This window comes from Enoplosus armatus, chromosome 2 (genome assembly GCF_043641665.1).
Source record: "Enoplosus armatus isolate fEnoArm2 chromosome 2, fEnoArm2.hap1, whole genome shotgun sequence".
NCBI lineage: Eukaryota > Metazoa > Chordata > Actinopteri > Centrarchiformes > Enoplosidae > Enoplosus > Enoplosus armatus.
The window spans coordinates 913727-1020000 of NC_092181.1; the positions used below are offsets into that span (position 1 = coordinate 913727).

The 106274-nt window shown below is 41.3% G+C and overlaps 4 protein-coding genes across 4 annotated transcripts; all 4 read left to right on the plus strand.

Moving 5' to 3' along the window:
* Positions 1-20899: 20899 nt before the first annotated feature.
* Positions 20900-22319, plus strand: LOC139300192 (homeobox protein MSH-C-like). The gene is made up of 2 exons (XM_070923208.1): positions 20900-21324; positions 21911-22319. Exons 1-2 carry the CDS (start codon positions 20900-20902, stop codon positions 22317-22319), a joined length of 834 nt encoding a protein of 277 aa, XP_070779309.1.
* Positions 22320-24541: 2222 nt separating this feature from the next.
* On the plus strand, positions 24542-27634 carry LOC139297765 (ATP synthase subunit d, mitochondrial-like). Its single transcript, XM_070920561.1, has 6 exons — positions 24542-24575; positions 25589-25719; positions 26589-26685; positions 27033-27104; positions 27271-27333; positions 27451-27634. The coding sequence occupies exons 2-6, from the start codon at positions 25598-25600 to the stop codon at positions 27580-27582; spliced, it is 486 nt and encodes a 161-aa protein (XP_070776662.1). The 5' UTR covers positions 24542-24575; positions 25589-25597; the 3' UTR covers positions 27583-27634.
* Positions 27635-28228: 594 nt separating this feature from the next.
* pnpla6 (patatin-like phospholipase domain containing 6) lies at positions 28229-56857 on the plus strand. Its single transcript, XM_070915098.1, has 36 exons — positions 28229-28327; positions 32906-32994; positions 35431-35484; positions 36458-36545; positions 36652-36734; positions 36892-36983; positions 37089-37229; positions 37571-37730; positions 38118-38198; positions 38628-38756; positions 38855-38935; positions 39205-39340; positions 39590-39664; positions 40460-40560; positions 41059-41226; positions 42396-42473; positions 42646-42851; positions 43088-43219; positions 43403-43526; positions 43880-43993; positions 44069-44144; positions 44243-44392; positions 45074-45137; positions 45351-45519; positions 45653-45835; positions 46139-46257; positions 46634-46790; positions 46940-47056; positions 47149-47218; positions 52321-52437; positions 54335-54483; positions 54657-54809; positions 55439-55555; positions 55684-55771; positions 56096-56238; positions 56718-56857. Exons 2-36 carry the CDS (start codon positions 32947-32949, stop codon positions 56790-56792), a joined length of 4038 nt encoding a protein of 1345 aa, XP_070771199.1. The 5' UTR covers positions 28229-28327; positions 32906-32946; the 3' UTR covers positions 56793-56857.
* Positions 56858-60710: 3853 nt separating this feature from the next.
* On the plus strand, positions 60711-64924 carry LOC139302538 (ependymin-like). The gene is made up of 6 exons (XM_070926250.1): positions 60711-60786; positions 61516-61550; positions 61658-61786; positions 62804-62987; positions 63622-63709; positions 64774-64924. The coding sequence occupies exons 1-6, from the start codon at positions 60711-60713 to the stop codon at positions 64922-64924; spliced, it is 663 nt and encodes a 220-aa protein (XP_070782351.1).
* The last annotated feature ends 41350 nt before the right edge of the window (positions 64925-106274 follow it).

Sequence of the window (106274 nt, forward strand, 5' to 3'; positions counted from 1 at the left end):
TTAACTATGTGTTTGTTTTTCAATAGGTTTTTTTAATGTTCGGCTGATGCAACAATTTGGCAAACGTGGGCTCGGAGCAGCTACAGTTCCTCCTGCAAGACAAACAGAGCTGCAGTGAGTCTGAAGGAGGGAGGTTGAAGGACGATGTCACCGCAAACGTCCTCCTCACTGCGTCTGTGAACCCGTCAAGGTGAGCAGGAGGAGGGGACAATTGTGACAGAAATGTCAGTTTATTTGTGAAAATATCAGCTGAAGTCAAAACTAAAAACAACTGTTCAACTGGAACAAGAACAAAAAAAAATCTTGATCCAATTCAGAACTCAAACAAAGAAACAAAGAAAAAAACAAGTTGTCTGGGATTCTAAAAAGTAAAAGCTATACCCCACAGCAGCATAAATATTTTACATGATATATGTTTTAGTTATTGGATCTTTAATGTAAGATGTGTTGAATGATCTCCTTTCTGTCCTGTTGCACTGTGAGCTCACCAAGTTCTTGCAGCTGCTTTAGTAACGGCGAAATATAGTACTTTTAAACAGGGGATGAATAAATGACTGATAACATATGATGATTCTGTATTTTGTATCATGGTTTTCTATATAGCCAATAACTTTTCAGGTAAGCCTTCAAGTGGAAATTATTTATATATTGACATATTGTAAAAAGATTGCTTAAAGAATAAGCAGAGCATAAGGTGATATTCTATATTTTGCTTATTGTTGCCAACAAATCCCATGAAAAGACAAAAGGCAAAAACGTATTGTCTGTGCAGCTAAAGCTTCACATATCTTACTCCTCTGTGTCGTGGAGCTCCATTGTTGTCCAAAAAGTGAGCCACACCTCTGCACTGGCTGACATGAACATGAACACACACTGTAGTTTATTTCAACTCAATTCCAGATACACCGTCCTGCTGCCATAAATATTCACTAGAGCACCAAATGTGTATTAATCCGGAGCTGAAATTAGTCCCCAACAAATTTATTTTTTTCTACTTTTGAGTACTTTCTCCTAAAAACTACAGTCACCAGCTGTTTTAGGAAATTAATTGGCAATTCTAAATTTCACAATTTACGTCTTCAGTAGGAACGAATGGGACTGGGTTTGACAGCCACAGACAGGCTTTGTGAGGTGGAAAGCATTGAGAGTTGGACTGGTGCTGGTAAATATCGGCAGACTTATCCTTTCAGACTTGATGGATCCTGCTGATTCAGTTTCGCATCGATCACATCTCAAACACCATATCCACGTGCTCTGTATGAACCTTTTCTCCAGTTGAGAAGCGTCCGGCTGCAAACGCTGAACCTGTTGCTGCTGCTGCCTCAACATGGTCGACGGCACGAACAGGGTTCACTTTTTCTCTGCTCGTCTCCGGGGGCCACGCAGTCATTCAGCTGATTGACAGAGAAGACGTCTAATTCTCCACAGCGACACTCTGCTCGGCACTATTGTGTATTTGTGTGTGTGTGAGTGTGTGTGTGTGAGTGTGTGGGGGTATTACTACCATAGCACTGTCATTTGGTCCTGCTGACATGGCAGAAAACCGTCTGGGTCACAGAGTCAGCTGGCACCAGAGCTAATGGGCCTGGCCTCTGTGTGTGTGTTTGTGTGGAAACTTTTGTTGCATGCATGTCTATTCAAATTAATCGGTGTGTGTGCATGCAGATACACATTAAAGGTTGTGTGTGTTTGTGTGAGTGAGTCCCTCCCCGGCCCCCCAGCTCTGCTCTCCGTCCACAATGAGCCGCGCTCTGAAATGTGGAGCCGTGTGATGACAGGCCGATCGGCGGGGGGACAATGCGCTGTAATTTGTGAGGGGCCTTGCCGCGAGAGGAATGATGGGTAATTAAGAGGAAGACACTGAGAGACACGGCAGGGGCTCGGTGACAGGCGACAGGCCATTGGCTGTGTGTCCCGACAAGCCAACAAACCCTCCTCTGGTTCTCCAATAACAGGCTGGTCCCCTGCTCTGTTTCACACACACACACACACACACACACACACACAGACACACACACACACACACACACACACACACAAACACACACACACACACACACACACACACACAAACACACACACACACACACACACAAACACACACACACACACACACACACACACACACACACAGACACACACACACACACACACACACACACACACAAACACACACACACACACAAACCCTTGCCCTGCTGTCCCAACAACATACCACATACTGATACTAACTGTGTTTTAAGTCTAAAAAAAAAAGAAGTCTACAAATTTTAAGGGTGATTTTCATAGTTTGGGCCATCATTTCTATCAGTTATAGATTGTACACATCACATATCACAGTGAAATTACTGTGATTGCACCCGAAATGTCGCTAATAATCCCTCATTGCACAGACGTTGTACCTGCTCAACTACAGCAAGTACAAAGGGTCAAAGTTGAACTCGGGCTTCGGCCTGTAAACTGTAATGGATGTTTCAGTTTGGATAATCATTTTCCAGTTTCCAATTGTTTTCTCTTTGTTTAAAATGTGTCTGATTTCTGACTTCTTTTTAGCATTAAAACCTCTTTCTCAGATCTCAACAATGAACTCTGTGTGTACAATGACATCACTAGTGATAGTAATGACGGCCAAGACAACAAATAAAAGTAAATAGTAAATATGAACATATGACTGTATTAGTATATTATATTGAACCGGGACCCAGTCTCCCTCCCTCTCTCTCGCTCTCTGTCTGTGGGTGGGACAAAACCAAACCGAGGTCTTTGTAGGGACCTGAATGAAGGACAGAGGAGCCACTGATGTGTAACATATCAAATGATAAGAAGACACGTGCTCCCTGTGCGGTTACACTAACATGAAACACACTCCATCTTTTTAACAGATCTCCTATCTCCAGGTACGACGGCGGCATGTTAAACAATTACTGTCTGTTAGTTGTCAATGAGAAATCCCATCTCTGGCACATGTGTGTACATATTAATGCATATTGATATTTGATTATATATTATTTGCTCATGTCTGCTTGTAAAGGAAAAATGAACCCTGTGAAACATATCATCAGTCTGTAAATACCCACTCACTGGTTTTTGTGCACAAATTCAAAACAGCCATGAAAAAATGTATCATAGTAAAGTAAAATAATAAAGTTGTATTGGTAAAGGGAAGACATACTGAATAAAAGATGAGTTAAAAAACTGCCTTTTCTTTTTTTTATTTCCAGCAGTGTGGAGATCAGCATGTTTCTTTAAGCCTTCACCTTCAAGCAGACAGTAGAGACAAATTATTCATGACAGTAGAATAAAGCAGGAGGTCTGGGTTGTCCTGCGAGAGACACAACAGCTTTTAGATGACACAATATTGTTGCGCCCTCATCAGAATATTCACATAAAAATAGTGTGAAAATTTTTCTTTCCCCAAAGTTTTGAAAACTTGCTCAAAAAGTACATTTAGTAAAACTTCAGTGACTTCAGTCATTTCCTACAGTTCCAAGAATTATTTTTAACTAACCGGGAACGTGCCTGATTTTGTGTTAAAGCTGTATGTTTTTCTGCACATGAGAGTTTTATTAGACACAACATAAAACACGTCTTGTAGCTGCATTGAATGATGGTCTATTGCAGCAAGTCAAGAAATGAATATCTCCTGTTCTTCAGTGATGGATGTCTACCTCTCTAAATGATGAGATTACTGAAAAAGAAAGTTTTTTTCTTCTATTCTAGCCAAATAACATCAAAACCATTATATCTCCATTAAAACCATTATATCTCCATGTGACATCAACATGATAAAGTTGTTGCGGTGATTTAAGTTGCGTTTTTCCTTTGAAAGCCAGGCCAAGATCAATACACAGTATTTACACCTTCTGTTTTTTATCTTACAGCATTTCCATTGCATATCAAAAGAATGTGGCTCCTGCGTAAAAAAAGGCTGCGGTTGAAATTCAATACATATGAAAAGAGGCATTTAGCCTTCCAGAAAATCTCCAACATTTTCTCTTTCCTTTGCGTTTCTTCTCTTCCTCTGCAAACCTTTTCATCTTATGGAGTTTCACCGCATTACTACAGGGACCCTAAACCGCAGGACCAAATCCTCAAGGTACACGGTACATGGGCTCCGTTCCCACAGACCTTAAAAACCCATATCAGCCCATGTCTGCACATCCCTCCCTTACATCTCCCTCGCAGCCTGTAAATCACCAAAGCTCACTCGCGGCCCCATTGAATGAACGTGCTGGAGTCGCTGACTAATTGATAGCGTTACAATCTGAACTGGTTCATAGTGGCACTAAATTGAAAACACCGGGAGAGGAAGACAGGGGGATGTTGGTGGTAAAGAGAGGGAGGAAAGGCTTGTGAGGAGAGAGACAGAGCACAGGGGGATGTCGGGAGGAGACAGAGGGAGAGGAAAAGGTTTTGATGATAGAGAAAGAGGAGGATAGAGAAGAGAGGGTAAGTAGGATGCTGATAGGAGAAAGGGAGGAAAGGCTGCTGAGGAGGAGGTTCAAGGAGGAACACAGATAGAGTGAAAGAGAGGGAGATGGCCGGACAGAGAGGAGAGGAGAGAAGTCAGTATCAGCAAGATAGAGCAGGAAAGGCATCTGAGATGTTTTCATACATATCTCAGCCCACACTAAAATACCAAAACAATAGAAAACCATCTTCTTTAAGCCAGCAAACAACAGAACTGGCCAGGATCTGTTGATCTGGTTACTCTATCGAGTCAGTAAATAGTCTGTTTTTCTGTTAATCAGGATAAACAACAAGTGCTTCAAACTAAACAAAATGTGATGTTTGTAATTGCCCTCTGGAGTGACACAAGCGCTTTCTGACCATCGCCCCCCATCGACAGGATAACGTTGTTGGTCAGTGCCTTCCGAAAACGATTTATATGATTGTTTTCTGAATTCCTTCCCAAGTTTTAATAAGTTTAGGCACAAAAAAATGTTGGTTACAGTTAGGACGAAATTGTTGTCATGGTTAAAAGAACAACTTGGTGTAGGTCAGGGACAGACTGCGGTCATGGTTACAAAAAAATGTACGAAATGAACAAATGAACAGCAGTCGTGCATGTTCAAATCACATGCTTTGTTGACCCAACCATCCACCCTGAACTCCTCTCCTCAAAAGGTTTTGTGCTATGGTGCACATAAACACAGGTTGTATTAGCCATTTGAACAAACGTCAAATTATGTTTAACCGTGCTAGTACTGTGGCTCTGTGGATGGCAATGTCGGCCTGTCGGTCGTACCATCACTTCGGTCCAGACTGAAATAATAACTACAGGATGGATTGCCATGAAATTTATTACAGACGTACATGCCCCCCTCAGAATTAGTTGTAATAACTTTGGTGACCCCTTAACTTCATTTAGCACCACCATCAGGTCAAACTTTTAATGTGTCAGTTAAATACCTGCTTAATGCCATTGCCATCTGCCTCAGCTGTACTTTGTGCTTATTAGCAAATGTTAGCATGCGAACACGCTAAACGAAGATGGTGAACAGCATGTGAACATTGTCACTGTGAGCATGTTAGCATGCTGACATTAGCATTTAGCTGAAAGCACCACTATGCCTAATCACAAAACCATTAGCATGGCTGTAGACTCTGCTTTCCTTGCGAGGACAGTCTGGACAAACAGTCATTCCTGTGCTAAGATGGTGATCAAATCACTATATTTGATGATGGCAAAGTCGTCTGACAAAATGAACATTGATACAGGTTAATGACAACACCTGTGTTGTCATCGCAGAGAAAGTTAGAGGTTACAGCAATTTGCTCTGTGAACTTTACTGTTGCACAGCTCCTGACCATGTCAGAGCAAATTTACAGCATGGCTTTACAAAACCTTGGTGTTCCTTATCTACACTAACATGTAACATTTCTAACATTGGTCTTGTGCCCGAGTGTCTTGGGGGTTTATGCATTAACCATGAAACACAATGTCCTCGGTTTGAGACCTTTGTTGTCTGTCATTCCCCATCTCTCTCTCTCTCTCTCTCTCTCTCTCTCTCTCTCCTAATTTCCTGTCATATCTCTACTGTCGACTCTAATAAAGGCCTACAAAAAAGATTGATCCACGTTGGAGACTATTTTCAAAAAAATGTCCATTTTCTTGTGAGGAAAACATGGTCTTCGTGTCGACAGAGGGGAAAAACAGAGAGAAAAAGACAGACTTGTAAGTTTAAAGTGTAGGCGTACTCCTAGAGGATATAGTCGGAGGTAGAGAAAGAGATAAAGAGAAAGACTGGATGGGGTGGAGAAGAGGGAGGAGGAGGGGGGGTTGTCTTTGATCTCAGTGCATGTCTGCTATGCTGTTTTCCTTCAAGGCTTCCTGGTAAGTTTCAGTAGACACCAGCGGGTCCACTCTCGGGGATCGGACGCTAATGGATCAGTTAAAGGGGCCTATGCTTTATGGCCGGGCTAAGTGTTATCATCTGGGGTTAAAGACACTGACCATGGAGCAAACTCCTGCCAGATAGCCCGCTCCTCTGGGGGATTACAGTAGGCCCTTTGCCAAAGCAAGAAGGCAATGGAGGGAAAGTGGTGCTCATTCTTTGTTTTGTTTTGGTTCATTTATCTCACTTAGATCTCTTTCTCTCTTCTATCTCATTTTTTCCCTTTCTCTCCGTTTCTCTCCACCTTTCTCTTGGTCTCTGTACAGACACACATCAGGGAATACCTCTCCAAAGCTTCCTGAACGCTGTTTGAGTCCATTTGTCAGTTGCGCAAGACAGAAAGCTGACGATGGATTCCAGAGGTTGAGGTGACCCCTTTCATACAGCAGTTTATCCGTGGGACCTGTCAGGGCCGACTGCTTCAAATACGAGGCAGGGCCTGTCAGATAAGGATCACAGAGACAGAGACATGCCTCCTAAAGTGATCGTTCCCCGTCTGTGCTTTTGTTTAACGAACGGGCTGAGGGCTGGATTGACAGCTCGTAGGCTCCCCCTAATTGAATGTGATAGATTCAGTCATTAAGTTAATTGGCAGCTGGTTTTGATCAGGACCTGTCACACTCGCTCAGAGATTTTATGGCATAATTTTTGCAGTCAATTGGGAAAGTCGGCCTCACAGTGAATACCGGGTCTGTGAGAACGCGCCGGACCTTTCAGTTGTGACTTTTCATCACGTCATGTTAACAGCATGTGTTGTGCTAACGTGTCGCTACTGACGCAAAGGTAACATGGATCAGTGGGCCAGGTACCAGCTATTCACAGTTTTTTTGTTAACTCAGTGTGTTAGTTTTGCAAATCCTGTCCATATCAGTAAAATGTCATTAAACTTTTAGTCTTTTTTTTTTATTTTTCACATAAAAAGTAGAGTGCAAAACCTGCCAAATTTCATGCAGCAACATGCTCTTAAAAGCTCAACAAATGCACTATTTGCTCCAGTTTGAGTAACTTTTGAAAAAATACTGAGTCTCTAGTTACTTTATTATTAGTATTACTATATTTGTGACCCATTTTTTAAAGATGTATCCTGTCTCCAGTAGGAACAAATGGGCTTTTGGCTGAGTGCCACCGACAGGGTTGGACAGTCAGAAATGATTGTGAGACAGACCAACGCGTGGTTGAAATTGATCTTTTCATGGAATTTGTTGACAATAAATAAAGAAGCGCTGTGTCACAGTCTTTATCTACAACTCTTTTCAGCTGCTATATTGCTGCAACTTAATTCAAAAGGGTAAACAAATTAAGGAGACTTTCAAAATAAAAGGTTACATTTCAAGGGTCATTTCATCCAAATTACAAAAAAACATTTTCTGACTTACCTACCTTTCTTTACTTACCTACTTTACTGTAATAAAGTTACAATTGGACCTGTAAATACATAGTAAATAAAGCTGTTGACAGCGAATACGATGTGTTATCCAGAGTAACAGGGACACTGGAAAGAGATGTTGCTGTTGAATCTTTTAGACTGAGACTAAACTTTTCAAAGTTGCGAGCACCAAATCCCATTGACTCTCACTCTCACTATAAAGTATCTGCGCAGCAAGATACTGTACCGCTGGAGGTCTGTGAGGTGTAGCAGCCCTTTAAGGGAAAAAGCAAAAGTAACTTATAACTTTTCAAGACACCAACCATTTCTTTATTTGTCAAACTGTCAATCAAAAAATGTTGTTGTCTAAACCGGAAACGTTCCACCGAAACATCTCAGTCAAGTAGAAGAGGAGACCCGTCGTAAAATAGCCAATAACACGTGTTTCAAATTGGCCATTGGTTATAGATTGGTTTACAAGGCTGGCTGGTTATCGGCCCAGTGGCGTTTCTCCGTGTTGATAAAGCACCAGGGAGTTGTGGGTCAATTAGTTTGCCACAGCAGAAATTCCTGCAGACAGCCAATTAAAGCTCTTGGCCTGTAGTCGTGAAGCACGCTCTTCCTGTTGACGGCTCACACAGTTATTCTGAGCCCCCGGCAGCTCCTCGCTCTGCTGGTGTAAAATCTCATTCTAAGTCCACTGCCATTATGAGAGCACTTTAGGAGATCGCCATAGTTAACTGAAATTACTTTGAAACAAGCAAAAGCATGTGTGTTTGTGAGCGGCCGACAGACGGGTTACTCAGTGCAAATCGGTGATTGAGCTCCGTATTTTGTGCTGGAAAGCGCATGCAAAGAGATAAACACGACATATAAAGAAATAAACAAAATCAAAACGGGTTAAAAGGAGTTCATCTGTTCAAAGGAGCAGTCAGTGAAGGGATGATTGGAGCGCAGGCCAAAGTGGTGCCGAGTGTAGACAAAAGACGACAGGAGATGATTGCAGGGAATCAATTTTCCATTCTGCTTGCTCTGTCTTTGTCACAATGGCCTCCGAGAGCAAACCTATCTTCTGAGACGAGGAGGATAAACTATCTTTTTCCCTTTGCTTCTGAGTCAAAAAAAAAGAAAAGAAAAAAAAAAACGCCTGCTGTCACAAGCTTTTATTATGAAGTCTTTTGTTCACGTATGGCCTGCAAATTGGTGTTTTGGTGACGTGACGCAAACGGAGCATAACAGTAAACACTGGGCCATTGTGGGATGTCGACGGAGGTTTGGAGATCGCCACATTTGTTCGTGAAGGGCAGGGCAGGACCTTCTGAGTCATAAGCTGACATGTGCATGTGTGTGTGATGGAGAGAGTATAGAAATGACCGCTTAGCTCTCTGGCAATCACCATCCTAATAAAAGCCTACAAATGAAGACAGAACATTTCCCCACACACACACACACACACACACCTGTGCAGTTTTCGTTTTGTGGTCAACGTTTCGATCAGAATACAACCATCATCCATTCATCAGAAAGTGTAAAACTTCAAAGATGAACCATATAATTTGATCACGTTTGGTCACGAGCAGCATATCTATGTGTCTGTCTGTGCGCCAGGGGCCTCAAATAAAACAGAGTTGGGTCCTGGGATTGCTATCATCCTCGCGGCTACGACTACATGCATAACCACTTACGATCACTTATGACAAGCCTATAGACACGGCGGGCGTCAGCTGATCCACGCCGACAGGCACAAGGAGCGGCACCCCGGGAGAATCCCCCTTTAAAGCCCAATTATCCCGTGGAGCCGGTGTCGTTTCAAAGGCCAACAGTAGAAGATGTTGGCCCCTGATAAGGGACACATGTGTTCCATCACACTTAATTGAAGCAGGGTTTCCTGAAAAAGAAACAACCCCGGAGCAATATGACAAAACAAACAGATTTAAGGACATAACAACTGTATTTGTAATAGGAACGTTTTTCATGGTGCATGGAAATTGCTTTTCGTGGGGTATATTTCTTTTCGCAAAAGTCATAGTTCAGCACAGCATGGTGAATGTGTGTGAGAGCATTTCGTCTTTCTTCTTTCTTTTTTTTACTGGACATCATTCTGTCTTGGAGAGCACAGCATGACGATAGGTTTCCAAACCTTCCCAAATTTGATTACAGGTCTGCAAAAACCTCAAACAATGCCGTGGCAAGCATGTCACTTACGGTCACAAGCCAAAGTCCTTCTCTGATTTTTTTTTTCTCCTTCTCTTCTCTTTCTTTTCATCCTTATGATCTGAAGTTGAGAATAAAGACATAAGTCGTGTGTTTTAACAGGAAACACGCAGAACAAATTTACAGTAAAAAAAAAAAACAAAGAGCTGAGCTGCTTGGAGGAAAAAGCTAAATCTTGATTTGTGAGTAATGTAAACAAAACAGCTGCGTATAGTGGCTTTAATCTTGGGAAGAGTCAGTGAAATTTGTGTGTGGACGCACATATAAAAGTTCCTCTTTTAAATCATTTAAAAGAAAGAAAATGAGGAGAAGAAGGCTGAGAAATGTCGGATCAATCCTGATGCAGTTTTATTTGTCAAAAGAAAAATGCAGGAGCCTTCTGTATGTCAGTGCAGAGCGTTACTCCCAGTCAGTTCCCATGATCTGTGGGATGTATTTAGCATTTACAATTTCTCATTTACGGGGATATCATTACCTCTCTGGCACCAAGCCCCGTTTTTGGAATCCTTCCCTTTAATGTTAAATCATGTGGACATTAAAGTCTTTCCTTGACTTACAAGACATGACATCTCTGGAAACATACAACCCGGGTCAAAGATGGAGCTCGTTAGAGGATTGCACACGACCACAAATTCACAGAGAGAAAAGGGGATAAAGAGAAAAAATGTTTAGTTAACTCAGACTTCAGTCGTCGGGGGGGAAACGCGGCTTTGTATCTGGCCGCTGGAGATGAGAGACAAAGACAGTTTTGTGCAGACTGCTCAATAAGGCTCCCCTGTCGTACTCAGTTCATCACTGGGAAATTGTGTTTGTTATCGACAATGCCTTTTAACAAGCACCACGAGCAACGAGGGGATATGACTGTAAGGAGATAAAACCTCAAAATAACGCACACTGTACTTTTCTCCCTCTGATGTTAAATTAAAACCATGCTTTTTGAAAAGGTCAGATCTGATTAAAAGCTGGTGCGTGCACAAACAGTTCCCCTGTTTTCAGTGGCACCTAACTGATGCAATATTGGCTCTTTTCTCATGTTATTATCAAGCAAATCATCCCTTCTTCCTCATGACTTCACCTTTAATTATTACTAATCAAACTAATCTAAAACACAACTAATGCACATCATTCAACCAATGATTCTCACCTACGGAGTACAAAGACATCTCAAATTGACTTGTTTAGTCTTCACAGCGTCCACAGCCAACACTCAGCCAGGCATAACTACAGCTAACTGTTTGTCTCATTAACTGCAGTTTGTATCCCATTAAACCAAGCCAGGGGGACACTTAATGACCGCACAGACGAGCAAATTATAGAGTTAATATTGTGATCTTTAATTAGACTTCACTAGCGGCGTCTGAGTTGGAAAAAGTTATTTTAAAGTCTTATTTTTCCGTAGAAATCCAATAGACGAGACTGCAGCTCCACGAGACAAGTTTACACATCCCATAACTGGTCAATAATCCCATTCGCTTCATTTGGAGCACCTTTTTTTCCTCTCTCTCTGCTAAATTGCCCAACATCATGATGCAATTTGGGTTTTTTAATCACCGTTTTAGCAGTTACAGCGCGGCTGTCCGATTTCCTGCAACAAAAGTGTGTAGCGCCATTAGCGCGAGTAATTCCACACAGCAGGCCTCCAGTTGTGCATGTGATCGGAGGGGAAGAAAACAACAAGCTTCACAATGGAAAACCTGAGCTAATGTCCTCGATCGTCCCACCTTGTTGTGGTTGTTTTCTGGGGCAATTACATTCTGTAGACATTATGGGGGGAGAAATACCCGCAGATGGGATATGATCCCTCGGCTCTGTTGTTCTGTGGAGAGTGTGTGTGTGTTTCTGCGAGATCACAGTGAAGTTCAGGTGTGTTTAGCGTTATACCGACTCATATGGGATACTGAAACGTGTGACAGTCCCTCGGGACTTCCTAAATGGGTCTGGAGGAGTGCTGGAAAGTTATTGCAAGGTCAGCGGTGAGTCATGGAGCTGATGGCAGACCACGGGGGGAGTGTGGTGCAGCGCTGGGATAGTTTGCTACTGTGTCATCGTTACATTAAGAGATGTCAAGGTCGGGATTTTTAAGTGCTTCCACAAAGAATCCCCTCTTTTCTCTCTCTGCGCTGGCCTGCACAAGTCATTTTGTGGACAACCACGCACCTATCGTAAAGTGTATTTTTACGTATACTCAGTGCCATGTGCCTGACAACATGGAGGCTAACCTCACCGTTTTGGCTCACTCCACATTTCAGTCCAACGCAGAAGTCAAACAAGCAAAGCCACGCAGCGGGTCAGATATTGAAAGTCGTGCACTTATAGAGTGAAAAGAAAAACAGAGAGAATTCCTGTCCTGTTTTAAACTTTGTCTTATATAAACGTAGCCAGGGCTGGGGTGATATCTGATAAAATAGATCAAAATTACATTATTGGCTTTTATAGCCCACTGAAAACATAGCCCAAAGGTATGCTATTTGGCAGAGAGCAGCTCGTAATATGTCTAAGAATTGTTACCATCTGGCTTGACTGCAGGGAATGCTTCTCTCTTAAAAACCTCAAAGTCAAAATGATACAAGTAAAACCCAGCATTCATAACCAGGTTGGCTTTTTATGGACGCCTGTCCACATCGATTTGGCTCCACAGTGTCTTAAAGACAACTCGTGCTATTTAGAAGTCATTTTTTTCCTTCTTAAAGCGGGTTTCACCTTTTCTCTCTGGTGCTATGGCGTCCGAGTACGGTATTATATTTGAAGCATGGCGATTCCTGCCTTAAAGAGGAGGTTTGTTATTTTGTTCTAAAAAGTTACAGCATGCCGTGGAGATGAGGAAGAAAACTGAGGTATCACTTTTAAGTTTGCCTGTTTGCCTTCATCAATACAACCCCCCCCGCCCCCCCCCCCCCCAAAAAAAACACAACAGACAATATGCTATCTCTCTGTCTGGACAAGTTATCTCCTGACATTTTAACCCCTTTTTGCGGAGCTACACCCTTCTAATCGCACTCCTGTACACAGTTTCAGCCCCCCATTACCTTATTATGAGATTACAATGTCAATGTGCTCAGAATTGTGACAATTACAGTAAGTGGTGGAGTAATTTTCAGCATTAAATGGGGTCTTTGTGTGCTATGTTGCTGTATATTTCTGCGGCCTGTCATAGGTTGAAGGAGGGCATTCTGGCATTGAGTCAAATACATTCTCATACGTTCAATAAGGTGAGCAGGTATACAGACGCATGTGTGTGTATATATATAGGAGCATTATGCCCGTATAAACACAGTTACACATTCATATTAGCAAACACATTCAGAGTCACACTGACAAGCTGCCATGGAGCAGGAATCCCAGTGCGTGTGCATGTGTGTGTGAGCGCTGAGGCCTGTGGCATATGAAACATGAGTCCCTGTTTAGCAGTGTGAACCGTGGGGGAGAGGGAAGGGGGGAGGCTGTTTTCTCAATGCCTCCTTGACCTGTCACTATTGATGATGTGTGTATGTGCGTGGATCTGTGCGTGTGTGCGTGTGAGTGTGTGAGAATCCGTCAGACATCTACAGGGGGACAGCCACCCCCTCACCCTCCTCCCCCACTGCTGATATCCTCTCATGCCACCACCACCCCACCCCCTCTCCCCCCCCACCTCTCGGCCTCCTCTCCTCCCCTCTCCTGGCGCCCCGGTATGAGAGAGAAAGCTGTTGTTAATAAAAAGTTTTCAAAGAATGGGATGAAAAGGGAGGTGAAATTGAGCGGCCCTGGCCGTATTATTTCTTCTCCGTATGGGAGCTGGCCTCTCGCGGTCTCTCCGACGCTCTCGGACCGGGAGGGGGTCGCTGGCTCGGTGACCATTACTGCCCCGGGGCCAAAGCAAATGATTTGCCTCTCTGAGGCTTCAAAGGGGAGCAATTACACTTAAGTAACCAAATGAAAAGATAGCCCAGCTTGGCAGCAGTTTGGGGGAAACAGTGGAGGCCTTTGAGGGAAGAGGCACCACACCTCAGGAGTAATATGTAACAGCTCGCATCACAGAGAAAGAAAAAACAGAAAGGAAGAAAATAAACAACAGAATATTCTGCCACTGAATTCAGAAGAAAAAAGGTGCTGAAACCTGCCCAAACCAAAACAACAACATCACTGAGAGTGGTTTACCAACGCAGCCGACAGCTTTTAAAGCAATTGTGGCCGTAGAGAAATACAGACCCAACCACTGGCCACTTTGGCTAGCATATCATATAAACACATGCTGTATGCAACATTATATTGTGGTAATTCAGATGTGCTCTACTACATTTTCACTGCTTTGTTTCTGTTAGCTGATTACTTGAGATAAGCCTCAGAAGAGGTCTGATCTCTTTGCCACAGAAACACTGTTTGTTTCTGTGATGCTTGTGTTTGTTTGTTTGTGGGTATTGTAATTACTGTCTACACAAACTTCAAAAAGATATGCGGACATCTTGCATCCAATCGAGCTTGAGAAGATGATACTAAAACAAGATATAAATCACCCGTCCCCCCCGGTGCTGAATTAAACTGCATGTGTAACACAATGAATAACATTAATTGCAATCTTGAGAACCATGAATCTTGGTTCTGTGAGTGGCACACATAAAGTCAGCCTCTCCCCACTGATAAAAGACTTGAAAAAAGGCCCTATTGAGTGAAGTGGAGACTGGGAGTTTGGTAGGGGAGCTCACCTGTGGAGAGGAGTCTATAGCTGCATAGAAGGCCCAACAGCTGCCAGGGTTGTAAGTCTAGGCACCTAGCAGAGCCGCAGAATGGGAAATGCAAGGCACTCTTTCAATGCACTGCCACTTAGTAACAGAAGGCATGTGCCAAACTTGCAGAATGAGAATGAAAACTCCCCCTTTGGAGTTCACTAAATATCAGCAGCGACTCTCTTTTTTTCTCCCCTCCCCTCCTCTCCCCCCCTCCTCTCTTTCTCTTTTCTCCCTCTCCTTTAGTCTATTATAATTCCTCCATAAAAGAACAATGGTTGACTGAAAGACCCCCAAACCACAGAGATATACCAACAATCGGCAGGGAGAAGGGAAAAGGGGGGACTCAGCTGAAGTGTGGAAGCCATCAATTACTGAGGGCCTAAAGTTAACATCCCAGCAGGATATGTGCATTAGAATGCAGATATAGGCAGGCCATGGGCAGCAGATGCCTAGCGGAGCGGTCAAAAGAGCACCCTGAGCTCATGAGAGGACATATGCAATGTGGGAGACTCTCTCGCCTTGCAATCTACAGAAGAATAGAAAATTAAATTGAATGATGATTGTAGTAGCGGCTCAAAAGAGCCATTGTGTGGAACTAACTGGAATTATGGGTTTGAAATGTGACAAACAACTGACATCTCACATAATAGATGCCAATACACATGGCTGTGGTGCAGCCTCAATAAATCTCACACATCAGCAGTGAGATTGCCATGGAGCTGGGGTTTGCCGCGGCAACAAGTGGCCCTATCGGCTCCAGCAGGGTCAAAAACGCACCGTGATTCCTCCACATGCACTGCCCTAACAGGATTTTCCCCTCTCACTGCATCTCTCTATTCTGGCCGCTCAGCAAGACTCAGCCCTCTGGGCTTCCTCGCGCTGCTAATTTACACTAGCCTGCAGGCTATCTTCACAGTCAGAACAGTGCAATTGTATTTTCAGGCTCATTAAGCAATGGCACAAAAAAGGGGAGCTCTTACCCCCCATCTCCTTTCCCGTCCACGCTCTGTTTCAGCGGCAGAGAAAGGGGAGCACAGAAGAGATAAAAGGTGGGATAAAGAAATGGAGCAAAGTTTTAAATGATAGTTGTGAGGCTCTATCAGGTTGTTTGTGTTTACTACATGAGTTGATTTGGGAGTCGGGGATGAGGAGGAGGAGGAGGAGGCGAGCCTGCACAGTCGCTGCTCTCGATCTTCTGAGAACCAATCCGGCTGCTCGGTAGCAGCCCTATTCAGGATCAACCCATGCTTGTTTATTTGAAAGAGACCCCGCTTTTTTAACTTCCCACCCTCTCCATTGTTCGACTTCTCATGGGGAGGACTTTGAAATTGTAATCTCGGGATATTCAAACACACACATTTGTTCTGACCTTTGGTGCCTGCAATAACATTATTACTATCAGACAGGCATCGCCAATTTGGATCTACACTGCATTCAACCACTTTGACTTGAGCACTTTTGTTGACTCATAAAAGATTCATATGACTTCGATATATTTATATGACTGAGTTCGATTAAGAAAAGAGGCCTGAAACAAGTGACACACTTCCATTTTTTGTCATTAAAAGGAAATTTAAGGAAGTTATTGTTGGAGCAAATTTAAACAACAAACAAGTCTTGCAACAAATATGGAGAAACATGAATTTAATTGATTGCCAGTTAAGATTTCCTGTAAAAATTGATTTAGTGAGTTTATCAGTATAACATCATATGAAGCACTGATATTAAATGTGTGGTAACTGGAACTAAAAGAAAAAACTATTAACTGTGATATTAACTGATTTTACACATTTTCTTTTTTTGACATCAAGTACTTTTATCAGCCTCAGAGATGATTATTGTTTTCATTTCCTTTCCAGAGCAATAAAATGATACACCTACAAATTATCAACGTAATCTGTCCGTCATTCAGTGGAATCTGAGAACTATAACTTTACCTGCATTCAACTATATTATCACCTCAGTTACAGTCTTATTAAATTTAATGATGATATGAAACAAAAAGAAGAAAATGTGTTGCAACAAATGTCATAATGTTTTCTGCCCCAATTTAAATACCAGCTAATACATTTTTATGACGTGCAGAGGAAAGAAATTCACATCATATATACCAAATTGCTGTAATTTATACAATAGTTTCTGGTTTTGGCCTCACTGGGATTTGAAGCCAGCAGTAAAAGAGAAAATTGATGCTGCTGCCTTGGGTTTTTTTTCCTCAAATCTACTGCATCACAGCTTTGGCTGCTAAGAGCGTATGAGATTGTGGCGACATTCTTCGGTTTGTGAATGAGACCACAGAGTAGCCGCACAAAGTTCCTCGTCCCCAGTCTTCAACCTTACTCGCCCACTCGCATTGTCTCTAGACTTTCCTCAAGAATGTGGATTTCTATGGCCGACGGCAAGCCAGACAAAATTGCCAATTGCATTGTCACCTCTTGTGGTTTTTCTCCTTAACAATCTCCATTGGCAGAGGAGTTCAGGAGGAACCCTCTCGAACGAAAACATCTGTTTTTGAAGATGCTAGAGTGGGAAACAGTGTTGAAGGTGTTGTTTTAAAAAAATGGAGCCGTCAGTATAAGAGCAGACATTAATTCGAGCTCGAGTTCAAAACACAAATTCCACCACCACAGTCGAAAGAAATAAACTCTGTTGTGTTTATGTTTGAGTTAAAAACAGCGGCTATAACAGGACACTCCATCCCCTGATTGCCTTTTTACAGTCTAAAAAAGAAGTCATGATGAAGGCAATTTGCTTCCTTCACTTCAGCACGGCAAGAATATTTCCCTCATTACCCTGCATTCAAACACAGGGCACTCTGATGCCACAAGAGGAAGTGGCTTTGGCAGAAAATGTCAAACCAGCGTTTAAGTGCAGCATTGAAGCCGGTCTGATGTGGATTGGATCAACTTGTTAAGTCAAATGAAAGGTCAAGATATTTTTCCACAGCGCTGAGCAACCCTAAGAACAGCTATTTAAACTGCCGTTAAAACGGAGAGCGCCGCGCTGGTCGCCTCATGTGAGGAAGGCACACGAGTCGAGGTGTTGACAGAGGCAGAACGTTAAAATATGGAAAGATAGATAGTTACCTCTCGCTTTCACGCAGACGTGAAGACTAAACTTCCCCACAGAAATGTTCCATTCTTACATCTAACGTCTGATTACTTGAGGTGGACAACTTTAGCACAATATTCCACCCTCCTTCTGCTGATTTCAGACAAGAAAAGTGAGAGCAGTGTGTGTGTGTGAGAGTGACGTGTCGGGACACACTCGCTTGTCCTCATCTACTCTGCACTGTCATGTCAGCAGAGTGTCCATCTCGCTGAGGCCTGTAGCTACAGGTCTTTGTGCCACTGTCGACACATCTCACAGGGATTGGGTTCCGCGGCTCGCTCGCTCCTCTAAATGATGTGTTTGTTTGTCGGAGGGCCTCGCTACAGCAGGGAATTCACACACTGTTGATGGAGGACAGACACCAGCTCACCTGGACTCCCACAGAGTCTGAGTTCATCAGCTGGTGCACCTGAAGCGTCCGTCCTTGACTGGTTTAGAAATGGACTGGATCGTCTTTTTGACCGAGAAAACAAACAATGTGCGGCATGAGAATCTCGTTATGAGCACACAGAATTGCTCTCTCGCTGGGCCCTTGCACTTTATGAACTGGCTAAGTGGTTTCATCGAAGCATGAGAGTATTGAAAATGGCCCCCGCACTTCCAGAAAGTGAGAAAGTTTTCATTTCTGGTGCCAGCTGAGGGGAGAGTGCTTCCCATCGAGCTTGTGCCGACCTTGAAGGACGGATCTGCTTTCAAACTCGCTAACACCTTCTGACACAGTTCACTCGCCTGCATGCTGTTACAGAAATGTCTTTTGGGGTAGGGGAGAGGGGGCCCCAAAGCTAAATACACTGGACCGAACACCAGGGGAGGAGAGGTAACTGTACTTCTTGTGTACATTTGTCTCTGTGTGTACCTGTATTGGATGAATCTCCGTATGAGTCCGTGTGCTCCGCGGGGCCGACTCTCACCCCCTTCTTGCACGACACTATGGACATGAGATAGAGGGATCGGGATTTAAACCCAAACCAGCTGGGTGACGAGGGGCCCCTGGTGTGTGGGGAGACAGAGGGCCGGCTTTGTCAGGCAGAAAATGAAGGAGCAGACTCAACATCAGGATTCACTCAAGTTGAATCATCAACCAAAGTTGTGCCTCTCACCTGATGAGGAGTAAAATGTTCTCTGCACCTGAGGGCTTTCAAGAGGCCGACCATAAGTGATCTCAATAAAGAATTTTGTCAATCAAACCATCTTGTTTTCTGTTGTTTCTGTTGCACGACGGTCATATGCTACGAGACAGGGCTGCAAAGCACAACCGACTACGTTTAATAGGTTAATTATTCACTGTTCTGATCCAATTAGGCAATTACGCATGAGGAGGACTAACAAAGTAATTTGGTGGAGTGAAAGAGAAGTCGAGACTGATCAATCCATCTTCTCACTAAAATACGTCCTAACTGTCTGTTTGATAGTGTTGGTGACTGTGTTGGGTCGGACTTATGATGTCCAGGAGGCGTTGAAAGGGAAGAATTTAGATTACAGACGACATGGAGTTTAAAGGAGTTTACGTCTCCTGTTGCAAAGCAAAATACATTTTATGTGATGAAGAAGAACCCCTTATACTTCACTTGAGTATTTTTATGCAACTTTATACTTCTACTTCACTACACGTCACAAGCAGATATTGTACTTTTTAGTCCACTACACGTATCTAAGTCACCAGTTGACCTGCGTCTAAAATATAATTTATTATAGATGTTGGTGTCCCATTGTACATAAAGTAGCAAGAATTAGCTGCTCCTCTACCAGCTACCACAGTAAGATGCTGGTAACGTGTTCATGCAACTGTAATAATTATCCAACAATGTAATAAATAAGATAACATGACACTCTGAATGGGGCTAGTCAGTACTTATACTTATTACTTTTGATGCTTTCAGTACATTTTGCTGATAATATACTTTTCATTTTGAATGCGGGCTCCTTTTATATGGCGGTGTTGATCTGAAAATTGACTTCATTAACTTTCATTCACTTGTAATTGTCAGAAAAGTGACAGCAGATCATGCGCAATAAATTACAATTAACTCCAGTTCAATTACTTTTTAACAAAACCTACTTTCCTCCTGCTGCTGTGATTTTGATGATGATGATTCTGCATTGCTGCTGTAAACGTTTAATAAAACAATTGATTCACTTCCACCCACGTCGGTTTCAGACTAGACGTGAAACAGTTAACTGGCAGCGCCTGCGTCCTCCCAGCTCCATGCAGTGGACTATGAAATATCTGGAGGACAATTGGTTAAGTGGAGTTAACCGTTGCCTTTTTCTCCCCGAGGTATCTTCCTTTTTGATCCTGCCGAGCCTGGCGCCTCGCAAAACTCCACTTGTCTGGCTTATTAAATAGTATGACCTGGAGAAAGAAAACGCCTGTTGCTTCTCAACTGAGGCCATTGTGAAGCGAGAGGAGCTCCTGACAGGCCTTAAATGGCTGTAATGCTGTGTGACCAACAGTCATACCTAATCAATTTCTCTCCCGGCTGCGCACCTTTTCTCACTTCATTTGATTTTCAGTTTCATTGTTTTACTCATTTTTTTTATGTCGATTACTTTGTTTATTTACAAATGCATTCCCGTGGGCTCTATTTCAATCTGAGGGTTTGAGATATTTGAGCGTTTTCTTCTTCTATAATAAAAGTGTGGCTTTGATATGGACATGTGACTCTTTAGTTCCTGCCCAGCGTTACAGTAGGGGGATCACTCAGTGAATAGTGCCGTTGCAGCGCCGGCTAATGGGTGTAAATGGTCAAGAGAGTCCTCCCCACTGGTTAATTGCGCTAAAATTGGTCTAAGCTACTTTGTGAGGGCCATCAATGGCCCCGCGCCGCACGGGGTCTGTATGATTAACTTCTCCTTCCTTTCAAAGGCCTCTTGATGTTCCCTTCGAAGGCAGCGGGCCAATCAAAACCGCAGTCGGAGACGTCACGAGGCCAACATGACGAGCTGATTGGTGCGAGCGGGGAGGGGGAACAGCCCCTGTCCTTTTATAGACGACCCCGTACAGCGCGTAAAAGCTACTGGGCACCGCTGTCAGCGCGGAGACGCATATTGGACACGGTACACCTCAGCGACTCCACTCCTCTGAACGGGCCACACGGAGGTGCATGGCCCCATCCCCTCGCGTCATGATGAATCCTGTGCAGGGGTCGCCGTCCCAAGACGCCAAACAGCTTCATCAAAAAGAGGAGACGGACACGGAGGGCGAGGAACTTCAGCCTAAAGACATGACCACTGAGAAAGGATACAAACTCCAGCGGAGCAGCCTCCCGTTTAGCGTCGAGTCGTTGATTTCCAAGAAGACCACCTGTCGGACTTCTTATTCCCCCTCAGACTTAGCTGTGGTCCTGCCGAAGCCCGTGCCGGGACAGGGCGCGCAGTTCTCTCCAAGGACTCTTTACGCGGAGAGGAAGGTTTCCGCGGAGAGCTCGCAGGGTGTTTCCAGCAGCTCCAGCGAGGACAGTCCGCAGTTTTGTGACAAAGATCAGAGCACTTGGTTCCAGACGACCTCCTTTTCCACTCCGTCCCGTAAGTCCGTCCCTCTGCTGTTAACTCTAAAACAAGGACACACTGCATTTATTCATCATCTACTGTCGATCACCAAGACTGCACAGAACAGTGTTATGAGGCCAGAGTTGCACAAAATGATAACCCTCTCACTGCGTTATAGTGATATTAATATTACCTCTACAGACTACAGTTCTGCCTCGCCTTTTGTTGTCTTTGCAGATAACACGTGAAGCACATATCTGGCTGCTCCAGTAGTTATTTGCCAGACTGTGCATTCTTATATTTTTTATATACATTTCTTAATATATTAACTATTTACCTGTAGATGCAGGTGATATATGCAAGCAAATATTAAAAATAATGAGGGGGATTAAACCTTACGATTAATGTGACCAGTTGGTTTGCAGGTGGACAGAGACGCTTCATTTGTCAACACAAATACAGCGCAGCCTGTTTATTGGTGTGTGTTTTCTTGCTGTGTTTGCATTTAATATTGGAGGCTCATGTGTTCACCTGCTGTGATGGTCAAGTTTCTCCACGACAGCAATTCAGCTTCCATTTAATCTAATCTCGGATATATTTCTGTGTCATTTGCCTCTAACAGGGAGCTCAAGTCCAACTGCGTGTACTTTACGGAAACACAAAAACAACAGGAAACCTCGCACTCCCTTCACTACCTCCCAGCTGCTGGCGCTGGAGCGCAAGTTTCGCCAGAAGCAGTACCTCTCCATCGCCGAGAGAGCCGAGTTCTCCAACTCTCTCAACCTGACGGAGACGCAGGTCAAAATCTGGTTTCAGAACAGGAGGGCCAAAGCCAAGAGACTGCAGGAGGCCGAGCTGGAAAAGTTTAAACTGGCCTCCAAGCCCGTCCTGCCCGCCTTCGCGCTGCCGTTCCCCCTCGGTGCGCACATGGGGTCTCCGACATGGGGCCCGTCAAACGCCTTCCCGAGGCCCAGTCTGCCGGTCCCAGGACTGTTCAGTGGACCCGTCACCTATGGGATGTACTATTTGTCTTAATGTTACTGTGTGTGTATGTGTGGTTCTGTCACGGTTGCAATACACTTATAAATGAGGATGATGCAGGTTTCTACATCTTGGAAAACATTTTTGTTTTTGTATTTGGAGTTTAGAGAAATGTTCTAACCTCCACAATAGAAAACAATTCAAACACGGGACACGTTTTTATATATAACTGTGTGCGTAATTGGACCGAGTGAGTCCACTTGCTCTCCTCATTTTAAGACAGCGTCCAGTTCTGTGGATTGCGGATCCACAGGCCGAAATTACTGAGGCAATACTCCAAACGCAAATGTCAGGTTTTTAAACGACACGCCTTAAATATCTCATTCCAGCCCATCCGCCGTGCTCCGCAGCAGTTTGTGAAGAAGGACACTTTAGAGTGTGTCCCGACATGAAGGCAATGATCTACTGAAGCGGAGGAAATACATGTTTAAAAGCAACAGAAAAGTACTTAAACGGTGTCAGTGCCTTAAGACCAGCGTCTCACTTGAAGTATTTCTCCTCATTCAGCATCGACTGTTTCTGGTGAAGCTGCAGTTCTAGTTGCTGTTTGAATGTTTGTCCTTCCTTCCTGTCACGGTTTCTATATTTTGTAAACATGGAGCAAAAGTTATATTTTAGAAAAACACATGTATTAGATATGTTCTGTTGCTCTCACAACGTGGCCTTTATGGGAGTGATGATAGACTTTCTGTGAGGGATTTTGCTGTAAATGTAAATAAAATGTGTAGTGTTGATGAAGCCCTGCAGCCTCGCTTGGAGAGCAGCAGGAGAAGTGGTATTTATTGAATATCTTTGTATCTGTACTGTGTACATACATCACTCTATCTAAATATTCAGTTACTTGTAAAAACTGATTTTAGTAAATAAACATTATACAAGACCCGAAAGTGGCTGACTCATTTTACAACCTTTTTCACTGTTTTATATTTTCTATATGAGGAATTACTTACAGTGAAGTTTAGGCCCGATGAGCGGAGCAGGAGTCTGAAGGTTTGCTGTGGGTTTATATAAAGTGTTCCTCCAAGAAATATGACTTTATCAAAGGTAGCACAGACTCAGACTTGTTTATTAACGTTTTCTCGGTAAGCATGCCAAACTTCAACGACTGCTGCCAAAAAAACTCATCGTCTGACCTACATTATTGCTATTATCTGATTTGAAAATGGTCCAATAATTATGCAATTTTTCCAATATCGTGCCGTTTACTTTTCGCAACTTTAATTCAAAATAGCGTGCAGACTATAATTGACTTATTAAACACTTTGGAAGTAAATATGAGCTTAATGAGATTTCAATATGAGCTTAATGAGAAAATATCATGTAAACCCCTGTACTGTTAAAATAAAACGGATTTATGATATCTTAACACAACTTTATGTCTTCTTGTTTTACTTTTCAACAAAGCATTTGTATATTTTAATATTAACATTTTAATCCATCATATCTTGTCATTTCAGACGTGTTGAAAACCAACGCAAATGTGTGTTGTCCAAAGGAAGATACACAAATGTGTTTAACGGGCACTTTCTATAGACTATACACACCTACCTCCTGTCCAGTGAAAATGTATTTCCAATAAGACAGCTTTAGTGCACTGGTAAAATTGTGGTGTATGTCGTTGCTGCAGGCCGATATTCACCTGCGCATGTTGTTATCATGCCCATAGTTTCAGAAACATTGCGAAATAAGCACAAACGATCAGCTCGATACAACTGAGAAGAATTCTGTTTTTTAATGGCCCAGCTGACGTTAAACGTGGAGCATTTTATTCATTTTATTTTGCTTAAATTGTTTGGCGCATTGGTATAGTTAGGCTGTCACTTGTAGCCTACCAGTAGGTCAACTGTTGTCGTACCTAGGCCTACATTAACCAATGTTTTACACAGGTTATATTTAGAATAAATAAAATAAAAAGAGAGAAAAAAACAACATTTCTCATTTTTATGCTCTTTTGTTCTCGACACCCTATTCGCCAACAAAAAGTGGCCCTGTGTCGCCTTTATGTGCTAAATAAAATCACGGATAAATAAATAAAATAAACGCACTTCTGTGCAGATGTAGGCCTACAGTAAATGATATAGTTGCAGATGTTACCTTCTGTACGACGAGCGAACGACGGCAGTGTGAGTCGCTGTATGTCCTCTGTCCGTCCAGCAGGGGGCGGTGGCGGCTCTCTGCTGCTGCTGTCCTCACGAAGAAAAAGCACTTCCGCTCATCCGTCCTGTCACTGACTTCACTTGATACAGCGAGGTGAGTATAGAAGCGGGGCGCCTTACTGAATGAGACAACATCTAATGAAAATATGTTTAAATAATGATTTGTGCAGCTCAAACATTTATCATTGTGCACGAGATACAAAAGTAAACGCGATGTTCATGCGGTGTTTTGTGAAAACCGTGGCGTTACAGAGAGACGTCTCTGACCTTGCCTAGCAAGCTAGCAGAGCTAGCTACCGTTAGCTAGTTTTGCAGGGGTCTTGAATTGAACAATATGTCAAGGGCCCGGTGTCATTGATTGCCTCTTGTCAGAAATGTGTTTTTACCTTCTCATATTCTCCCTTACTTATTAAAAAACATGGTTTTAGTACCTGCAGTCGCGCGGTCGTTATTGGTAACTTCACTTTCTTTAAATTGCCTGCGTTGCATCAATGTCTTAATTTCTTTCTGCGTTAACGCTACTTTTCAGCGAGGTTTAACACAAACTTAATTTTCTCATCGTGAGACAGAGGTCTTGGAGTCAATCAGTAAAAGTATTGAGTAACTACATTATGAAATGACATTGTGGCAGTGTGAATTAGATTGGAGGTGAACATGTTTTTGTCTGTCTATGCTAAAACTAAGCTTCCTTTATTTCTTTCTATATAGATGTACAACCATTTTGTCAGCAGCATGGAAATGTCTGTCCATGTATATCACAACATAGTACTGATAACATGGTGTAAATACAAAGGTACTGCCATTATTACACCTGCCACACGTCAAGTCAATTTTATCTGCAAAGCCCACTATTACACATCACAACTTTGCCATCTGTACAACATACAACACACGCTGTCCTCAGACCCTCGGCTTTATTGCAGTGCTGTTGTACAGACTCCATTAGTTTTAGCTACCTCATAAGCTGGAAACTGAGTGTATATATAACCTGAAAACATATGTACATACTCACACATTTTATTTTCCAGCCACATGTAGCCTGGATTGTTTTGATGTTTTCTGTTGAGCATTTGTCCGGTCTAAACAAGATTTCCTTCCACCTTTCAGACAGTCAAGATGGCAGGCCGTCGTGCAGCCCTGAAGGCCATTGACTGGGTGGCCTTTGCTGAGCGGGTTCCACCCAACCAGAGGGGCATGTTCAACACACTGAAGACTCGCAGTGATGCCATCACTGCCAAGTTAGTTTTACACCAACAACAACAGGCTGTAGAGAGTCAACAAAAGTCAACTTCAGTCTTGTAGTGCAGAGCTTCATTCTCGGCTAATATGCGGTGTGGAACACAACAAACATTGCGATTGAATATTAATTGAAATAGGTGCTACTAAGTGGAGGTTGTGTTTTCTTGCTGATGAGCAAAACAGCATCAATCTGCGGGAAGTTTCAAAGGAGTCTGCTGTGAAGTTATCTTCCATGCAATGATATGTGGCACATGTCAGGGCTACAGAGCTTAAGTATCCACTGCTCACCTGACTGAGAAGCTTTGCAAGGTGCTGGAAGGACAGTCGCATATGAATGCATAAAAGACCATCTGCACACTGGATTTATACATTTACAGTGTGCAGCTGCTTGTGTGTGGATGTTCTTTTGTATTTACACATTTAGGCTGAAGTCAATATTTAATTCTCGGCAGTTTGCTTGAAATTTTTAGAGAACAGTTTGGTTAAATTGATCAAGCCCTCAACCTACAGAAGTGTCTATACCCATTATGGCATGTTAGAGGAATAACTGGTTAATAGGTGCACCTGTCATTTTATTCTTGTTTCTTTCATGCATCCTATCAGGTCCTCTTTATCAGTGAACTGCATTGGACTATTAATTGGTCTCCTGGAAGAACTATAATCTTTCTACAGTATTTGTTTTGCACACACTATCTGGCTGTTAAGTTGCTCCCCTTAGTCTGTCTTTTAACATTTTTTATCAACTCATGAACACATTTGCTCACTCTTGTTATCTTTTGGTACTGATTTGGTTCTTTGATGTCCTATTAGTTTGCTCACTGTGCCTTCAATGTCATATGTTAAACTCCATCTTCTTTCTTTATACCAGACTAACCTCCCTGCCAGAGACTCCTGCAGCCATTGACTGGAGTTACTACAGGAGCGCAGTGGCCAAAGCCGGGATGGTCGATGAGTTTGAGAAGAAGGTGAGCTTTACTCGACTGGCGTATTTAACGGGTCATGAGCATTATGCAGTCTATTCTGACACTACATAGCAACTTTCCAAATGAATGGTGAATTCAGTGGAGCATAAATGCATTGGAGAGGCCATAGAATCTAGCTAACAAATCTTAGCTCACTTGTAGGATCTCTTGAAATTACTTTTTGTCTGAACAGCTATGAGGGTGACAGTGCTAGTGAATAACTGTGGCAGGAAAACTACAACAACAAGAATCAATTTAGTTGGTTGTGCTGCTATGTCATAATTGAATTTGTTTGTTTAGAGTTGGTTTAGGTTACAGTGGTAAATCATAAATCTTCCTCCTACACGCAGTTCAAAGCCCTGCAGATCCCTGAGCCTGTTGACACACAGACGAGCGCCATCAATTCACAGGAGGCTGAATCTGTAAGTGATCAAATAAATCCATGTGTTGCCTGAATTCAGCTTTATTGTACTAAAGCAAAGAGAGATGGACTTCACAACTGGAATTCATATTAAGTCTATCAGCGATATGATTTGCTGTTGTCATTGTTGCATTGTCAGACATAATTATTTCACTTTTCTCTATCAGAACAAAAGTGCATCAGCCTACATTGAAGGATCTAAGGCCCGCATTGTTCAGTATGAGCAGGAGGTGAGACCGTAGTTGCATTAGTTGCTAAAACATCTCATGGATGACTTCAGGAAATCTGTCTTTATAACCTTACTGTGTTTTTGTCTGTCTCTGTCTCTCTTTTGTGTTTGGTCCCAGTTGGATAAGTTTAAGAACATGATACCCTTCGACCAGATGACCATCGAGGACCTCAACAACACCTTCCCTGAGACCAAGTTGGACAAGGTCAAACACCCCTACTGGCCCCACAAGCCTGTTGCAGAACTGTAATCCTATTACTGGACACTCACCTCACAATAAAGATTATGTATTTTAAAAAGAACCGTTTGATGATTTCATTTGATGGTAAACATCTGAAAATTAAAATGTGTATCTGAATTGTTTTGAAATATGGGCTGAATACAGTAAGAGTAGCTTGTGGCCATGAGGGGGCGATGTTTCTTTAGTTTTACTTTGAAAAACATACTTCCCTCTTGGATTGAGATCAGTTACCACTGTGTGATTGATATGTGTTACCCAGGCTACTGTGCCTTTGTGGGCATTAAATCAATCGTAGTCATTCAGTCCTGATTGAATTGGCGCACAGAGGTCTGGTAAATAAAAAACATTGACGTAATCACTAGTCAATAATAAAGCTTAAATTGAATATTAGCATACAGTTAATTGTCCGTCAAATACTTACTACTACTTACTCGTATCAACAGTGTCCCATGTCGAAGTCGAATTAATCTGCATTTATAGGTAACGTAACATGTCAATAATTGTATCCAATCATGGATCGTCTGGTTTTGTCCTTCAATAATCATTGGACACTGACTATTTATTTACATAAACGTGGGTGGGATATCGGCCCTTCGCCTCAGCTTTGCATTTTGATTGGTTCATCTTTAGAGCGTCTTAGTTGTTGATTGGCCAGAGCTCTGGGGAAGTAAAACAGGAGGGGTTTCATGGACACTGATTTCCGTTGTATGTTATTTGACAGTCAGTGACGATTGACGGGAATCCATCAGCTCAGGTAAATGCCTTCTTTTATAACCTATCTATAATTTAATGACATGATTTCAGTGTGATATGTTTTGAGCTCACAGTCGTGTGATTTACTGAGAGTTTTCCGTTAGCGTTGGCGAGTAACTGTTATCCAGTGGTGAAAACAGCAGCTACCCGTTCAAGTGTGTCAATAACGGTAGAGCTCAGTCAGATTGCTCATGCGGAGATCAAAAATGGGAAACATAACAGCATCAGAAACAATTTTCGTTTCAACGTTGATGATGGTATGGAGTTGTTTTTCTTCCACATCCGCGATGATGGCCACAGTAAACCGCTATCAGTAGCATCGATAGCTAGCTAACGTTATCCTGTGGTAACGTTAGCCACAGGAGATTACGTTATGGATGGGATAGTCAGCCAGGTGCCCTCTGCCCTGGATGGTGGAAAGATGTCTGATTCTGCTGTTTGCAACCCAACGAATATAGCCGAAGACTAACAGTAATGTCACCTTAAACGCTAAATGTCTCTCCAAGTGGAAGTCACTCATTTTATACTCGTCCGAATATAAACAATAAGGCCTAACTATATCTACTTGGCCACAATCACCTATAGGCTTCATGTGACTGTTAGCTAGCTAACGGTACACCACTGCGTCAAAACACCCTCTACTGGCGTGAACTAGCTACATTTCGTACCAGCTTGAGGTTTATTGAAAGAAAACTCAGCTTCTTAGTGTTATTTTGAACTGTTCCCCGCCGGCTTGGTGTGTTTACAACACAACTAAACAACCCTGCCAAGGGATTTACGAGAGGTCAGTAAGGCAACACCTCTGTGGGTGCAAATTATGCAAAACTATTTTGGCTGGAGAGAAATATGAGCTGATGTCGTCCTCTGTTCACCTTGGTCAGTACTTTGCTGCCGTTACTATTAGGGCTTATGTTGTATTTATTTCCTTCCCATTTTACGAACTTTAAGACATGTTTGTATAGAGGTGTAGTGTCAAGTGAAACAGTGTGTCTTGACTTTCAGGGTCAAAGGTGACAAAGCAGCTTGTGTCTAAGTTTGTGTTGAGAATAACACATTCAACCAAAGACATGTTCCTCTGTAGTTATCCACTGTTAAATCATTAAAATGTGGATGTAGTGCAGAGTCACAACATTTTGTAATGTTTTTTTTGCATTGTGTCAGACATTTTCCAACAATACATCATCTAAATGTTAAGTTCAAACACACCATAAGGCCTCATAACCCTACAGGCTTGTTATTGTTATTGTGAATCTCATGGCAGAGAGTGTGTATTGTGTTAGGTGAAAACAGACGTGCTTGTGTTAGTGGTCGGCCCAGGTCTGCCCCAGGACAGTGGAGTCAACACTAGCTTCATTGTTAATAGAGAACAATGGGAGTAGGCCTGCATTGAGGGAGGCACTGCTAAGAGAGGTTGGCTACTGTCTCTTCCCTAGGGGACAGCAGGCCTGTGCTTTTCTTGCACTGTACAACACACGGGGCCATGTGGAGACAAAGAGGGACAATCTGAAGCAAAGTGTCATGTGTAGCAACAAATTTTGGTCAACTTTCGTATCCAGAATGACAAAAGTTTTGTTACAGAGGCTGCTGCACAAGGGACAGAGTATGACATGTTTTATAGCACCAGGGACAACAGTAACTGCCACATCTCAAAATCCACGAGCTAGATGTCAAACACAAATTTCCGTTAATTGACGTCTTTCTCTCATTTGCATGCAGCGTTATGAGATAACTTATATTTAAATTTTCATTCACAATTTCTGTTAAAAATTCAAACCTTCTTATGGCAATATAAATATTGGAGGATTAAAGGTAGTTTTGATAGACACACCTTTTAATGTTAGAAATAGGTGTGGAACATAGCATGGTCAACATTCATGTTGAAGATACTCATTTGAGAGATTATGGCCATGAAACGTGTATGTGTGTCTCTCACACCAGCATCCTGTTCTGTGGTCTGTTTGTGACTCACAGGGTTACTTCATGTAACATGACACTCCATCTTCATCCTCCCCATCTTCCACTGATTGAATTTCATCTGTGCAGCAGTTCAGTGACCCTCTCCCAGCCACTGATGTTATAGATTAAGCAGGAAATACACCAGACGGTGTGTTGTTGTGTGTTGTTACTTCATACGTAGGCTAGACAATATTTGGAGATTGCTGGTATCATTGGCAGATATGTTCTGCAGTCAATATCAGCGGCAAACATAGTCATTGTTATTAACAACCAAAATTCAGATTAGATCTGAAATGATTAGTCGATCAACAGCTTAATAATTTAAGTAATTTTTCAAGCAAAACTAGGCTCTCTGGCTCCACCTACTCAAATGAGATGATTTGCATCTCGTCTCTGTTTCGTAAATTGAATATCTTTGGGATTTAAACAAAACAAGGCTTTTGAAGACATCAACTTCTGCTCTTGGAACTTGTGATGGGCATTTTTTCTATTTTCTTTATCTTTATAGACCAATCAATTAATCATTTGTTGTAGAGCTGCAACTAATGATCATTGTCAGTATTGATTCATTTGCTGATTATTGAAGAAGCTGGAGCCAGATAATTTGTTCTTTAAAAATGACTGAAACGATTTATCCATTATCAAAATAGTTGATTCAGTCGATTATTATTGATTTCTGGCGATCAAATAATAGATTAATCGACTAAACGTTAGTTGCATCCTCAGATTATGATAAAAAAATAAACAGAGGGTTTTGTTTTCATTAGGTTTTTTTATTAGCAGTTAGAGTGACTTGAGTAGAGTAATTCTGAATCAGTTGCATCACAATGTATTGTCAGACTAAATGGCAATCAATAATTTTTTTCTCTTCATCTATCAATATTAACATACATTCAAACATCCTTTAGATGAATACTTGGGACACAGAAGGAGAGGCCTATTTGTAGTCTATTCTATGGCTATGGTAATGTCTTTCCTCTAATGGTCTTGAAGTTTTGGCTATTAGCCATGAGACGCTTGCTCGTTTATAGGCTTCTTAATGCTAGTCCTGTAGCCTACTTTGTATGCGTTGAGCAAACATGGAGTCTCTGTTGTTAGCCAGCTTGTTTTCCCTCCAGCCTCACTTTCCACTGGAGTTGTCAGAGCAGGAGTGGGAAATCGGTGGACCTCGGCGAGCAAAGCTAGCATAGCTGTTTATTTGTCTGTAGACAGTGAATGAAGCTTGTTGTCCCAGCTACAGCGCATACGCCTGTGTCAGCTGAATCAGGCTGTACTGGCAGATGTGGGCAGGGAGGTGGTATGTAGCCGGCCTGGATGAACTTGCTCCAGTGCAGTAGAGCATCTGAGGATTATGGTTATACTGGGCTACTCCCAGTAAATATACATGGTTATTTGACGGTGAAAAGTAGCAACCTTGGTAGGTAAAATATTACAGTATGTAGAAGCATCTGTTTCTTTGCAGTGGAGAAGTGTTTATATGAGTGCTTGCAGGAAAGGAAATACTTGGATATATTCTATTAATGCAGCAGCAGTTCATTTATCTTAAGGCAGTGCATGTACTTTCAGTAACAAAATATTCGGGTTCTCTACAGCTTTCCTTGTAAAGACATCAGTGAAAACCTCTCCATCACTCTTTGAATCACCCGCACGTAATAGAATAAACACAAACAAACTGACTTGCTCACAAATTAAAAAAAAGAAGCAACTCTATAGCAAAACATTTCATTTTTCATTGTGCTGCCTTAAATGTTCTCTCTAAATCCCCAATAGAAGTGGTACCAATTAATTGGGACAGTAAGAAGATGATCTCATAGGCATGTGAATGGAGAGGGATGGATGGATAAAAAGAGGGGAAGGGGTTACCATCTGGACAGCTTTTTATCTGTTATCTAGACAGCCTGCTGTGTTTGTGTGTGTGACAGAGACAAAGCCTGGCCCAGTGTCCTCGGCAGTGTGCTGCTGCAGGATGCAATCATTTGATCCTTCTCTGATTCTAGTGCTCAGTCAATGCAATTTTAAGGAGAGATTAAGTATGGTTGCAGCCAGACAGTTAAGAATACAAACAAGGACTTTAAACTCTCTGCCCCAAGGCAAGGCTGTGCTAACAGCTTCATATTCTCTCTCTAGTTTAACTGCATTTGCTATCTATCTCTGGTTTTGCAGTAGTTTGGAGCAATGTAGTGCTTTTGTGTGTGTGTGTGTGTGTGTGTGTGTGTGTGTGTGTGTGTGTATGCCTGTCCATAGTAATGATAAAAAAGTTTCTTGCTAGGAGTAAAGGCTGTGTTGAGGTAATTCTGTCGTACACGATAAATGCTTAGCTAGCCAGACACTGGGTCTTGAGTTGTGAGTGGATGTTTGATGATGTTCCTACAAGTAAGGTGGCATCTTTACATGGATGCAGCTGAAAAGTCAGGAAAAACATTTTAAATTCTGTACGTGTTAGTGCACAAATGACCATAGGCATGTTTTCCCCTGTGATAGACTATTTTCAGACATTTTGAAGTGCCATAAAGCAGGTGTTACTAATAATAGTATTCACACTTGTGCTTTTCCTACTGTGACATGTCAAAATGTCTTCCATGAAAATGGCCTGCTGAGTATGCATGTCTGTCTTTGTTTCCAGTGGCCGTTGATGGACCATCCTTATGAAGAAACAGGGTTACAATGGGACAGAGTACCTCGGAACAAGAGGTCCAGGGAGATGCCTCCAAGGTTGGTTTGTTCACTGTATTTATTTGCATGATAATAAAATACATGGAGTAAAACAATAAAACCTAGGTATACAAGTAGAATAAATGCTTACAGGGTGCCATCAGAGGTTGGTAAGGGGGGCGTTTGTACTGGCAAATTTCATCCTTTTTAAAAGGAAAGAGAAAGGCCTGCTATAGACACACAGAAAGACTGTCACAAATAAAAAATAATTAATTTGAGCAGCCATAGCGGTCCTACACCAGCACTAAACTCTGCTGTGGTGTCTTATATTAGCTAATGAGAAAATACTCTGAGGTTACATGTTTAGTGGCAAGTACACTGCACACATTGCTTCCAACCAGTAGCACAGGACACCAGAGCAGCTCATAATAGCAAACCATCTGCCTTTCTAGCATCAAACTCAACATGACCTTTCCCCAACATTGGTCAGATGGATGTGTCTGGTAAACTCAGAACTTCTTTCCCAGCTGAACATGACAGTTCAAACACAGCCACAATCATAATATCCCCACAACGAAGCAGGCTTCTCCAGGTCATCCGGGATTTTAAGCCTCCCTTTGAGTTTTTTGCATTATTTTCTCTATTGCAGACTGTTAGCTTGTCAGTCTAATGCAGTGCACAGGCTATGCTCTCTTTCTCTTTTTTCCCTAGATGAACATTGCTTCTCTTACTTTGAAATTAATTTAACCAAACCCAGACCTCAGCCCAAAGCTGTACACAAAACAAAACGCCTTGAACTCGACCCAAAGCCCAATACATTGTTCAGACCCGTCAGGCTCGGTTTGGGTAACAGAACTTGGGAAAGAGTTTCTCGCGTAACAATGTCCTCATATGCATAGCAGCATGTGAAAGCACTGTTTATGACACATAGCCTAATAGCATTGTGCAAACTGTAGAGAATGCTGCTAGTTTTTTAGTTTACTTTCAGTTTGTCGGACTCCAGCATGTCAATTTATTGGAGCCATCGCCCTACAAATTGCACACACGTGTACACTTTCCACACTTACACTTTGATTTCCAAACATTGTGCCTACTTGAAGCCTCCAGCTAAAGGATATTTCTGTGTGCACATGCTGCCTATGCACTCACCCATCTGTCAGCCCCACTGTCGATATCCCCATTGTACAGCTTAGGCCATTTACTGCCAAATAACCCTTAGCTCCTCACACACTAATCAATAACCACTGATAACAGACATGTAGTCTCACTGGCTGTCAGCCAGAACACTAAAAACATATTACTCTTGCTCTTACAAAACTGTTTCTGATGGCTAACTAGCCAAACACACACACACACAAACACAGGATAAAACCAACAACCTTATCTTGGCCACAGGATCTTTCCACTCCCTGCACTGACAGTCTTGTTTTGATGAGCAAAGAAGTGCTTAGTTTGATGTCAGTGAACTTAAGTGATAAACATCTCCTTAATCAAGCCAAAAGGAAAAGCGACTCTGCTTTCTATCAGTATTCTTCTTCTGTTTAGCTGCTTGCTTTTGGAAGACAACACACATGATTAGAAATAAGCCATTTCCTTCTTGTTCCTATGCTTTCCTCTTATCTTTTCATTAGTCCAGCTTTATCAATTTTCATTATATTTTGTTGTGAGCCTATTATGTACTACAGAGCCTATAGAGCCACCACATGTTTTTTTATGGTTATTCAAAGCAAGACTGGACTGCCGCAGCAACTGGAATAAGTTAGAAAGTAGGGGAGTTCTGGGCATGATATTCAGCTCAGGTTCTCTTGTAGAGTGACCTGCAGACTGTTGCCTTCCCGGTGGACTCCAGACTGTCTGATAGGATTTTTGTCTAAGCATCTTCTTAAGAGAGCCCCCACCAACATTAAGAATTCATTCAATTTATTGTTATCTGCATTCTTTGAATCTTTTGTAGCAAAACATACAAGCCTATATTGGCCACAGGATCTGTGCACTCCCTGCAGTTTAGATGGTACGGATGGTACAGTGCAGCTCACCTGAGCTGCACTGTACCATCCAGCCCTGGTTTGCCCCTCACAGTGTGCCAGTCTGTAGCCTGTGAACCCAACAGCTTCACATCTGGAATCCTCAGTCTATGCATAGGGAGTGGTGCTCACCGTCTTTTAATCGAGTGAAAAGTGGAAGTAAAAGTTTGGGAAACATAGTTGGAAGATACATGTAAAGGGCACCAGTGTGGAGAAGGTCAGATAAGATGTTACATCTTCACCCCCTCATAGCCAGACATTCCTGTCTCCAGGGCAAATCCCTTATTCCCACATTCCATTACACTTGAATGGAACTAAAGCCTTCAGGCCCAGACTCACACTGTTTCAGTCTCAATATACTGTAGGAGTTAGCAGCCATCGGGTATGCTGCTAAGCAACTAGCATGCTGCCTTTAGACGTTTTGGTTGTTTGTTTGGATTAGTCATTTCTCTGTATTTCTCTGTCATATTAGGACGGGTTTGATAACATCAAAACATTTGTGGAGGAGGAACTACAGACGAGCATGGTAAGTTTAATTTACATATTTTGTCCTTTTCCCATTGCATTCAATCTGTTGCTGTTGGGTCACCCCTGGAAGACCCCAGGTCACCCCAAGAAGATAAAATGTAGCCCAGTAATATTTAGAAAGCACAAGCATGTAGATGAATAATACAGAAATACATTCAAACCTTCAATTCAATTCAATTTTATTTATATAGCGCCAAATCACAACAAAAGTCATCTCATGACACTTTACAAATAGAGCAGGTCTAGACCGACTCTTTATAATGTTATTACAGAGACACAACAGTTCCCACCATGAGACAGCGCCATGGCGACAGTGGCAAGGAAAAACGTCATCTGCTTTGACCAGTTGGGTTGAGAGAGAGAGAGAGAGAGAGAGAGAGAAAGAGAGACACAGAGAGACAGACAGACAGACAGACAGACAGACAGACAGACAGAGGTGTATAGCAGCACCAGTAATAGCCTTAGCAACTATAATAATAATGTAAATATGACAAATAATAGTAGTTACAGCTGTAATAATAACTGAAATATGATTGTTAATAACAATAACAACTTTAATAGTAACAGAACTATGATAAATTAAAAATAATAATTGTAGCGATGAGAGTCAAGCAGGCCCATGGCGGCAGCATCCAGGCTTACCAGAACCACGATCCACAGGAACCTGCAAGATGAGAAAGCACAAAGAAACTCCGGGGAAGATATAAAGTTAGTAACATGCATTGGTCCAGGCAGGCCTGAGCCAGCCCTAACTATAAGCGTTATCAAAAAGCAATATTTCAAGCCTACTCTAAAAAGTAGAGAGTGGGTCTGCCTCCCGGACCCAAACTGGGAGCTGGTTCCACAGGAGAGGAGCTTGATAGCTCAAACATGCAAGTAAATATAAATTTCGTGCTGCAGCCATTACATTGTGCAACCTTTGACCCTGTCCACACATCAACTCTCTTCCTCTTTTGTTCTCTTCTCTTCAGATGGTGGGGATGGTGATTGGTGCGGGCATCGCCATAGTCCTCATCGCCATCCTCATCTTCTTCATCTTGCGGAGGATCCAGCTTCGAAGTCAGTAATCGTTGAGATCCCTGTCTCACCAATACGTAATGATAGTCATGAAAAATGAGAACTTGTATGTACTTCTGTGGTAATTTGACATTTTTATCTTTCACAGACCTAGAAGCTCAGGAGGCACCCAAGTACCGCTTTCGCAAAAGGGACAAAGTCATGTTCTACGGGCGAAAGATCATGCGTAAAGTGAGTGTGTGGCTGACAGAAAATGCTTGTACTTCAACAGTCAGTATGCAAATCAGCGTTATAGTTACCATGAGCTGGCTGACATGTCCTTCGTCTTTAGTCTACTACAACAGCAGTATCATGGGAAAACTGTTGAAACCAATATGTTTCCCAACAGGTCTCGCAGTCTACCTCTTCCCTGGTGGGTACATCCTCTTCCTCTCGGCCACGCCTAAAGAAGAAGCAGAAGATGCTCAACATTGCCAAAAAGTACACCAGGAAGCTCACTCTCACCAACAATAAAGCTTCTCTTACTGTCATGACCTGTTCACTGTTAGTGGTTCATCTCATCCCATCTCTCTGTCTGCTGTGTAGGATCCTGCGCTTTAAAAAGGAGGTGCCCATCCTGCAGGCCAAGGAGCCCCCTCCCTCAGTGTTGGAGGCCGACCTCACCGAGTTTGATGTGGCCAACTCCCACCTCCCCTCTGAGGTTCTCTACATGCTCAAAAATGTCCGGTAGGTTTATCTGTCTGTGTGATTGTGTCATTATGTACCTATGTCCAGTCTTCTGAAGGCCCAAACATGTCCGTACGTTACAGAGTGGATTTGCATGATTGATAAAGAACTCCTGGGAAGCATTTCTCGTACAGACATGCCTTTGAGATGTGTAGTTCTGTTGTGAAGCGGTTGCCCAGCAACCTGTGCTCATAAAGCTCAGTTAATAGCTTCCACACAACTTAAAAAAAAAAAGACCCACATTTTTGAATATATAATCACAGATTAGTGTTCACACCTGTGCGCACCTGTTTGCATGTGCGTACAAACCTCCTAACCTCTCCTGTTGTCCCTCACTGCAGTGTGCTGGGTCACTTTGAGAAGCCCCTGTTCCTGGAGCTGTGTAAACACATGGTGTTCGTGCAGTTCCAACAAGGGGAGTACGTCTTCAGGCCGGGCCAGCCTGACAGCAGCATCTACGTGGTTCAGGATGGAAAACTAGAATTGTGCCTTACTGGAACGGTAGGCACGCTTGTGTGTGCATGCATGGTCTAATGTGTTTTGCAGTAAAAACCTAATGCACACGGGAGCAAATCCACTAAGGGGCTTAACCATGGGAGTTCTGGCTTTAACAACGCATTAGCATCTATTAACATTTGACTCAGATAATCTCATTAGGCAACTAGGCGAATATGGCTGTTAGCAAGGTTGCTCTCATAATAACGAATGCATATCATACAGCCAGTCTCAATGGCATTTAACAAGTCTTAAATGGGATATTTGTCCTGATAGAGGTTTGAGTCCAGGCGATACCTGTAAAAGTGTAGCTACTCAAATTCTTACAAAAACATACAAACACAAGTTGTTTGATGTGCACACTGATATGAATGTCTTATTCCTGTCTTCCAGGATGGCAAAGAAAGTGTGGTGAAGGAGGTTTACCCAGGAGACAGTGTCCACAGCCTCCTCAGCATCCTGGATGTCATCACAGTAGGTCACACCCACTTCTTGCTACACACACACACACACACAAATCTGTGTGAAGCAAGGGTGCTGCGTCACACCAATACACACAGACTTCCCCATTACACGCATACACATAATGCACATATTCTTGAATGAGATGCAGTCCTGGATGTCAGTGTGTTGGACCCCACCCGTGAATTCCTTACTCCTCACATCATTCACATTCACCAGCTGACTCACCCAACCATCTCCGCTGGCATACACATGACTCACATACATTGATCCTAAATTCTAATTCAGTGAAAATCCTGTGTAAAGATATAAAGATTTCCATTTTTTAGAGACTAAAAACAACATTACTACAAGGATTGTTTAAAAGAAGCAACCTCCCACATCAGAGCTTCTTAAAATGTGAACATTTTGTGAAGTATGCTGTGGGATCTTTGTATCCAGGGCCACCAGAAGCCTTACAAAACGGTGTTGGCACGGGCTGCAGAGGTTTCCACTGTTCTGCGTTTACCTGTAGAAGCCTTCCTCGCAATATTTGAGAAGTACCCTGAGAGCCTGGTGCGCGTAGTACAGGTGAGTTGTGTGTGTAAAACTGAAGTGGTTTTGATAAAGTTATCTGTCAGTTTGCATGTGATCTGTCAAATGACTCACTTCCTGTTGTATCTGTTCAGATTATCATGGTTCGTCTCCAAAGAGTAACAGTCCTTGCCCTGCACAACTATCTGGGGCTCACCAATGAGCTCTTCAGCCATGTGAGTTTATCTCACACACACACACACACACACACACACACACACACACAGTACACCAGACAGTCCCATGCAAACATCTGTGGGTGATGTGGTTTGGCATTTAGCAGGAATTCAGCATCATTAGCTCAGTACACATACTGCTTTTATTATGATTTGAGTCACAAAACGCTAATGTTGTGTCTCTCTTTCCACTCTCCCCCATCACACACACACACACTCACAAATGAACACGTACATCACACCACATACCACTTGCACTTGTCCTATAGGAAATGCAGCCCTCGCGTCTGCCACCTCCGTCTCCCCACCCGACTCGCTCCAGTCCCATCCGCCATGGCAAGCGCTTTGGCAGCCTGACAGTGCCTGAGGAGCACCGGGAAGCTGCCATTAAGGGTGAAGCTACAGGTAGGAAGAACAAACTAGAAAGACTGTAATAGAAACTAGAAAGACTGTAATAGGATGATAGAATGTTATGTAAATTAATAACTCATAACGTGAAATACTGCTAGAGTCAAAATGGATCTTCATTATATATTTACTGGTTTCCATTAAAGCTCAAATATATAAATATCTTGACTCTCCATTTTCCTCCAGTGGTAGGTTTGTGTTCGGTTGCTTGTTAAATTCTGCATCTGTGGTTTACTGTGTGTATAGGAGGGGAACAGGGGAAGGATGGAGCAACTGTGCCAACTCTTAGCAGGACCATCTCCATGCCTGTGGACATTGCTGGTGAGGGAAGTCTCTCCTTTTCAGAGAGATGATGTTTTTTTTAATGTTCTTTAGTTAACTTCTGATAATACACTACATAAACCTAGTCTTTGGGCATGTTCACACCAGTAATCTTGAAGGCATTTTATTCAAGCCATAGCCTTTTAGTTTCCTTCTTTTGGACATGTATGAACAGTTATTAACCTCACTGTAGCTACCTGAAGAGACAGGATTTGTTCTCTTTCGAATGAGACACAGTGCTTTTAGAAAGGTGAGCAAAGCCATCTTAACCATCTGCAGGTAATGGCATGTTGACACAGGCTATGACGACGCAGATGTTGACATGTGATAGCCAGCAGTGAAGCCTTGCTTGGAAAGCCTAGCATGATGGAATGAAGTAAGGGCAAACTGCAGTCTCACTGCACACTTACACTCACTTAGCTTTCCTACTCTTGTGTATACTCTAAAAAACACAATCATACAAATCATCTGATTGTTGCTCTCAAACAGGCTCATAGGATAATTGCCCTCCTAGCTTAAAGAAGAATGTTTTTTGTCTTTTTTGGACTCATCCTTACAGTATAGTTGTTTTTAGATGGAAACTTGTGTATCCAACATGTTTGTTTTTTTCTGGTTTATGAAGACCGCTGTAGATTATAGATTGATGACCATTTTTTAAAAAACATCCTGTTTGGGCTATCAAGCGATTTATTTGTTCTGTTCAAACATAATAATCACCCATGTATGTTTTTCACCTAGCAAAAGCTGAATGTTGATTAAGGACTGAAGATCACTATCTACATTTTGTCTGTGCAGGTATGCAGAAAAGTCTGAGATCAGACTTTGACATGGCATATGAAAGGGGACGGATCTCTGTCTCTGCAGAGGACGGAAACACTCCTCCCACTTTCACTCGGGTCAGTACACTGCAGACTCCTGAGACACAAATGAGATAAGGTTGACTTAACTGATCTCATGACATAAAATTGGGTAATTGCACCAGCAGCTACAGTGGTGTTTGAGAAGAAAGACTAAGGGCCTGAATAATAACAATCCAGTATATAAAGTGTCTCTCTAAGGCTACTGAAATTTTTTTTTTTCTTGATAACTAACAATGATTTGTTTCTAGAAAATTATTATCTACAATATCTGCAATACTGTTATGTTGTGTGCGGTATTTACATATTTCTACTGTTCCAATACATTATATCAGTTTTGAACATGTAAATATGGTGTTTGTTGTTCAGTATGTCAAAAACACAGCTACGTATACAATATTATCTGACACTCATCAGATTGTAAGATAAGGTCTTCATTGATAATTCATAGATAATTCTTGTTTTTTGTATAGAGGCAGATCTCCTATTTTCATCAAACATTGCCTTGTATGTGTACTGTCACAGTCTGTATCACAGGACCAGCGGGAGAGGAGGGTGACAGTAGATGAGGTTCCCTCAGGAATTTATCTGTATCCAGAGGAAGAGTCGGGAGTGGACAATATTTTTACACCTGTATCCAGTCGATCCAGCACTGCTCTGTTTGAGGAAGCTCAGAAAGAGATCCTCAAACTCATGAGGATTGAGGTTTGTTTAATTCCATGCAGTGGTGTCACATGGTACCTATGTAGTATGCCACAGACACTGTTGAGAAGAGAAGAACTATAAGTGCATTGTAATCAAACCCATAGGGACCGTAAAAGTCAAATACAAGTGCTTAATAGAATTCATCAAGAAAAATGTTTCTTTTGTATTTGTGATAAATGACATCTGTGTATAAAGAACAGAACACATTCATCACAGTGGCAGCAAAGCCCAGAGAATAAGAATTAAAATACAGAATGACGGCAAGATCATTTTAAAAACAAGAACGATGTCAGCCCAAATCACTAATCTTGTTGGCTCTGACCATAGTACGAGATGTTTTCTATAATATGTCAAATGGTGTTATCAAACGTGTTTCCATGTGATCACATTGTTTTTTTTGTTTATTTTTCAGCTGTCAAACAAGCAGTCAACCTACTGCAAGTAAAGCAGGATCTAAACATAGTGTTAGTGCAGTGCTCTCCCAATCATGCTGTTTACTGTAGGACCAAATTAAGAAACAATAATAGGCTCATTACATTATTCTTTTTTTTTTGCATGAATGAGCACATTGTTGCAAATCACCCTGGAGCATCTGCTGACAGATTATGATGTCGAAAGGGGGTCAGTCAGCGTGCCCACTCTAGAGGAGCTGTCCCAGTCTATAAATGAGGAAAGGGAGGGCTGCAAATGCTGAGACATGAGCTGTGGTGGTAACAGAACATGCATGCTAAATAAGCTCACAAAAACACTTCAAAATCCAGAAAGAATTCAGCTGAACAGGATACTAGTAACTAACATATTGCATGATGATATGGAAAATCCAGAGTTGATAATGAAATGAAACATTCGACGCCTCTGTGCTACGTCTGTGTAGCTCAAATTGAGACTAAATGCGGTAGGAAGTTGTGTACATGCGTTTGATGCAATATGGGGTAAACCCCCTCTGTAGGCATTGCTACACCTACTATTTCAAAACATCGTGTTGGTGTAACTAGAGTTATATGTAAGTATGATAAATGAAATAAATGTTGCAGCCTGATTTTCATCCAACGGTGAACAAAGTAGAATGAAGACATTTCATCCACATTGTTCCTCCCCTTTGACTCACTCTTTTATCACTGCTTGACTTGACTTTTTGACTCTTTTTCTGTCTTTCTTCTTAAATGCAGGACCCATCCTTGTTAAATGGGAGAGTGACTCTGCACCATGCTAAAGCTGGAGCCGTCTTAGCCAGACAGGGAGACCAGGTACTTAACCCAAGACATACTGAAAACGTATAATGAACTGATCTGTCTCCATTTAGCTGTAGTGAACAAATATAGTAAATTAATCACTGCAAGAAAAATTTGAATGTGTCGGATAATAAAACAAAGTTGTTTTTATCCTCTCTGTCATCTCTTCTACTTTTCACTCTTTTAGGACGTGAGTCTGCACTTTGTCCTGTCCGGTTGTCTGCATGTCTACCAGCGGATGATTAACAAGCAGGAGGCCGTCTGCTTGTTTGTGACCCACCCAGGGGAGATGGTGGGCCAGCTTGCTGTGCTCACTGGAGAGCCCCTCATCTTCACCATCAAGGCCGTCCGAGACTGTACTTACCTCAAGATCTCAAAGTCGGATTTCTACGAGTGAGTCCATTGCCTTTTGATGTGGACAAACAAGAATGACGGGTCTAAAAGTTTGTTTTACAGTTCAGCAGGCATACAGCTGAGTCTAATGTTATAAGTGTGCTCTCATTAATAAAGCAACAATGTCCCATTATATGTCCTACAATTATACATTCATCCAATTTCTTTGAAGTTTGAATTTCAAATTGAAGCTCTTTCCAGCCAGTATTGCTCAAGCTGTATGCTGCCCCCTGCAGGATCATGAGGGAGCAGCCCAGTGTGGTGCTGAGTGCGGCTCACACGGTGGCCATCCGCATGTCCGCTTTTGTCAGGCAGATGGACTTTGCTATTGACTGGATGGCTGTGGAGGCTGGCAGAGCCCTCTACAGGTATTCTGCCTCAGCTTTTTCTTGGATAAACATGTTGACAAATATTTTGCTTCTTTGTGCAAACTGTGCTTGGTGATTGCCCTGTTTTAACATCTCATTTACTCAGTGTTTCCATTTACATTTGTCCATGTGTATTTGTGATGGATACTGTAATACATGTGTTTCTTCTCCTCATATCTACAGACAGGATGACCAGTCAGACTGCACCTACATTGTTCTGAATGGACGCCTGCGTTCAGTCATCCGCAAGACAAATGGCAAGAAAGAACTAGTCGGGGAATACGGCAGAGGAGACCTCATCGGAGTGGTGAGAACAAGGCTCTTTTCCCCTCAGTCGCAGTCTCATTCTACCTGTGTGTAAAAGAAATCTCACCTATCAAATTGAAATATGGAGCTGAAGTTAAAAAGGCCTGTTATTGCTTGTAATGCAGTATGAGTGGATTTTACCACAACAGGACAATTTTGATAATATGTCTTTCCTCTACTAGATTAGTAGTTGGAACAGACATTTATTGTATACTGAAATGACAAGTCCAATCATCTTGCTTGAAATATTGATCAGTTATTTATCATTATTACTACCTTTCTGCCAGAATAATGTTTTGTAGTTCAGAAACATCTCCTGGTGTCTCATCTCATGGTTCAACCTTATACCTTTAGGTGGAGGCCTTGACCAGACAGCCAAGAGCCACCACCGTCCACGCTGTGAGAGACACGGAGCTGGTCAAACTGCCAGAGGGAACACTCAACAACATCAAGAGACGATATCCCCAGGTCAGTGACTTCGTCCTCATCTGGTTGTGTTTGTGTGTACAGCTGAAATGGTACTGATGCTTGGTGTCTGTTCAGGTGGTGACGAGGTTGATCCACTTGTTAGGCCAGAAGATTCTGGGGAATCTGCAGCAGGGTCGCGGGCCGTTCTCAGGTAAGGTGATGATAAGGAACATTTTGCCTTTGCTAGTCCAGCCTGATGCATTTAACGTACAGTGTACTCATCTTACACACTGTGATCCTGTCTTCCAGGTTCAGCCCTGAGCCTGCCCAGTATGACAACCAGTGCTGATGTCACTAACCCTGCCAGCAACCTCTCCACTGTGGCTGTCCTGCCTATATGTGATGAGGTGCCAATCAACGCGTTCAACCTGGAGCTCAGCCATGCCCTCAGTGCCATTGGTAGGCCCACAAATCATTTTTATTTGTCCACAACAACCCTTTATTGTATCTGTGATTGCTGAATTTCTCTTTAGCTCCTGGTTACACCAGAAGTATACGTTACTGCATCACATGGTACTAAGTTAAAAGTATGATATGTAACTTTTCTGCATTCAAATATCTAAAAACGACTAGACCTATGTTATATCTGAGTTGTGTACTTTCAGTATCCCTAATATTTCCAACAATTATCAAACCAAGAGAAATCCATCATTTTGATCAAGATAATGGTCCATTTCATTTGGTCCCCTCTTGGACGTCCTGTGTCTGCTGGACAGTGTCGGAGAAACACTGATTTTTAATGTGAAACTGCTTTTATTTAGTGTTTTTACCGGTTTTAATGACCTGGTCCATTTGTATCTGCGGATGATTGGGCTCCCAGTTAAAAACCTCCTGAGGAATCCTAACCGGGAGGAGCTGACTGCAATGACGGCAATGATGCTGAAGACAACAACTCCCATGATCCCACATTACTTCACAACGTCACCAAACGCTGTCATTTGTTTTGTTTTTATTGAGAGATCCCTAGAAGCAGAAAATGATGTTGTTAGTATGTTAAAGTAAAACAGATTGGAATACACATGTGGAAACCTTACATTCTTTACTGTTTCTAGTATTCATACATCTGTTTGACGCTTGCAGGGCCCACTCTGCTATTAACCAGTGACATAATCAGAGAGCGACTGGGTGCGTCTGCTTTGGACAGGTCAGTCTGACAATCAGAAAAACATCTCAGCTCTTAGTCTTATCAAGCATCATCACAAAAGCTCTTTTTTCCCATTTAGGTTTCATTTCCATTCACAATATCTCCCAATTCATTCTTCCTGTCATCATAGTCTTCTTTCTATGCGGTGTCTGTTTTGGTGAATTGAAACACTATTCCATATCCTCATCCCGGCTTTTCTCCTGTATCCATCAGTATCCACGAGTACCGTCTCTCCGGCTGGCTGGCCCAGCAGGAGGACATCAATCGGATTGTCCTGTACCAGACTGACAACAGCATGACCCCGTGGACCCAGCGCTGCATCCGCCAGGCTGACTGCATCCTCATTGTGGGCCTGGGGGACCAGGAACCTGCCCTGGGAGAGGTATGTGTGTGTCTAGGATAGGAGAGGGGGGTACATTTTGGTAACAAACAAACCTTTTCAATACAAGTAAGTACATTTACTCTCTCTGTCTCTTTTCTAAGATGTGTCTCCCTCCTCTTCTCTTCCCCTTCAGTTGGAGCAGATGCTGGAGAACACAGCAGTTCGGGCCCTGAAGCAGCTGGTCCTTCTGCACAAAGAGGATGGGCCGGGCCCCTCCAGGACGGTCGAGTGGCTCAACATGCGTAGCTGGTGCTCTGGACATCTGCACCTCAAGTGTCCCCGCAGGGTCTTCTCCAGACGCAGTCCCAGCAAACTAGTACAAAGCAAACTTCACTGTCATTTCTAGCTGTTCTTTTATGAAATTGTTATTCTTTAGTATACTGCATTTATACTGTATTATAGTATGCTATACTAGCTAGAATCAGGTGACCTAGTAGACAGTGAAATTGATCAGCCATTCCTTCATAACTATAAATTGAAAACGCAGTCATGAAATAATGGTCTGGTAAATCAATGACGCTTCAATATGAAAAATGTGCAAGAACACTGGTCTTGTGTTGCTGCATGTTAATGTGATGCTTTTACTGTAATGTCATGTGTGTTTTCTATGTTTGTGCAGAGGGAGGTATATGAGAAGGTGTTTGAGAAAACGGCAGACAGGCACAGTGATTTCTCTCGGCTGGCCCGAGTCCTGACCGGAAACAGCATCGCCTTGGTGCTGGGAGGAGGTGGAGCCAGGTGAGAGGGCTGGGCCACAACTATCAGACATGTAGAGGGCAGTTTGTGTCTTACAAGTCTTAGTATTTTGTAATATTAACAATGCAGTCGATCCACATGACATGAATATAATGTAATGTGTCAGCAGCCCTTAACTCCCCCTCATTTTACTGATATGTAAAGTAATGCAGGAAGGATTTTGTCAAAATACACCTTAGCACCTAAAAATGTGTCCTGCCTTTTGAAACTTTAATGATTTGTTGAAAACGTACTCTTTTATACCAAAGGAAACATCTCAAGTCATTTTTTACTACTCAGCACCATGTGCAGCGTACAACATAGGAAGTCATCTAGTGTACCTGACTATTGTCAAACATGTTGGTTTTCCCTCATGCAGAGGCTGCTCTCATGTGGGTGTGATCAAAGCTATGGAGGAAGCGGGGATTCCTATTGACATAGTGGGCGGGACCTCGATCGGCTCATTCATTGGTGCTCTGTACGCTGAGGAGAGGAGTGCCGTCAGAACCAAACAGAGAGCCAGAGAGTGGTCCAAGGTATAGCGCACGTCTATGTCCATTATTCAGTCATGAAATGAAAAAAGTTTAGTATAACCAGCAGCCTTCAATTCAACTTCTTTCAATGTATTAAAAGGGGGCTGCCCTTAGACTTCCAACGGATTTCTCTGTATTTTGTTGTTCAACAGGCAATGAACTCCGTATTTAAAACAGTCCTGGACCTGACCTATCCCATCACCTCCATGTTCTCCGGTTCTGCCTTCAACACCAGCATCTATAAAGTTTTCCAAGACAAGCAGGCCGAGGTGAGGGATTTTATTTACCACCGCAGTAAGGTCTGCCAGAAAGCAAGAGGGAGGTAAGATTTATAACACTGAACTACTTTCCGTGCCCCCAGGACCTGTGGCTGCCGTACTTCAACGTCACCACTGACATCACAGCCTCGGCCATGCGTGTTCACCAGGATGGTAAGTGACTGCTGAGCTGAGTGCAGGGGCTGCCACCCCTCTCTATCATATTACTACTGTAGACAAGCTCAAGTACAGTACATTGTTTGATAGCTGTAGGAGACAACACGTAAATGCAAACACACGTGCAAATATACACAGACATACACAATAAAGGGCATAAGTAATTGCTTAAGTCTTTCTCAACATTTAACACAACTCAATCAATAATGCTGCCCTGAATGACGGAGAACTAATGTGTCAAACTGGCAATTCATGTTTCAGAAGTAATTAAACAGCGAGTGATGCTTGCAGCAGTCAGTCAGAAGTAAAATGGCACAGTAACTAAAGCTATTACCTAAGTGACTGTATTGGCATGTTGTTGTACCCACTCAACTTCAGAAGTGACTTTAGGCACTGTAGCATTTTTCATCCTTTGTACAACAAGTCCATACATATTGTATTAGTAGGCACAACTCGAGGCGATACTCAAAAATGTAACTGGCATCATCTAGAGTGACTGAACTGCATGCCCTGATTTATGGGTTATGGCGGGTTCACTCCAAACTAAACTGAAGTTGGTAACAGCACTTTGAGCAAATGCCAGCATAGTTACTACACCTCTAGGTGTGTCCGTTTAAGGAGTCCATGCCAGCTGGAGGACCTTATGAGTCTCGCTGCAAGTAGACAAGTTTAAGTTCCTCACAACAAGAAGTAAACTCGTTAAAACTAGTAAAATTTAATGGATATAATAAAACAGAGAACACTGTGTAAAAACATCAGCCATCACATTATGGATGAATTACACGCAAGTTTATGTTAGGGAGTGGTGATATGACCAAAGAAAAGCTTGAGTGGCCGGCCTGCGTACCTTGCAGCCATCAAAGCCAAATGCATAGCTTCATTTTAGTTAGCTCCACAAACTTGCCAGTTTCAATCTGGTTTGGAGTAAGCCCCACGGCCAAAGGGCTTTGAAGAGAGAGATTTCATTAAATATGTATTAAATAAGACACCATGTAGATGTTTCTATGCTTGTGTATGTATTTGCTGATATAAAGGCAAATGTCTTCTGTTTGACCATCACTAACATGAAAGGACAAACCCACCAACCCCACAAATCCAGGGTGCCATTTTCTATGCTGTGTGACTTTTCAGCACAATCATTTAATTGTAATTTGCAGTATTGTGCATCAAATGAAGGCATTGCTAGTTTAATTGTAAAGGCAATGTTTTGGAATATTATAATTCAGGCTGATTGCTGGATTTGAGTGGTTTGCAGGCCTGAGTCCTGCAGGGAAACACTGAATGCTTATGTTTGCATTTTGGCATGTGTATGATGAACTAACTGCTGGAGCAAAGCCTTTCCTCTCTCTGTCTCATTGTTCCCATCATCTGCCTCTCTTACTTTACTGCACTGGTTTCTTCCCTTTTCATTTCTCTTCTTTCTTTCATTCATGTTTCCAATCTTTTACCATCTTTCTGTATCACAAACTCTTCTTCTTCCTTCTTAACTTCTTCCTGTTCATGCGCTAAATGGATAAAGCTGTAGCTTTTTCATTATTTTCTTGTCCATCACATTTGTGTCTAAAACTCCCAGATTATGCCCTGTATATACCCCTTACTTTGGGACTTTCTGCACATAGAGAGACATCACAGAGCTGCCCATCTATAGGTTACACCATAGAGAAAATAACCTGTGTAGTCGCTGATCCCGAAATGCTGATTCCCCTCCCATGTCCATGTCAACATGTAGGATCCAGAACACCCTCCCTTTCCCTCCTCGCTCCTTAATGACATCCCATGTTGCTTCTCTCATTCCCTTACGTCCATTCTGTGCTTCCTGTAGTTCTTTTGGTGTGCTTTTGTCAAACATGGCTAGGGTGGTGTTTTTCTGATTATGTCACTTTGGCTTCAGCCATTTGAAAAAAAAGAGCGTAATTGTATGCCATTTTGATAGGTGTAAAGTTCACAGTGTCATGGGTTTGCATTACATCCTTTTTTTACCCAGTGAGAAAAACTACCAAGAATGAGATCTCCGAAAAAGCTTTTCTGTTAAACCTTGTCCAGTTTCCCTTGCAGTTTTCTCTTTAAATTTAATTTTGTTTAACACCCAACAGCAGTTCTTGAAATGGTGGGCTCTCTCTCTCTCTCTCTCTCTCTCTCCCTCTCCCTCCCCCCCTCTCTCTCTCTCTCTCTCTCTCTCTCTCTCTCTCTCTCTCTCTCTCTCTCTCTCTCTCTCTCTCCCCCTCTCTCTCGCTCTCTCTCTCTCTCTCTCCCTCTCTCTCTCTCTCTCTCCCTCTCTCTCTCCCTGTCTCTCTCTCTCTCTCTCTCTCTCCCTCTCCCTCCCCCCCCCCTCTCTCTCTCTCTCTCTCTCTCTCTCTCTCTCTCTCTCTCTCTCTCTCCCCCTCTCTCTCGCTCTCTCTCTCTCTCCCTCTCTCTCTCTCTCTCTCCCTCTCTCTCTCCCTGTCTCTCTCTCTCTCTCTCTCTCTCCCTCTCTCTCTCCCTGTCTCCCTCTCTCTGTCTCTCTGTCTCTCTCTCTCTCTCTCTCTCTCTTTTATCGTTCTCTCTCTGCCTCGTACAGTCTTTCTCTCTCTGCTTGTCCTCCTCCCACCTTGCTTGTCATCTAACAACGCTAATACAATTATTTTTTAATATGCTTAATGAACACATTAAACAATCTTTGCATCACTGTTTTTTAGGTTGTAAAGCTAATTTACATACATCTGGTGTCATCCATCCGACATATTTGTTGTCATTTATATCACAGACTGGTTATAATGGTACTCATACTACATAGCACAGTCACCAAATGTTGTTGTGTTGATCTTGTCATATATTATACTTCTTTAATTAGCCTTCAAATAGATTAATTCAATTGACAGTTGTCCTAGAGTGTGCTTTTACTTGAAATTGGCCTCATATTAGAATTGACTGCATTTGGTTAGAAACTGTAGGCATGAGTAAATACTTTTGTTGACATTGTATTCCCCTTCCTCTCTGTCTTGCTCCTGGCAGCATCTTGCTCTCTTCTTCTCTTCTCTATTATGTTGCGGGCAATTCTTTCTCTCTCCCTCCTTATTCCTCTCTTTTTCAGCATTCTTCTCTCTCTGTTCCGTCTCTCTATCTTTCTCTCTCTCTCGTTTTCCATCTGTGATTTGGAGTCCGGCCCATACTTGATGTGTTCCTCCTTCTCCATCTCCATTTCCCGACAGGTTGCGTCTGGCGCTATGTTAGAGCCAGTGCCTCCTACACCCCCTATTTACCTCCCCTGTGCGACCCCAAGGATGGCCACTTGCTTGTGGATGGTTGCTATGTTAACAATGTCCCAGGTCAGATTTTAAACACCCGCTCACCAAAACCTCCTCCCCCATCCCTAAGTCGACAGTCAACCACTCGGCTACCCTCCTCCTCTTTTTTATCCCCTCCCACCCAAGTTCTCACTCGTAACTAACCCCACACTGACCAGGTGGACATTGGGAGCCCATGGTTTGGAAGGAAAGACTAAATCCATTACATGTCTTCAGATTGATCCAATCAGTGCCTCATCTTTCACTGAATAACAGCCTATGGTACACATCATTCTCTCCAATTGGCTTTCACACACACAATACACTTTCTCTAGTTGGCTTGGCGCCACCTCTTAATATAACCATTGACCTTTACTTTCTTATTAGATGTTTTGCCCACGCATGTTTGGACATCTATGGGTCATAGAGAGATGCATGATGGTTCTGGCTTCCTCTGGTCCCTTTACCTTTTTATATTATAAAGTGCTGGATGTGGCTTGTAAACACTGATGTCTTCATGCACCTCTGTACTTCCTTATTTTTATATATTTCTTACGAACGTGCAGTTACTGACTTGCAGGCATCTCAGCTTGGCCGATGTAGCTTTAGCTGGATTTTCAGCGTGAGATCCGGTACAGAGACCAGGCAGTACTGCGTTTTTGATTAAAGGAAAGCTGATAGTGTTGAAGGTCTCACTTCTGCCTTACTGGAGATAGTGAAGGGCTGCACTATGTCAACATCACATCTGTCTGTTGTTGTGGATCACCGTGCGTTTTGGTGGGCCTAAATGTGTCTGTCCTTTGGACTGAACCGCAGCTTGTTTCTCATGACGAGGTCCTTGTGAAATCGCTTCTGTTTCATTTCAATCACCTCTACCCACAGGAACATGTTCAGTCTCTCCTACACAGCACCTGTCCTCTCCCCTGGCTTTGCTTGCTTCTATGTGCATGCCAGTCTTAGACACTGTGAGCCAATCTATATATTTCTCATGAATGTATATTGATGGCGTGTTTTACCTTTTTAGTTTTTCTATTTTTATTTTCACTTATCGGGAATATGTGTTCTGGATCCTGCTGTTGCCCATTGTAGCTCCTGTAAACTGAATAAAAACAAATAGACAGCTGTAGGTGGTAGCAATCCCTCTAAAGTCATATCAGTAAGATATTTCTGCCTCAGCATTCACATATACTCCACGCAGAGTTGCACCCCTCGCTTTTCTCTGCGGTGCTCCTTATCCTTCCAACCCATGCAGCACCCGGCCTGCTCCTGCCCCCTGCTGGCACTGAGCTGGACTGCAAGACTGGGCAGGCTGGGTGCTTCCCTGCCATGTTCACGGTGAAGGATCTCCAAACATTGTCACAACATCTGCTGTTGCTCCTTCTCTGACATGTAAACAATTAAAGTAGGTCCATTACACTCTTCTACTTCTTCTCCTCAGGTCATCATGATTGGTTTCAGTTTAAACATACAATATCTGGATTTTGCAGAAGCAAATTCATACGATCACATGCTATGAAGCGCTGTTGTTGGGACACAGTTTGGAGATTCAAACAGCCTTGGTGCTCTGTGATGGTTGCCATTTTACTTTTTTACCTTACGCACAAATCACAGGGTCTCTGTGCAAGGTAATGAGGTTTGCAGTGGTGTACAACAGAGTCTAAAGGTGGGCAGAACCACAGTCCTAGCCTTTGCAGGGATCGGCTATCTTCCTTTGTCCGACCTCTCTCTGGTGTTCGGACTGCGGTCTGTGTCGACACTAACCTGAAACGTATAGCAAACATTATTGAGATGTTATCCCCCCCTCCCTCCTCCCTCCTTCCCTCCCTGGTGTGTCAGGCTCTCTGTGGCGCTATGTGCGAGCGAGCATGACCCTCTCGGGGTATCTGCCGCCTCTCTGCGACCCCAAAGATGGCAACTTGCTAATGGACGGTGGCTACATCAACAACCTGCCAGGCAAGTAGAGGTGGTACTCCCCAACCCCTCCCCCCACCGACACACAATCCTCAATGTCCACCAAACTCCTGTCCCCCAGAGGAAGAGGGAGGTGGAGTGAGGGATGGGGATGATTATTATGAGGGGTTTTAATGAAGTTGTTTATAGGCTGGGTAAGTATATTTAGATGTGGACTTGTTTTAATGCTGGCGGAGGGAAGTCAGGTGGTAGTGGAGGAGTGTGTGCTGAGTTTTCCCCCCTCTGTATATTAAGCCGGTTCAGACCATAAATTAAGACAAACTGAGTCTAAAAAAACAAAAAAATATATAGAAACTGAGTGAGTTCAGTGAGCAAACTTTATCTGTATTACTAGATGGGGAAAAACTCAACATTTAGAGTTATATTGAGAGTTGATTCAACTGTATATAATACAAGGTTTCACATAAACTAAGAAATACCTCATTGAAAAGGGGGAATGTGGTATTTGTCTGTCAAACAGCCTGGTGTCAGAAAGGTGTAGAATTAAAAATGGGGGGAGGGATTACAACAACAACAACAAAACAGTTTTTTCAAGCTCCTGACATTAAAACCATTGCATTGTTTTCTTTTTTTTATGCCATAAGACACCAGTCTGCTTTGAGATTAAAGTCTGGTTCCCCTCATGTGGAAATGAGGACTGAGCAATAATTCAATATTATCTTTTGTTGACATTCACCAGAATCATACAGTGGTGATATGATCATATCTGTTGTACAAATTATGACTCCAAGCAAATTGTAATTTAAAAGAACAACAAAAAAACCAAAATGAGATATTGTACGTAAGTTCTTCTTTTACATCTATGAGTTTGGTGTCATGTAATGCATGACAGATATCGGAAAATATCCTTCTTAATATGTTGATAATGATTTCAACCATATTGCCCAGCCCTACATTTTTGGTTCATTGTACTGAACTGTAATTGTAAAATCAGTATTTGCTTCTATTTCAACCAGAGGAAAAATGAGTGGAGTCTGTTTAGTAGAGGGGAGGAGCAGTGTTTTGTCTGCGGACCATTAAGTATGTCCTCATTACCTGAAAGCTTTTTGAAAATGCACTAGACCAAAATGTTTACAGAAGTAAGACTTAAGTAAGACATAAACTGTTTTTAGCTTTCATTATGGTGCGCAGATGAAAACGCTCTGTGTAGTTATGATAAAGAATGTACTCTGTACTGATGAAACGCAGCCATATTTCACAAAGCTCTGGACTGAGCCATTATAATTCTCTTCTTGGTATAGGAACCATGTCCCATTATCTCTCAAACGATACTCATTCTTGAGGTTTGTGAAATATGGTGCTTTCTTGGCCCAAAGGTTGATCCAACTAAAGGGAGCCTTGTAAAATCAACATCCTTTAATTTCTGACTTTTGTTGCTCTACCTTCTCCCTGAAGAGTTTGTGCTCCATCCGCTGCATTTATAGTTAGTTGTTCTTGGCACAGTGGATCAGTGCTTTGGGCTTGTGGGATGTCTTCCTGTTTCTGTCTTTGAATAGGCTCAACACCACAAAAATGCTCACTGCCCCAATGCTCTTTTTAACACTAGCAAGTCAATGAGAAAGGTCATGACTTCAGGCCCTGTGCTCGTTGGCCAGGAAAGTATACATTTCTCTTTCTTTTTAAATTGCAGTGTTTTCCGTCACTAATTGGCCATAAATGCTCTGGAGTGTTTCTGACAGATGTTTTTGTGGTGTAAGTCTATTTGAACATTGTGGCTCCTAAAGTGAAGGTTTAAAGGAACTGATATTATCCTGAAACAAGCTTAATAACACAGGATTCATTGTCTTACCACCTCTGCTGCTGGATTTTGTCGTGCTGTGTCCGTACGTCTGTGTGCATGTGTGTGTGAATGCTGGTGTACGCGTTCCACGTCCAACAGCGGACATCGCAAGGAACATGGGCGCCAGAACTGTCATCGCCATCGACGTGGGTAGCCAAGATGAGACCGACCTCTGTAACTACGGCGACTGCCTGTCTGGCTGGTGGTTGCTGTGGAAACGGATCAATCCCTGGGCAGAGAAAGTAAAGGTACAGTACGGGTTGGCGACTCAGCATCTTGAAATATCGAACACCATATTCGAGTTTTAAATGCTGCTTCCAATCAATATGCAGCAGAGATGATTTGGCTGCGGGGTCTGCAGACTGAGAAACATTTCTGTTGGTGAACTCTGGTAGCATTCTCACACCTGCCTCTCCTGCAGGTGCCAGACATGGCAGAGATTCAGTCTCGGTTGGCCTACGTGTCTTGTGTGCGGCAGTTAGAGGTGGTGAAGAAGAGTGCCTACTGCGAGTACATTAGACCACCCATCGACCGCTTTAAGACCATGGACTTCGGCAAGTTCGACGAGATCTATGTGAGTTACTTCATGAATATTGATTAATGAATATTAATGTTTTTATTTATTTGGGGATACCCAGCATTCGCAAACATTACAAGTTAATTGTGATACCTTGATTTAATTACTGCAAGCAAATAAGAGCACAGTCAATATTGCCTAAGTATAATACTAGTTGTGTTGATGGTGGTTAGTGTCAGCTCCATTGCTTCATTCTGCAGAGAGTATGTTGGTACTCTATCGTCACTCCATGTGCATTTGTTTTGAAGGTTACGGCCATGTTCAGACAGGCTTCAGCACTATATAAAAAGATGCAGCCCCCTCATTCATTTCAAAGAGGCCACTGCATTTACATAGCTTGAGTGCCATAAAGGCAGGATCGTCAGCCACAAAACTTAAACCTGACTCAACTTGCTTTAAATTCAGCCATTCACATGCATGCAAACACACATTCCTGATAGATCACTTTGTAATGTCAAGGCATACTTCTACTGTTAACATCGCAATCGTCAATACGGAGGATAAAGTAATTCCCGCCATTCCAGAGTTGTAAAAGCCTGTCTCATGTATTAATATAAACCGCTGCAGTGTTTTGGATTCTGATAAGCCTTTTAAAGTACCTTGTATTTCTATTTAAACTTCTTCAGGATGTGGGCTTCCAGCACGGCAAGTTGGTGTTTACTGGCTGGGCCCGAGGGGACATTATCGAGAACATGCTGAAGGACCACCGCTCAGCTGACTACAACGACAGCAAGAGAACTGACGTGAGAAGAGAGCACACACACACACACAGATGATGATGATGTAATATGGTTGATCATGTATGAACTACATACATGTTCACCATCAAAGTCATGATGTCAGTATGTAATAATAGTTTCTTGTCTCGCAGTCCTGCACGTGTCCGGGAGCTGACTTCACTGACCTTGCAGAGATCGTATCCAGGATAGAGCCGGTCCAAAGCTACGTGGCTGCAGAAGGTGAAGGATCACTTGCCAATTCATTAATATCTAGAAATAATTCCTTTTATAGTGGTTAAAAAAGTTTTTACACAGCTTGCACGTGTCATGTTAAAAAGCCCTTGTTGCAGCAGTCTCCTCCACCAAGATGTACAGTTCCCTTTCAAGATCACGTCGGATTTAATCAGTGTAATAAATAAGGGGTCATAGCTTTCACCTGGTCTGCTTCATTGAAATACAGCAGCAGATGTCCCTGATGTTTTATGGGTGCTATCTAAAACTTGTGGGTCAGTCATGCAATAAATTCTCTCAGTAATATCTCTTCTAAATCTTTCTGTTCAACAGAGGAGTCGGACTGTCTGACAGAGTACGAGGAAGACGGGATGGACACCGTGAGAGAGGAAGAGGGGGAAGAAGAGGAAGAGGACGCAGAGGACCCTGAGGACCACTCCCCTGGAGAGTGGGGCCAGAATGGAGTCTTTCAGACTGTAAGCATGCACAACATGACGTGACAGACCCAGTTTCTTCTGCAATGTCATTATAAAATGTAGTCTTACATACAAATTCAAATTATTCCAATAAGTCCGGTGATGTTTACAGATTTTACATTTTGGAAAAAGAGAGGACTGGTATCAGATCTGTAGAAAAATCGGGAGATTTAGAGCATCCCTACTCAAAAACATAAAAAAATTAAAACCTATGCACAGGTCTCTCGTTCCCAGTTCTTCTTTTATTCTATTGATTCTTTTTTGACTATTGATTGAGTGTTAATTGATTATTTTTTATTCTATTGATTGATTGTGGTCATGACAATCAAAGGATTTTATCCAAGTATAAATGATATGTTTAATATCTTGTGTGCAGAGATGACATTCTGGCACCTGTGGGTGACGCTAGAGGAACAGTTCCTCTATGCAACCAATTTGCTTCTGAACAGGTGAAAACAAGACTCTCTTCTGCTCTGCAGGATGAGGAGAAATCTGTGAGACAACGCAGGAAATTCGCCAGTGACTCCAACACCTCCGAAGTCTCTGACTGCTGACAGAGGGCCATGGAGGAGTAGAGGGAGTTCAAACAAGAACAAGGGCCAAATTACGGGTCCATAAACTGTCAAGGCTAGAGACTTGGACGCCACACTCGGCTCCTGCAACTTCTGAAACTCTGAAATACTGTTGTTGTTTTTCTGGATGAAGTCATCCTCTTAAATTGTTCAACCTTCTTTGCATCGAGTGGCTTCCTCCTCGCTCTTGCACATCTGTTCACATTCTGACCCCACCGTCAAAAATGAAACGCCCATTGAAGGTCTGCCCCACCCATCATTTCTCTCATCACTTTCACACCAAACTGACCCATTGCCAGAATCCCTGCCTGCCAACTCCCAAACCTGCCAAAACGGGCCCCCCCCCCCCCAGTAACCTACACACCAAAACAGGACACTTTAAACTTCCAATTCACTCTCCTGTTTCTCAGTTTAAAATAGCCATGTCCCGTCTGTGTCTCTGAATCTTTATGTATGTCTTTAATGCTGGTACATTGTCATTGCACTCCATTATTGACGTCTTACACGGTCCATTCATTTCTTGTGTGCGCTTGTTTCGGATGAGTGCGTATTTGTTGCCTGTGTGTTAGGATGACTGTTTGGTACAGACGTGCAAAGCTGCGTAGGACACTGAAAAGAAAAGTAAGAAACATACAATAGAGCTGTAGCTAGTTTGAGTTCTGTAAGTTTAGCATAGATGTCGAGTAGAGAGTCGGGGAGGGGAAGCTGTAGGAGGAATAGATGTTCATGTGGAGACCAAAGTAGACTAGTGGACCAGTGTTAGGAAGCAGAGCGAAGATGGTTTAAAACTAGGGAGACGTTTAGAGAGCAAGACGCGTTAATGAATGCCGTAGAAAGTTTTGAAATGTTGGTTTAAAAACATAAAGGAGATAAAAGTGTGTAGACCAGATGGACCAGTGAGTCAAGTGTTATTTTAATTTGATTTATTTAAAATCCACCCACAACAGAGTAGAGTGAGCTCGATGCGCCATAGGTAGACTAAACTGAACAGAGGGTGGAGTAAATGTGTAAGGAAGATGAGGGATGAATGAGATGATTTCAGTGAGTGGATGACATCGTGTTTGCCTGTTTTGAAATTGTGCGTTTCAGCTGTTTTGTTTGAGATAAAGACGATGCCTTTTTCAACCAGTGTTGTGTTTCAACCACAGGGGAACAGTGACTGTGGAGACGAGAGCGACCATTTGAGTGACAATACACAGCAAACCAGTGTGAGCCCGCCTCTGCTTGCACGAGGTCACACATGCAGTACTCAAGGTTCCTGCGTATGGTGGGCGATAATGTGTGTATGACGGTGTATCTGAGACTGTACAGTAATAAAAATCTTTCAAAACTAGCCAACAAATTACTGTCAAAACAATAATTCATTTTGACATGAATCATACGCAGAAACCCTGAGTAATCCTTAACTTCAAATGGGCAGAAATTCACCTCATGTAACTATTAACACTTAATTAATATGGACCTCTTGTAGAAATTGTAACAAGATTATATTATAATATACATAATGTTGATATTCATATATGTATATGAGGTGGACATTTTTAAGTTGATGCTTTGCTGAAAAACAAGGAAACCTACTCCTAAACAAAAAAGGGTTTCTTCTCTTAAAATCCATTCTGTTTTATTTATACGTGTTAACTACTGGCTTTTTAAAAATTATTTTCTTTTTTTTAATATTTGGGGGTGGGGGGATGTCTTTAACTTTAATTAACTTGGCTTTAGCTGTTTTGCACTGAAATATTTGAAGTATTCCTTGCTCAGAAGATGTTTGGTTTAATAATTGCCATCCACCTTGAAATGCTAAGGGAATCTAAAGAATGAAAACAGATGATCATTTAATATGCATATTGGAAAATAAATATATGCATCACATCATGTGGCGTTTGAGTTTTTATTCTTTCTCATACATTTTAATGCATGTTAGGAGCTCCATCATTTTTAAATGAGCCAAAACCTGTGTATGACGCAAAGTTGAACACAAGCCTCAAAACATGTTTGATAATGTGCCGATCAGATTTTAAATAGACAATTTATGCCAGAGTAGACCTGAGCCCCGGACAGCCCCGCTCCTCCTCCTCTTCCTCTTCAGTTAGATATCGGCAGGCGCACCTGGCTTTAAAGGAAATGGGAGATGACACTCTGATTGGTTTCATTCATGTTACGACCAAAACACACCTATGAATAATTGAGGGCCTAAATACAACCCCTTTGGGCCTTACATTGTACCCAGATTATGCGCCATTTAACTAGCAAAAGGGGAGTAGGACACGCCCTAAATGCACCTTACCATGTGCTGTAGATTGTTTAAATAGGGCTGGTAGTGGTTATTATTAAATCTGTATTTCTGTTCAGAAGGACAGAAGTGTTGCATTAAATGTTCATGTTATTGTGCAATATGTGACGGTAAAATAATTAATAAATGCATTGCAAAATAAATGCACACAAAATGTTAATGTATCTTATTGGTTATCCCAATAATGTGCCGATCACATAGTTTAGATGCAAACCTTTCAAAAAGCTTCCTCACATATGTGGTATCCTTTGTTTGACATGAGCTCCAACACACTAAGTGAACTTCACAGTGAAGCTTTGGTAACATCTGCCCACCTCGACTTACATCCCCTAGACCCAAAACAAATACTTTCAGCAATACATCTTGTGCCGTGACACTTGTTAACTATCTTAACTTGGTAACAAGTGATCACTTGAAACCTGTTCAGAGACCATACATCTACACATAACATGTACATGTAAAATTTATGGTGTTGGAATTTGGAAATTTCAGGAGGAGTGACCTGCAGATAAGGATGGTGCACCTGACTATGACTCCATTTTTATTTTACTACATGTTAACAACTTTCACATGATCGGGGCTGTTCATGAAAGCTGCACACATTGTTGATTTTAATCAGTAAGTATAGCCTCTAAATACAACACATATTCATATGACACATACTCAAGGTCAGTGATACTCAACTTACAGCCCGCGGACAGATAAGGTGCTCGGTGGCCTGTCGACAATTTTTTAATTCACAATAATATATTGATTCACACTGGGAATTGTTTACCAATAAGTAAATGTTCAATAATGTCCTGGCTGTTACTTGGGAAGTTGCATCCTATCAGCAATCTCTGCAGTTTGCAGAAGCAGTGACACTTGAGTTCTGTAAAAGTTCATGTACACATGACCTGTACGGGGCACGTGGGAGAAGTTTGCCTGCAGAAAGCTGCAACCGTTTCATAACATTAACCACATGTTAGAAAAGTTCTGAAGCCTATTAATGTTTCTTTACTAACTGGCCCTTGCTGCCAAAAGTGGCCCCAGGGAAAAGCAAGTTTAGTATCCCTGCTCTTGATCTATCTCTATATGAAACCTGTTCTGTTCTTGCAGACTGAATACTTGATTAGTTCTATATTTGAAGCTGTTTGTGTAGTTATCTGTGATAGGACATGGTACAGCACCCAATAACAAAGGAAACCAGACTAAAAGGTGTATTTTAGAACCAGATGAAGTTACACAAAAGTAAAGAGGCATGCCCTGCAGCATTCACAGGTGCTTGAGATAAAAGCAGGCTGAGGGATAAAAGCAAGTGGAATTACTCTGCACAACATGGGAATCTTTACACCTGCAGTCAAAACACTGGATGCATTGCATAATCTTATCAATGGTCATATGTCTCACCAAGTTTTTTACAAAGGAGGGCTGATAATTATTTGGTCATATTTTCCCTCATTGGGGCAGTCAGAAAAAAAGCAGTGTGGGCTGACCCACATGATGTGAGCGCAGCCAGCTGTGAGCAGGCAGCAGGTATATATGGAGGTGCGTGTCGTTCCCTGAGACCAAAGCGCTCGCTGGTTCTCCTCGTCCGGCTCCGAAAGCTTCTCCTAAAGCTTCTCAACATGAACTTCCTCGCTGTGCTGTCCTGCCTCAGCCTGCTGCTGGCCGCTGCAGTCGCCCAGCAACCCAAACCCTGCGGTGAGTGTGGACACCCGTTGACGGCGGAAAAATACTGGGGGGGGGGGGGGGGGGGGGGGGGCTTTGTGTGTGTGAAGCTGCACTTAGAATGAATTTAGGCAAAGTGACAAAAAGCTTTCTCCACATGATGGAGAAATGAAAACAAAGTGGAAATATAAGAACATCAAAAAAAGAATGAGCTTTGAAACATTCATATATGGATAATTTCATTTTCATTGTGTTCACTTTCACAATACTGTTAATATTTTGTATTGTTTAATATTAAATATATACTGTGTATATATATATATATTCTTTTTTTATTTCATTTTTTGCAGTTTAGTTGATTTGGTGAAAGAAAACACATGAATTCATTTATTTAGTCAGTCGTCATTTCTATCAGTTTATTTAGTTTGACAGACATTGTAATACTGGTGCCTGTAACTGTGTCTTTATGTGTGTGGAACTGGATTTTAGGGTAATCTAATTCAAAATGTGTGACAGATGTTTGACTAATTATTTGTATTTACCAGCAAATACAAATTAAGCAGATAAAGTTATGTTTTTTTATCCATCTTAATGTTATCTACTATTTCACAATCAACAATACAGACAAATCCTTAATTATAGACCAGGCTGTCTAAGTATTGCCTTGTCAACACAGAGTTAATTTACCCAGTATGCTTATTAATTTATTTTAGATCACTAAGAGAACTGATTTGTTAAACTTTTTGATTTCCTCTTCCACAGTTGTTCCACCGTTGATGAGTGGAGGCCTCACTGTGGTGAGTCTGCTCATATGCCTCACACGTCATCTTTCCCCACACATAATCTCTCTTGTATGAATGAACGATGTCTAGTGATCACTTCCTGCTCTCGGTCACTTTTTCAGATGGCTGGCAACGTCATGTCCACAGGAACCATAAGCTATGATGCTTTTGGTGAGAGGATGCGGGTTAGAAACTTCGGAGTTGCTGGCAATCACACCCTTGCTCTGGACCAGATTATGCTTTTCAAACAGGTTAACTTGTTTCTGCAAACACTTTTCAGTGTCCACCTTCTCTGTGAGACTGTCATGTAAACAACAGCTTATGTTCCCATGACCTACCTGGTGCTGTAGTCCATGTGAACCAGGAATTTCTCTACATTTTTTTGCATTCCTATTTACTCCAGCGTCAGCATATCTAATCTCTCCTTTTGCAACACGGTCAGCGTCCCGTGACCATGAATGATGGTCTGTACTCTTGACTACATTCACAATTTACTCCTAACAACGTGGGGTAATAGATGTAGTGAATAGATTCAGTATTTTCTCCCACCTCATGCAACAATCTTTCATAAATAGGTTCAAGCAAACTAAGAGCATGAAGCAACATGTAGCTGTTAATAAAACACAGTTATAACACAATGCAACCAGCTTACAGAATGTATCTCCATTTTACCTGCAAAGTATGAAAACAAGTCTTACAATAGCTACTTAATAGTGCCTGTATTGTCACACGTGTTTCCCTCACTCACACTGGTTTTTCACATCACAGTAGAGGAGGTTGCACCAGCGTCTGGTTCAAAAGTAGTTTGATAATTGGTAATCGACTTCTCTAACATTCAGCACCAGAGCTGAGAGCCTCAGAGCCGGCAACAGATACGGTTCACGCTGAGTTTTGTGGTTTGATCATTTTGAGACACGCCTCGATTTGTGCCTGCCATGCTGTTGCTCCTGCGCAGCTCTGTGAACAATGATGCAGCTAAAAGAGAGCAGTGATTCGACTGATAAAATGCGAGTCAACTCGGGGGGGTTATCAACATAAGAAACACGGAGAAAACTACCTTAACCACTAATAGATACTTTCAAGAAGTTTTGTTCAATATTCAGCAGATGACCTTTTGTGCGACAAACACAATAAAGACAACACACTCTTGATGAGAGTCTACATGGAGAGTAAGCACATGCAAAAACATTCAAAGACACAGCAGGCTGCAAATATAGGACACAGAGCGATAAAAGGACAACATTCATTGTCTTACTTTGTCCTTTTAGAAAGTCTACTATGAGATCGACTGGAGAAAATTTTCTTGCAAGAAGAAAGCGCTGGACACCACCTTCATTCCTTTACACGTTCCCTCTGATGCTAAACTGATGGGTCAAGTATTCATGGGCTCCTCTTCCTCCTGGGGAATGGGTGTGCTTGTCAACACCTGGTATGGAGACCTGCCACAGAACGGTAAGAGGAAATATTGTATCTAAGGTGAAGAAATCTGGTTTTATTTTGACAAGACCTGAAGGAATGATGGCTCTCGATACAGTGTGCCACGTCTCTGATTAGCCTGATACTGGTGCTGGGCCAAAATTGGGACAATGAAAGGCTGTGACTCTGGGCGACCACTTGCTACACGAATCCAGCCATCCATGGAAATTATTTAAATTTGGAAAGTGCTGCAACAAATACTGTTACTAATTACCTCTACTGTTGAATAATTAGTACATACTCATTGAGTTGTATCTTAAATTCCAAGCATGTTGCTGAACATTGGTTGTGAGCAGCAAAAATTAAATTCCATTCACCTCAATTGTATTGGGTGGCGACAGGAATCTAAGAGACATTTAACTCAAAATAAAACCAAAACTATCTACATTACAAAATACCAGATAAGTAATACATTTTTGTAATTTGGGTGACCCAACCCTTTAAATGCTGCGACTGCATGAAATATTCTCTGTGTGAAGCATGTTGTGCAAGTGAGGAAGAGGAAATTCCCACGTGTACGATTAAGACATGGATGGTGACTGTTTTGTGCAGCTTAATCACTCTGTTTATTGTTAGACCCTCATATGTGACTTACGCTTCATGTCTTCAGGCACGTATTCGAGCATCTTCACTGAGATTGGCTGCATCCCTATGACCTTCACTGCCTACACTCCAGCATCTGGATGGACCACTATCAGGTGAGAACCCGAGCTGACAAAACCACAGGAGCACAGACACAGCTAAATAATCAACCATTCAAAACAATGCTACTTTTCTTATTAACACTTAACTGTCAAGACTTAATTAACCCTTAACATTTCTGCATTAGTAGCTTTAAGTCTGGAAAAATCATCTTATTCCAAACTGTCAGTATCATATGTAGTAATATAATTATACAATATAAAATAAGATAATATAAGTCAAGTTGAGTCAGTTTGTTTGTAGAGTGCATTTAGAAACAGCTGTTGACAGAAAGATGACAATTACAATCAGATTAAAATACAAAAATAATCATCAAAATCAATCAATAAATAAAAATGTGAGAATCTACAATTTTGTATATAATTATAAAAACACAACAGGCATATTGCACAGAGAACTAACAAATAATCAAAACACGGTGTGACCAGTCATGTCTCCATGATGGCTATCAAAAAAGCTGAAGAAAAGAGAAGGGTCTGAAGGTGGGTTTTAAATATATTATTATTATTATTATTATTATTTAAATACTTTATTCTGTATAAGCATGTTCCAGCTCTTCACTGAAGGTATATGATGATCTAAGCCAAACTCCATGTTTTTATGGCTGCACCATTCAATGAAATGGAAATTTTCAATATGTCTCATGCACTATTTTTTCCAACATTTCCCCAAAATACCACCTGACACATGTGGTATTGTTTGAAACTTTGAGATCTCCACTAAAATGTAAAATAAAGTCCTGGGGGGTTCAAACAGTTTGGCTGCACTGCATGAGTTTGAAATGTCTGATCCGCTATCTGTACAGCAACAAACAGTTCCCCAGTCAATTATCAAATATCATCAGTTTTTAATACAGGAGATTCAGTCTGGGCCAATTTTGAGATGATGCAGTACTTCTGGCCCTGAACAACAACATGGTTCATGGTACGCAGCCTGCTGCTCATCTTCGACTGTTCCAAGTACATGATGTGACTTTTTAACTGTGAAACTTTAACTCTGTGCCAGCAACAACCCAAATGTCAAACAGTAAATTAAAAGTACATTTTTGTTTATATTTCAGCACCTTCAACTGGGTAGTTGGCAACTCAAACCCAATGGACTACATCCCTCCTTTCTTATGTGCCAAGTCTAAACTGGACGAGACAGAGACACCAGATACCATCTTCACTGCCTTGGAGTCTCTGGCCATGAAGACCCAGAAAGAGCAGTAAACATCTGGAGGGTATCCTCACTCTAAAAACAAATGCTTTGGCTCAACAAAGAAAATTAACTCAACAGTTTGCATCAATCTTTTTTGAGTTGTGACAATCTAATGAAACTATGTTCAACCAGTGAACTACATTGAGTTGGAGGAATTAGCTTTTCCTCTACAAGCAAAGGTATTCAAATCTTGAAAAAAAACAACACAAATTTAAATTGCCCCAAAAAGTATAAATAAATAAAAAATATTGCAAATCAAACAACATAATCTGAACAAAATCTGTGAAGCAAGTTGAAAATACTGTTCTTGTGACTCATTACTTTTGCACTGGCTTCCAGTCCATCAAGTTCAAGGAAGAGCTTCTGAACCACTTCAAAAGTACATATAAGTTCCTTGCAAAAGCTCAGATTCATATCATATATTATAGCCATCAGCAAAGCACAGCACCTTGAGAAGCCCTTTCCCTCCAGGATTTTGGTTCCCTCGACCATGATGGTTGCCACCTTGTAGTCAGATCTTAGGGTGGATCAAAGCCTGCCTCAAACTCCTCTGTGTCCTTGTAAAGCAAATGAAGATGGGTCAGCGTGTTAGTGATAATGAATTGGATGTACTGCCGACTTTTTAGATGGTCACTGTGAATTCAGTTAATCAGTGGAGCCATTATTGATTTTATGTTAACCCTTACACACACACACACACACACACACACACACACATATCTACATGCACACACGCACCCAATTACTCAAATGGCCTAAATAGGTTGCATCAATAAGCCTTAGAAAAAATATCACAAAACACGATTGAGCAACACGAGGTTAATCCAGGAAATAATCGAGCAGGGGAGTATGACCAGAAGTATAATATGCTAGATGTTGAATTACTTACACCAGACTCCTTGAAAAGGTCCACTTCCTTCTCTCCAAGGTACACGACAAGGCAGCGGATGACTTCTCTGCATACTTCAATTGTATTGTGCTATTTAAGAAAAAGGGAAAAATTAATATAATCTGAATAGGTGACTGCCAACAACTTGCATTTCAAAGATAAGTCTAAATAAAAATCATACCTCAAGAAGCACAAATGAAAAGCCCTCTCTAACTGAGCAGATTTTTCAAATTGATCTTTACTGTATGATTCTTATCTACTGCCATGCTAAACTAAAGGCCAGGATGGCCAAATGATACTGCTAAATATGACTAGCATTAGCTACGTGTAGTAGTACAACATATTCCATCACCTGTATTAACAGGTGTAGCCTAACCTCCGTACTCGAGTCCACTATTGGTTATATCACAATTGAGAGGATGCCTAAATTCAATGCTTCAGTAGAATTTATTTGTAAATGCAATGATACTCACTTTGAAAGTGTCCTTTGTATCACATCTGTTCAGCCTACAGGTCTTCTAACACACAGTCTTAACTGTCTGAATTTGTCCAGGCACGTTAAGTGGAGACAAGTAAAAAGTCAGTAATGTGTTCTTTATAGTCAGTAATGCTTCTTCTTCAGAACTTTTAACTGGATATTGGACACTACAAACCTCTTGTACTTCATTCCTACTCCCCTCTGCGAAAGAGCTCGACTGGAGGTGGCAAAGACACCGGTTACCATCTTTGCTGCCTTTTGTTCTCTGGCACAGAAGACCAGGCTAACCCACCAGGGTACAGTGCAACAGAGCTACATTTTGACCCAACCAATCATGGAATATTATGCCATTAAGATTACAATGATTACCAAGGTTGTTTTAACCTGACAAGCTATAAAGTTACGTAGGCTTCAGGCAATACAATGAATTACAGGATTACATGTCATGTGATTGACACCCTATTTGCATTGTCCAAATGCTGTGAAAAACCACCCACCTTATACTTTGTCATGCAAGTTAAAATAAATACTGTCACTTAAAATTAAATCTCACAAGCACTGTGGGTACCATGTCACATGGATGTTTGTAAAGGCTGGACTTCTTATTTTGAAATGAAAGTGTTCAAGTTTAGACGGCCATTTTCTGTCTGATTAAATCCCTCTGTGAAAAGAAAGTGCAGTACTTACTGTCCTACAGCAGATGGAGGCAGCATTGCTCTTATCTCTTCCTTTGATTTGCCTAATTTGTTCCTAAAACTAAAGGTTTACTGAAAATGATTAACTTAATGAACCTAGATCAGCTACTCGAGGTGGTAACTTTATTTAAGCCCCCTATTTAGTATTTGTAAGGAGTATATAAACAATGAATGGTTACAACACTTTATAACACACTATATTGTAGTTGTAAGTCTTTATTAATGTCACTGTGAACAACTATAACTCCTCCTCCTGTCCGGCAGGATGCTGGTTAAAGTGCTACCCACAAGGCAATATGTGACAAGGTAAAGTAATGAAAGTGATACCTACATGATAACCAGCTGCTGAGCCTGTGTGTATATATATATATATATATATATATATATATATATATATATATATATATAATTCTCTGCTACTATATTTTACAGACATTTTTCACATGTAAAGGGACACCATCCATTTAAAAGTTATCCTTTGCTGTTCCATCTATTTGAAAACTTCTTGAGTGACTAAATCGCTGCGCTGTGTCTTCTTACAGTAATGACTGACTAACCCACTCTTTTTATCATTAGAGGTTCTTCATACTTGTTTCTCTTCAGGGATTTGTGAGTCATCTTCTAATAATGAGCGGCAAGGTGTTCGGAGGTGGCTACCTAACCCTGCTGTCACAAATTACTCATCTGTCCTGTGTGATTAAAGAGATGAGCCTGCTCTGGAACCGTTAGCAGCAATAATGGCCTTGCTAGTCTGTCCAATTATCAGTCTAATGATTATCTAAGCATACTGGGACTTTGGCGTAGACCTGCCCAGGGAGAGACGGGGCTAAGTGTAAAGTCCCTGTTGTGATAAGAAAATTACATTGTTAAAGTCACTTCTACCTTCCAATTTTACCAGATTTAACTGAAGTGGGAGACGCTGTATGCAGATTTGTTAATTTTGTGCCTGACTGCCAGTCAATGACAAAGTCAGTGGAAAGTCGAGGCAATTTCAAACCCTGTCGCCTTAAAATTCTTAACAGTGTCACATGGACAGGCCTAAAATAAAGCTCATTCAACAGCTGCACACAAGAACTGAAACACAAAGGTAAACATTGCATGTTGAACATATGTTTATTTCATTTATTTAACATAGGTGATTTTGTTTGTCAGTGAATCAGTAGCTACTAAGCTACGAGGTGCTGACAACCACAGAGAAGAAGATTTGAACCCTACCACACCTTCCCTCTAGCTCCACCACTGAGTTTATATGTCCTCTTGTACAAAAAGTTACTGCATGATATTTCCTCTAGCTCCAAGCATCTAGCTCTAGCATAGCCTAGCACCTCGTGTCATGACATGTGCAACATATACAACATTTTTAAACAGCATTGTGATATGACCTCCCCATTCAAATGAATAGAACTCAACAATGCACAGTACAGGTTGCTGACACTTCCAACGTGAAAGACTGTAGTAGTATAGTAGCATAGTACATATCAGATGAGAGTTAAGAAGTTAACTCCCAAAGCATTTGGTATCAATCAGGATGACATGCCACTTGGTGCAGTGTGATTGCAAATCCAGGCAGTTCCAGTGATTACAGGGTTTCTCATCCACAACTGAAGCTCCATCAGACACGTCGTGATGCAAATTAGTTCATGCTGTCAGACCTTTCGTGACTTATTGAGCAGCCAGTATTTTTTCGCGATTAGAGTTGTCAATGTCTCGGGGGGAAAGTCAACACAGAGAGGAGTCAGCTGAGGTTAGGTTTAGCTTTGGGTTTATGTAGGTGGAATAATAGCGATAGCAGTTTCAAAGTTTTTGCATGTGAGAATATTTGGTCATGCCCGACCTGTCATCTTTTGGCCACATTGCATGACGGATGATTGTCGAACATTGGTGCAAAGTGGAGAGTGTACAGAGGAGCTCTTGCTGTTTGATGCCAACACCCAAAGTATACATACAAAAATATTTCCCTGATGTGATATCATCTTCTTATTTGACCAGTTATCCAGAAGGAAAAGGCCCCAAAATACAGGTTGCATCGCAATAGATGTTTTCAGTGTTTTATTTTTAACTTAAATGTGTCTCATGTCAAATTTTCCTTTTAAGCAGCTGATCACAGCACTACATATCTGGTGTGAGATTTGTGAGATTAATCACTTTACAGTGCATCCGGAAAGTATTCACAGCGCTTCACTTTTTCCACATTTTGTTATGTTGCAGCCTTATACCAAAATGGATTAAATTCATTTTTTTCCTCAAAATTCTACACACAACACCCCATAATGACAACGTGAAAAAAGTTTTTTTGAGATTTTTGCAAATTTATTAAAAATAAAAAACCTGAGAAATCACATGTACATAAGTATTCACAGCCTTTGCTCAATACTTTGTTGATGCACCTTTGGCAGCAATTACAGCCTCAAGTCTTTTTGAATATGATGCCACAAGCTTGGCACACCTATCTTTGGGCAGTTTCACCCATTCCTCTTTGCAGCACCTCTCAAGCTCCATCAGGTTGGATGGGAAGCGTCGGTGCACAGCCATTTTCAGATCTCTCCAGAGATGTTCAATCGGATTCAAGTCTGGGCTCTGGCTGGGCCACTCAAGGACATTCACAGAGTTGTCCTGAAGCCACTCCTTTGATATCTTGGCTGTGTGCTTAGGGTCGTTGTCCTGCTGAAAGATAAACCGTCGCCCCAGTCTGAGGTCAAGAGCGCTCTGGAGCAGGTTTTCATCCAGGATGTCTCTGTACTTTGCTGCATTCATCTTTCCCTCTATCCTGACTAGTCTCCCAGTTCCTGCCGCTGAAAAACATCCCCACAGCATGATGCTGCCACCACCATGCTTCACTGTAGGGATGGTATTGGCCTGGTGATGAGCGGTGCCTGGTTTCCTCCAAACGTGACGCCTGGCATTCACACCAAAGAGTTCAATCTTTGTCTCATCAGACCAGAGAATTTTGTTTCTCATGGTCTGAGAGTCCTTCAGGTGCCTTTTGGCAAACTCCAGGCGGGCTGCTATGTGCCTTTTACTAAGGAGTGGCTTCCGTCTGGCCACTCTACCATACAGGCCTGATTGGTGGATTGCTGCAGAGATGGTTGTCCTTCTGGAAGGTTCTCCTCTCTCCACAGAGGAACTCTGGAGCTCTGACAGAGTGACCATGGGGTTCTTGGTCACCTCCCTGACTAAGGCCCTTCTCCCCCGATTACTCAGTTTAGATGGCCGGCCAGCTCTAGGAAGAGTCCTGGTGGTTCCGAACTTCTTCCACTTACGGATGATGGAGGCCACTGTGCTCATTGGGACCTTCAAAGCAGCAGAAATTTTTCTTTAACCTTCCCCAGATTTGTGCCTCGAGACAATCCTGTCTCGGAGGTCTACAGACAATTCCTTTGACTTCATGCTTGGTTTGTGCTCTGACATGCACTGTCAACTGTGGGACCTTATATAGACAGGTGTGTGCCTTTCCAAATCATGTCCAATCAACTGAATTTACCACAGGTGGACTCCAATTAAGCTGCAGAAACATCTCAAGGATGATCAGTGGAAACAGGATGCACCTGAGCTCAATTTTGAGCTTCATGGCAAAGGCTGTGAATACTTATGTACATGTGATTTCTTAGTTTTTTATTTTTAATAAATTTGCAAAAATTTCAAAAAAACTTTTTTCACATTGTCATTATGGGGTGTTGTGTGTAGAATGTTGAGGAAAAAAATTAATTTAATCCATTTTGGAATAAGGGTGTAACATAACAAAATGTGGAAAAAGTGAAGCGCCGTGAATACTTTCCGGATGCACTGTATATTATGAAATGCTGTCACATGAATCTGTCACTGTGTATTAACCTCGGTTCAAGAGAAACCCATTATTTTACTTGTTCTGCCAGGTTAACTCTCTACTCAGCAGCATGTACCAGGACAGGAAAAAAACCATCAGTAAATGCATGCATGAACCCACTCATTCACCCACCACACACACAACAAACGCCTCGAACACCTCTTTTATTACTACTCAGTGTAACTGAGTACTCATCCAGCCTGATCAAAGAGCCCTAATTACACACATTAGTGAGCGACGACTCCACTGAGTGGGTACTACACATACAAATAAGACTCTGTATGCAAGATTACGGTTTTAATGTGTGTGTATGAGAATTTGGGTGCGTGGGTGTGTGTTTGAGTGTGAACTGCAGTGTACATTGGAGCTTCGTGTGTGCACGTGATGCAGCTGCTCCTGGTGCACCGGAACAGTGTTAGTCACTGTCACCCTGCTATTCAGCAGAGGATGATGGACGTCAGAGGGTCAGCCACCAATTATCCTCTTTACATTGATGAGAGGGGCTGGCGCTCCTCTCCATGCGACTCGATCTCCTCCCCCCCTTTCTTTCTCTTTCTTTGTCATTCATGTTCTCTGTCGCTCATTGTATGTTTATCTGTTGGGAAGAAAAGCAGCATAATAAACTGTCTTTATTCGTGGAGCAGATTTTCTTGTTTGTAGACCCACATGAGTCTATTTGAGGTAAATTCATAGCAGCTTTAACTTTATTAAAGTGTGTGCAAAGTCACACAAGGGGGAACAAGTCTTATTATTTCATAGTTCTCGAAGCCCACGTTTGAAACCACTGCTATAAGATGACTGTGTGTAAGTATAACGACTGTCGACTTAAAATGTAATATCTGTTCAGTACAATTTACTTCTGGCAGAAAGCAAAAATGAAAAAGATGAATCACCTTAAAAAGGAAGACAATATATTTATAATTTGCTTATTTGGGGGGTGCTAGTGGCTGTGGGACACTAAGGAGCCACTTACTAGTTTTTGACTGACTTGAGCCAGTTATGTGTTAGTGGTTGTTTTAAACTGAAATGAATTGTTGTTAATTGTTGACTTATAAATAGACTTACTTCAAGGGTTTTTTTAGGTGAACTTGCCTCATCATCCTGGGTGTATTTTTCTGTACTTTTATTGTACTTGTTGAACACAATGAAACCTATTTTTGAGAAAAAGCAGGATGGACAGATGGGGAGGGAAGGCCACTTTTTTGTGAATGTCGTTTTTTATAAACAATAACTGTAAGCAACTACTCTGTTATATGCTGTATGCTGTACTGCTAGATGTTGTGACATTTACATAGTAATTCAGGGGGTGGGGGGGGGGGGGGCAAAAAGCAGAAGTTAATGGGCAATAACACAGTTTATGATTTCACTGAGTGGCTTGTTCTGTGACCCACACTTGTTCAAACAGGCTTCACATATTGGCACAGCATATGGCCATGAATATGTTTATGTACATATACATGTAGAATCCCAGGTTCACACACAAACCTGCCATCTGTAAAAAAAAGAAATAGATCATCGTTATTCTATTTGCGTCACATGAACACTTTACATAAGGAACTGGTGAAACAGGTACATGATGTATTGGTCATACACGTCTATAGTGCCCGGATGTGGAAATGAGGTGTGAAAGCCATAGATTAAGATTGGAGGGCACAAATAGAGGAAACCACGCCATTAGTGTTTTTTGATATCTGCCGCAGTTAATTAGCGTTATTTATACCGGCTGACAGGGTAGAAAATGTCCAGACAGTCCCCTAGAGAAAACATATTGTTCCCTTTTCTACAATTATCCTAGAAAATCTCCCCACATGGGTACCCCATCTGAGCCTGTTACCTTCTCACAGAGGGTGACTTTTAGCAAAAAGTTAAACAGGATTAAGAACAGCTTTTCCCAAAGCGTACGATTAAATTCAGCCACAGGCAAAACATGCTGTCAGAGGGTGTAGATCTAATTACATGCCTGTTTTGAGGTCTGTCTCTCTATGTGATCTAGCTGTGAGTAGGAATTTGGTGTCAAGATGCTATGCCAGCTCTGCATATAGATATGAAGACATAATAATACAGATGAAGTCACTGCAGCAGCCTAATTTGGCATTGCATCTTTCCAAAGTACTGCTTCACTTTTCTTTCATCCTTCACTGAATGGTTGATACATTTTTAGCCTAAATTGTAAGGAATGTTCTTCTAACTGAACTTTGTTTTTACACTAATTGGTTGTAATGTATAAAGTTCAACAGAAAATGATGATAAGTGTTGTTTGTATTCTTTTCAGGCTCAAATCTCACCCAGCATAGCACATAGATATGGCCACACTGGGGGCTTATATTACTATTCACTCAATAGATCTAAACTTCACATGAAACTGTGGAATTGTTTTGTTGTTCCCAATACCTTTCAGCCACCCGGACACACCTGTTGTCACAGTCACAATGTTGTCTGTCTCGCCGCATCACAAACAAACCACAGCCTCAGTCTTTAAAGTCAGGCAAGCAAAAGTTAAAATAAACGAAAAGTACGATTTAGCACAACTTGTTTCAGTTGCTCCAGCCATCACTTCTGTTGGTCAGGATGGTCAGACGTTGGTTGATGTGATCAATGCCTTGAACCAGTTTATCAATAGGGCTGATGTCATTGGGTGATAAAGAAATGTACAGTTGTGTGTCATCAGCATAGCTATGAAAATGTATCCCGTGTGCTCTGATGATATACAAGTACAGTTGGTCTGTAAACTGTGATAGATGTTTACAACATGCACTTCAATAATATCGCGTCTTCTGAGATGTCAGAAATCACTTTGGTGAGAACAATGTTATAATCGATACAACAGTTGGGCCACGATACCAAAAAATGGCAAGTTATTATAAACTGTTTATATATATATATATATATATATATATATATATAACCTGGCTCAGAGCCAACCTTGTTTGTGTGTGTGTGTATTACATGTTGTGGGGAACATAAATCTGGGGACTCCCCTTCCCCAGAGCGTAAATTATTATATTTTAGAATGAAGACTTGGTTTAAGGTTAGGGTAAGGACTAGGGTTAAGATCTCCAGGAAATTAATGTAAGTCAATGTAATGTCCTCTAAAGTGATGGAAACATGACTGTGTCATGATGTTTAATTCCAATATGCAAGATTTAAGTGGGTTTAAACAAGGCTAAGAGTCTACAGCCATGCTAGTTTAGCATGCTAACATTTGCTAATTAGCACTAAACACAAAGTACAGCTGATGCTGTTGTGAGTTTTGCAGGTATTTGGTTATAAAACAAAAGTTTTGGATAAATCTGATTTTTGACCTGACGATGCTTCAGGAAAAGTCAGGTGATCACCATGAATGTCTGTACAGAACTTCACTTCAGACAAAGCGCTGGACTGACTGCCTGGCCGACATTGCAGAACCATGTGGCTAGCCTGACTAAAAATGTTTGCTCAGTCAGTATTTCCTCTCTCCTCATTTACCAAAGTGTTGTTAGGTGCCTTTAGATGAGTCCTCCTAACATCCCAAGTTACCCATGAAAGGCTTAGCACTGACCATCACCGAGTTAATAGTAAAACCCTTCAATGTCCCTTTCCCCACAGAAAGAATTTCACACAAGCGTTTGAGATTCACAGTGAGGGGACAGGTCAGGTTGAATCTGTAAGGCCAACACCTCATTTACAGCCCAAGTCTGATTACACCACTTTATGGGCCCCTGGCCCTGACCTGTCCTCTTTAACAGATGGGCATGCCAGCATCATCAGCAGATACAAACAAGGCCGTGGAATGAATGGTCTAATTGATTTGTGTGGTTGAGTCTGAGCAGACTGTGCCATCATCAGCTATAGGTACAAAAAGAGAAGCATCTGTGTAATTACTGAGACACACTGCGGGTCTGGAGAGGTCCGCTCTAATTCTCTAATTACTTGTGTGTCACAGTATGTGTGTGTGTGTGTGTGTGTGTGTGTGTAAGTGTAAGGGCATAGTAGCCATGGAAATGAAAAACACCCACCACACTGGTAACACTAATGCATAACCCTACATGCAATATAGAGCTTCAGAGCCTTTCATCTCTGGCAATCTAAGCATTAGGAATCTAACAGATTTCACACTTGTTGAAAGTCCACACTGGTATTTAAACATCGAACATATTACTGCGTTTTTTTTTCCTGCTCCCATTTGAAAAAGGTCACTCAGCTGCAGCAACATACCCAAAGTCATTTCAACCAAACTCGCTCTCGATAAGCCATTAGAAAGGTTACAGAAACATTTTGGGCAGTTTGAGCCATCAGGCGGGCAGGTAATAACATTTCAAATGGTAATGCGAGACTGCAATTTGTAAAGTGCAGGTTACTTAAAAGAAATTAGAGGGAGAAAAAAAACACATTATCCACTTCTCTCATAGTGTTTCTCCTCCTGTTGCACTGCTTTTGATTGTCTCTCTTCATATTCTCTGCACACAATAACAAAGACTCAGTGTTTAATGTGGCACTCACTGTTGACTGTCCCTCAGATGCTCCCGTTAGACAAATGAACACACTGTGCAGACGTTGCGGTCTGGGACTCACCATTAACCTGTGTGGTCGCTGGTTCACACGGTGTGGAGTTTCTGTTGATTTATGAACCTTTACTCAGCGGACAGCGGTATCACATGGTGGTGGCGAGAGATCCGGCTCGACATCCGTCATCCAGGGCCCATCACTCATGATGTCAGTGCTGCATGACAAATTACAACCTGTACAGGGACACCGGTCTGCATGAGTGTGTGTGTGTCTGCGGTACTGGGTTTCTATTTATATTTGCATTAAGAGAGAGTGTATTTGAGCATGATTGTTCTTGTTTGTTCATGTGGGAGGATTCTGTTTTAATACCTACGAGGGATTAGCAACATACTCGTGATAGCTGTGTCTACATTTTTCACGCCATTTACGCATTCCAGTCAGCCAGTAAAAAGTTTGCTATGAAAAATCTTGTTAATTACATTTTCTGACATTTTAATAATGTAAAACGGTCACTGCAGTTGTTCTGGCTGGCTGAGAAGATTGTGTAAATGTCATGAAAAATCCAAGCGACAAGTCGATGAATTCAAGGAAAGTTACAGCAGAAAAAAAAGCTGTTTCTAAAACTGTTTCTTATATGTAAATATTCTGAGCTTATAAATGACACAGCCTACAGCCCACAGCTGATGAAAGTGTTTTCTGTTTCTATACATATGAAGGCCAAAATGAAAAAAGGCAAGAGTCGTGGATTAATACTTAAAGGGCCAATTTAATGACTGGAGGCGGCGAGTTACCGAGCGGCAGTGCGAAAGCAACTTTAGCATTAGTATCAACTTCCAGGCAGCCATTAGCAATCATTTCCATATGGAGAAAGGTAATCCATCACAGTAAACATCATTTTATTGTTGTCAAATTTTCGCCATCATTGTGCGATAATTACAGCTGCAACAATTAGTCAATTAATCGATTAGGTGATTGAAAGAAAGAAAGGCAATTACTTTGATCATCAATTAATAATTTTATTCTTTTTTAAGGATGACTGCCAGACATTTGCAGTTTTTTTGAGGATTTGCTGCTTTTCTTTGTCATGTATGATAATAAATGAAATATCTTTGTGTTTTTGATTTGAAGTTGTTGATTGAGAAAATAATCAACAGATTAGTTGATAATTAAAATAATGATTAGTTGAAGTGATAATGCAGCATTAAGAGCAGATTGAAAAACAATTGGTGATAAATCATGTTCATTGTGATTAACTATCAAAATGAAGTTTCTAGTTGCTGCAAATTCATTCTCATACATACAGAAATAAGTGGAAACCAACTGCGGCTGGAAGGCATAAAAATCTAACACTATGACGTGCTTTGGAAAGGTGTAGTGGATCTGTCATTCGTAGGACATGGGCTAAAACATGCATCGGTATGGCCCTTTAAAACATGTAAAATGTTATTCCAAAACAAAACATCATAGAAATAATCAGCTGAATTTTTTACAGCATTTCCAGACGCAACAGGAACTCTATTTATGCAATAGGACACACAAACCAGGGTTTCATCCCAGCTGGTCAGATTGTACCTCGACCTAGAGTAAAGTACTCTGATCCAAAGTAAAAACACCCGCCATTACTGAGACAGTTATACAAACACCCGACAACAGATGATGGAAGAAATAATGGACCCAGCCCATCAACAACATCCATTCGTATTATCCACTCGTTAGTCCTCACATATCCGCTTTAAGTTCGGTTTTTGTGTGTGCGTGTTTGTCTCCGTACATGCAGCTGCTGAAATAGCCCGCTGAGTGGATGTGTAATGGAGAGCCAAGGTTAAGAATGGGAGACCTCCATTACCTGCGTTGCTTCTGCTCTCAACCAGCTTTGTTCAGATGTTCTCCACTGATCTGATGTATGTTTTATATATGGCTATTTTGTGCTGTGCGTAAAGGAGGTGAGGATCAATCCAGAGCCTCAGCCTTCCTCCGCCTTCTTCTAATGACGTTGCCATGGTCGACTCATGCCTGTCAAGTGTTTATGAGATCCACAAAGAGCACGTTCATTTCATATGTGCGCTAGTTTGCATGATTCATGCTCGATTCATCACGGTAATCTCCTGGTGGAACGCTGCCAAGCTACGGACTCATTACATCCGTCATGTCATCCATACTACTGTAGCTGTTATCTGGTCAAAAAGGGCAGATGGTGAGACAAAGAGAAAGAGAGAGACTATGCGATGATATATAATCAATGTGCAGAATGGGCCCTTTCAGTAGTTGGTCAAGGTGGAGCTGATTTAAACTCCTTTACACACCAGAAATACGTAGAAATATTTCCCTCTAACATGTAGTAAAGTACAAGTTCTGTATTATATATTCTCAAAAGAGCCATGTGAGCCATGTGCAGAAAATGTAGTTTCATTAGCTGCTATATGCTGAGAGAACAAAAACAAGTGAAAAAATAGACTAGAACAACAGCGAGTGTACTGGCCTCCGACATTTGAACCCTTTGCTCTAACGTTTAATCACTAATCTAACTGCTTTTAAGTTTTGACAACTTGCACACATTTCCTGGTACATATTTAATTGTACTTTATCTATTAAACATCTATTTACATTATCTTATATGATTGCTAGTTTAATGTAGAATGAAGAGTTCTGATGTTGTATTTTTCCCAAATTCTTTGGCAGCGTAAAGGTGTGTTCAGACAGAAATCCAGCAAATTTGACCTCTGTACTGTTTGTGTTGAATCGCCCCCTAGCTGTAAGCTAGCTAGCGACGGACGCACCGAGTGTGTCTGTGTGTTTGTGTTCAGCCTCACCCTCTAAAACTGACTTTGCACTCTGCCTGAACACACAGTAAGACAGGTTTAATTGTGTCTTGAAAACTGAAAAGCATAGACAAGCCTGTGTTCTCTCACCAGGTGTGATCCTAATGCCTTGAAAAGAAGAATAAAATGTTGATGCACCCTGAAAATTCCTTCATTTGCAGGAGTCGGGATAAAATCTGTTACCTATTCAGTAAAAAATACAATGCAAGCAGACCCCCCCCTCTCATGATGAGAATACAAATGCCATCCACACGTCCGTTAGGAATCCAATTCGCCAGATTTTGCAAATCCTAACTCCTTCAGCAATAACCATACTGAAAGTCTCATCACTGCAATCACACACACATACACTCATACACATATACGCATGCACACAGAAGGACAGTCGACACCATGCAGATGGTGTCCAGTCTCGCAGCGGAGCAGCACACATATGCAGGTTATAACTCAGCCAAATCCTCTATACTGAGACCTGGCAGAGCGCTGAAGGTCTGCAGCCAACTGACTAACTGACTAACATTTACAGGGAAATCACCAGGGTCTTTTGAATCGTTAGCTGTCAAGCTGTCAAGTGATATGATGGTGGCAGGGTGGCCGAACAGGGAGAGATCTCATAAGGAAAAGAAATCTGCTCAATTTCAGCGAGCCTCTAACATAGCTGCAAACTCGCCACCTTTTGACAAAAATCGCAGACACACCTGCACTTGATGCAGGACTTTGTTTGAGCCCATGTTTTCGGTTGCTGTTACTTCAAAAGTTGCTGTTTAACTGATAACTGATATCTTTAGCTTTGCCTGCTCCAGCGGCAGCGACACCCTGACTACTTCTTCTGTCACTGTCGTGCATCCAATGTGTGAGTGGAGTGGCTGAGGAAGAAAGCTAATGGCTAAGCAGAGTGCAACAAGCACTTGAAATCAGACCAAAAGAAAGAAAAAATCATTAGGGTTGCAGCTTTGTTATGTCGATTATTTGTGGTTATTATGCCGTTTAGTCTATAAAGTGTCAGACAATAGTGAAAAATACCCTCCATTATTTCCCAGAATCCTAGGTGATGTCTTCAAGTTACTAAAGATATTTAAGTTAAATGATAGAAGACATGTTTCATTACCAGAAATGGTGCACTGGCATTCATCAGCCAATTTTATCTCGTCGCTGCCAAAATGGTTTAACAGTAGAAAAAACATTACCTAACACAGGCTGGCTATCTGCCAAGGTTACAGGTGCAACTGACAGACCCACAATGTGCCAGGACCCGGTCTGTGCTTGGTGTGATGATATTCTTCTAGATCAACACACAGGATCACAGATGACAGGCTGATAACAACCTAATTCATATATGTATAAATGTATTTTTAAATGGTTACAGGTATTTAAATCAGCTGGGCACTGTAGTTTTTAGCAGCTGTTTCTCAAACAGGAGTAAATAACACATTTGTTAGGGACTACTTTCAGCTGTGGCTTAACACACATCTGATGATCTGGTGATTATTTACGGCAGCAGAACGGTGTGTGTGGGACTGAAACTACAGGGCCTATGTTCATCATAATGAACATGTCAGCCAGCGCGACAGTGTGTTTTAAACAGTTCTTGAACACCAACGGAGCTCTGAGGCACAACAGAACGAGATCTATCAGGCTGTTAGTTGGATCAGTTCATTGTTGGTTTGGGCTTTTCATGGGATTTGTTGACCATAAGAAAAATATCAGCCTTATCCTTTAATGCAGCTGCAAACATTCAGTTAAATCCCTGCATAAGCCAATTTACAGGAATCTACTTCTGACTGAGCTTTCACTGTCGTGGCAAAAATAGTCACAGGACATGATATTCACTTTTCACCAATCACTCACAGTGACTAATACAAGCTCAGCAGCCAATTTTATTTCCTCACTGCCAAAGAAGTTTCAAAGTAGATTTATTTACCATAGGTAGGCTTCCTGCCAAAACAGCAAATGCAGTAAAACTGACAGACTTCCAACTGCATTTTTCAGCATTTTTCCCCTTGTTCGACACACAGAAGTGAGAAAACAAACAAATTATTGTTGCTAATTATTTTCCTTTCATGGAGGTTACAAGACTGCAAAACTGCAATTATGTGTTTTTAGTTGTGTGTCAGCACGAAGCTTTCCAACGTCAGAATTTGGGGGGTCACATTAGAAAATGTTTGTAATTTACGACACGACAAGTGTGCAAACTTTTTTCATTCTTCACACTTCACACTTTAAGGAAAAATGTGTCCAAAAATATATATCATATATATAAGCAAGTTTGTCCTCAGATGTGGTCAGATGTTTTTTTTTAATGCCATATTCAGACCAACATGGGCGCTGCATGAATAGCCCCCCGTCATGCGTTGGCACAGCCGAAACAGAGGGCTCTGGCGAGAAGACGCAGGTTTGTCGCACAAAAATAACCTGGCTCTGTTTTTGCTAAAACTCAATGCAACGTCATCCAGAAATTATGAAATGAATTAAATGATAGATAAAAAAAAGTTTCTAGAGTTGTAATAGTATATAGTAGTATTATAAACCATTCTGAAGTGTTTTGGCGTCCAATAAGCCTTCAAACTCATGGATCTCTCAAACTGGACTACCTGGATCATATATCAGCGTCTCACCTGTACCTGTAGCACCGAAGCAGCTCCTTGTGTTTTACTCCATGTGAAGATGATTGATCATTTTGTTATTGATAGTTTCATCATCATCACGCGACATTCAGATAAGCATGCTTCCTTTTTCTTTAAAGCAAACAGACAGAGCTCAAATAAGTAAACATCACAATATACAGCGTTCGTGAAGCAGACTACATATCAAATCAACAAAAGCAATAGTCTGCAAAACAAACAGAGCACAGAGTGAGCAACAAAACAAGAGCAGAATTGTGTGTTACATTGTGATAGGAGACTTTATGGTCAATAGACTTTCAAACTAAACCTCTTAAAAGGTTTGTGTATGTAAGCCCAGACATCAGGGGTTTGTTGTCTTAATCGGTGGTAACATCTTCACGGTCAGAAAGTCTGCAGTCCTTGAAAAGTTCGATCGGTGTTGATAAATTAACCATTTTGGACTATTTCACTCCCCTGAGCGGTGGTGAGTCAGAGCCAGTTTAATCAGCCCAATCACCAGGGTTTCATGCTTCTTTACCAGACACTTAGATTGGAAAAGAGCGGTTGTTTGTACCCAAACAGCTGGTTGACGATTTGTGAGACATTGCAACTTCGTTAATGAGAAGATATGGAGGTTTGTTGCAGTGTTGAAGCTTAATGAATGATCTTTCATCATAATCTCTTTCCTTCAGCCCACGAATCCAAAGCATGAAGGATATCCAGCAGGACTTGTTCACTTCACTGTTTTTTCCTCTAACCTGGTGGCTGTTATTGAACGGTGCCTGCGGTCATCGAGAAAAGCCAACATATCGGTTCTTTGAAGGGTGAGGAATGTAAATACTGAATAGTTAAATGATGACGTTCGTTAGGAGTTCACTGAGTCCTCAGGCTGCCACATCAGCGTGCATGAAAGCTATTGGAAGCTCTCCCGCCTGGTTGAAACTTCGCTTGGACGTGTTTGATTTTTCGAAGGAGCGCAAAATCTGTCATTGATGTGTGTTTTCCTCTCAGCTATTCCTACCTGGAAATGGGAGCAGTGTTTTTTAAACGCACAAATATCAGCCAAATAAATATTCAACAGGGGCGGGGGGGGGGGGGGGGGTCATTAAAGTGTGGCTGTCATTATCCAAAGCACTGAACTAGGCACTAGAGCAGACAAACCCCCAGATGATCAAATCTCCATCTCCTATCCCTACACAGCCTCTGATTTCAAGTGACGGTAACCAAGCAACTGACAGCATCGTGATTATCATTCATGTGCTAAACCTTACTTTTACAGAAAAACTATTTTCCTCGCTGCCCCGCCCCACTCAGTGTCCAAACACAAATGCTGAGGCCGAGCAACGGAGGCTGGGACTGTTGTTGTGGGAGAATAGTGGCAAACACCATTTAGAAACTTTCTGCTTCTGATACTTTCAGATATTTTCTTTTATATATCGAACCGGAAGATGGATCTGTTTCTAACAGTCCAGGAAAATGGCACATCAACTTTATACCTCAATGTTTCTGTGACACAAAACGTCACATGTATTGATCCATTATTTGGGCATTGTGGCTTTGACCTTCTCTGTTTGCTTATTGTGTTTCCATCTACGATGACATTGAGCCTTTTATTCCACTACTAATGGGAATAATGCCTTGTGTAACAAACCTCATTGGGAATAAATTGTCCCTTTACAAAACAAATTCTGTAAAAATGTTTTATATTCCGTACGACAGACTACATTGTCATGCAAATGCTCCCTCTGATGGCTCTCTGTTCTCATTATATCTATACTCGCTCTCTGCAAATCTCTTCTTTTAAAAGTCACTGTGGTGGTTTTGCCTGTTTGAGTCTATTTAATTACAAATTGCACACTTGACATTATTATTATTGCTGACCATTTACCAGAGCAGATTGCAAGTTTATAGATTGACTTCCTTCCAGTCAGCAGTTTTTATTTCAGTATGCAAGGAAAATAATCTTGCAATGACTTGAAACTTTCCTGAGATCACTTTAATTTATTCATTAGTTATTTTTGTCAAAGCTTTCTTTATTGTGTGGTGAGCCTACTGCGGTTACAAGCAGAGACCAGTTTTAAAACTGCTGCATGCAACTTACTGAGGCTTGCTTCTTGCTTTAGACGGGACCCCCGTCACAGTGATCAGCATAGGGCCTTTATTTTTGTTGCCATAGTCGCGTTATCTGGACTGCAGCTGCAAGGAGTGACTGTGTTTAAAACTCTTCATGTTGATGTGTTCGGAAATTTGAGTGTGAGCTGCTAAACAGCAAACTTCTTAAAGTAATTAAGTTTAAATAGCACCTTTCAAAATCAGAACGTCACAAAGTGCTTCACAATATCAATAAGGCAACAGGCATTTAATACAGACTTTAGAAGAGTAAAAACACAATAAAATAGAAACCAATAAATATTACACACAGGCTAAACACAAGTCTAAACAGGAGGGTTTTGAGCTGGTTTTTAACAGCGTCCACAGCTCTTAGGTCATAAGTTTAGCAGCCAAGTTTTCCCGATTAGATTTTATGGGTACAATCCTGTTTGGCAGACAAATAAACATTCAGTGTCAAACTGTCCTTGATGCACAACTGATTAGGGCTTTGAAAATGTTGTCTGTTCACAACTGCAGCAGAGTTTGGATTACGTCAGTGTTTGATTATAATCAGCTAACGCATTGATAAGTGTTAAGTTATAAGTGCAGATGCAGCTTCTCTTCTGCCCAAACAAAAGTATTTCACTGTTTTCAGACTTTCCAGGGTCTCCAAGGTCCATTAACACAGCTTAGCATCAGGATGCAAAGTAGCCCCATCTGGACTTCACATCTATGAAAAACACATTTATACATCATTTAAATCAGGACAGACTTAATCGAAGAGATGCTTAAAGAAAAATAAAAAGTATAGTGCACAATATTAAGTTGAAGAAAATGAAAAGTCCTGGTGATTATAAGAGGGTAGTAATGCCGTGAGCTGTGCAGGAATATCCCCTGGTGGTGAAGGGCTGAATGGACGAGATGTGGAGCGGGACTTCTGATGAGCTCCCTGGAGCAGACAACTGGGTTGTGGTGGAAACCGGAGGTGAGTGGGGTGGAGGAGGGTCGCATCGATCTGACACTGAAATGACAGCTGACAGCAGCAGCTTCAAACTTTGACAGCAACGAGATGATTGGCTCACAAGAGGTCATGGCAAAATCCGATTGGCTTAACTGAAAGACTGAAGGCCTCAATCAGCTGATTGAGTTGGAAGCGGGAACAGACAACAAATAGATCAGCGTGAAGATAGTCAGTCTTCCTGATTGAATTACGCTAAGCTTCATTACTATTACCCATCAGTCAGAGAGTGATGACAGGAAATGAGGGAGAGAGATGTAGCAAAGGTGCTTGAGCGGACCCAAACCACAGACGTCACGGTTCGTGGTCGGCCTCTTAATCTCTCGTACATGGGGGGGCGTTCCTTTCCGAACAATTATTGTACACATTCCTGATTGTTGGGTTTGGTGCACTTAGTACCATCCCAATCAGTTTGTCACTCTATTTAAAATCCATCTAGGGAAGATTGTTAAGCTTGTCTCTGCTAGAAAAGGCTGTCCAAATTTGATTTCTGCCTGTTCCAGTTTGTTCCAGACAAACAACAGTTGCAGCAGCATATTTTTACATTTAGTTTGCACAATTTCACAAAATCACAATGCTGTGAATTAAAACTTGTTTGTTCAAATTAAAAATGTTTGTAAAGAGCAGCATGCCTTATCCTTCATAATGATGTACAGAAGATCATGAACAAATATGACTAATACAACTAATTTGCACTGTGCCAAGTTAAACCTACCAGGTGCAGCAACAGGAAGATGTTATTCATACCACTCTGCCCTTTATGCCCTCAAGAGGGGACATTGGTGTTTCCTGCCACCATCACCTTCCTACAACCAACCTTCTTCTCTCCTTTACCCTTCTCTCGTTTCAGGGAGCTAATTGGCCCGTAAAGTTGACTCAAGTGCTGGAGCTCAAATAGAATTAGCCCCCTTCTGCCTCATTTGGCAGAAGCAGAATAATCCAGCCCCCCGTTGCTGCGCCGCCGGCAGCCCGACGTTCCCTGGTTAGCCAGCTGTGGGTAAACACAGAGGAGGCAGGATAACAGCCTCCTCCTCCGATGGATGTTGAGTACACAGCTTGCCGAGCTGCTCAGGTAACAGAGCTGCTGAGCCAAAACAAACGCTTTTGTTTTCTCTGGTTTGTTGATGATTAAAGATTCATTTTAATTTTTATGTAAAAATGATATCTGGCCATAAAGCAGCAATTCACTATGGTCGCTAATCTTAGCCATCAAGTCTCTTACTCCCAAAATATTGACATTTGAGAATATATAATAATTTCACATCATTCAATAACGTTCAAAGTGGATATAAATCATTTGGAATTGAATAACTAGGTTGCAGGTTTTGAAGATGATGAAGTATAATCTATCACACAAAGCATAAACTACTGTCCATTTGTTGTTCTTGACTTTCAGCTGAGGCTCCAAATCTGAGTGACAAACATTGCTTTATATTTCTTCATTTTAGTGGCGGGAAAAGAATTCAGATCCTTGACCAAAATTAAGATATACTCCATTACAAGTAAATGCGATTCATGCAAAATGTCATTTAAGTGAAAGGACAGAAGTATTATCAACAACATTTACTTTGAGAAAGTGAAGTAAAACTACTCATTATGCAGCCCCTGCCAGTGCTATGTTGTCATACATGTATTATATTATCGAATTATTGATGTGTGAATGTAAAAGCAGCTCATTTTAACTTCTTGTTAAACTGTAACGGTGAATTGTGTTTCATAAACTCATCAAATGATTTGGTCTGTAAAACCTTAATCTACGATGAAATATTGTAGTGTAAAAAGTACAATATTTCCCTTTGAAATGTAGTGGAGTATCAGAAGTATAAAGTAGCATGACACAGAAAGTATATGTACGTCAAAACTGTATTCAAGTGCAGTACTTGAGTAAATCTACTTGGTTACATTCCACCACTGCTTAATTTAGAGTTAACAAAATATGACTAACATATTATAGATTATACAGTACATTATGTAACTTAATAGATTATTATTATAATAGATATTTTTTTCAGGAAACAAAATAATGTTCTTGTGAAAATATGATAAGTAGCACAAAGGAGTTTCAGAGTGCTGTAGCTTCTTTAAAACAGGTAGATACGTTCAAGTACAATGCCGTAAGTTTCTCTTACTGAGTGGAGGCAGTCATGCTTGTTGAGTCAGACTCGCCCAGGCTCCTGAGCCTGCTGCCTGAGGTCTCCTCCTATACGACACAAGCTGACTGCACTCATCGTTCCTGGGACTCGCTTTAAAATTGTATTTTGGTTGATCTACTGCGCTGTATCGCATTTGCTTGCGACATTGCTGATCTCACAGCCATGTCTCTTTTTCTACAACCAGTTTATTCTATTCCTATCTCAACAACAATACAGGGTTATATGAAGAATAAAAGAATACACATGTTGTACATTCCTAGCCTTAATCATCAGGGAACACAGAGACCTTAGTTTGTGGAAACAGACGAGGCTGTGTGCGTTTGTGCGATTTGGACATCTTGACAATAACATGTCTAAATCGGGAGTGCTGGCTGGTTGGCTCCGGATTCTGGAGGAACTGTCTCCTGGTGACACTGAGAAGGAGCAGGTTGTACTGTGTGGTGGAGTATTTCTATGAAATACTATCCTGGAATATGAGGAGCAGAGAGGGAGGAAGGGAGGGACGGAGGAGGAGGAGGAGGAGGAAGCCCAGAGCTAGTAAATAACACTGGCCCATGTAATGAGCTGCAGACTGGGCACAGACATCCTAAATTTGGTATTGATTTGGACACATCGGCCTGAGCTGGACCACTGCTGTCAAATCTGGAGGCTTGTGGAAAGGAACAGTGATAAAATGTTTTCATTAATTTTGCTATAACAACTTATTCTCTTCTCATTCTGCTTTTATAAACTGAGACAGTAATACAGTATGTCTGCATGTGATGTTTTGTAAATCATTTACCCGCATTTACAATGTTCCTTCATCCTCTCGACTATATTCCTCATAAATGACATGGTTACACAAACCCACACATGTATATGCTTTATCCAGAGCACAACACATTACAACAGAACAACACTGAGACATTGTCTGCACCTTCCCAAACATTAATAACCTTTTCATTGACACGGTCACCGTTGCGCCAGCAGCTCTGTGGCCCTTGTGTGCTATTTCGCACCATTAATCTTGTTCTGTTTACTCTGGTTAAAATCACTCACCCAGACACCTGTAGGGAGGGTTTAATGACAGCTCCCGTGGAGAGACTTGTGTGGTCAGCCGAGGTGGATGATGGCCAGCTAATGTGGTGACTATTAGCCTGCAGGCTTTGCTTCATCCTCCATCCCGCACATTCTGTTTCTCCGTGTCTTTTTCCTTTTGTGTTTGGCTTTTTTTACCCACTTACAAGCAGACCATTCTGCCAGCGTATCTCTCTCTTGCCCACATTTTTCTTTCTTCTCTATCGCCCATCATCCACTCCCTCTCACACACAGGTTCAAACTATTCATCTTGCCTGCTGTCCTCTCAATCTTCTGACACTTTTACAGAGTACAGAAATTACACCTGAAGATGCCCCCCCCCTCTTGTCTCTTTCTCTTCCTTTCACACTCTTTCTCTCTTAAATTCTTTATCAATTTCTTGCTTTCCCCATCCTCATCCTAGTAGATGGTTTTCCTGAAAAACTGTAACCCATTTTCTCAAGAGATCCCATTAGCCAACTATGGATTGCAAAGTGCACCACTGCTCAGAATCACCACCAAGAAATGTGCTTTCAACAACCAGAGAGTTTCTCTTTTTGCCAAAGAAAATGTTGTATAGCAGGTACAGTTAATCTGTTAAAGCAGCATTAGTTGATTTTGGTCACATGAGGGCAGCAGCAGTAAACACAAATAAAGATAAGGCTAATGTGTTAGCAAATATGCCTATTAACACGCCCAGCAGGCAGAGCAACATTAGCATTCATTTGGAGTCATGTTTCTGGTGACCTGACAAATGTAAGGCCAATCTACACTCTCTTTAAGCTCGGTTTTGATCTCCACCCACTCCCGAGGGAAACATCTGGCTCTGTAGCTGTTAATTGTTCACCAACTGGTTGCTGCCTCCTGTCAGCTGTCTGCCGTTTGGTATGGAACAGGTTGCGTTCAGTGAGTTATCAGAGCTTTTTTGCTGAAAGCAACTGCCTGCTGTTGCTGGAAACAAGTTTATAACAGTGAAAATGAACCAAAACAGTAAATTTAAGGCCAGTAAAACCAAAACAATGAGCTAAAAAAAATGCTAGGGGAAGTATTAAATGGGTTTATGCACATTTTCAATTTTCTCGTAAAAAAAACGAGTACAAATTCTGAAAAGTCACAAAATATCCTGAAAATGTTTTTACGCTTGGCTGAGGTGGAAAAGTTGGAGTATCAATAAAAGCAAAATGGGAACAGACTTGGCAAATAAATCATGACGTACATGAAGCTGCCTTAAACATTCACTGAAGCTTCTGCTCCACTGAAGAGATGAAAACATCAGATTTGTGTGGAGCGATGAGGAAACTGTAATCTTCCTCAAATGAATACATTAAACAAACAAAAATGTTTGACTGGCGCTCATTTAATTATGTCGTCTTGTTGCGCCCACGGTGATGGATGGAAACACGCATTCATTTGCCTTTTTGGCTGCTGATGTTTGGATGATTCTACGTGATTCTCTGTGGATTCATCACTACGATCTACACCTTTCACATTACACATAGTCACTTGATCCATTGTTAATTGATTATTATATTGACAAGTGCAGCAACTTTAGTTATTCAGGATCTACAAGAACTTGAAGTACCAAGTAAGAAAACACCATCAGGCATTACATAATTAAATGCAAGGATAACTCAAATGAAAAGCAAATTTCAAAACGTGTCTGTATGCATAGAATCCTCTGAAGATACAGTATGTCATTATGATTGCAAATTAAACATTTCTCTTCCTCCTCACACAGCGACAAAAGGAGTCAAGTGGATTTCATTGCCTGGAGGTGGGAGGACGGGGGGGGGGGGGGGGGGAATATCTGAAAGTTCATATTCAAGCTCAAAAGCGCATCATTGTCATGGAAACCATCTCCCATAACAATAGCGAGAGGTATGGAAATGCTCTTCCAGGCAGAGTCGTGCAGTAAAAGTCTCCGGTTACCTCTTTGTGCACATACTTTGTGACAAACTTTGAATCATCAGAGTGCTAACGCCATTCTTTATTCCTGCTAATTCAATTTCCCTACAGTGAAAGAGATGGAGAGATAGACTGTTCTCTCGCCTGAGCCACATTTAAAAAGGAAGCAGCAGAGTAAATAGAGGAGACAATTTGGGGAATGGGTTTGCGTGCAGTGCCTGACAGAGTTTTAGCATGAAGTGTGAGAGACAGATCAGCTCAGAGCTGTGAGTTTTCCTCCTACAGCACATCTCAACCCTGGCTTTCAAACGTTAACAACGTTATATTTGCCTTTGGCATGAACTCATATATGCATCATTGGATCTGATACATGAAAGTATTAGAGTCATGAAATCTCACTAATGTGCCATATTTACAGCCAATTAACTCTTCACCTCTTTAAAGGACCCACTGTTAATGCACAGCAATCATGCCCCCTCTGTAGGAGTCATGAGGTTTCCTGAGCTGCCTCTTTTGACCTTGCATAATGATTACTTGTTAGAGTACATGTGAGCAAGAACATTAAGCCTGAAGAGGATATCAGCACTCCATACATGCACCAAGTTGACCTTTTCAACATGTGAATAACAGCTAAAAATAGCAAAGGGGTCAAGTCCTCGCTCGCTAAGTTGTGGCAGAGAATGCCACAATGAAAGAATTGCATAAGTGGATTCAAGTTTTTAGTCACACCAGCGGCATGGCTCCAGGGACGGCAATGTTGGTCTCTCAATTGGTCCTCCACTTTGGTCCAGACTCAAATATCTCAACAACTATTGGAAGGATTGCTGTAAAACATTTTGACATTGATGGTTCCAAGACTATCCTGTTGACTTTGGCATTCCCCTGACTCTTCCTCTACCGCCTCCATGAGGTTGACATTTGTCTCGATTGGATGGATTGCCATTAAACAGGTAATTAGCAAATGTTAGCATGCTAACACACTGAACTAAGATGGTGATCATGGTAAACATTATACCTGCAAATCATCAGCATGTTAGCTCAAAGCACCACTGCGCCACCACTCTTTGGACACAAACATGGTCCATGCGTGCCTGTCCCAGCAGCGAGAGCCCTTACACACCACTGGTAACAAGCCTCAGTCCTCAAGGGGGCGATATAGAGCTAATCAGAGCGTTTCAACAGTATATACGTTGCGTTGCCTGTTGCATTCCTGTCAGAATGAAGAACTGACAAGTGTCATAAATATGCAGAAGCATACGGATCTCCTGAAAGGTAATTCTGGTATTTTTAAACCTGGGCTTTATTTTTTACAAATTTTGGGGTCTTCTTTGTGGGTAACTGTGCCCGTGAAAAGTACATCCACCAAAACTGCTTGATTTTGCCACCGACAGGCTCAGATTGTTATTTTAAGCGTCTCACACCCTTTTTGTTAAAGACTAAGATCCTTTTAACCAGAAACAGAAGTTTTGCTCTGAAATCTCGTAAATCATTTTGATTTTGAAGGCTTCTTTTTTTTCCCATTTTAATTGTGGCTAAAGAAATGCTTTGCTAACAAGATTAGCTCAGTCTTATCTTCTTATCTTTGTGCAGACCTCTACATAGATGCAGATGACACTTCAAATACCAACTAAAATGTACTCAGACTTTGACTGTAGTTAAGGAACAAGATGATTATTTGGGACTGAATCTGCAACTTTCTGACATCCCAGGCACCAACCAGTAAACCAGTAAACCAGTAAACATGTATTTCTTCATAGAGACTAGAGGAAAATAACAAACTGCCTCTTCTGTTAAGTCACACCTCCTATAACATCATGACCAGCTGGTCAAATCCATATTATTAAGCCAATGGCACGACAACATGTTAAAGTGTAAACATGACACAGAGACTGAAGTATTAACATCAGAGTCTGCAGTAAGAGTGTAAAAATTAAATTGAAGCACATTTCTAAAATGAGCTTGAAGCAGCATTTATGGATTTTTGGCGACTCAGGGGCAGCAGAAGAAGCTAAAAACACAACATTGACTTTCAGTATTATCACCTATTAAACTTGTATTAGCAGACAGTTGCCTACTTATGTATCCAGCAGATACAGAGCAACATTTCATTCATTTCTGCATGCTTTTATCATATTTTCAGCTACTTAAAAGCAACACATAATTAAGATGGCTGTCATGTTTGCCAGAAAAGTGGTAAATATACATCAGAATAAGCCGTCTTACTCTCTTGAAGAGTAGGACTGGCAGATCTATGGCACATTATTTATGGCACCATCAACAGATAATATTCCATTTGTTGTTTTTGCGATAATATTCCAAGAAATGTCTCAAAATATGAAATATATAAACAGGATATATCTCAAGAAGTCACACACTGTCAACAGTTTTAAAAAAATGTGTTCGCTTTTGTTTATGTTCAAGTCCAGTTTCTAATACTCTTTATTATGAGGAGTACATTATGAAGATACCTTCTCACTGTAACTCAAAATACATGCCTTTTTTATTCACCTTTTATAAAATATAAGAATAAAAGAAACATTGTACAGCCAGTGGATGTTACGCACAAGCAGGTTTGATCAATTGCTGAGATAGAAATATCGATTAGTGCAGCTTTAATGTCACAAAAGAATAATATGAGATAACGGAATTATATTAACATTATATTAAGATAATGTGGCTGACTGCATTTAATCCAATGATAGGAAATAAGAATAAATCATTCAGGTGGATTTAGGAAGGTTTTACATTTGCAAAGTCAGTTCCGACAACACCAAGATCTAGAGACAAATAGAGCTGTTAGAATGAGATGAACATCAATCATCAGTCATGGTCATCAATCACCATGTTCAAGCCTCTTTGCTACGTATGTATTAATGATTAGTACTGCTGTATTGACCCACTTACCCAACACCAACAACACATATACCATCAGAAAGAGGGATATTTGTAAATACTACTTTGATTATAATTTGAAACAGTAAAATATTTCTAAGTCAAGTGAATTTTAACAGTCTAAAGTAAATTTGAGTATTAATCTGCTGACAGCTGGTAGTGATGCTGCAGTCAGCGCACGTCCCACAGTTCTGCTTAGTTACGGTTTAGTTTTAGTGAGAGCATGGAGTCCTAATGCAAGGTTAATCCAGTGCATGTGTGAACTAATGTTTTGATGTTTTACCAAATTTTTTGACCATGGCTGAATTAAAAATTCATGAGCTGCAAACAAAGAGTGTTCAAGTGTACTCAACAGCACTGCTAAGGGAGCGAGATGACAAGAGACAGAGGGAAACCAAAGCACACAACTCATTTTCAACAAAGCTATAAAACGATTCATACGTCTTTTTTATGCTATCCAAAGTTCCAGAAAACTGGCTCGGTGTTGGTAAATTGCAGCATGAGAGGGGGTGTTTTAAAAATTATGCATCATTATCTACATCATTATGCAAATATGTAGAGAGGAGGAGCCAGTGCATTGTCATGTGTGGAATCCATAAGACATGAAACAGTGGGTAAACAACATTTTCTTCCAAATTGTCTTCCTCCACATGCAAAATATACATTTACATACAATTTTCAATTCTCACATGTGTAACGTGAGAGATGCAGTCTGAACAGGTTTTCTGTCAGAAAGCCAAGCAGCCCACCTCTCATCCTCTGGAGGGTAGAGAGTGTTTCAAGCAGTGAAATCCTCCATTTTACTGTACTTCAGCAGGTGAGAGGCGTACCATGGCAAACAAAACACGAAATTACTGAATTACAGAACCTTCTTAAGGAATACACAGCTGGCCTACACTCACACACACACAGCTCTTTACTGGAAACTGTGTGGGATAATTCAGAGACACGCATACATGAACATATTTATTTTGATAGCTTTCTGTGTTTCATGACAGCATAATATGATGTATAAAGTGATTCATTCACATATTTCTTTAATAGAAAAATAGAATAGAAAACATTTGTGTAATACAAGAACGGCTGCTGATGCTGTACAGTTCATACTGAGGAAGAAATGATGCTATACAATGTACGCCGATATATAACTTTATGACATTGTATTTGAAGGTTTTTCCGTGATTTTAAAATGACTACTTCCCATGAAAAATATCCCTTTTCCCCAGGATTCCTCACCATTAATTAAATTAAATTATACACACAGAACTGTGTAATCATTTTTATCTTTTCCAGTGAAATGTTGGTCCAGTTGTACCATAATGGCATTTCAGTTAATGAGGTTTGGAGAAGACACCTTTTTTTCAGTATATATGAGCAGAATATGCGAGCATGCAGTTGCACACATGCTAAAAACACTGGGATCGCGTAAGTATGTCCTCCTGGAAAGAGAGGGAAACAGCTCGCTCTGTCCAAAGGTGACAGAATCGGCCTACCAGCACCTCTAAAGTTCACTAACACTTTACATCTTGTTTGTTTAATCTGTACAAAGTCAAATTAAATCGAATCTACAACATGTAGTGAAATTCTTTTGTGCCTAGCTCCAGAAAACAACTAACAAATGGTAAAAGAATAGAATATTATAGAATAGAAACAGTATGAATATGGATGAAATTCAGAAAATTAAAACAATATAGCTGTTACATATATGAGTACCTCCATCACATGCAGAGTCTGGATGGTGGAAGGATTGTAATTATGACTTATACATTATGCAATTGAAGTGAAAGTCACTGGTTTAGGACTTTCCCTTTGGCGTCTGAGGTGTAGACTTCAAAAGTTGAAGAGTAAAAGCCACAGTTTGCTGTTTTGCAGGGGATTATGTGCCAGACTGTTTCATGGCTGGGAGCAGTAACTTCCTGGAGTCTCCGCTGGTTGCCTGGCAACTGCTCCCAGCCAAGAAATAGTCTGGCAGTAAAGCAACTAATTGTTGGTTTGTTTGTTTTTGTTTTTTTTAATTTTGTTACCTTTGGAAAGAGCCAGGCTAGCTGTTCCCCCCTGTCTCCAGTCTTTATGCTAAGCTGAGCTAACCGGCTGCTGGCTGTAGCTTCACATTTAACAGATTACAAACATAAGAGTGGTATCGATCTTCTCATCTAAGTCTCAGCTAGAAAGTGAATAAGAGTATTTTTCCAAAATGTCAAACTAGTCCTTTAATGAAAAATGGTTGTTCACCACTGTTCATAAATGTAAAAGTTCTGATATAATAAACAGCAATCGTAGAAGGTCCTGTTTTCTCAAACTTTCTGACACTTCACTACAGTCTTCTTCAATCAAAGCTTTGAAACACTTGCTTTTGTTCAACTGCACAATCATTATTCCAGACGCGTTCTTTGCCTCCTATACCCATGTACACCTATATCCACCTGCACAACCCACAGCTCACAATAACCCTGTCTTGTTTGAGAGCCTCTCCTCTGATCTTCACCTCGCTGAGGCACAAGGGTTTTTCTGAGCACAACAAGCTCATAATGCGGTGATCCGCCCATTTGGTGTTCCACAGAGCCGACAGAGTGAGAACAGAGCACCGGGCTATACGTGAGGGGCATTCATGCTCACTTTCTCTCTGGGTTTATGAAATCATGATGAACCTTTTTTTTTCCCACCCCACCTGCTTTCCCAGTCTCTGTGATCCCTCCACTCCACTGCTCTGCCCCTCCCTCCCCTCCGAGATCGATCTCAGGCGTTCAGGGAAAAAAAGCTTTTCTCTGCAGACCTGTGGCGCTGACCTACTCACTGGTCACAGCAGGGTCCTCCACCAGCCTCATTCAGAAGCCAGAGGGCTTTTATATCAGGAATAGAAGAAAAAAACTGAAATGCTACATGCCTTATATATCATTGTAAGAGTTTTGAAATGTCTTCACTGTGACAGTGTTTCAACACAGTTGTATTAGTAAGTGCTGTTTTGAAAATGCAGATGCAATTTTTGCAACTCAATGAGCCGACAGAGAGGCTGTTGTTTTTGCTCTTCGTGAAAGAGGTTTGACAGTTCTTTCACATTTCTTATTTCTTCTCCCTCTGAAAAATAAACAGAACTTCTTCCCTGACCTGAAATTATCATCTGCCAGCAGAGATGTGTGGAAGTGTCCTTCCTTTTCTTTCTGTGTAGACATTCATTGTTTTTTTTAAAACAAACTTTTTGTTCACAATTTCATGCTTTTGAGTCCACTGGCAGGCCGAATCTGCTGTAATTTCAATAGGGTTCTGTGGCATCATATAGGTCAGGTTTTTAGTGGAGTCTGCGTCATATTTTTATTTGTACCAGAAGGTATTAATACCTAATGAAAATGTTCATGTTTTACAAGCACTTGAAAGTTTGAAAAGAGACTGAAAGACAGAGAGTGGAAGTGCCTGCCAAAGCACAAAGGCAGATGTATTGACAAACCGTAATTAAAAGGCAGTTGGATGTCTCTTCTGTTGCTGCCAGCACTTCTCAGCAAGGACATATTGGACATATCGAACTCCACAGGAGCTGTCCAGCTGATTCACCACTGACTAAACATTGTGGAATTTCTGACACACACATATTTGATCCAAAAACATCAAGTACACACGCAGCATTTACTGCGCCTTTAAATCACCAATCATTTTCAGCAGTTCACTGCACAGTCCTCTGGAGGAGGTAATGAAGGGTGGACTGACTGAACTAATTGAGAATTAAAATAATTTATGAATACTGGTGAGGAAAATGTAACCCTGGGTAATTAATGAATTACTGCTGCAGAATGACACCAAGTTCTGAAAGTGAAAACAAACATAGTTTCAAAGGCAGGTGGGTAGCTGTGATGGGAAAGTCGTGCTTTCACATTGTTAGCTAAATCATGCAGGCAGGGTCCGGATGCAGGTAAGAAACGAATTGATTTTGGTTGTTAAGGCTGGATTAATAAATCTCCCACCACTAGGGAACAGACAGTCTCCAATACAAACTCACAACAATTAGCCTTTAGCAAATGAAGTTGTTACAACAATTTCCTCGTGCTCCAGCAGAAACAAAGCAATGCTACCGTCCCGTTGGATCTGTCTTTCTGGGAATCCAACAAATGTAAGCTTTTAGGTGTCTTTTGGTCTCCAACAACTCCTAAAACATAGAATCTGACTCATTTCAATAGCCACAAACAAACCACTAAACAGTCCAAACTCAATATACCTTTTGATTTATGTTTATTGTGTATTATTTATCAGATTGGTCAGTACAGTTTTTTCCAGACAGTAATTTAGCCACAGGTTAGTGAATCAAAAACATTTGGACTCTTGCATATATGAGTATAAATTTACTGGGTTTTTTAATAGATTCTTGACTCTGTTCCTCTATTTGTTGCCAGCTCAAGAATATGAGAATATCAAGACTACGCTTATGACTCAAAATGTTAATTCAAAGTGTTCAAAGTTTAAAATGTGTCTTGAAATGCTGTTGCTTATATTTTAAAGTTCAGATCAAAGATTTCTTCCTTAAATGTTTTGTAGCTCACTGCAACAGTTCTCCTCAAGGCCTTGCTTTTTGAAAAAGAAATCATCTGTTTTGGTTGCAGGTGAAATAAGAGCAACATGAAAACAACAATGGAGAGAGCGAGTGACTTATTCATGTGGGTAGCAACAACATCAAAGAAGAAGAGAAACTGCTACATAACATCAACCATACAGTTAAGATGGATGGCCGGGATAAAATTATAACAACATGTCATCAGATGTGTGTTCTCAGTACCAGATACTGGATGTTGTGATGCTTTACATGATTTGTGATGCTGTATTAAATAATTAAGGTGATGAATAATTCACCAAAAAATAACGTGTTTTTCTAATCTGCCATTTTGTTTCGTCTCACCTTCTCTGTCTTCTTGTCTTGTCGTATTCTTCTTTTTTTGTGGATAATCATGATTTCCAGATGAGGATTCCAATTTTCTTTTGTTTCTGGTGATCTCCTGACTTTTCCTCTTGCACCACTATAAGGCCCCATTTTCAATTTGTACACAACAAATGAGCAGATTTGTTCCATGAAATTTAATGAACACATTCATGTTCTCCACATAATGAACCCTTTCCTCAATCCTACTCCACCCTTATCCTAATGTATTAAATCTGCATGAAGAGATATTTCATGATACATTATTACATTGCAGAGTTGCTATGGCAACTTTGTTAGGACACCGTTGTTCATTTACACATCCAGCAGACACGAAGCAACACTAGCATTAAATTGAACTTGCCAAATGATGAATGTTAGTCCTCTGTTTTGGTCTCCACCACCTCCTGAGGGAAATATCTGGCTCTTTAGCTGCTAAATGCTCCACTGTGTTCACCAGCTTGTCGCTAACTTGGTCTATCTGTCTGTCATTTGGTGCTGAGCAGGTCGTGTACAGTTGGTTTATCAGAGCTTTTTTCACTGAAAACAGCTGCCGCTGCTCTAACGAGAGCAGATAAAGGAGGACTCACTGATAATTAGACTTATAATAATATTCACTGCCCACCAAGCAACCAACATCTCTGATCGTTATTTTCTGAACTAAGACAGTCATGGACGTTATTTTTTCCCAAAAATTGACTTTGAAAAGCCCAAGAATTAAGGCATTTAGTCCAAATATAGACCAGATAAATTATATTGCAACAATTATGATTTATGTCTTGATGAAAACTAGCTTTGTGTGTAAATTGTTCCCAAATTCTTACATAGCCTTGATAATTCATACATAAGGGTTTGTCACAGACCTCTCTTACATTTATTGATTTGATCCTTTGTTAATATAAAACTATTGATTAGCGTAGCTTTAACTTTAGCAACAAAATATCGCATTATCTATTTGGCAGATTGTTGATTGAAATGTACTGAGCACATTCATCCCTAGGTGATAAACCATTTCAGTTTTAAGGACTTGATGGTCTCCATCAGGACAAATTGTAAGTTGGTACCTCCGCTACTGATGCGGCTCTTTATTGTTATGAGTAATGATTTTGACGTTGTAGCCTCTAGAGGCCGCGAGCAGGGCTATGCAGCTTTAGTCTTGTTCCTTGTTTATATGCTGTCTGTATCCCTGGGATTTATAATTAACAATTCAACTCTTTAACTACCTACACACAGTATGCTGTTTTGTATTTGTTTGCTGTATTGATTTTGAAAAATTGTGCCCTGCAACTACACAGATGTATCCATCTCTGGAGTTCAACTCTTTACCTCAAGCGTGCAGTATTACTATTGTGCACCACAGGGACCCTTTCTCTTTTTGTAAAATTCAACCTGTGCCCTTGTTTCGCCATCTTTTCAGCCATGACAAGAAATGATTTTTGCAACCAGTGATTTTAGAAATATGAGTTTTGTGTAACAGACACATTCAAACCAGGATTGTCTGCCTCTCCTGTGGAATAGGTGCGGAGCAGGCTGCTTCTGCCTTGGTCAGCCGTGCAAGACTACAAGAGAGAAATACAAAATGCAACATGGCGTATGATTACATCTTTCAGTTGGCAATCAAACTTTGACAGCATCTGGGCAGAGTTTGCCAGTCAAACTATAACAGCATCTAGATTGAATACGTAGCTTAGAGCTGCAGAGCAGAAGCCCTGACAGTGCATTTGTGTGGGTTATAGCATCTGTCCAGAGACAAGTGGCAGATGTGAATTCAGTATATGTTTCCATCGAAAGACATTTGAAAACTTCCAAGCAAACAGGCAAGTAGATTAAAAAACAAATTGTTATTTGATAAAGATGTCCTGGGGAGGTAAAAGGCCTCTTCATAGTGGGAAAGCATGTTGGGATTCAAATAAAAGACCAATAAAACACTCAGCAGAGGGAGAAGGGGGACCGTGGAGCAGAGAGACTGCATAACGTGCAGCATATAAAGCAATGAGGCTGGCAACTGGCAAAACAGTAAAAAGATCAGCTGCTCAAATGCGAGCGGCAAAACTGGGAAAAAAAACTAAGTAAAAGGAGCAGCAGAAGATGGAAACCACAAATACAAATAACCTGAGAGGCTACTTCCACCTGAGGGGAAAACATGTTTGTTTATGGCAGATGGAGAGCAGCAGGAGCAAACACAGCCAGAACATGGTGAAACAAACACAAAAGCGGTGGAGCATTAATCACTAATTATGCCTGTTCAACATTTGCAACAGTCCACAATGATTGAATTGGATTTTTGCAGGGTTTTCAGATAATGTGGACATTTCCCCCCCCCTCCTTTTAAGAACAGATTTGTACAATGCATCAGTGTCAGAGCTGTGGTTGTAATGTTAAGGTGGAATAGTCATATTAATTTCCCCTGGGAATCATATCTATTCGCTCATGTAACAAATATGATAAAAATGAGTTCTCCTGCTTCCACTCTTCAACTGTTTTTCATTTATTTCCCTCACACATCTCTTTTCTCTGATCAGTTTCAGGTCAGAGGAATATTTTCAAAAGAGTTGTGAATATTTCCTCTTATCAATACATCAGTCACTTGTCATGTTGCTGATCTGGGAATCAGCCCTTCGGTTCCCCTTAGTTTGTTGTTACGCCGGTCAAGCTTTCCAATCGAGCACTGCACATGCAGTTTACAATTATAGCGCTAGCAGATAGATCTGAAAATATTTGTCATTTTTTTAAACAGCGGGTCACAGAAATAAACAAAGGCAGGCACCTTTAATTTCTTATCGAAGCTATAGCTAGCTAGATAATTGACACTAACTATGAGTTGGTTGAAAATGAGCTTACTTTATAATGTTTCCATCTGAGTCACTTTAAATAAGGTCTCAAATATACACATGTTGATGACTGATGGCCAGTAGACACCTGAGGATAAAGATTATTTTCCAAGGCAAAAACTCACCAGTTGATGACCCCTGCAGAAGATACAGAAATGAAGAAATAACGTTGTTCTTGTATTACAGTGTAAAGCCAGTTATTTCTTGTATTATAGTGCAGTATGACAAGGAAAATGTAATTTAAATGTTATTCACTCCAAGCAAACTGTTTGGATGCTTACTGTAGAAAAACAAACATAGAAAAGCAACTCACAGGTTCGATTTATGTTGAGCCGGACTGAGCCGCTAACATTATGCTGAACTATAGAAGCGTCTTGGCTTCACACAGTGTCGGTCTTTGATGGGGATTGATCGAAAATGACTTGTAACCTCTAACAATGAGCTGTCGATAAGATCCTTTTAAATCTCATTAGTAATTTGCAGCTTACATTCGAGCAGATAAACACTTTAATCCATTCCTACCTGTCTGTGTTTGAGTTTCACTACCACATTTGGAGAAATCCTAATCTTGGAAGCTATGATTGGATATTTGCTGTTCGCTGGAGGGGTTTAGCTAACAGTAAATTGGAGATTATACTGTAGCACTTGTAACTCAGTGGACAGAAGCTCGAGTAAAATGTTGCAAGATAATGAGATCAAAGACCCAACACAGTTTTCCCATGGAAACTCTTCCCACATTACCTTCCTCTCAAACCGACAAGCTTTTAATTGGGCATCTCCACTGCTGCCTCTCTGATAGTGAGATATCAACTTCCAACTCTCCCCCTTTCTGAGGCCTCATCTGGCTGCGTTACATAATGCAAGCTGCCATCTTAGCCAAGCGGAGCAGATACCAACCCCCTGTTGTCTTTGCATTAATTAATTGTACTAAATGTCAGTAGCTGCTGGCGAGGGTGGAAGCGACTAAAGACAACCATCATTTAGCAGGTCATGATTTTGATAAGGGCAATTAGCCCACAAGCTGCTGCAGAAAATCGATGGGCGAAGGAAGAGGCTGCCTCCCAGAAATTCCCAGGACTGAGTCTGCCAGCATTAGGAGGCAGAGGAAGAGAGAGAATCACTACGAGACTCATCTGACCAGAACAGAAATGGATACAGGCGAATCCTTAGGCGTCATCATCTCCCAGCACGCTTTGAAAAGTGAGGCGAAAAAAGTGAATAAAAGCTTGTTATGAAAAAACAGCAATTCAAGTTGTCATAAATCTGTCGACGGACGATTATAGTGAGAGGCGAAAACTGGAACTTTGTAAACTTTGTAAGTTTAACTCTGATGAGAGAAGCTTGTGTTCAACTTTTATTATTTAATGAAAGCCCAGTCAATCAGAGGTGGGCTTTCATTTGTTCCAAATCATCCTGCGGTTTCAGAGGCCATTATTCAAGCCCAATAAAACCACGCAACGCTTAATGTCAAAGCGTTATTGATTCATCTGTATCTTTAAATGATAACAGTCATTTCCAGAAAAGTCTTGATGTGTCAATAAAAGGCTCTCCCACCCCCGTCCTTTGAATATTCATCTCCATTCCTCTGATTATGTGCCCGCTGGCAGGTGTGGTTCACATGCATATGAGTGATGCCGAGGGCAGATAAACCTTCCGGTGGTAATGAAATACTCTACAGCTGACAAATGGCAGTCTTCACAGCTCAGGCTTTATTAGGTTTAGCCCTCTTTAAATGTCTCCTCGGTGGCTTGGAGAAAACTCTCAGCTGTGAGGCGCACACACAGCACTGACAACGTTCAGGAGCATTAACTTTACTCGTTCTTAAGGTGGTGACTGGCTGTCGCTGTCTATCAGGTGGTATTTCCTCACAACCAGAGGAAACAGCTATGTGCTCATATTGATGTATGGCTGAAATTGTACTGTGACATTTAGACACAGAGGCCGTTATATATCGACGTGCCGCGTCTGACGCCAGAATCTGTCAGCTACACCGTGACGTACAGTTAAAAAGATGATGGAAAAGATTGTATTTGTCAGTTACCGTATGTCACAGGCCCTCAGGCTACTGGAAGTTTCTTAACACAGAAGTGACCAGAAAATAAAGGAATGAGCCAAAAGTTTTTCATAGCAGGGGTACAATCAGTGCAAGACGTTGTCTTTAGGGGATTTATTTCCAACATTTTGACATTTTGTGGGTTATTTTTCGTCAGCAGACATTTGTCACATTGTGGGAAAAAGGCTTTTCATTGCCCTTTGGTTTCCAGAGTGCCACTGTAAGCATCCTCATTGAAACCACAGAGATACAGGGGCTCTGCTCCATTCCTTCAATGACGAACTCTATATACTTTCCACTCTGACATACAGTACGTCTGCGGTAGAGGGGGAGATGTCAGAATATCTTCATATGCAAAGACCTATTGCAGCTTTTCTACTGACCTGGGCTGAGATTTATTTTGTATATTTTGTAATGTTATTTCCTGTAGTGTCCAAATGCTACAAGCATCCGAGTGTGCTGCATGTTCAAATGAGTCATGCAAATCTGGAAGACGACGGAGAAAACTCCTAGTCTTTGCTTTCATGATGTTTTTACACTTTTTACCCAATTCGAGGATATGTTGCTGGTGTAATGTCAAATACATACATATAGATTACATATTATAAGTCTTTGCATCTTTGTGAAAATACAATTTTCACTGACAATGAACACATGGGGGATCCCACACATGTGGGCTGGGAACAGCAAAATACATTGAGAGCATGCTAATGTTGTATTGCTCATGTTTTATCATGCTAATCTTGCTTAACTTAATGTTAATACACTTTAGTGTTAATATGCTTTTTTTTTGTTTTGGACATTTAGTGTTCAGAAAAAGGTTTTTTGTTTGTTTAAAAAATTTGAGGGACTAAATCAGCCATCATTGAACACTTTTATTACATTCTTAATCAGCAACAGAAACTCTACTTTGCTCAACTTTAAATAAAAGTGTACATTTATATAAAACCAGTCATCATTCGCACACACACACACGAATACTAATGTGAATCCATGTAAATAGATGTACTTCAATGACCCTCAGTTAATTCACTGTCAGCCCACTCCTGCTGCTGCTTTGTTCTGTCTTGAAGCTTTATTTATTGATCCACCTCCACCTGTGTGGTTCTGCCTTTATGTACTGTACAAAGATCTGACCAAAGTCTAAAGCATGTACACCAACAAGCCATAAAACCAAAGCTATCACCACATCGTCATCGTAACCATCAGCACACAAACCCTGTCCTCGGTTAATTTCCATTGTTGTCCTGCGATTGTTTGATGTTTAAAACAACAGATGACAGAGAGGATGACTCATTTAAAAAAAGGACACAAGGAGAACAGAGAGGTTTCGTCAGCCTCACTCTCACACTCACATGCCCAGTTTGAAATGTTTGATCTATTTCAGAAGTAGAAACACTTTCTGACACATGGTTTTTGGGAGTGCGAGCACATGGGTGTAAGGAAATAGTTAATAAACATTAACGTTGCATGATAGAGGCTTTAACACAAAATATATGGGCACTGGGGTCATGTTCTCTATATTTTATGTGGGATTTTGGCGTTTTAGCAACCACCAAAGTTCAGAGTTCAGTTTACGTTTCAAAAACATTTTAGGGTGATTCCAGTATTTTCAGACCTGGTATTCTGTCACTAGTATTGACTAGTTTTCCATCAGACTTTTGAAACTGCATTTGGATCTTTATGTTGGGAAATAAAATGTTAACGCTTATTTTATGACTGTAATATCTTGGCTAATAAAGCTTTTAAAGTGAAATCCTTCACATACATAACAGTGTTACACGCTGGAATACAAGTGAGGTGCAACCGCAGTAATGAGGGTTTGTCTAAAAGCCAGATTAATCTAAAGATATGTTTAAAGGTTTTCCTACCAGTCCAGGAGATCAAACCGATGACTTAAGCAGGTTTGCTAACAGTAACTATTGAACAGAATATTTGTGTGAAACGGAGAATCCTGAAAGAAGCTCTTGATCTCTCATTTCAAGGGGCTGATACCAAACCCTGACCTTTTCTGTTGATATTCTGGATCCTTGAAACGCCATTAAACACCATTACCACTTCACTGGAAATATCTCAGTGTGATGAGCCTCCAGTCAAAGTTTTTAATGATGTTTAAGTGTTTTATTACATATTTCATCTTTCAGATTACTCAGGTATGAATGTGTCTCCCCCGGGGCTGCTCCTCTACATAACGAGCCAGCTTAAACAAAGGCTGAAAAGTGCTACGCTGCAATACATACACAATCAACGTGGTAATTAATTGTGTTAATCTCGTCTTCCAGACTTCATCTAATTGTCTGAAAACAACAACACTGACTTTAAATGTGTTGCTGAGTCACCGCAGGAAAATGCTTTGACAACAAACACTGAATACAAGAGCATTGTTTAGCTGTCTGCTTTGAAAGAATATGCAGAGTAGAAAAGAATAGAAAATTCTGTTCCATATTTTTATATGGAAAATGTGTCACATTATAAAGCATATGAAATCTTGCACATTCTTCATACCTCTATACAAATATTTGTACAAGCAATTCAGCAAAAGTTGTTACAGACAAACAAAGAGTGTTCAGGCGGTCCAGAGTACCCTGAACACCCTGTTATTCCTCCAGAATTACAACTTGTGAAAAGCCATACTGCTTTTCTTTGCTGCTCTCTGCTTCATTCTCATTTCTCTGTCAAAACGCCACAAACTGGTAGAACAGCATCACGTCCATTTAAAAAAAAAAAAAAACAGTCTGTGGGAGGATCGGTTCTCTGTCAAACTCATGTGCGTCATGACAACATTTCCATTTAGGAGCGAAGCCTGGGAGTGATTCATGCGGCTGTTGCTTTTTTACATAACTAGGTGTTTTATTAGTACCACCTCTGTGCACTTTGGGGAGATTGAGCAGAAGGGGCGGCTGCTAATGCTAGGAGCAAACACTAACCAGAAAAACTCTCCCATTGGGAGGGTTGAATGAAACACAATGCATCAAGTGGCAAGCGGATATTGCAGAGGCCAAAGTGTCATATGATGAAACCATTTCTGCAAATTATATGTTTACTCGTCTTTGGGTGAAAAACGGAAGAGGGCAGATAGGTGGGGGCTGATGTAATGTGGATTCACGGCACAGAACAGACAGTGTTTAACGATAATGTCTAAATAGAGAACAGACCCCGGGGTTTGTGGCGCACTAAACAACTGTGTGCTTGTGGCCTAAAAACATTATAACCATAACCAACAAATCACTACCGTTAATAATAATAAAGACTCCATTTCCTGGCACGAGGATTTATCATTTCACAGACACATATGATGGATTAGATAGTATTGTCACAAACCTGCTATTTTAATATGAATTCTACATGTTGTTTTAGAGGACATGTACAAACAACGTATGTTGTCATTTCATTTGTAGGATTTGTTATGAAGGACGGTCGGGTCATCTGTCTCTTGTTAGGATCCAGAGTTCTTGCATCTCAAAAGTCTTTGCAGCCACAGTTTGGGGCATCATGGGGGTCCAGTGGAAAAACAGCTAGACTCAAACAGAAAGCGCAAACAGCACCAAACAGAGTGAGATACCAGGAAGAAATTGTGGAAGTGGAAATAATAACTTAAGTAAAAGTGAAAAGTCGTTTGAAGAACAGTGGTTTTAGGTTACTATCTTTTACACCTGTTCATATCCTCTGGTTGGAGCACCTGCTCTGAACTGGTGCAACAAGGGAATCAGACACATTGGATGTCTCCAGTCTTTGAGATCTTGAAGGGTCAGTTTAAGATGCAGAAAATGATTTCTGATTGTCCAGCTCAGAAACCGTCTACTTAAAGTTGGCTATCTAATCTAGACCCCCTCATACAATCGGATATAGACAACCAAATAAAATTGTTTTACGACTTGCCACATACAGCAAGCTCAATTTATAGCTACCTTGTATGCAAATACAGTGTAAGCACTGGAGGATTGAAAACAGTGTGGGAAAGAGATTTAAGGCTTACATTTGGGGTACATTGGTAGAGCAGATGCTTCTCTCTATGAGAGATGCCAGATCAAAACTGACTCAATATACAATCTTCAATAGAATCTATTTCCCTCCAGCAAGGCTACAGGCGATGGGTACCTGATACCATCCGGCCTGTGCTGGAGATGCAACTCCAGCCTAGAAGATATAGTGCACATGTTTTTTAGTTGCCCCTCACTGCTCACTTTCTGGCAAAAGATCATGGAGAAGATCAGCAACAGTCTGGGGACATCAGTAAATACCACCCCAAGTTTATGCCTCTTGAAAGTTACAAAAGATATCAAAGATGTGAACACTAAAGATTCAAAGTGGAGATGTTGTCAGTGTCAATGTTGTGTTTACTTCCGATCAGTTAAAAAAATCTGTTATTTTAGATTAGTATTATCAGCAAACCGAAGAATGGCCCCCGTTAAGAGTTCAATTTTTAATTTGTTAATGTGTATTTCCATGTTGTAGCTGGTCCCTGTGGTGCTGAAGGCAAACCAGCTGTTCATACTGCAGTTTAATCCACTGCAGTGCATCAAATTACAAAAGTTTATCATACTGTAATTACAATTGTAGTAACCACAGCAATCAGGTAAGTGGAGTAAAAAGTACACTATTTCCCTATGAAACAAAATAAAGTATAGTTGTACAAAATGGAAAAAAAGCAAAAAAGTAGTTCTTTACTTGAG

Bases quoted from the DNA above. Each gene is read 5' to 3' on its own strand.
- LOC139302538 (XM_070926250.1), top strand. From the start codon at position 60,711: ATGAACTTCCTCGCTGTGCTGTCCTGCCTCAGCCTGCTGCTGGCCGCT. The intron at 60,787-61,515 runs GTGAGTGTGGAC...CCTCTTCCACAG, and splicing joins CCAGCAACCCAAACCCTGCG to TTGTTCCACCGTTGATGAGT. The intron at 61,551-61,657 runs GTGAGTCTGCTC...TCACTTTTTCAG, and splicing joins TGAGTGGAGGCCTCACTGTG to ATGGCTGGCAACGTCATGTC.
- pnpla6 (XM_070915098.1), top strand. From the start codon at position 32,947: ATGGGACAGAGTACCTCGGAACAAGAGGTCCAGGGAGATGCCTCCAAG. The intron at 35,485-36,457 runs GTAAGTTTAATT...TCTTCTCTTCAG, and splicing joins AGGAACTACAGACGAGCATG to ATGGTGGGGATGGTGATTGG. The intron at 39,341-39,589 runs GTAGGAAGAACA...CTGTGTGTATAG, and splicing joins CATTAAGGGTGAAGCTACAG to GAGGGGAACAGGGGAAGGAT.
- LOC139300192 (XM_070923208.1), top strand. From the start codon at position 20,900: ATGGCCCCATCCCCTCGCGTCATGATGAATCCTGTGCAGGGGTCGCCG. The intron at 21,325-21,910 runs GTCCGTCCCTCT...TCTAACAGGGAG, and splicing joins TTTTCCACTCCGTCCCGTAA to CTCAAGTCCAACTGCGTGTA.
- LOC139297765 (XM_070920561.1), top strand. From the start codon at position 25,598: ATGGCAGGCCGTCGTGCAGCCCTGAAGGCCATTGACTGGGTGGCCTTT. The intron at 26,686-27,032 runs GTGAGCTTTACT...TCCTACACGCAG, and splicing joins TCGATGAGTTTGAGAAGAAG to TTCAAAGCCCTGCAGATCCC. The intron at 27,334-27,450 runs GTGAGACCGTAG...GTTTGGTCCCAG, and splicing joins TTGTTCAGTATGAGCAGGAG to TTGGATAAGTTTAAGAACAT.